Raw genomic sequence first — 124,960 nt, 5'->3', positions numbered from 1 at the left:
CCAACTCCTCGGGGCCCCGCGCGCCGGCAAGAACAGCCGCCTACGGCCCGGCCGCGAGCCCAGGCGGCCATGAGCAGAGTAAGCCGCAGCCAGACGCCGCTCGGTGCGCGAGGCTCGGCAGGACGCAGCAGGCTGCAGCGGCGGCGCCCCCCGGGGCTCGGCTCCGCGCCAGCGCCCCACCTGCCGTCCCTCACGAGGCCGCCGCCGCCGAAGGCCGTCGGACCAGCGTCCACGAGCCGGAGCTGCCGAGGCCCCATAAGGAAAAGCCGCGAACGCAGCGTGAAGACGAGGCGCGCGCGGACGGCGACCCCAGCTCCACCGGCTGCACCGGCCGCGCCTCCGCCCTCTGCTCGCTCTGCGGCCTTGGCGGGGACACAGTCCGACACGCCTCACGCCCCGGGGCGCTCCGGCATGCGTGGCCGCAGATCCAGCCGACTGTCCTCGCAGCGCCCGTGCTCCAGGCTGAGGCCGCTCCCTTGGCAGCGGGTCCCTCACCAACCCCGGGTCGCGCGCGGGGACACCCAGCGCAGCGGCGTCTTCACGTCGGAAACACCAGGCCCACGCGGGACACGCAGCTTGGCGGGTGCGGTCGCGCGGGCCAACGGGCAGGCGCACGGAGCCCGGCTCTCGCCCAGCGTGGACCCGGTGCGGGTCTCGTGCGGAGAAGCGCGGCGGGAGACGCGGCCGGCGCGGGCGGCCCCGACCGTGCGTCCCCGCACCCGCGTACCCGGGACCCCCGGAGCCGAGCGCTGCTCCCGGGAGCACTTTCCTCTCCAGACGCGGCCTCGCCTCGGCGCCTACCCGACCAGAACGCGGCTTCCTCTTCCTCGCACGCGTCCCGACGCCGACAGGGTCATCCCGCCCCGGAACTTCGCCACGACGACGCGGAGGAGCGAAACTTGTTCGCTTGTGGAGCGGCACGAGGTGCCCTGCTTCGACGCACCAGCTTCGCTGAAGTCTGAACCGAGTTTTTTAAAAGATTTCATTGATTGACCCGAGGGCCAGCGGGCCCGGAGCGGCGGCAACAGCGAGAGAACCTCCCCGCGGAGGATCCCAGGACTGGGCTCAGATCGGCGGGCGCTGACCCCTGGGGCCCCGCGCGCCCTGAAGCGGCTTCGCAGAAACGGTGCGCGGAATCCCGTTAGAGCGAACTCCGGAACAACTTCCCGTTTTCTTGGCGGAGACGTGCGGCCAGAGCCGCCTGGCGGGGCAGGGCGGTGCCGCTCACGGCAAAGGGTGAAACGAGACCCACGGACGACCCAGTCCGGCCCGGAGGGACAACGGCGACGAGAAAGCCCAACCTCGATTCGCGTCTCACCCACGAAGTCCGGGCCTGCTCAGAACCGTGGCGGCCGCGCTTCCCGGCACCCGGACCCGCCGCCGCGGCTCTTCCTGGAAACGCGCAGGCGGTTGCGCGCGCCTCGGCTCTCGGGCGCCTCGGGGACTGACGAAGCGCCTGGGGCAGAAGGCGGAGCGCACGCCGGCCCCGCCCCGGCCACACAACATTCGGGCGCTCGGGGCGTTTCGTCAACAGAGCGCCACCGTCTGGAAAACCCGTCTCGGGCGCGACCCGCCTGGCCCGGGCGCGCCAGCTGTCAGCTGGGGGGCCCCAGGGATGGGGGGCGCGGGCCGGAGGTCCCAGGGGTTGCGGGCCGGCCTCAGCGAGGCGGGCTCCGCGGCCGAGGCGGGCGGCCCCGGCGGAGTCCAGGCCCCACGGAAGACCGCGCCCGCGCCCCCGAAGACGCCCCCGGCCCAGCGCGCACCGCGTCCCGGCGACCCCGGCCACCGCACCCCACCCCACCCTCTGGGCCCCGTGTCCCGACCCCGCCTGGCCCCGCCCCTCTCCCTCCTCCCGCTCCAGCCCCGACCCGCAAAGGCGCGCCAGGACTGGGGCCTGGGGCTTGAGATCTGTCGGAGGCACAGCCTGCCTGTAGACGATGGCCAGCGCGGGCGGGCGCTCCCATTCATTAGCCATTGCTTTGTCTGCCCCCGCCGCTGCCCCCCAGTGTGAGTTAATTTTTTAAATCTTTTTGAAGATTTTATTTATTTATTTGAGAAAGACAGAGAGCAGAAAGGAAGAGAGAGGTGGGGAGAAGCCAACTCCCTGCTCAGCAGGGAGCCTGATGCGCAGCTCAATCTCAGGACCCTGGGATCATGACCCAAGCAGAAGGCAGATGCTTATCTGACTGAGCCACGCAGGCACCCATCCCTTGTGAGTTTAAATAAAAGAAGTTTTGATATAGACATTGCTACCAAAGATTTAAACGGGTAAGAAAGAATCATGAAGTCATGATCCAATTGAGGAGTATACAGTGAATAAAAATTGGTTTTTCATGAAACCAGATAGAAAATGATTGCAAATAAATTTAAAATTACAGAGGGGAAAACAAATGTCAAATTATGTTAGTATGCAGTATGTACTATAGGCTATCAGGACAGGAATGACTCTGGGAGCTGCAGAATTGGGGAAAGGCTTTATAAACAGATGTAACTAAAAGAGCCAAGCATTGAATTTTCCTTCAGAGGTACTTCGATTCTAGCTTTACAGGCTGGTGAAACAAGAGCCCAGAGAATATGAGTAGACACTTGACCATTCAAAATGCTGGCTGTGCCATCACTGAGTAATGGCTTGTAAGCAGGAGGCCTGCCTTCCTGGCCTAGAGCTAAGCACAGCGTCACCATCCAGAATCACTCTGCCTTGCTTTTCTCATCAGCAAGGTAAGAGAGACCAGATTTATGGCATCCACTGTGAATCTAAAATGTTATAATTCTAAGACAGCAGCAACATGGATTCACAATCACGGTGTGAACTTAAGGCAAAACAGTTCACACTCTTGTGCTCCAAATTCCAAATGTGGAAAACAGGGCGGACAAAATGCTTACTTATTATGGCCTGTTTCTAAAAACTGTATAGAATATACAGTTGTCTGGCACATACAATGTCTGGCACAGTAGACACTAAACCAATAGTTTCTTTACTCCTTCTTAGTCCCAACTTCAGATCAACCCCCCAAGAGACTGACACTGCCAAAATAACTGTGAAAGTATCTGGACACTCCACACTGGTGCACCATCATTCCAAGAATCTTGGTCTAGGAACTCTACAGTGGCCTCCTCTGGTTTTAACTCGGCCATCAAAGAGAAAACATGCTCCACAGAAAGTACATGGGCTTCTTAAGATTGGGCCAGGCCCAAGAGTGGCAAGGCCCCCTCGCAGCATGTCACAGAGGGTGGCAAGTACTGTCTGAGAATCCGAGATCTGCACAAAGCAAAGCCAACCCTGGCAAGACATCACATGGTATAAATGGTATACACAGAGAGGGTGGGATGGTCTCCAACACAAATGGAGAACTCAAAACACCTTCGTATCCCCGAACTACTATACAACCAATTATCAACCTCTGGAAATCAATCACACTCCCGAAGGGCTCTGGCCTCTGTTACCGTCACAGGTCTTCTGAAAGCCCTCTTTGTAAGTTCCATGGAGGAGACGCCATATAATCTTTTTACCCAATGGTGCATATGTACATGTTCATGTGTACCTCCAACTTCCCTCTATCTTCCACAGCACCCCCAAAATCTTCAACCCAGCAGGGAAGACTTCTGGCAAGTTTTCAAAGTTTTCAAGAATATAGTTCTTTTCAGAAGAAATTAAAGCAGCCTACTCCCTTCGTCAGCAGCCGCCACAGGGGCATATACACGACATGTAAGTTACACAGGTAACATTCTCCATCTAAGCAACAATGGAAAATTCAATTCTATGATTAATCGCTGACCAAATGACTGCAAATTCAGACCTGCACTTATATAATCCTTTCCACCTAACAGTAATATATACACAAACACACCATGTAAGAGACAGAAGCTAAGCAAGTTACATATCTGAATCATTATAATTCAATGATAAATGACCAAACCAAAAACATCAGACAGGTAACTTTCACCTCCAGAAGTTCACATATCCATTAGAACCTCAATATTCCTATTAGGTGTTAAAAGCTATGATCTCTGTATTACTTGATCTACCATCTTCAGTGAAATGATTAGCTATATAATTCACAAATAAATGTGTTATTTGTAGAGAATATTTATATGTAGAGAATAAAATAAGATTCAGATTCACTTTTAAATCTTTTAAATCAGTCAAAGAATGAGAAAGTGATAACATTGACTTGGTGCCAAAAACAACAACAAAAATCCACGTCTTTAATCTCTTAAGTGTTCATGAGACAAGGAGTTACTGAAAACGCTCTCATTAATTCACCTCTGTCAGAAAGTTATGATGGTGACACTGGGCTTAGCACAAATTACTCTGCTAAGCCTCTGGTCAGCTTAATAAGAACATCAAAAAGAAATTTCTCAAATATGACCAAGTTTCATATAATGGCATGCTTAATTTCAGTGAGTACACTGAATTTTACAAGTCCTATTTATATCAATACCAAAAAAACTTTCCTGAGAAAATTATACAACACTCTCAAGTACAGATACACATTTAAAACATAACCATTCCTGAACTCCCTTAATGGTACCTTACTTATGACAAAAAAGGTTAAGATTTGGTTTTTATAGCCTCTCTGTGGAGATTCACCTACTCTGGTCAAACAAATAACAAGAAATATGACATTACTTTAAGCTCTACCATATTCTTTTTATCATTTTTCTATTCTATTTTACCAAATAATAGAACAGAATATTTTGCTCTATAAAAAATAAGGAGCCCTGGACCAGTACTAGGCCAGCTTTGGACACGTGACTAGGATAACTGATTGTATGATAACGCTCAATCAGAAAACACATGTTCAATTCTTTTCTACTTACAAAAACGTGAACACTTCCATTTTTACAAATAATGACCTATTTGTAAAGCCTGTCACATTCCTGTGACAAAAATCACTATATAGAGACAAGGTATTATTAAATTGAAGGGAAATAAAAATTATTTCCTGAGTTACTGTTACTACAACAGAGTTCATACTCCAGATTCTAGAGGCTAAATGTACTCCTGCTCACCCTAATAAAAAGTAAAAATATCATCAAACTTAAATAGTTTTGTCAAACACAGACAGGAACTGACTGCAGCTGCCACCACAGCATGTCCAAAATATAACCACGGGTGGAGTGACGTCACAGAAAATTGAAGCTCTAGGGATCAATACCACCACAAATCATGGAAACTCGTGAGAATCAACTATTTCAGAGCATTTACACCAACCAGGGGAGTGGCTGCTGAAGACAGAGGATGCTCAACCCAGGTCAGAGAGTAGAGTGCATGAACCAGCAAACAGCCCCTGTCCCTCTGCCTCGCAGCCCAGGCAGGCACAGGGCCCATGTGTCTCGAGTGCTGGCTGGTGCCAGGGTAGGCAATGGGGACCTTGCCCTCCTGACATTTGGATTATGTATCTTATCATACTGGAGGCAGCCTAGGAAAACAACAGAGACACCTGCATTTGCTTCCACCCTCCTGGGCTGCATGAACTTCCCTTTCTGGATTTTTTGGGTGGTGGGAGGGAAGACCTAGACATTTAAGTAAATCTCTGCCAGGTCACAAGCTGACCAAATATAACGTATAAGAAACTGCAGTAACCACACAAAGCAAAGAATACAGGTTTTGCAAAGTCATTTTGGAAAAGTCACCACACAAAGAGATGACAGCAACCCTCAACAGCAATCACTGAGAAAGGGGAGAATCTGATTCCCAAGTCTCCACACCGTAATATTCAAATGGTCCAGTTCTGAACAAAAAGGTATAAAACGGGATGCCTGGGTGGCTCAGTCATTAAGCATCCGCCTTCAGCCCTGGGATCCAGTCCCACATCAGGCTCTCTGCTCCGAGGGAAGAGTGCTTTCCCCTCTCCCACTCCCCCTCATTGTGTTCCCTCTCTCACTGTGTCTCTCTCAGCCAAATAAATAAATAAAAATCTGTTTTAAAAAGTTACAAAGCATACAAAGAAACAGGAAACCGTAGCACTTTGAGAGGAGAAAAAGAATTTGATAAAAACTATCCCTGAGGAATGCTAGATGTTAAGAATTACTAAGATATTAAATCAATGGTCTTAAATATGCCCAAAGAACTAATAAAGGATATCAAGAGAATGCTGTATGAATAATGAAATTAAAATTAAGCAGGCTGAAGAGTCAATGAAAAAAGAATAAAGAAAAATCAATGGAGGGCCCTATGGGACACCATCAAACATATCAACATGTACATCAGGAGACTCCCCAAAGACAACAGGGATGGGGGAAAAGAAGCTTTGTGTATGTATCATAGTAACCTTATACCTGTAGAGGCCTAGACATTGATCTTAGTAGACAATGACTTATATCAGGCATTACAGATATGTTCCAAGAACATACAAAATCATTCCTAAAGGAAATTCCTAAAGGAAAACATATGAATGATGTCCCACCAAATAAAAATGTCAATAAAGAAATATAAGTTATAGTAAAGAACCAAATAGAAATCCAGGAGTTTAAAAGTATAATAAATAAAATGAATTCACAACACATTTGAACAGGGAGAAGAAAGAATCCATGAACTCAAAGATATGTGAATTGAGATTACCCAGTCTCAGGAACAAAAAGAAAAAAATGAGGATTAAAAAAAAAAAGGATAGACTCTCAAGGACCTCTGAGATACTAACAAGAGTATTAATATATGGTTAATTGGAATTCCACAAAAATGGCATATGTCATTTTTGAGAGAAAAGAGGGCAGAAAGAATATTTGAAGACATAATGAAAATATTGCTGAATTTGATGAATCTTGAAAGCAGCAAGAGAAAAATACCTCATATCACATACATCTGAACCTCAGTAAGACTGACAACTTACTGAGTTGTCTTCAGAAACCATCGATGCTAGGAGACTGTGGTAAACACAAAGTGCTAAACTAACACTGTCCAAGAAGCCTATAACTCTTCAGAAACCATCGATGCTAGGAGACTGTGGTAAACACAAAGTGCTAAACTAACACTGTCCAAGAAGCCTATAACTGGAAAAAACATCCTTCAAAAACAGGAGAAATGAAGACATTCCCAGATGAAAAGTTTGTTGCTATCAGACCTGCCCTACAAAAAAACACGAAAGGAAGTCTTTCAGACTGCTATGGAAGGTACTTAGTACCTCATATCCACATGAAGAAATGAGTGCTGGTAAGGGTAACTACACAAACATAAAAGTATACAAGTAGTTTTGGGGAGCGCCTGGGTGGCTCAGTTGTTAAGCGGCTGCCTTCGGGCTCAGGTCATGATCTCAGGGTCCCAAATCCAGCCCCACATGGGGCTGCTCATGTGGGAAGCCTGCTTCTCTCTCTCCCACTCCCCCTGCTTGTGTTCCCTCTCTCATTGTCTCTGTCAAATAAATAAATAAAATCTTGAAAAAAAAAAGTAGTTTTGGTTTCATGACTCCTTTTTTATTTTATCTGATTTAAAAGACAACTGCAAAAAGAAATAATTATATTGTTTGGATGGGTATATAATGTATAAAGATGTAATTTGTATAACATCAACAGCACAAAAAATGGGGAAGAAACAACTATCTATGAGCTAAGTTTCTGTACTCTAGTGATATTAAGTTTGTATTAATCTAAACTAGACTGTTATAAATTAAGATGTTAATTATAATCCCCAGGGCTACTACCAAGAAAACAATTTAAAATATATATGTAAACAGAAATGATGAAGGGAATACTAGAAAACACATAAAAATACAAAAGAAGGAAGTAATGGAGGAACAGAGAAACAAAAAAACGACAGAATAGCAAAATGGCAGACATAAATCCTGCCTCATCAGTAATATAAATAAATACAATAAATTTATAAATATAAATAATATAATGAATATATTTAAATATAAATTTAATACTGCACTAAAAAGTTAATGATTGGCAGAATGGATAAAAAAATAAAAGATCCAACTGTAAGTGTGTCTACAAGAGTCACTCACATAGACACATACATGTCAAAAATAAAAGAAGAAAAAAAAAGTGTACCATGCAAATAATAACCTAAAGACAGCTAAGTAGGTATACTAATTTTAGACAAAAGAGACTTTGAGACAAAATATTGTTTCTAGGGGTGCCTGGGTGGCTCAGTGGGCTAAGCCTCTGCCTTTGGCTCAGGTCATGATATCATGGTCCTGAGATTGAGCCCTGCATCAGGCTCTCTGCTCAGCAGGGAGACTGCTTTCCCCTCTCTTGTTCTGCCTGCCTCCCTGCCTACTTGTGATGTCTCTGTCTGCCAAATAAACAAACAAAAAAATCTTAAAAATAGAAAAAACTCTTTCTACTGACCAACATTTTACAGTGATGAAAATGTTCAATCTATCAAGAAGCTGTAACAATTATAAGTGTAACTAACAAAAGACACGCAAAGTCCATAAAGGGAAAAATGACAGAATTAAAGGAGAAATAGAGAATTCAACAATAATAGTTTAGGACTTCAATGCCACACCTGCAATAATGGATTGAACCCTTATGGCCAGATAAGAACAGGGAAAGACTTTAATAACACTATGAATCAACCAGACCCAAAGGGACATCTATAGAACTATCCGCCCATCAAGAGCATAAAGCACATTCTTCCACAGTAAACATGGAGCATTTTCCAGGGTAGACCATGTGCTAGGTCATAAAAAAAAATAAAATTTTTTTTTTAAAAAAGCCTTAATTTAATTTAAAGGACTGAATTACACATAGCATGTTCTCTAATCACGATTAATTAAAAATGGATCAAAGACCATAAACGTCTTAGAAGAAAACAGGTATAAATCTTTGTGACCTTGGATTAGGCATTGATTCCTTGGCCATGACACCAAAAGCATAAGCAAACAAAGAAAACACCGAGAAACTGGACTTCATAAGATTAAACCCATCTGTCGTTCAAAGAGCATAGGAAAGTGAAAGGACAATCAACAGAACAAAAGAAAACATTTGCAAATGATATATTTAATAAGGTTCTAGTATCCAAATATATACAGGATGCTTACAACAAACAAACAAACAAACAAAGCCCATTATGAAAATCGATTACTGCTGCTGAGCACTTATTTACATGTTTACTGGCCATTTAAATAATCTTCCTTGGAGAAATATCTATTCAGATTTTTCACCCATTTAAAATTGTGGATTACTTACTTTTTCATTGAGTTGTAAAAATTCTTTATATATTCTGGATACTCATACTCTCAAATGATTTGCAAATCTATCTATCTATCTATCTATCTATCATCTATCTATATATCTCTGCTTTTTACATTATACATAAGAAAAGAATGCTGGCAAAAATGTTTGAAACACAAACCCAAACCAAAGGCAGATGCTTAACCAACTGAGCCACCCAGGTGCCCCTGAAATTCTATGAGTTGATAAGAAACTTCTCAATTTCTTTCAAATGAGTGAGACTGTGTGCAGAGATGCCACAGTCAGAAAAATCATATTCTGTGACTCATGGTATCACTTGGTTGCCTGTCTGGGTTGGTTGGAAAACATGGCTGCAAATGTTTGGCCTCCTCCCATCACAAAGTGAAGCCCAGGTCTCCTGTCCCACTGAATCTGAGTGGACTGCTTCAAACAGAGTGACAGCACAAGGGGTAATATGTGCCTTCAAGATTAGTTCATACAAAGCCATCTAGCTTCTGCCACACTGAATGCCACATAAAAACTTTAAATATCCTGAGGCTGCCATGCTGGAAAGGCCACCTGTAGCCTTTCCTAGCTGAGCCAGCACCTCTGGTTTTCTCCACCAGGGTGCCCATGGTGTGAATGAAGAAACCATCTTAGAAGTAGATTCTCTAGTTCCAAATGTTTTGGTCCTTGGCTTTCAGTTCCTCCCCGCTGTGGCCCAGATTACACCTAACAGGGACAAGTCATCCCTGCTGTGCCCTGTCTGAATTCCTGACTCACAGAATCCATGAGCAGAATCAAATGCTTGTTTTGTGTCACTACATTTGGGGTGGCTAGTTTCTCAGCAACCGATACTAGAACATAGATTAACCATTTAAATGAAGAAATGTTAGCTGAACGTCAGTTTTTAGCAAAGGGATTCAAAGACTAGTAAAGACAATTCACAAGCCAGCATTAGATTCTAATTTGCGCTCCACTTGCAGAGACTACTTAACATCAACATTTTTAACTGAAAACTAGAGAAAAGTTGGGCTGCTCCATCCATGTCTAAGCCAATGGGATAGAAAAGTCATACTTTGTAATTTGCCTTTTTATTCTTCATAGTCAATAATCATTCTTGGCTGTTTATATCAAGCCAGTCACTCACCTTTTAAAATCATTCACCTTTTTCAATGTATCGTTCACTATATAGGCCTGAGATGCTTTGGAAATGACTAAACGAGTAGCTCAAATATTAACAAGCTTACTTGGAAAATGCAACTTGCAACTGGACATGAATGTTTAGCCTTTATCAACCTACAAATGAAAGGACAGTGTGCTGTTCCCAAGTTTTTACATCACCAACATAAACTGCTTGATCCAAAATACTAATAATACATCAATTACACATTAAAATCTTGTAGGTATATTAGTTAAGTGAATATTCCTAAAAATTCATGCAACATTTACCTCACTGCTCTCAAAATAATTGGTAACTGAACTGAGACTTTGTTCAGTTCTTCTAACATCCTCTAACTGATATTCATAAAAGAGTCAAAGAAAACTATTCCCTAAAAGGAATAGTCCAACTGCGAGAAATAAGGCAAGCCCAAGATATTCCTCAACCTCAGTAAGCAGAACCTACCCAGAATACCACATTCAAAAGTCTGCTGTCGATTTGTACAAGGTCTCTGCTGTCGTGCTCAGATCCTACACCTGCTGGTGACTGAGGACACAAGGAAACCTAAGGCCATAAGCACTTTCACAAGTCTCTGTATCTACCCTACACTTTTTCTTAGCTCTTACTAGATAATACAGCTTAGATCTAAACAATTTTTCTATAAATCTTCATGTTTCTGACACAGTAAAAACAGCTTGTTCTTTCTCATATATCTTAACTATTTCTAATGAGTATCCTCATTTTATAACGCTGATATTTAGGAATAGAAGGACCACATATACACATGTCTACAGGAAACTTACTACCACGTAGTCATAAGGAACATGATTGGACCTGTGGTCAAGTCAGCACAGTGTATCAGAATTGTAAATAAGAGTATTAGAAGTTTAGGCCTAACTATACCATTAACTAGCTATAAATCTTTGTGATTCAGTTTCCTGATTTGTAAAAGGAGGGGATGAAGTTAGATAATCTCCATCAATTCTATGATACCCCATATATTGTACTGTGACTTTTTCACAGCAATCCTAGCTTTCTATCGCGCAAGTGGCTGAACTCTGAAATTCAGAAATCAATACATTTATTTCTGTCATATTATGGGATTCTTCATACATAAGACATAGAGATATATTTTAACCTTTCCTAAGGGTATAAATAATTCTAAAATCCAAGTCTTTCACTAATGTCAAATTATAAAACGCACTAATTGGCTCAATAAATTACTTAAGCTTTTAATTAAAAGCTTTATTAAAATAAAAATCCCCATTGAATGCTTTAAATTTTCCAACCCCTAGCTCTTATTCAGTCTAGTCCTTGAACACAGATTCTTTATAAGATCCTAGCAAATAAAATAATGTACCCTCATTTCCATGTTGCAACCAAATTACTGTTTGTGCTGTCTGCATAATATCCCATGGAGTTGATGTACTATGGTAGTTTTAACCCTTCCCTACTGTTAATTAGATTAACTCTGATTTATTGAACTATGCACAATGCTGCAGTGAACACATCTTTATACATAATTTTTCCTTCATTTGGATTACTTCCTTAGGATAATAAGCTACATAAGGATACTCACATTCACTTTTTGAAACAAACTGCTAAACTGCCTTCGAAAAATGTCTATCACTATACCCTGCTGCCCACATGAATGTAATCGCTTCATGTTATACCAGCAAAAATATTAGTAGGTACTTATTCACTGTAGTTTCTGTATCTATGTTTTTAATAAATTGTCATGTAAAAATGTTGTTCCACAGAACTTATTTGTGTGTCTCTTGTATCTGATTTGTCCATTTACTTACTGATGTCTTGGTACTCTTCAGGAAGTTTTGGTTGGACCAACCTTTTTATAAACCCTAGACTTGACTTCTCTTCCCTTTATATTTTGTGCTTACCTGTTTTTGAGATGTGCCTCCAGATCACAGCGTTGCATGACATCTTGGCACACTGAAGAAAATGGACATAACACTAATAATTTGTCCAGAAGCTTATGAACTAGAATACTGGACTTCTTACACAACTTAAAGTGGAGTCTTTTCCGGTCCAGTGGACAAAAGTCCTTCTCCTGTAAGAAGTTTCTGAGGCACTTGCAGCAGAACGTGTGTCCACAGGGGGTGTCTAGTGGCTGCAACAGAGGCTGAAGGCAAATATGGCAGACCAGGTCGTCATCTACTTCATTCTGGTAATTGTATAAATGGTTCTCTCTTGTCCAGTGCTGCTGGCCACATTCAAAACACAGAGGGTTGAAGGAGGAGGAGGAGGTCTGCTCCACAGACACCATCTCATCACTTGTTGTTCCCATTTTGAATCAACCAAAGCAGTTTCTGTATCTTCACACGTTAGACTTTCACTTCACGTATGGTTTCCTTTGATGAGCAATGATGTATCTGACTAAAATCAAGGTTTTTCTAGATAAACAAAACAAACCACAACTGTAATTAGCATCAGTCAAGAGGGGCTAAAAGTCATCGATATCATATTACTTATTTAACTTCTCTTTTAGGTTAAAAAATAAAATAAAATTTAGATCAGGTAATAAATTAGTCATAAAATCCTAACAAATTAACTAATTTGCTAGCTGGTTAAGCTTGCAAAGCTTGGGGCGCCTGGGTGGCTCAGTGGGTTAAGCCGCTGCCTTCGGTTCAGGTCATGATCTCAGGATCCTGGGATCGAGTCCCGCATCGGGCCCTCTGCTCAGCAGGGAGCCTGCTTCCTCCTCTCTCTCTCTGCCTGTCTCTCTGCCTACTTGTGATCTCTCTCTGTCAAATAAATAAATAAAATCTTTAAAAAAAAAAAAGCTTGCAAAGCTTAACTTGCTACAACTTGGCTACAACATTGCCAAGTTCTTGGTGAAAGAAGAACTTGTGATTAAAAGCAAAGATGCTGCATATGGTGTGACATAAGAGAATCAATCCGTTTTATAGACTGAAATCCTCCAACACTTCGCTGCTCAACGGTAGTTTTTAGAGCCAATTAATCTACATAGCATGCTAATAATGCAAATTGAGGTATATTATGCAATACATTTGCATCTGTCATCCCAGTCATGGTTCTTTGCTTCTCATTTTATGCATTTACATTGCCATACCAAGACTGTGTCTTTGAAATGTTGTCTCAAGGATAATTCAGTGTCTATTTAAAAAAATGACCTTCGCCCTGTACTATGTTTGAAAAAAATGGATTTCAAAATATGTATGATTTAAATATTCTCTATGTAGCCCAGATTATAGAAAGATAAACTACATAGCATATATAGATAACATCTGTGCAAACTCCATAAAGTGCAGTACTACTTTTCAGCATTAGGGAAAAAGCCCACTGTCATTCAATTAAATTGGTACAATGTGTTAAAAATTATACTTCCACCTCATATTATTCAACACTTTGATCTGTTCTTGCTTACTCAAAAGAGCAGTTTGTGTGTGCGTGTGTGTCTGTCTCCTGTCCAACTACAGAAGGCCCTCAAAGCAGCCCCCCCGCCCCCAGGTCAGTGCACCTTTAGCAAGGAATGCTGCGCTCAGGTTCCCCAGCAGCACCAGGGCTTAAAAATCAACTCCAGAGGCAGCAGCTACCTATAGTCACCCTTCAGTAAATATTTAGTCTCTAGTATGACTCTACATTGAATAAGGAGACAGGAGAGGTAGGGAGAGGACAATTAAGAAAACCCAATATTTAAAATTCAGCATACTCCAAGAAAGCCCTGCACAGGAGGCTGTTATGTGAATACAGAGAAAGATGAGGAGAACTGGTCATCTAACTCGTTTGGCTTTATAGTCGGAAATACTTTCACAAGGGGAAAAGCGCACACTGCTGTGTTGTGTGACAGGGCGTCGGCCAGATGGAACCAGACAAGGGCCCCTCTGTGGAGCCTCAAGGGCTTCAGAGCATGTGGCACGCTTCCCTAGTATGCAGCAGGTCAAACTATCCGAGGCGCAACACCTTCAGGCTGCGGGAATCATCAAACCTGGGCCTCCCAGCCCCAAGAGTAGAAGGGGCAAACACCAAGTCAATGCTCCCAACGGATGTTTCAATGAGAAAATTCTCTTCCCATCACACATCCATATTTATCACTTTGTTTATCCAGAGTATTTATTAGAAAAACAATATTAACATTTTAACAAAGTTAACAAGAGGTGCCATGACTTATGAGCAGGTGGCCAGGATTCAAATGGGATGGCTGATCTTCGAGACAATATTTTGAAAAATGACTTAATAAAATAACAAGAGCAGCCTGTGTTCTAAACTCCTATTGTACCAACATTAAGAGAGCAAATGTAACTCACAAGCCTTGTTCTTTACCCTCTGGGTATCATAACTTTTCAGACTTCAGTGCAAGGCATGTGAGATTAAGGAGAGGAACAGCATTTATCCCAGACAAATATTTTAATACAGAATGTCTACAGACTCTAATTCCAGTCAGAAAACTCACATATCCTTTGCTCTTCTTTCTTTGTGATAGTGTTTATTCTAATTTTTCTTTTCCTCAAGAAAATATACTGCAATTCAAGCCTCCCACATAATGACTAAGAAAGCATTTCTCTTGACTATTTTGTTTTAGCTATTTTTTAAATCTCTAAATAACTTTGAGTTCTTTATCACAAAATCTTTTCATGAGGAAAAATAACATGTTCCCAGTTAAAATACCAAATAACAACTGCACTATTTTCCACCCCCAAGATACCTCTGTTACCATGACACAAACATGAAGTGAAAAATCACCCTGTGTCGCTCACTAGCACGTGCTCGTGCGTACTGACTGAAGAGCTGCCAGGCTGTGCAGTGCAAGTACCGAAGAACACTTACTCTGGAGGAAGTCTGGGAGGGTTCGAACCTTCGCTCTGCCACTGAAGGAGCTCTGTGACCTTTCTAAATGTCTCTGTTTCCTCCTCGTGTGTAAAATGTAAAATGGGGGTAACCATGGTGCCTATAGCAAAGGGTTGACATAAAGAAGAAATGAACATATAAAATAATAAATGAGTGTATAAAGTAGTGCCTAGCACATCGTAGGTGCTGTTTATTAGCTACTATTATCATTATTAAAGATAAACAGAAGTTCAGACAGATGTTATGATTTGTGAAATGCCAAACAACTTATAATTACTTGGTAAGAGATAAGGGTGATAAATCTAGTTCTTTCTTGCTTCAAAATAACCCAAGAGCAAATTAAGTAATTGTAAGAAAGAGGAGAGGCATTTCATGTAGTCTTAGTTGTATGAATTTTGTAAGGACTAAGGGCAGCCTGATCCTGTCTTTCCAACCCCTAATCCCTTCCCTCTGCTCCCAACCCAGACAGATGCTTTCATTCCTTCTTAGTATGTAAGTCTAATTGCAACACCTAATACTACTTCTCACACTAAACTGAGCACCTTAAGAGCTGGACCTCCTGCAGAAGAGCAGTTCAGTGAATGCTGCGTGGCCACAGAGATGACAACTTACTTGTGCGCTCTTAACTACATTTAGGTGGCCATAAGTACATCTATGGTTATAGGAGGATATGCCCATGTTTAGATATAATTTTGAGATCAGATATTCTATGAGCACAATCTGAAATATCAAAATGCAAATTAAGCAAGTCCTAAATATTTATCATAATATAAAGATATGTATACATATGTATGATATGTATCTTCACGAACTACATTTATGTTTAGCTAGTATTCCAGGAAGAGTAAAGAGATGGAGGTTATTAAGTTGGCTGAGAATATTACAACACATTTTATTATTTTAAAGATTTTATTTATTCACATGAGAGAAAAAGAGAAAGCGAAAGAGAAGCAGGCAAGCAAGCAAGCATAGCCGGAGCAGAGACAGAGGGAGAGTGAAAGGCAGACTCTGTGCTGAGCAGGAAACCCTCCGCAGGGCTGGATCCCAGGACCCAGATATCATGACCCGAGCCCAAGGCAGATGCTTAATCATCTGAGCCACCCAGGTGCCTCTTACAATATATTTTAAATAATATCTTGAAAAATCCCCAGTACACTGGAAAGGAAGTGAGAAGATATTGTTTCCTATCTAACTCTAGTTAGGAATAACAGGCTAGTTTATGAGACAAGAACACCCTGGTGCATCAAAGACTCTCAAGAAGAGCTAATTTCATAGTTCATTTGCAAACTCCAAAACTACATGTTATTCAGATCATTTCTCTTGAGGTTATTTTTTTAAAGATTTATTTATCTATTTGAGAGAGAGCATGCATGAGAGATTGAGAGCAGGGGGAGAGGGAGAGAGAGTTCCTATTTAAATTACTTTGTAGAACCCACCAACCCCACTGAGTGTGGAGCCTGACTACGGGCTCAATCTCAGCCCCTGAGATCATGACCTGAGCCAAAATCAAGTCAGATGCTTAACTAACTGTGCCAACCAGGTGCCCCTCTGTCGATTATTTTTAATTCAGAAAGAAAGAGTCCTCACAGTCCTTAACTTTGGAGATCCAGCCCAGAAAAAAAAAAAAAAAAAAAGGCCATGAGCTAAAGATTCCCACCAAAGTACGGTTAGATGGGAAATCCCTAGGGCTCCTTTGACTCATCAACTTCAAGAGTCTCGGGCTACTCTCTCCTCAAGTGTCCTCCTGGCAGATTCCTTCTCAAACTTTACCTGCTCTGCAGAACCCACCAGCCCCACTCCTACTCCTGAGTACATCTCCCTTCCTTCTTGCCCTTGCTGCTCTTACACATGCCTTCATTTCAACAATTACTACATTTGCCTTCTTGCTAATCTGTCTTCTCAGCTCTTTGAGGGTGAAGATAGCATCATCTTTATTGTCTGTATTCGCCATTCTTGGCACATATTACACACTAAAATTTTTTTTTGTTCTCAGGCTCATACTTGGGTCTGAAATGTTAAGAGTGCTGAAACGGAAAAAAAAAGAAATGAAATGAAAATGGAAAAAAGTGAAAAAATATCACTTTATAAACATATAGGAGAAGACCTTGCAATTTATGGCACTGAAAACCAGTCAATATACTGGACCCTGCTCTATCATTACAAAGAATAAGATATAACTTGCTTTAGTCATCAAAAGTCTGAGAATTTTGAATTTTTTTTTACCTGATATCAATACAAGAAAACTCTCTTACTGTCTATGTGACACGTCACCTTTGATAATGCCTTTGTATAAAGCAATGGGTGTCAAACTTTTACACCTAAGGATCCCTTTATCCACTTGGGATAACTGTGGCAGTTCCTTAAAAAACTAGCATGCTACCAGCATACAATTCAGCTACAATTCAGCTAACGTGGGTTAAGCCTCTGCCTTCAGCTCAGGTTGTGATCCCTGGGTCCTGGGATGGAGTCCCGCATCAGGCTCTCTGCTCAGCCAGAAGCCTGCTTCCTCCTCTCTCTCTGTCTGCCTCTCTGCCTACTTGTGATCTCTCTCTCTCTGTGTCAAATAAATAAATAAAATCTTAAAAAAAAGTAATAAAAACAAAAATGAAAACAAAAGACTGGTCTACACTCATTACCCTTTCTCCCACCTTCTTTCACCTCCAGTATATCTGAAATGTAAGACCATCAGTGCAAACTTCAATTCTTTACCCAAAGGGCTTCCATCTCCATCAGCCTGAGACTGGTTTTGTTGTGGCCAGAAGTGTCTAACTGCCAAATCTCATGATCACTTCTCAGTTCTAGCTTCTTGCTTTACTTCGCTGCCATTCACTAACTGCCCTCTGAAATGGTGAATAAAATTTTGATTCACCAGAAATGTGTAAGCATGCTAAGTTCTCCCGAACTGCTCTAATTGAGGTTATTTTTATTCTTTTTAATATTTATAAATCTGACCATTTAAAATACAAGTATAATATCTAATTTTTCCTTTAGTTGCACCTCTTTGACTAACTTTCTATGATTATTATACTTATTTCTCTTCTGAGCACCTCTAATCCCTGGTCCATTTCTTTATCTATTACATTATAGTGTTTTTTTGACAAGAGGTTAACGTATTAGTTATAAAACCTCTTTGGCTGATTAAAAAAAAGTCTTTGATTATAATTTGCTCTTTGGCTGATTAAAAAAAGTCTTTGATTATAATTTTTCCCTAGGCATCCTATATGCCTGCATGTCCACTGACATAAGAAAGTTGTCCATTTTCATGTAATTAAATACATTCATTTGTTCCTTTAAAAATTCTTCCACTATTCTAGTCCTCCATAACAAGATCATAAAGATTGCTGTATTTTCTTTATTTGATAGTTTTTAATAAAATGATTATCACATTGTTCTGGTCAGTATGTAATACGAATACAGATCTACCTTTATTTTTCTCCCAACAGTTATTAGATAACTGTCCCAGTTCCCATATATGTGACTCACACTTACGTTCAAAAACCATGACATTATTTCCTTCTAAGTGATCCTATTATAGCACTTCCTAATGGTACTTCTAGACTCCCAGCACCCTATAACTAGAACCAGAGAAGCCTGTTTCTTTCCCACTCTCTGCTCGTTTTCCACACCCAGTCACCAAGTTCCCACCGACCCCCCCAACCCCGGAACACGCTGCTTGTGTGTCCTCCACCCTCCATCCATCCCACCACTGCGACCAAATTGGACCGCAGTTACGTGTTGCACCTGTTCTTCTAGCCACCACCCAAAAGGGTTTTCAGGCATGTCCTCCTCTACTAGCTACCCTTTACAACACAAGGATTCCCCCAAACAGTGATATTATTTTCTTCACATTCTTCTGCAGCCCCCAGTTGCTTCTACAAAAGGAAAGCCAAGTTCTCCAACCTGGCACTTAAACCTTCCAGATCTGGCTCCTCTAGTTTCATTTCCTGACACAATTTTACACATTCTACCCTCTGGCTATGCTAAAGTACTTCCAACTTTCTGACCTCAGCATGCTAGTCCCTCTGCTAGGAATTTCCTCTCCTGCCTTGTTGATCTGCAGATCCCCTCCTCCATTTAATGGTCAGCTCAAGGGAACCCTCTGCTACAGAGCTGGTTCTCATCCACCCAAACAAAATCACTCACTCTGTCCCTTGAGCCACCATTTTATTATTATTTCATTATGCCTTCACTGCTGTCGTGAGCTCTCACTTGCTTAGACGTATCGTCCCTGCTGGGCATCCCTTAAGAGCCAGGTAGCATGTCTTACATTATGCATAGGCCCAGCACCTTGTAGAGTGCCTGACACAGCACGTGGTTAATAACAATCTCAAGACTGAAAGAGAAAATGAACAAATAAGTCCTCTGCTTTCACTTGCCTCTCCAAATCTGGATTCTAGCTCTGGAATTTTCTCATCGCCTCTGTTCTAAATCAGGCTCCTGTAACTTCTTGATTGCCTCTTGTTTCTTGTTTCCCCTCCCCATGACAAAAGATGATCTCATGACAAACGACTATGATTCTATCATTTCCCCTTAATGGGAAAAAAAATCTGTTAATAGAAGATAGGCCAGGTATCTTAACAGGATATATCTGACTCTTATTCCCATCTCTAAGGTTCCAAACCCCAGGTTCTAGCCAGATGCTTCTTCAAACCACCCCTGAACATAGACCTCATACCACTCTGTTTCCAGGGATTGCTGGTTCGTCACTCTTCTTGGATAATATCTTCCTGAGTCTCTTCTTCCTTTTCTCCATGACTTCCTCCTCTTCTCACCGATGCTATTCCTCTGCACCCCAGCATCACACTCCCCTTACGCTTCCCACCAATTTCCTAGACTTCTTCCCTATTCCATACTTACCTCCTTAAATAGAAAATAAAGATTAATTATGATATATATCCATGATTCTTCCACCTAAAGCATTACAACTGAGTCAATTTGGTAGTTTTTCTGCCACCTCCCTTAATGTTTGTCACCTGTTTCTCTCTCTGACAAAGATCCCACAGAGAGAGAGAGAGAGAGCTTGTAGTTTGTTGTTGCTAATCCGCTCTAGGCTGGGCATTCACATACCCAAACTTATTAGGAACTTGGAGCCAGGAGCCAGGCTTGATGAGACTTGGAAAAAAAAAAATCACAAGGTGTGTGGCTTCCATGAAGCAAATTGGACACAAATGGTTATAGTGCTCGCCAGTCTTTTTCATGCCTGGTATTTCACCATTCACCATTCTTCCTAAAGAATGAATTCTAGAGGTGCCTGCGTGGCTCCATCATTAAGTGGCTGCCTTCAGATCAGTTCATGACCCCAGGGTCCTGAGATGGAGCCCGCATCAGACTCCCTGCTCCCACCCCCTCTCCCACTCCCCCTGCTTGTATTTCCTCTCTCACTGTCTCTGTCAAATAAATAAATAAAATTAAAAAAAAGGAATGAATTCTAAATTAGAGTCCTCAGTGGAGTAAAAAGAAGTACAATAGGTCAGGGAATCTAGCTGATCTCAAGAGTGACCCAGCTCAATTAAGTTACCAGTGCTGTGTTATAGCTTTGCCAATGTGAAACCTCAAGAATGGTTAGTTCCCCTCACCCTCTGCCCCTCCCGCTCGTGTTCGCTCTTTCTAATAAATAAATAAAATCTTTAAAGAAAAAAAGAAGAAGAATGGTTGGTTACAGTGAACTAAATCCCTTTTTCCAAATGCGGAAGTGGCTTACTCGTAAACCAAAATGTCATCATAAGACGTCATGTGAAATGTAACTGCCAAGCAGATCAGGTGTAAGGGAGCAGATTTTCACTTGCTTGGTGAGCCTCTCACTCTGCATTTTATATGTATGTACATATATTTTATCTGGAATACATATATATGTCAATCCCTTTGGTGGTCACCACGATGGCATCACAATGCATCTCCTCAGCTTACCTTCATTTTACACTTTACACATTAACAGGTTTTACTTAGAAATTAGACCTATGAGGGGTGCCTGTGTGGCACAGTTGGTTAAGCGTTAGAACCTTGGTTTCAGCTCAGGTTGTGCTCTCAGGGTCCTGAGACTGGGGCGCACCAGTGGGGCTCTGTGCTCATCAGGAAGTCTGCTTGAGACTCTCCCTCCATCTCCCTCTGTCCTTCCCCCACTCACTCACTCCCTCTCTCACATAAATAAATCTTTAAAAAAAAAACTTACTTACCTATGAGATTTAAACTAAAATCTGAGATTTTAATCTGAGATTTAAAACAGATTTAAACTAAACTAAACTTACTTACCTATGAGATGTACCATTTTCAACTATAATCTAGGGAGAGGAATTATGAAATGAAAAAAAGAATCAAGTCATACTACAGAATAGGGTTACTTCTGGAACATCGTTTTGTAGAATACCTATTCTTAAATATGGGATGTTCAGATTCATTTTCAATTTCTCAAAGACTGACAGTTCTTGAATGTGTTTTTAAATACTGTAATTTTCCATCCTGTTAGAGCCTCTAACGTAAGATAAATATTATGAGAAGCTTTTGAAAAGTGGCAATAATTACTACTAGGTATTTCAATGGTTTTATTATTAATATTAAAAGACAGACAATTTAAGAAACAAGAAATTTCACAATTCTTATTGGTTTCTATATCTTAGTCCTAAGTAATACCTCCACAAAAAATCTAATGGTTTTGTTGAAAAAAAAAACCTTAAACTTAGAATTATATACATAGAATTCTAAATTTTACAGATATAATTCTAAATTTTAAAGTTTTTTTTCAAAAAATGGAATATTTTCATTACAAAAATATATATACACACATACATAAAATATGCCACTATTTGACATAGTCATTTTCTACTCCAACATTTTATATTGTTGTTTCTTTCCTCAAATTTATTTATTAAGAGAGTGGACTTACAATTTTCTACTTTAAAATATCTGTTGCTTAGTAGTCCAGTATGAGAACTTATCCTGTTTCTAGAAGCCATCTGATTGAATCTGAAATAATCTATGAACTACGCCATATACACATACATAAATCTTAACACTTTCAGAAAAGAAAACCGTAATTAGGGTAGATGTTCAGCATAAGCTAATACAAAATAGAAAAGCAGAACAATAATTTTTCCACAATTATGGAGGCTTATTATAATTTCTCTTGATGTACTAAATATATTCAGAGTTCATCATAACACCTTAGAATGTTTCCTCACTTTTAAGAATGCCTATAGTGGAGCACCAGGGTGGCTCAGTGGGTTAAAGCCTCTGCCTTTGGCTCAGGTCATGGTCTCAGGGTCCTGGGATCAAGCCCCACATCGGGCTCTCTCCTCAGCCGGGAACCTGCTTCCTCCTGTATCTCTCCCTGCCTCTCTGACTACTTGTAATCTCTATCAAATAAATAAATAAAATCTTTAAAAAAAGAACAAAAACAGAATGGCTATAGTGTCTAGACCAGTAGGAAACAGAGCTTAGGGAATGTGAAAAATATCCTTAATTCCTAGGTTTTTTTGCTTACATACAGAAATTTTAAAATATTTCCTTTTTATTTAAATGAATTCACATAAACAATTAAGCAATTATAAGATAGTTATCAATTACCTTATATTTACAACATTTCTTGTTATTAAGTACATATGGTATAAACAACTCAGTAACATATGCTTATTAACCTTCTGAATGATGAACGTCTTTCTAACTATATTTCTGCAGCGGTTGGAGAAGTACAATAATACACATGACAAGTGCTGTGTGGCAATGTACGTATTATGTACGTGGGGAAGTGAAACGTATGATACGTAAAATATTATTTAATCATAAAACAACTTATAGTCAGGCTTAGTAAACTTACATTAAGGATATGTATACTATTTTTAATGTAGATGAAATACTATTAACTACTCAAATATTAACAATATTAGCTGTAGTATGCTTAATAATTGAAAAGGGCAGTTAGATGAGTCAGTCTTTATACTCTATAATTTATAAATGCCCCACACTTCTAATACCAAATTTCAGAGTTAAAGGAGGAATGAAAAAGATATTACTGAGTATATTAACTTCTGATAGAAGAGGAGTTAATGTAAGTTAATTACTGATTTTAAAAATATTTTCCCCAAAACACTATTATCTTCTAACTACCATCTGCCCAGGCAATCGCCTTTCTTTTTTGGCAGGGTTGGTGGTAGGGGAGATTAAGTATGTTTATCATTTAAAAATATTCACTTAAAAATTTTTAAGCCATATATTATACTAACTTATATCAGTAAATTATAAATCATTGGCCAACTGGTCAAATAAAAAGTAGTTACATTAGACTTAATATATGTGTTCTTTAACTTAAAACATAACACACAGAACATTAAAAGCAGTACTAACTGGATTGGGGATCACAGGAGACTACTTTCTTCTTACGTTTACCTGTGTTTTCTAAAATGGCCATGAGCAACTTGTATAATAAAAATCAAGTTCAGGGGCGCCTGGGTGGCTCAGTGGGTTAAAGCCTCTGCCTTCGGCTCAGGTCATGATCCCGGGGTCCTGGGATCAAGCCCCGCATCGGGCTCTCTGCTCAGCAGGGAGCCTGCTTCCTCCTCTCTCTCTGCCTGCCTCTCTGCCTGCTTGTGATCTCTGTCTGTCAAATAAATAAATAAAATCTTAAAAAAAATCAAGTTCATTTGTTAATTTAAGAAGTAATACATACTCTCCAAATTAACAAAATAGTGTGTGAAATTGATAAATGAAGAAGGGATAGAAAGAAAAAGGGACCTACATAGGGATGGGGCATGTGAGGACAGGTCTCTAGCTTCGTAGCAAGTTCCTACCATTCAATGCTAGGAGCATGACATGGATGGAGTATAAAGATCTTCAGGATCTCTTTGACATTATTATTTCTTTCCGTATGCTAAATATAAAAGTCTAGATTAAACTTTCTTAAAAGTGAGGATTTCAATAACATATCCCAAGGCACTGTTAAAAAGGAGTAGTTAGATCATGAGGATTCCAGAGAAAGGGGATCAAATAAAAACAGCAACTTGTATTACAGGAAGCTCCCGATTTCTGTAAATGCACTCATTCAGAGACAGCCACCCCAGTGAAGCCAGGCATGTGAGATCTGAATAGGACCTATCCTTCCATGCCTCCCAGGATAAAGAACTGTGGAGGCCCAGAGTTTGGCCAAACACCTGGGGGAATTAATAAAGGGAAAGTTCACTAAATGGAACTGGGAGGCTAGAAGTAGGAGCCATACCACTCAACAGTCAATTACAGGGAGAACAATCAATAACAGACTGAAACAGAAGAATCCTTAACAGAAAAGACTCATTAATTACAGGCCCCAACAGGAAAAGATGGACATTGTATCTCCTACAAGGAATCAGCTGCCCCTGGTAACTCAACCAATGAGAAATTATCACCACCCTGAACTCTTGTTTTTCTCAAAGGCACTTTTGTTCAAAACAACCCTTCCCAACTTCCTCCTTCTTCTCCATAAAATAACATTCCTCTTCTTTGTGGGGCTTGCCTATTGCGTGACAAACCTTCCATGTCTTAAATGGAAATTTTCTGCTATTCCCAAGTAAACTCATTTTTGCTATTGAAGTAACTTTTATTTTTAAGGTTATCACCCATAAGAGTACAAAGAGAGTTTATTCCATTGTATCTAATCTTTTGCACAAAAAGTTCTTATTACCCTGTAGAATTCTATCTGTTAGGAAGTCCCAAGGACCAAGGGGTCGTCCTATTTTACCCTGTCCATCCCAATGAAGAGATTAATAATCTAACAGTCTTTGATCAACTCAAAACAAGCAAACCAAGTTATTCTCTGCCTATAATCCTATAATCTTATAGGATTAGAATCCTGTACTCTAACTTTTCAGCTTCTTTATATCTCAGGTATAACTGCAACCCCCTACTACTACTACTATTCTTGGACCATTCTAGTTCATTTAGTGCCCATCCAAGTCTGCTTACCACCAGAAATCCAATGACCCATAATTTGCTCCCTCCCCACAAATCCTCTTCAAATACAGGTTTCCCCCACTATCTGAGAGCAGAGCATTCCATTGAAATCTTTTGTAAGTTGAAATGGCATAAAGCAAAGAAGCAATCACTATTAATTTATATGGAAAGATTCCTGAGCATTCCCAGACCCAAAAAATAACATCTCTTCAGCTTTTCTCATACCTTAGGACACAACTTGCCAAAAGATGCACAAAATAAATGGAGACAAAGCACAGATGCTCACAGACACAGTTCAAAGCTTTGGTGGCTTGATAGCAAGATGCAGAGCTCAGCTCACCCCGAGGGGCCGTGGGGCTGCTTGGCCTGTCCGGATGTGCACAGCCTCTGCTCAACACACAACAAATGCTGGCTGCTATTTTTGCTTTGGGGTCTTTTTTTTCTTCCTTTGTAAAAGCAAAAATCCCCTTTGGATTTCTTTCAATTAGTGAAAACAGATAGGTCCTTTGAAAAAGCAGAGAGGCAGAACACAAGTTTTTGAAAAGCAGGGATACCTGTAATTTTGACTATGTAACTACTCTTAATAATAAAATGCACACATATATAAAACTGAGAGATTCAGTTAAGCACGAGAGCCAGATTTTCAAACGTAGAGGTTTTAAAATGGTGGTTGCCTATTTTACTGAGTTAAATAATTCTACCAATATACAGAAAACAAGGAAATTAATGGCTTTTGAGAAATTTATTCATCTTTTCAAAATATTATGTCAGGATATTGCTTCTGAATGGATTTAGAATTTCATGGTCATAGATATTATACTGTAGACTTTAATGTCATTTTAATTACATTAATTACATGCATCTTTAATGTATTAAATTATACCCCATAAATATTTACTGAGTGCCAGTATGTGCTAGGCTGGGAACCAGGCAAATAAAATTGAGTATCTAATCCACAACTCTATTAATTGAATACATTTACATCACCATTTTCAACCTGTATATATATATATTTTTACAACAATAGTTTTTAAAAGAACAAATTTGAGGTGGGGGACAAGATGGCGGGGTACTAGGAAGAGGCGTCTTTTCAGCTGGTACCCCAAAGTGAGCTGATTACCTACCAAAGAACTCTGATCACCCATGAAATCAGCCTGAGATCAGAATTATACACGTCTGGATCTCTACAGGGGCAGAAGACGCCAGTGAGCAGGTAAAGCGGGATGGGAACAGTGGACTGATAATCAGAAGATAAACAAAAGGGGGAGGGAGCCACCAGAGGTGACTGGTGGGAAAGTAATACCCCAATACGAGCGAGAGCGCCCTGCGTCTGGGGACCAGCATTAACTTGGAGACTGGTTGAAAGCACTCCAAAAGAGCAAAGGATCACGGGGGGAAGTCGTGGGAATCGGGGCGGCTGGGACAGGGGCTTAAGTCCCCAGTCCCAGACGGCCTCCCCGGCGTGGAGGCAGAGAGTGTGCGGCGGAGAAACCAGCTCCTGGTCCCTAAGCCGCCAGCGCGCCCCAGAGCACGTGGGTTCCGGCTCCTATGAGGGGATGGGAGCTGCACCGGTCTGCAGAATGCGCACTAGCCCTACCACAAAGCTTGAGATGCGTGCGCACGTCCCTCGAGCTCTCCTGGGTTACTAAGGCCCGGGGGCGCTTCTTGACCTACGCCATTGTTTCAAAGTCTAAGCCGCGTGCATGCGAAACTCTTCCCCGGACAGAGACGCGCAAAAGCCCAGCCTGGGCTTAAGGACCAGCGCCCCGTTCTCAGTGCCCCAGACGCGCACCCGACCCACAGACGCCTCTGAAAAGAGGTGCGCGCAAGCCGGGCACTCCCAGCCCGGGTCGGCGGCAAAATCTCAGTGTGCGATCGCTGCTTGGAACCTCTCTGGCGGTCAGGAGCTCCCAGACAGCCGCCATTGCCTTGGCTTTGGGGACGAGCAAAAGATCCTGCGCCCCCAGGGTCTGCAACTTGGAACCTGCGCTGCCAGCGTCCAAGGGGGAATTTATTCAGCTTCTGCACCCAGACTGAGGCTTCTCTCTGAGACGGAGATCAGGGTGCGGTTTGATTTCTTCTAATACTACAAAAACCATCAAAGGCGGTCAGGTGAGAGGAAAAAAAAAGTGAACAAGCAAAAAAAAAAAAACCCGCCAGAGAACAAAAGCCTGAAAAAAAACAGTTTCCCCAGAGCCCACCCCCTTGAGGGGGGCGGGGGGACTCAACTCAGGAAACATTATTGACCGACAACCCACGTGGCAGGCCCCTCCCCCAGAAAACAAACCAAGAAAGAAAAAAAAAAAAAAAGGACTACAAGAGAACCACCACTAATTCATAGGAAAACTTGTATTATTCACTCGTTTCCACTATTCCGGTGTGTTCCAGGGTGCACCTTGACTGCACCAGAGTTGATACATCCAGCTACATCTGTTCAGTCTTCTCCCACCAAAATGACTAGGAGGAGGAATGCCCAACAGAAGAAAAATACAGAGGATGGAACTTCTGCAATAGAGCTAATGGCTATCAACATAGACAATATGTCGGAAAAAGAATTCAGGCTAACAATTATCCAGGCAATAGCTAGGTTGGAGAAGGCCATGGATGACCAAACAGAATTGATTAGGGGCGAACTGAAAGCGACCAGACAGGATGTTCACAATGTTAGGGCGGAGCTTAAAGCTACCAGGGAGGAGGTCCACAATGCTCTCAATGAGTTCCAATCTAATCTAAACTCTCTCAAAGCTAGGGTAACTGAGACAGAAGATAGAATTAGTGATCTGGAAGACAAACAGATAGAGAGAAAGGATCAGGAGGAAGCCTGGAACAAACAGCTTAGATCCCATGAAAGCAGAATCAGGGAAATAAATGATGCCATGAAGCATTCCAACGTCAGAATTATTGGAATTCCTGAAGGGGAGGAGAAAGAAAGAAGTCTAGAAGATATCATGGAACAAGTCCTTCATGAAAATTTTCCGAATCTCGCGAATGAAACCAGCGTTCATGTACTAGAGGCTGAACGGTCTCCACCCAAGATTATACACTCCAAAAAAACATCACGACACCTGATAGTCAAATTGAGAAATTATAATTGTAGGTATAATCTCTTGAAAGCCGCCAGGGCAAAGAGGCTCCTTACTTACAGAGGGAAGCCCATCAGAATAACGTCAGACCTGTCCACAGAGACCTGGCAAGCCAGAAGAGGCTGGCAAGATATATTCAGGGCACTAAATGAGAAGAACATGCAGCCAAGAATACTTTATCCAGCAAGACTGACATTCAAAATGGATGGAGAGATAAAGAGTTTCCAAGACCGGCAAGGCTTAAAAGATTATGCAACCACCAAGCCGATACTGCAGGAAATATTAAGGGGGGTTCTATAAAAGAGGAAAAATCCCAAGAATAGCATTGAACAGAAATATAGAGACAGTCTACAGAAAGAAAGACTTCAAAGGTAACTCGATGTCAATAAAAACGTATCTATCAATAATCACTCTCAATGTGAATGGCCTAAATGCACCCATAAAACGGCACAGGGTTGCAGATTGGATAAAACGACAGGACCCATCCATATACTGTCTACAAGAGACCCATTTTGAACGTAAAGATACACGCAGACTGAAAGTGAAGGGGTGGAGAAGCATCTTTCCTGCCAATGGGACTCAAAAGAAGGCTGGGGTAGCGATTCTCATATCAGATAAATTAGACTTCAAGCTAAAGACTGTAGTCAGAGATACAGAAGGACACTACATAATCCTTAAAGGGACTATCCACCAAGATGATCTAACAATTGTAAATATCTATGCTCCCAATATGGGAGCAGCCAATTACTTAAGAAAACTGTTAATCAAGATAAAGAGTCATATTGATATGAATACACTAATCGTAGGAGATCTTAACACGCCTCTTTCAGAATTAGACAGATCATCGAAGCAGAAAATCAATAAAGAAACAAGAGCATTGAATGACACATTGGACCAGATGGACCTCATAGATATATACAGAACATTCCACCCTAAAACAGCAGAATACTCATTCTTCTCAAGTGCACACGGAACCTTCTCCAGAATAGACCACATACTGGGTCACAAATCAGGACTCAACCGATACCAAAAGACTGAGATTATTCCCTGCATATTCTCAGATCACAATGCTTTGAAACTGGAGCTCAATCACAAGGAAAAGTTCCGAAGGAACTCAAACACCTGGAAGCTAAAGACCACCTTGCTTAAGAATGCTTGGATCAACCAGGAGATCAAAGAAGAACTGAAACAATTCATGGAAACCAATGAGAATGAAGACACTTCGGTCCAAAACCTATGGGATACAGCAAAGGCGGTCCTAAGGGGAAAGTATAGAGCCATCCAAGCCTTGCTCAAAAAAATTGAAAAATCCAGAACACACCAGCTGTCTCTACACCTTAAAGAACTGGAGGATCAACAACAAATCAAACCAACTCCACACATAAGAAGGGAAATCATCAAGATTAGAGCTGAGATCAATGAGGGAGAAACCAGAGATACAGTAGAACGTATCAATGAAACTAGAAGCTGGTTTTTTGAAAGAATCAATAAGATCGATAAGCCACTGGCTACACTAATCTGAAAGAAAAGAGAGACATCCCAAATTCATAAAATTATGAATGAAAAGGGAGAGATCACAACTAACGCCAAGGAAGTAGAAACAATCATCTGAAGTTATTACGAACAGTTATATGCCGATAAGCTTAGCAACCTAGATGAAATGGATGCATTCCTGGAAAAATATAAACTACCAAAATTGAACCAGGAAGAAATCGACAACCTGAATAGACCAATATCTAATAACGAGATTGAATCAGTGATCAAAAACCTCCCAAAAAACAAGAGCCCAGGACCTGACGGATTCCCTGGGGAATTCTACCAAACCTTCAAAGAAGAAATAACACCTATTCAAACTGGAAGGGGAGATGAACCATGAGAGACTATGGACTCTGAAAAACAATCTGAGGGGTTTGCAGTGGGGGGGGTGGGCGGTTGGGGTACCAGGTGGTGGGTATTATAGAGGGCACAGCTTGCACGGAGCACTGGGTGTGGTGAAAAAATAATGAATACTGTTTTTCTGAAAATAAATAAATTGAAAGAAAAAGTCGCTAATAAAAAAAAATTTTAAACAACAACAACAAAAAAGAATGGTCTGCAGATAACTTGGATCAGAATCACATGGTGGGAGAGGATAGGGTTTGAAAATGCAGATTTCGGGACGCCTGGGTGGCTCAGTTGGTTGGACGACTGCCTTTGGCTCAGGTCATGATCGCGGAGTCCTGGGATGGAGTCCCGCATCAGGCTCCCAGCTCCATGCAGAGTCTGCTTCTCCCTCTGACCTTCCCCTTGCTCGTTCTCTCTCTCACTGTCTCTCTCTCAAATAAATAAATAAAATCTTAAAAAAAAAAGAAATAACACCTATTCCCCTGAAGCTGTTTCAAAAAATTGAAGCAGAAGGAAAACTTCCAGATTCTTTCTATGAAGCCAGCATTACCCTGATCCCCAAACCAGGCAAGGACCCTACCAAAAAGGAGAATTTCAGACCAATATCACTGATGAATATGGATGCTAAGATTCTCAACAAGATCCTAGCCAACAGGATCCAACAACACATTAAAAAGATTATCCACCATGATCAGGTGGGATTCATCCCTGGGCTACAAGGATGGTTCAACATTCGCAAATTAATCAATGTGATACAACAAATTCATATGAGAAGAGAGAAGAACCACATGGTCCTCTCAATTGATGCAGAAAAAGCATTTGACAAAATCCAACATCCGTTCCTGATTAAAACGCTTCAAAGTATAGGGATAGAGGGAACATTCCTGAACCTCATCAAATCTATCTATGAAAGACCCACAGCAAATATCATCCTCAATGGGAAAAAGCTTGCAGCCTTCCCATTGAGATCAGGAACAAGACAAGGATGCCCACTTTCACCACTCTTGTTCAACATAGTATTAGAAGTCCTAGCAACAGCAATCAGACAACAGAGAGAAATAAAAGGTATCCAAATTGGTAATGAAGAAGTCAAACTCTCTCTCTTCGCAGATGACATGATTCTTTATATGGAAAACCCAAAAGACTCCACCCCCAAACTACTAGAACTCATAGAGCAATTCAGCAACGTGGCAGGATACAAAGTCAATGTGCAGAAATCAGTGGCTTTCTTATACACTAACAATGAAAATACAGAAAGGGAAATTAGAGAATCGATTCCATTTACTATAGCACCAAGAACCATAAGATACCTGGGAATAAACCTAACTAAAGAGGTAAAGGATCTGTACTTGAGGAACTATAGAACACTCATGAAAGAAATTGAAGAAGACACAAAAAGATGGAAGACCATTCCATGCTCTTGGATCAGAAGAATAAACATTGTTAAAATGTCTATACTGCCTAGAGCAATCTATACTTTTAATGCCATTCCGATCAAAATTCCACCGGCATTCTTCAAAGAACTGGAGCAAATAATCCTAAAATTTGTATGGAATCAGAAGAGACCTCGAATCGCTAAGGAAATGTTGAAAAACAAAAATAAAGCTGGCGGCATCACCTTACCTGATTTCAAGCTTTATTACAAAGCTGTGATAACCAAGACAGCATGGTACTGGCATAACAACAGACACATGGACCAGTGGAACAGAGTAGAGAGCCCTGATATGGACCCTCAACTCTATGGTCAATTAATCTTTGACAAAACAGGAAAAAATATACAGTGGAAAAAAGACAGGCTCTTCAATAAATGGTGCTGGGAAAACTGGACAGCTATATGTAGAAGAATGAAACTCGACCATTCTCTTACACGGTACACAAAGATCAACTCAAAATGGATAAAAGACCTCAACGTGAGACAGGAATCCATCAGAATCTTAGAGGAGAACATAGGCAGTAATCTCTTTGATATCAGCCACAGCAACTTCTTTCAAGGTACGTCTCCAAAGGCAAAGGAAACAAAAGCGAAAATAAACTTCTGTGACTTCATCAAAATCAAAAGCTTCTGCACAACAAAGGAAACAGTCAAAAAAACAAAGAGGCAACCCACGGAATGGGAGAAGATATTTGCAAATGACAGTACAGACAAAAGGTTGATATCCAGGATCTATAATGAACTCCTCAAACTCAACCCACACGAAACAGACAAACACATCAAAAAATGGGCAGAAGATATGAACAGACACTTCTCCAATCAAGACATACAAATGGCTATCAGACACATGAAAAAATGCTCATCATCATTAGCTCTCAGGGAGATTCAAATTAAAACCACATTGAGATATCACCTTACACCAGTTAGAATGGCCAAAATTAACAAAACAGGAAACAACATGTGTTGGAGAGGATGTGGAGAAAGGGGAACCCTCTTCCACTGTTGGTGGGAATGCAAGTTGGTGCAGCCTCTTTGGAGAACAGTGTGGAGAATCCTCAAGAAATTAAAAATAGAGCTTCCCTATGACCCTGCAATTGCACTCCTGGGTATTTACCCCAAAGACACAGATGTCGTGAAAAGAAGGGCCATCTGTACCCCAATGTTTATAGCAGCAATGGCCACAGTCGCCAAACTATGGAAAGAACCAAGATGCCCTTCAACAGATGAATGGATAAGGAAGATGTGGTCCATATACACTATGGAGTGTTATGCCTCCATCAGAAAGGATGAATACCCAACTTTTGTAGCAACATGGACGGGACTGGAAGAGATTATGCTGAGTGAAATAAGTCAAGCAGAGAGAGTCAATTATCATATGGTTTCACTTATTTGTGGAGCATAACAAATAGTATGGAGGACAATGGGCGTTAGAGAGTAGTAGGGAATTTGGGTAAATTGGAAGGGGAGGTGAACCATGAGAGACTATGGACTCTGAAAAACAGTCTGAGGGGTTTGAAGTGGTGGGGGGTGGGAGGTTGGGGTACCACGTGGTGGGTATTATAGAGGGCACGGCTTGCATGGAGCACTGGGTGTGGTGAAAAAATAATGAATACTGTTTTTCTGAAAATAAATAAATTGGAAAAAAATGAACAAATCTGATCAAAACTGGAAGTAATAAAAGAAAAATTCTTTTTAATTTGTGGCTCTAGGCAGATAAAATGTTTTCAATGTACATTCTCTTCATTTTAATTTATTTCAATGGAATGTAAAAAGCAGATAGAGATGTAGGGTAAATACTCATAAAAGGAAATCCTTTGGCTTAGAGAACAATCATAAAGCAGGCCAGAAATCCATTACACAAAAATAAATATTTTCAGGGCGCCTGGGTGGTTCAGTGGGTTAAAGCCTCTGCCTTCAGCTCAGGTCATGATCCCAGTGTCCTGGGATGGAGCCCCGCATCGCATCAGGCTCTCTGCTCAGCGAGAGAGCCTGCTTCCTCCTGTCTCTCTCTGCCTGCCTCTCTGCCTACTTGTGATCTCTGTCTGCCAAATAAATAAAAACTTATTTTATAATAGTTATTTTATTTATATTAAAAAATAAATAAAAGTATCAGAAATATTTCCAATTAAATATGACTTATATCATTATTTGTACTTAGGAATTGTGAGGATGACTTTAATCTACATGAATACTGAAGTATCCATTTCACAGAATTTACAGATTCATTATTTAACTAGATGAACTTTATTTCTAAAAAGAAATTCTCATAGAAAAGATGGGGAAAAGGAATGGGCCCACTGAAAGGATGTTAAAGTTAAAGATGAGGCCAGCCCTTAGATCAATGTTAGGTCATAAATTTTATTTTCTTCATCTTTTCTCTCCTCATCTATGTCCTTTCCTTTCTCATATTTCAATATTACCTTCTCTACCCTTACCTGCCTTTTCTTTCTTAAACAAAATCTAAGGAAATAAATCTCAATAAACTGGTTTATATAAAATTTATGAAAATTAATATACTACCCTATTCTAAGGACATTTATATATAATGGAAGACAAAACGAAATATTAAAGGAACAAATCTTTAATTAATTTAAGATACTGCCAAAGAAAGATATCTGAGTGGACCAGACTTAACAAGGAGATTTTCCCATACTCCCAGTACTATAAGGCATGGATAGATGCCTCTTTGTAGAGTTTAACCTGCTGGCATGAGAGTCTCTAACAGAGGAATTCAGACCTTCCTCCCCTAACAAAATATGCACTTTTTCCCCTCAAAAATGATCAGGCATCCATCAGCCTTCCTGTTTTTTCCATTATCAATAGTATAACTCTCTATCACTAGATGGATTATAGCAAGAGGAAGATGATGTGAATAGGTCTACTTACGGGGGGATAGGATCATCTATGGCAGCAGATTTGGTACAGGTTAGGAGGTATGGCAATAATGCAGGAGGCAGAACAGAAAGTTCCTGCAATGGTAAAGATAAATGGTAATGAGAACTTGAACTAATGTAATGAGTAGGAACAATCAAATGGGGGGTGGATTTGAGCAACACTGCAGGATGTTCAAATAATAAAGAGAGAAACAAGAGGGCAAGGGGTCAGCATATCAAAACCAGCACAGATACATGGAAGAAAAAAGAGCTACACATGAATTTTCCTCACATTTCCCAACAAAATACAACTACATACCCTATAATTCAAGATTAGCTTCTCAGTCATAAATATAAGAATTTCCTGATATTTTCTAAAGCCCAAATTTAGTAACCCATTTATTATTGTATTCTGTGATTTATCCTCTGTGGAGAAATAAAATATCTTGCAAGATTTACAAAAAAATGTCCATCATCTGGAAGAGTTGTAGTCTCAGACTCTAACCTTCTGCTTTGAAGAACAAAGGCCCTGGGCTAAACAACCGGCAAAACTTCTTCCAGCTCAATCATTCCAGCACAGCACAGGACAGGGAGGGTGGGTAGTTTGGAGGAAGGAAGTCTCCTCGCTGTTTAAAAGTAAAACACAGCTATGGTCAACACCTATGGCCCACCCTGTCTGAAATACTGATGCCCAGCAAGCTAAGGAAAAACGCAGTGTAGCCAGAAAAAGATTTGAGATGCAGGCAACTAAAATAAGAACAAGCAAAAACAAGAAGACCATGAGGAGAGGACAAAATATTAGGATTTTTGTTGTTAGACAATGGCCACATGACTGATGCCATGAAGAGACAAAGAGTGTAAATTAAACAGGGTTTAACTCAAGAGAGCAATTTTAACATATAAAAGGAATGACTGAGGGGAGAGTTATAATAGCCGATATTTACTGAGGGCTTACTATATATCAGGCATGCTATTAACTGAGAAGGGAAATCAACAGATTTAATCCCCATGAGTTTGACATGGTTAGCAGCAGCGACCTCATTTTTCAGATGAGGAAGCTGAAAGTAAGAAACATTAAGTAACTTGCCCAAGATGCCAAAGCTAGTAACTGATTGAACATGATTCAATCAGTTACTAGTTGCCTGATTCAAATCAGGCAATCTGATTCCAAACCCATAATTTTTTAAGTACATATACTTAAAGTAAATATGCAGAGGTTCTACAAGCCAAAATATGCACAAACTCATATATGTTCATATAAATAAATGGATGATAGACCCAGAGGGAAATTATTTATTTTCTGTTGTTAGCATTGTAGACGCTAACTTCCAGAAGAAAATAGATATTGCTATTTGCATTTAAGGGCCAAAGTACTAGGGAGGCCTCGTATTTTCAGTTTCAAGGGAATTTCCCACAAATTTGCATTTTTATTTTTATATTTACTATGATAAAATGGGGCCTTCAAAATCAACATTCTTTTTTAATTCACAAAATCCAAATAACTCTTTGCTTCTGCATTCAGTATCAAAATCAACATAAAACTGTACAGCATCTCAATTTTTGAGATGTTCCTCAATCTCTAAAAGTTTCTTGGAAAACATTTACTCATATTTGCCATGGGGCATAAAATTTTTACAAAGTTCTGACTGCAACCTTCATATATGAAAGGGTGATTAAAGAAATGTTTTAACTATGTTTGCAGCTTTCCTCTGGGCCTTTAAGGTATTAAAGGAAACTTCATGTTATTTTAATATTTTTTCAAAGATTTTATTTATTTGAGAGAGAGAGCGTGCACAAGTGGGCAGAGGGGCAGAGTGAGAGGGAGAAACAGACTCCCTACTGAGCAGGGAGCCCAGCTCAGGTCCTAATTCCAGGATCCTGGGATCAGGCCCTGAGTCCAAGGCGGACATTTAATTGACTGAGCCACCCAGGAACCCCAACAATCCTAACTTACAATGCCTAGTAAGAGAGGTTCACTTATGTTACAGACAATATAATTATGTTCTAACTATGTAAAGGTTATTAGTATTACTTATTAACAAAGCATTCATTAAGAAAGGAAATCAGTAAGTGATAGACAGTAGAATGAAAACAAACAACAAAGTTATCTAGCAGAAACAGAACAGCATTCATGCTTTCCCAACTCCTAGAGGTCTGCAGCAAACTATTTTAATGGAAAGGAAGACCTTCAAAAGAGTACTGGAAAAGTGAATATTTAACAACTCTCCCTCAAATTAAATTTTTATACTTTGGTTCTCAAACCCAATACACCTCCATCTAAAAATTCAAATTTTTGTGTCTTGGTTAACAATGGCAGCAGCAAATATCACCTACAGAGTATTATAGTAACCCCAACAACCTTGGTTGCTGTTTCCATGGGAACAGTCCAAATTAAGAAAACCTAAGAGTAAGACATAATGTATTTTAAAAAGCAAAGCACATTACATTGTTTTTCCCTATCAGTTAACTAACATGGCACATAACAGATACATAAATTAGGCACTAGAAAGTTCATGATTTATTCAACAGACTTTTGCTAGTCATAGGCTGCAAGCCAGGCACTGTGGTGGGGAGAGGGTTACTGTGGAGAGCTAAACAGACAGTCCCTGCCCTCACAGATCTTAATCTAGTACAAAGGTCTTAATTAGCCAGTGTCACAAATATATATAAAACGATAAAAATACAAGATCTATCTTTAGAGGAGCCCAACAAGGAAGTTCAAAGTAAGGCTTCCCCGAGAATGTGATGTTTTAGCTGATATTTGAGGAAGGTCAACTGAAAAGTCCTTAGAGAGCATGAGGAAAAACCTGGGAAATCTGCAGAGGTACGAGTAATTCACAAGGTGCTGGGGACAATGTTAAAGATTTGGATGTTTGTTCTATAAACAAAAAGAAGGTATTGAAGGGTTCTAAGGAGGACAATGATGAGATGAGATCTGTAATTTCAAAAACTTATTCTGGATATATTGTGAAACAAGAATTAAGGGGAAGTCTGAAAGAAGGGAGGGAGTCCAGTTAAAAAAAAAACATGAACTCTGAAAAACAATCTGAGGGGTTTGAAGTGGCGGGGGGGTGGGAGGTTGGGGTACCAGGTGGTGGATATTATAGAGGGCACGACTTGCATGGAGCACTGGGTGTGGTGAAAAAATAATGAATAATATTTTTCTGAAAATAAATAAATTGAAAAAAAAAAAAAAGAACCCCTAAGCAACACTGCTTACAGATACAAACTGAATGATCATCTCTGTAGGATTCTTCCAGCTACAACTGACAAAATATGACTGAAATTGGCTTTAAAAAAAAAAGTCAGGTGACTGGACTCAGTACTCTCTCTCTCTTGCTTCCTCTGGACACACAGGATGTATGAACCTGAACTTGGGAAACTTCTTACCACTCCTTCCCTCTACCCCGTCCATTAAAGAAAAAAAACAAAAAGACATTATATAAGCAACATGCAATACATTCCCAGAGAAACCATACAATTTATAATCATCTATTTAAAGACATTGCCACTCAGTTCCACTTTTTTCTTTTTTTTTGTGGCAGAGGTGGGGGGTGGGCAGAGGGAGAAAGAGAATCCAGAGGAGGTTCCATGCTCTGCATGGAGCCCAAGTGGGTCTCAATCCCACAACCCCAAGATCATGACCAGTCTGAAACCAAGAGTCAGAATCTTAACCAAATGAATCACCCAGGTGCTCCCTACTTTTTGTTTAAAAAAAAAAAAAAAGGAAATCTGCCAATAATCCCAAAGAAAGACTACTGTATTAATGAGCTGCAATTACGTCTCTGTACCCTGACTCCTCAAATAAGGCTATGACTTAGTATAATTAAAAATATAGATAAATATCACTGAAGCAAAGAGAAACAAAATAAGGTTTATATAACTAATCATGCATGAAAAAACAGGCCATAAAAAGTTCCATTATCAATTAATATTTTTCCAACAATTTATTATGAAAATTTTCTAAATTTAACATTTTTTACAGTGAATGCCTCTATCTTACAAATACACCATTAACATTTGATGTATTTGCTTTATCCTGTATCGATCCATCCTTCCCTCCATCATAGCTTTTTAGGTACCTCAGAGTATAATGCAGAAGTCAGTATGCCTATTTCTAAATATTTCAGCATGCATATCATTAACTGAAGTTTGATATTTGTTTGTATTTTTTCTTTAGAGATAAAATTAATATTTGTGCATTGTTTAAAGTATATATTCATTGAGTTTCTAACCAATGCATACATCTATGTAACACAAACCTCTATTAAGATGTGGGACATAATCATCACCTCAAAAAGTTCCCTCATGTCCCTTCCTAACCACAACCCTGATTTTTTTTTTTACCATAACAGATTAGTTTTGCTTATTCTAGAATATCATCTATATGGAAACATGGAGTACACACTCTCATGTAAGGCTTCTTTTATTCAGCATCCAAGTTGGGGTATATATTAGCAGTCTGTTCTTTTCATCCCTCAGCAGTACCCCCACTTTATCATGCTACTTATTGGTGGACAACTGGGCTGTGTCCAGCCTTTGGTGATTATGAATAAAAGCTTCTATGAATATTCTTGTACAAATCTTCCTACGAGCATATGTTTTGGGTAAATACTTGAGAGTGGAAGACTTGGGACTCAAGATACATCTATGCTTGGTTTTATTTAAACACACAGTTGGGGGACACCTGGGTGGGTCAGTGGGTTAAAGTCTCTGCCTTCAGCCCAGATCATGATCCCACGGTCCTGGGACCAAGCCCCCCATCAGGCTCTCTGCATGGCAGGGAGCCTGCTTCCTCCTCTCTCTCTGCCTGCCTCTCTACCTACTTGTGATCTCTGTCTGCCAAGTAAATAAATAAAATCTTAAATAAATAAACACACAGTGGAGCACATGGGTGGCTCAGAGTTAAGCGTCTGACTCTTGGTTTCAGTTCAGGTCATGATCTCTTGGTAATGGGATAGACCCCAATGTCAATCTCTGTGCTCAGCATAGAGTCTGCTTCAGATTCTCTCTCCATCTCTCTCCCACTCACACTCACTTCTCAACTAAATAAATAAATAAATAAATAAAATATTAAACAAACACACACACACACACACACACAAACTGCCAGATCTTTCTCAAAGTGGTCCTACCATTTTAGGCTTCCACCAAGAATGTATGAGTGGTTGCTCCATATCCTTGCCAACATTTGATACTGTCAGTCTTTTTAGTGTTAGGCATTGTGTTGTAGGTGAGTAGTTAACTCTTCTGAGTTGAAATGATTTATAGATTATTATAGCACAAGAATAACTGAGCGGTACATAAAATAAAGGACAATATTAAGAAAAATTACAATATTATAAATTTTATATAGAATTTTATATAAACCTTTTCCCACATTCTAGAAGTCCCATGATTGAAAGTATACTTCTTTTTATAAATTTTAACGGTAATGTATTTTATTTTAATTAATTAAAATTAATTTAATTATTTTATTTAATTCTAGTAGTTAACATACAGTGTTAAATTAGCTTTAGGTGTACAATACAATGGTTCAACAATTCCATACATTACTTAGTGCTCATTGTGATAGGGTACTCTTAATTCCCTTCACATGTTTTACCCATTCCTCTGCCCAGCTCCCCTTTAGTAACTGCGTTTGTTCTCTATATTTAAGAGTTTGTTTTTTAGTTTGTCTTTTCTTCCATTTTGTTTCTTAAATTCCACATGGACAAAATCATATATTTGTCTTTCTCTGATAGACATATTCTACTTAGCATTATACCCTCTAGATTCATCCATGTTGTTGAATTTTACAAGATTTTGTTCTTTTTCTTGGTCAAGTAATATTTCTGTGTGTGTTTGTGTACATACACACATATATACCACATCTTCTTTATCCATTCATCTTTTGATGGACATTTGAGCTGCTTCCATAATTTGGCCATTGTAAATAATGTTGTAATAAACAAAGGGGTCTACATATCTTTTCAAATTAATGTTTTTTAACACTTTGGGTAAATACTCACTAGAAAATATACTTCCATTTAGTTGCCTTAGGAAACAATTATGCTGTCATATATTAGCACTTTTACTTAGGAAACTGACGTCAAAATACTAACTTTTCCTTCTGTTCATCTCTTATTACTTAATAACTTCAACAATTCATGGCTCACCTAACAATCCGTAATTCAGGATTAATAATATGAATTGAAACACGTTTGTTAAACAGAATGCTGTGGAAGTCTCCCTTTAAAACCTAACTCCTATTTTCTATTACTAAAAGAATGTCTTCACCTTTCCCAACATAATTCCATTTTGGAATTGTAGTTAACGTCTTTCAATTCAGTTCTAGGGGGAGAAGAGCAGCATCTGATGCCACCCTTTAAAATACAAACAAAAACACACCTTGGTACAACTACATATTCTTAATTAGCTTGTAAAAGCTGCATGGCTATCCTAGAAGCAAGAGTAAATCATTACTTGGATATATTAGGACCATTTCCCATCGGGTATGCCTACGTAAGTGATCCATTAGAGAACTCAAGAACTCAGCCCGTGATTATCCCAGTCAATAAACTGCCATCTGCTGATGACAAATACTAACAAGAGCAGCTTGTGGAATCCACTAGCAGAGCTTGAACAGGCAACCAGCTTCAGAAATGGCCAGATCTCTCTTTTCACATACTTGTACCTGCACATATATGCCTAGCAGCAGCCAGGGTCTACACAGCTGTTTTCTATTTTCCTCGTACACATATGCCAGCAGCGGGGCACAAAGTTTTAAGAAATGCTTCTGAAGTAGCCCAATGTCACTATACCATAGAGTGATAAATAAGCTTCCGGTCAGTGAAAGAAAAGGATCCTCAAGTATCCTTCCACCAGAAACTAGATGTTCAACTGTAATTTTAATACACATATATCTTATTAATTATTAATACCACTCTGCAAAGGACAGGTTTGTTTCTCTTATGTTTTCTAAAATGTTTTCCTTACTGAAAACATAGATATTTATATAAAAAGGAAAAAACCCCACAGCACACAATTAACTATTGTTGGCATGCTGTGCTGTGGTACCAGCAAGGAGAGCAAGCAGGGCCAGGGGAGTTGTACATGGGCTAAGTCAACTGCACACGCACTGCAAATGCTATTCAGCTAATGACTACTACTACTCTATAGAGCCACGCGAAACTGAATGTGTTCTGCAAAACGAGTTGTTTCCTCAACTTTGGTCTGTCTGCTCTTCATTTCAACAGCTGTCACCCATATGGCTACAAAAGGTATGGGTATGATAGTGCTGAAAATGAAGGAAAGTATCTCTCTAACTTTAAATGAAACCTTTACTATATAGGCTGAGGCAATTTCAAGGAAACAGTGGGGAAAGATTAAGAAACACGTGGGTAATTAGGGGACGTCCTTGGAGAGTATGAAAAATGATTATTAAGCCACTGTAAGTTTCACTATAGATTAGGAAAACTCTCCAACAATTATCAATGGGGACAAGAACAAACAGGTATATACCTGGTAGAAGGGGAATACATATTTTTCTTACTCTTGCTTGCCTGTTTTCCAAATTTTCTATTTTCTACTATCTACTATTCTACCATTTAAGTATTTTAATAATAATAGTTATTCTGCAAATAAAACTTTTTTTAAAAAAGAAAAAGAAAACCTAGCACTTTAAGAATCACTAAGAAGAACATTTAAGCTATGACAATGTTACTCTTCTTCATAGTAACCCATTTTCTTATGCTTGCACCTAAACTGTGGAGATGTGTGTGTGTCCGGGGGTGTGTGTGTACAATTCCTTGTCCGAAAGCATCGTACAAAATAAATACACAAACCATGCAGGTAAACATCTCACTAAGTAACCATCATTACAAAAAAGATTTGATAAAATAAAATCAGAGTCCTTTTACTGATAGCTCATTACCAAAATGAAGGTAACTGTACTTTTTGGGTGCCAATCTCTGCGAAGAAGCAATTATTATCTTCCCCAAAAAACAAAAGTCCAGGACAATATGGTATCACTGGTAAATTCTACTGAACGTTTGAAGAAAAATTAATACCAATCTCCTCAACTCTTCCAAAAAATAGAAGAGGACAGAACAATTCCAAACTCATTTTATGAGGCTGGTATTACCCTGATACCAAAACCAGACAAGGACACCACAAGAAAAAATTAGAGGACAACACTCCAATAAACATGAATGCAAAAATCCTCAGCAAAACATTAGCAAACCTAATTAAATGGCATGTTAAAAAATTATAGATCATGATCAAATGGGATTCATTTCAGGTATGTCAGGATGGTTCAACTCCACAAACCAATCGATGTGATAAACCATATAAACAGAATGAAAGGTAAAGATCACCTGATCATCTCAACAGAGATGATCATGTGACAGAAATCCCATGTGACAAAGTTCAATATCCATTTATGATAAAAACTCTCAACAAAGACAATACAGAAAGAATGTACCCTCCACATAATAAAGGCCAGACAGGACAAGTCCATTGCTAACATCACATTCAACAATGAAAAGCTGAAAGCTTTTTCCTCTAAAATCAGGAACAAAACAAAGATGCCCATTCTTGACACTTTAAACCAACAGAGTATTGAAGTCCTGGCGAGAGCAATTAGGGAAGAGAAAAAAAAAGACACCTAAATTGGAAGTGAAGAAGTAAAACTATCACTAAATGCAGATGACATGGTATTTTATATATAGAACCTTAAAGACTCCACCAGAAAACTGTTAGAATAAGCAAAATTGGTAAAATGACAGGATATAAATTCATACACAAAAATCTGTATATATTAATAATGAACTATCATGGAGACATTAAGAAAACAATCCCATTTATAACAGTATCAGAAAAAATAAAATACCTAGGAATAAATTCAACCAAGATAATGAAAGCCCAGATAAAACTATAGAAATTGATGAAACACACAAATAAATGAAAAAATACTCAATGCTTTAGACTAGAAGAATATTGTGAAAATAACCATACGACTCAAACCAACATACAGATTCAATGTAATCCCTATTGAAATTCTAGTGCCTATTTTTTTCACAGAAATGGAACAAATTTTCCTAAAATTTGTAACCACAAAAAATTCTGAATAGCCAGAGCAATCTTGAGAAAGAAAGGAAAAGCTGGACGCACCATACTTCCTGATTTTAAGCTATATTACAAGGCTATAGTAATCATAACAGTATGGTACTGGCATAAAAAGAGACCAGTCAATGAATGCAACAAAATATGGCACCCAGAAAAAACCCACACCTATATGGTCAATTACTTTACAACAATGAATCCAAGTATATACGTAATGGGGAAAAGACAGTCTCTTCAATAAATGCTGTTTGAAAAACTATAGATAGCCAAATGTGAAAGAATGCAAATGAACCTCTGTCTTACAGCATACACAAAAATTAACTCAAAATGAATTAAAGACCGGAACGTAAGATCTGAAATTCTACCACTCTTAAAGAAAACATAGGTGATAAGCTCCCTGACATTTGTCTTGGTGATGATTTTTTGGATCTGACACCAAAAGTAATGGTAACAAAAGCAAAAATAAACAAGTGGGATTATATCAAACTAACAAGTTTCTGTACAGCAAAAGAAACCACCAACAAAATGAAAACATAACTGATGGAATAGGAGAAAATATTTGTAAATCATGTATCTGATAAGCAGTTAATATCTAAAATTATACAAAGAACTCTTAACAACTCAATAGCAAAAAGCCCCAAACAATCCAATTTAAAAATAGGCAGAAGATCTGAATAGAAATTTTTCCAAAGATGACATATAGATGGCCACAGACACATGAAAAGATGCTCAACATCACTAATCATTGGGGAAATGCAAATAAAAACCACAAAGAGATATTACTTTACACCTGCTGGAGTGGCTAGTATCAAGAAAATAAGAAATAACAAGTATTGGCAGGAATGTGGAGAAAAGGGAACCCCTGTGCACTGTTGGTGGCAATGTAAATTGGTGCAGCCACAGTGGAAAACAATATGGAGGCTTCTCAAAAAATTAAACTTAGAAATACTGTATGATCCAGCAATTCTACCTCTGGGTATTTATCTGAAGAAAATAAAAATACTAATTCAAAAATATATATGCACCCATCTTCACTGCAGTATTGTTTATGATAGCCAAGGTATGGAAATAATCTAAGTATTCACTGAAGAATGATGCATAAAGAAAATGTGTGTACATGCACACACACATGAATACTATTCAGCCATAAAAATGGAATCTTGCCATTTGCAACACCATGGATGAACCCAGAGGGTATATGCTAAGTGAATTAAGTCAGACAAGACAAATACTGTATGATCTCACTTATAAGTCAGCAATCAGCTCTTCTCATGTTTTAGAATTAAAACCATGATTTCTGTAAAATCATTCAACTGCATTATAACAAAACAATCCTACTGAGTTTCTTTTGAAAAATCATCTTATTATGAGTCCTAGAATAAGACTATGACCTTTTACATGTGAAACCTACTTCTTTTGTCAACTATATGGTTTAAACAAAAATGATCTATGAAATGCTCTTCACCAAAAAGGAAAAAATTATGGTTCTATCAGAACTTCATCTTTTCAGAGAAACAACTTAGTAAAGACTAATGGCTTTTAGATCATATAAGTATGATTTCCAACCATAGGTAACCACTTACCCTTATCCAAATTGTATATATTATCTCTGAAACTTTCTGAACTCCAGTTTCTTAAATGCAAAGTGGTGACCTCATGGGATTACTGTCATAATTAACAGCTGAATGAAGGCTTAAAGCTCCTAGCAAAGTGACAGCCAGAGTAGTCACTCAAATGGTAGTTATTATAATGATTAACATTGGCAGTTCTACTCTTCTGCCCATTCTGCTTCACAGCCAAATGGAAGGCAGTTTTAACAGGGACGCCTGGGTGGCTCAGTTGGTTAAGCAGCTGCCTTCGGCTCAGGTCATGATACCAGCGTCCTGGGATTGAGTCTCACATCGGGCTCCTTGCTCGGCGGGGAGCCTGCTTCTGCCTCTGCCTGCCTCTCTGTCTGCCTGTGCTCGCTCTCTCCCCCTCTCTCTCTGACAAATAAATAAATAAAATCTTTAAAAAAAAATTAAAGCCTCTAGGGCGATACACTTAAATTACTGAAAATAGTTTACCTTTTTGCCCCTCCAGATCAATATTATATTCTGGGAGAGGGAAGAGCAGACTCCCTACTGAGTAAGGACCCCGGTGCAGGGTCAATCCCAGGACGCTGAGATCATGATCTGAGCCAAAGGCAGAGGCTCAACCGACTGACTAAGCCACCCAGGTGCCCTAATATTATATTCTAATTGAACAGGAAAAGACCACCTTTCCCTTTCCCCTTTTTAGAATAAAATGAATACACTCAACACTTCTCAAAATGAAATCTTTTGAGAAGCACTTCTCAAAATGAAAGCTATTCTAAGTGTGCCCACTGCAAACACGAATATGGTAAAGGTACAATCTGCAGAATTGAGGAACACCGTAAAATGCACCAAGACATTCCTTTTTTTTTTTTTTAAGATTTTATCTTAGAAAAAAAATAGAGAGCACAAGTAGGCAGAGCAGCAGGCACAGGCAGGCTCCCTGCTAAGCAGGGAACCAGACACAGGTCCTGACCCCAGGACCCTGAGATAATGAGCTGAGCTGAAGGCAGACACCCAACCAACTGAGCCACCCAGGCACCCCCACCAAGACATTTCTGACGAGCAAGCAGATTTGTTAAATAATTATTAAATCCGTGCAATTTGTACTATAATATTCCCTAATAACCAAAGTGTTTAGCAAAATTTAAAATGAACTAAATAGATATTCTTCCATGGTTGTACTGTATTTGCCAGATCACAGGAACCTAGTAAAAAAGTTATTGAGATGATTAAATTTTTATTATGTTTAGCTATCCCTTTAAAAAAGCAAAAACAACAAGGTCATGATTTATAGTTTAAAAAAAAAGTCAGATAATCCTTTTTTCTATAATTGTAACCAGCTGAGAAAACCGTATGTGGTAATACATGTTCTTCAAGAGATAAACACTTTTTAAGGTAATACAATTACCTTAGTGATATCAGCAACCAAATTAAAAACTGAATTTCAAAAAGAAGACCAAATTAAAACAAATTTTGAGCTAATGTAAATCAAGGTACAGAAGAGTATATGTGTGTTTAGTTATTAGTATTTTTTAAAGGATTTTATTTATTTATTTTGAAAGAGAGAGATCACAAGCAGGCAGAGAGAGAAGGGAAGCAGGCTCCCTGCTGAGCAGAAAGCCCGATATGGGGCTTGATCCCAGGACCCTGAGACCATGACCCAAGCTGAAGGCAGAGGCTTTAACCCACTGAGGCGCCCCATATTTATTAGTATTTTTAATCCAAGGGGCTTGAACTCAGGTATGCACTCACTTTGTCTGAGATTGAGACCTGAGCTGAAATCAAGAGTCAGACATCAAGAGACTAAGTCATGAAGGCATCCCAAGAACAGTATGTATTTTAAAGCATCTGTCTGTACGGATACACACGAGTTTATTATATGCACAAAATATGTCTAGAGGGATATACCAAAAACCAACAGTAGTCAACTCTGAAGGAACTGTGACTGGGACATAATTCTGAGGCTTGTTTTTCATAAAATATCTATTTGTGCAGATTGAGGTTTTTTCTTTTTTTAATTTGTTTATTTATTTATTTTCTTTTTTTTTCCAATTTATTTATTTTCAGAAAAACAGTATTCATTATTTTTTCACCACACCCAGTGCTCCATGCAAGCTGTGCCCTCTATAATACCCACCACCTGGTACCCCAACCTCCCACCCCCCTGACACTTCAAACCCCTCAGATTGTTTTTCAGAGTCCATAGTCTCTCATGGTTCATCTCCCCTTCCATTTTACCCAAAAGCACATACCCTCCCCAATGTCCATAACCCTACCCCCCTTCTCCCAAACCCCCTCCCCCCAGCAACCCACAGTTTGTTTCGTGAGATTAAGAGTCACTTATTTTTAAGTGATCTCTGCACCCGGTGTGGAGCTCAAACGAACCCGATATCAAGAGTCCCATGCTCGGCCCGCCCGCCTGCTCCCCTGCTAGCTCGCGCTTTTGCTCGCGCTCTCCTGGCGGATGGAAGGGGCCAGCCTGCGGCTGGAAGGGAGGCAGAGGCGCGGCTCAGGGGGAAGGAGGTTGCGGCGGCGGTGGTGGTGGTGGGAAGATGTCGGGCGAGGCCCAGCAGCAGGAGCAAACTATTGCTGAGGACCTGGTCGGGACCCAGTAGAAGATGGGGGGCGACATCGCCAACCGGGTACTTCGGTCTTTGGTGGAAGCATCCTGCTCAGGTGTGTCGGTGCCGAGCCTGTGTGAGGAAGGTGACGCCATGATTATGGAAGAGACAGGGAACATTTTCAAGAAAGAAAAAGAAATGAAAAAAGCTATTGCCTTTCCCACCAGCATTTCAGTAAATAACTGTGTATGTCACTTCTCCCCTTTGAAGAGCGACCAGGACTATATTCTCAAGGAAGGTGACTTGGTAAAAATTGACCATGGGGTCCATGTGGATGGCTTCATCGCTAATGTGGCTCACACTTTTGTGGTTGACGTAGCTCAGGGGACCCAAGTAACAGGCGGAAAACAGATGTCATTAAGGCAGCTCACCTTTGTGCTGAAGCTGCCCTGTGCCTGGTCAAACCTGGAAACCAGAACACACAAGAGACAGAAACCTGGAACAAGGTTGTCCACTCGTTTAATTGCACACCAATAGAAGGTATGTTGTCTCATCAGTTGAAGCAGCATGTCATCGATGGAGAGAAAACAATTATCCAGAATCCCACAGACCAGCAGAAGGACCATGAAAAAGCTGAATTTGAGGTACATGAAGTATATGCCGTGGATGTTCTTGTCAGCTCAGGAGAGGGCAAGGCCAAGGATGTGGGACAGAGAACCACCATTTACAAACGAGACCCTTCTAAACAGTATGGCCTGAAAATGAAAACTTCAGGTGCCTTCTTCAGTGAGGTTGAAAGGTGTTTTGATGCCATGCCATTTACTTTAAGAGCATTTGAAGATGAGAAGAAGGCCCGCATGGGTGTGGTGGAGTGCGCCAAACATGAACTGCTGCAGCCATTTAATGTTCTCTATGAGGAGGGTGAATTTGTTGCCCAGTTTAAATTTACAGTCCTGCTCATGCCCAGTGGCCCCATGCGGATAACCAGTGGTCCCTTTGAACCTGACCTCTACAAGTCTGAGATGGAGGTCCAAGATGCAGAGCTAAAGGCCCTCCTCCAGAGTTCTGCAAGTCGGAAAACCCAGAAAAAGAAAAAAAAGAAGGCCTCCAAGACTGCAGAGAATGCCACCAGTGGGGAAACATTAGAAGAGAATGAAGCTGGGGAGTGAGGTGGATCCCATCTCCCCAGCTTGCTGCTCCTGCCTCACCCCCCTCCCACCACACCCCAGGCTCTGTGAAGTGCAGTTAGTCTTCACCCAGGACCACCAACAGAGCAGGGTCTCCCTGCCCCCATTCCTGTCCCCACCCCAACCCTTCCAACAACAACCAGCTCCAACTGACTCTGGTCTTGGGAGGCCAGGCTTCCCAACCACTGAAGACTACTTTAAATAGAAAATAGAAATTGAATAATAAAATCATGAGTCAAAAAAAAAATTGTCACATGCTCTTCCAAATGAGCCCAACAGGCGCCCCTGCACAGGCTGACTTTAAAATGTATTGAAGTATACCATGGTAGAAGCATATACCAAGGGAAATAAAGTAGAACATAGCCAGCTTGGCTAGGATTATACACGGCTAAAATTAAAAAGCAAAGTAAGCCAACCAGACATTGTCATCAGAAATAACAAAATTATGGAGTACTAAAAGTGAAGTGGTGTGCCCAAGATGCTTTTTCCTCATTGTCTCGTTTCAAAAATAAGTAAAACACAAGCTTAAATATTAAGTATTGTGGTTTGTCTCCCTCCCTATCCCATCTTGTTTCATGTATTGTATTATCTGCAAAGTGAGTTCATACCGTAAAAATAGGAGAAATGCGGTTACCACATAATAAAAATGTAAGAATTCTGCTGCAAGACACATACACAGTTTATGCCTATTCTATTCAAACTCATTGAAATGCACAGTGTTGTAACACACTTCCAAGAATCAAGATGACATACAACTGTAATAACACCCACAAAGATAGGTGCATCTGAATTTTCTTGTATTCACTTCCACTCCTGCTGCTTAAGGGAAATCTGCTGTTGCATTCTTTGTTTCTAAAAATGCATCACAACGTCAACTGATGAGTCATGAGTCACACTCCAAAGTCTTATGTACCAAAGAAAGCAGGGAACAAAAGTCCTAGACTTCAATTGCAAAGATGTTTAATCAGCTAAGTTACAAATGAGGAGTTCTTTATAAGGTGACACAGATGACAGTTTTTGGAAGAGATATGAGAAACTTGAGAGTAAAGCTGCAAATTCTATAAGGATTGATAAAATCATTTGCGCTTGTTCCCTCCTAATAACTGGTAGGGTTTGTTTTTGTTGACTCAGAACATACGAAGAGTAATTTCTGCTGAGATACTGACAGGTACAAACTCAACAAACTCTCAGCTTCATGAAAAAAGACATTATCTGAGAAATGACTTGCCAGATGCCTTGCTTCTCCTCTAAATTCCTTCCTACTTTTGCTGTTTAGCAATTTCACTGAGGACGAAACCTCCAGGAAAGGATAAGGCAAAGGGCAGGAACCAGAGATGCCACTATTTGTTTCTCTGTGGCAGTATTAATTCAAAGGTTTCCTGGTGAGGAAGAAAAACTAATGGCTGAAAGGAAATTTGACGACCAGCTGTAGATTTCAGTCACCAGTGTAACAGACTATTAAGATCTGACCTTATCATCTTGTTTTCTTCCAGGCATGTCATTATCCTTTACATTAATCTGCTTACCTGTTCATTGTTTCTCTCTTCCCAGCCCCCACAGCATGTAAACTCCTTAGGAACAGGGATCCCCCTTTTCTTGTTGTTTGCTATATTGTTGCCATCCAGAACAGTGCCTGGCACATAACAGGCATTCAATAAATAGCCAGTGTTGGGGGGCGGCCCAATACATAATCATTACTTAACTATCTCAGGCCTGGCACAATCACAAATAGGCTATTATTTTTCACTAGAGACTGCTCTTTACCTATAATGTAAAATAATAATTACACCAACACCTTGCCATGAGATTCTATGCCTAAGTTTTACTATTTAAATATCATATTTGTATCAAAATATAGTAATTATGATAAAATGATTACCTGATTCATCTCAATTTCTGAGAACAAGAACTTCTATGATTCACTTTCATATCTCAAATATCTAGAATGGTACACAAGTACAGAGCGGATATTCAAATATTTGAATAAATGATTTTAAAAGAATTTTAAATGGTGGCATTATTAGCCATTTTCTATTTTCTTTGCATAATTTAGTATTTCCTAAATTTTCTACACCTAACATTCCTATAATCAAAAAAAAAAACAAACTACTGTTAGAAGAAAAAAGGAAACTAATGTACTCTTATACCCAAATGGTCTTGATAATGTATGCAACAAGGCAAATCAAACAGATATACCATTTGCTTCCTAGGAGTTATCAGATAGAAAAATATTCTTTAAAAAAGAAATATTACTATTTTAAAAATGAATTAGAAATATTATTTTGAAGAACATTAAGCTTTATCTTCCAGAAAGATTTCCTTTCATAAACCCCAGTATACTTCAAGAGTAATTTCTTTGTTTTTTTTATTAACAGAGTTCTTTTCTTTTGGTTCAAATAACCAAAAGAGTAATTTTTTTCTTTTATAGAGACATAAGGAATGGTGTACTATGAATAAACATTTTAAGAACTACCTAATAATCTACTTTGCTTTCTCCAGGACTAAGTTTGATTTATTATGCCTCCGGTGAACCCAAACTATACATAGAGAAAATTCAGTCACGCTGTCACATTTAGAAAGACTAAAATCAGGGGTTCCTGGCTAGGTCAGGTGTTAAGTGTCTGTCTTGAGCTCAGGTCATGATCCTAGAGTCCTGGGATTAAGCCCTGCATTGAGACCATCAGGCCCTCTGCTCAGTGGGAAGCCTCCTTCTCCCTCTCCCACTCCCCCTGCTTCTGTTCCATCTCTTGCTGTGTTTCTCTCTGTCAAATAAATAAATAAAAATCTTAAAAAAGAGAGAGAGAGAGAGAGAAAGACTAAAACCATACCAAACAACTTCCTAACACAAAACCCTTTACAATTAAAAAAAACTAACACAATATACATTAGTTGAAAGTTAATTTTGATGTTTAATAGATTTTATCATCCTTCTGTATCCTACAAAATGGATTTACTAAAATCTTTAGTCCTTTCTGTAAATAGCTACCTTACTATTTTAAAAAATCCAGACTCAGAATAAATCTTGAAGACTTTCTTAATGTTATTATATGTCTTTCAAAAGTAGAAAACTCATTCAAATGTGTTGACAAATGTACTCAATATACCAGGAAAAAGAAAGGTCAAAACCTAGAAAAATTATTTTTAATTTTTTTAACAAACTCTGAAATTAGTCTGTTCAAGTCTCAATTAATGTATCTCATCTATAATGAATGCACAAAGCCTAAAATTAGAGAAATTAATGAGGTTAATAAATATTTCATATGAGATCTAATTGCTATAGATACTTTTGAATTTTTAGTAAATGGCTCTGACCGAAGAGATTTAAAAGGTATGCTCAGCAACTGACCACATGCATTACCTATCTGTAATAAAGAGGCACAGAATGCAATCACCTGCACTCTGATACTTGGCTTCTTCCCAGTCATTTTGTGTTTCATCTTGAGCTAGCCCTAGACTACTGATTGTTTCCATATCAGTGGCTCACAACTATAAGAAACAAAAGAACTGAGAAACTCACACTAGACTATATTAGTCAGTACCATTTGAGAACTGTGTCCTAACTAATTACTGTCATCAGTCCCCCTAAATTAAAACTATTCATATATTTCAGAACTTTTCCTCTTATTTCCAAAAGCAAAGTCTCAGAAATATGTTCAAAATATTTTGTTTGGACCCTTGTCTTACACCATATTCAAACACTGACTTAGGTAGATTAAAGAACTAAAGCGGTAAAACTTCTAGAAGGAAATAAGGGGTAAGTTCATGACAACCAGCAGGTGCACAGTCCAAGTGACAGCAGCCAGGAGCCTGTATCCTGCCTGTGATGTTTCCCTGACCACCTGTCTCAGCCCCCTTCCCCCGCATGGCTTCCGTCCACCTGGCTCTTTGTTCCTTCCTAGCAAGCATCACCACTGAAAAGTAAAAAAGTAAATGATTTCTTCCTTTGATTGTTTATGCTTCCCCTCTCTAGCAGGTAAGCTAAGAGGTGGCTGGAGACTCTGTCTTGGGAACTGATGGAATCTCAACTCCTAGCACAGTGCCTGGCACGTAAGCAGATGCTAACGAAATCTTTGTGGGGTGAAAGGAAAAAGTAAAGCATCAGAATTTTGGGTATTGTGTCTGCCTAATATCCATTTAAGTATTAAAGATGATGAGTTGGAAGGGGAGGTGAACCATGAGAGACTATGGACTCTGAAAAACAATCTGAGGGGTTTGAAGTGGCGGGGGTGGGAGGTTGGGGTACCAGGTGGTGGGTATTATAGAGGGCACGGCTTGCATGGAGCACTGGGTGTGGTGAAAAAATAATGAAAAATGTTTTTCTGAAAATAAATAAATTGGAAAAAAAAAAAAAAAGATGATGAGTGAAGAGCCCACCCTCCTCTCCTGAGTGTCTATGCTCCGGATGGGGAGAAAGACAGGGGCAACCACTGGCAATGACACAGTGAGGTCCCTGTCACGGAAGCATTCGAGCAGAGGCTAGACGACCGTGGTAGAGCAGCGATTCCTGCATCAGAAAGACAGGGATAAGGACTTCACAGCTAAGGTTCAATGATTTGGGGTCAGTGGGGGAGGAGAATACCCAGGGTATGGGGACTTGCATGACACAAGGTCACCACATCCTTTGGAATGCCTCCCAGGTGAGCGGAGACAAGCACTACTTTTCTTCAAATATCCACGAACTCTCCACAGGGTGGGTTTTGCTGCCGTGAGCACCCACAGCTCCACACAGCGCTCGTCTTTATCAGCACAGGCTCGGACCCCAGGAGCAGGAGGAGAGCCCGTGCGGGCAAGAGGGTAGGCCATAGCCAGAGGCTTGCTTCCACCATCGAGGAGGGAAAGGGGCACAGAAGGGAGGGGGCAGCTCTGCAAAAGCGCTCTGGGGTTTCGCTTCCCTGGGAGGGTCTCGGGCATGAGTATGGGACTCAACACTTCCTGTGACCTTGGACATCCTTGCAGAGCTGTGGGAGAGACAAGTCTTCCTAATAAACTCTTGGTGCTCTAAGGATGTCCTTTATTCATCTAGTTATCTAAATATTTATTTATTTTTATTTTTAATGTTTTATTTTATAATTTATAATCTTTTATTTTATTTATATTAAGGAAGATTTTTATTTATTTATTTGACAGAGATCACATGTAGGCAAAGAGAGAGAGAGACGAGGAAGCAGGCCCCCTGCTTAACAGGGCGCCCGATGCGGGGCTCAATCCCAAGACCCTATGATCATGACCTGTGGTGAATGCAGACGCTTAAGGACTGAGCCACTCAGGCGCTGCTTTAGTTCATTTTTGTGCTCTATCTGTAATGAACTAGAGGAGCTTCTCGATCTTTATCATTCTGAATCTTCCTAGCCTGAAACAAACCTCAACTTTCAATTCTTCCTTTATTTCTCCCTCAAGAATTTTTAAATCTTCTTCAGCAAATCCTGAAATTTACTACAACTGGTTAATTTCTAAGCAATTTCAAAGCTTCTGTGAATGGAATTTCCTCCTTCACTATGTTTTCTGTTTAGCCTTCATGCATTAGAAGGTGTTGGGTCTTGTGGATTCATGTTCTAACACATTGTTTTGGTGAGCCCATCGATTATCCCCAAGAATACTCTGTTGGGGAGGGAGATGGGAAGAGCTTGGGCGCTGGAGCCGATGGGCCATGCTGCAGGTTCATCATCTCTCACGACCTGTGTGGGACACGTCCGGGCAAGAAGCCACCTTCCCGGAGCCACAGAGTCTTTGCCAGTGATGATGATAAGGGGTAATAACCCCAGAGAGGATTTGTGCTGAAACTCCAGAGCTTCTTTCTTTCTTAGAAGTCATATGATCCATTGAGTGTATGCTCAAAAGAATTGAAAGCAGAGTCACAAAGAAATATCAGTAGACCCACTTCACAGAAACCTTACTTACAATAGCCAAGAGGTGAAGACAACCCAAGTGTCCACAGATGAATGGGCGAGCAAATGTGGTCTATCCATATAACGGAATATTGTTCAGCCTTAAAAAGGAGCAAAGTTCTGACATGTTCTACAACATGGATGAAACTTGAGGACATCACACTAAGGGAAATAAGCCAATCACCCGAAGAAAAATACTATATGATTCCACTTACATGAGGTACCTACAGTAGTCAGATTCATAAAGACAAAAAGCAGAATAGTGGTGGCCAGGGGCTGGGGCTAGAGGGGGGTGCGAGGAGGTATTGCTTAGTGGAGACATAGTTTCAATTTGGCAAGATGAAAAGTTCTGGACGGTGGTGATGGTTGCACAACCATGTGAATATAGTCACCACCGGTGGAAATGTTGCACGTAAAAATGGCCAAGATGGTAAATTCTGTGTATATTGTTATCACAATTTAGAAAAGAATATTTTAAAAATAGACAAGATGGAGTTGGCATTCTGGAAACACATCCTCAGCGGATGGGAATTATCAGTGCAAATGATACCTATGCTATGCTAACATGTGCTATATTAGAGGGGAAATCAATCCTTCTACAGTCTCCACGGGTGGGGATGGGGGTCATGGTGGGAGGAGAGGTGGCAATGCCAGGAGGGAGAAGGAAGGTCAGGCTGCAAGTGTGGAATGAGCTTATCTGTAACATTAATAATGACAAAATGGACAGGGAGCAGTTAGTGAGTCCTCGTGCTAAAGCATTTAGTAATCATTATTTTATTTGTATTTGTATTTGTATATTATTTGTATATTTATTTGTATTTGTAGCAACCCATGAGGTAGGAGTTATTTTAATTTTCCCAACATGAAAAGTGAATTTTTGGGAGGTCAGGGAAGCGACAAGGAGCAGTATGTTTTGCCATTTCTGCAATTAGACTTCTTCACTCTGCAGGGGAACTGAGGTTGTTACTTCTGGGCAGTTTTTTGTATCTTTCCAATCAGAGAGGAGAGAATGGGTTGCTCTGTTCCAGGTTCGGTTGGACGGATCCCACTGAAGAAGGCTGGGGGACCTGGCTTGGTCACCTGTCCTTTCCGGAAGCAATGACTACAGTCAGTGGAGGGGGAGCAGGCGATTGATTGATTGGTTCAGTGAGAGAGGAAACCCTTAAATCAAACACACACACTGTTGTTTTGTACCTGATTTTAAGGGAGATGCGTCTGGTCTATCACCATTAAAAAGCACTGGGCACAAAAGAAAAAAAAATCAGTGAATTTTCAGTGAAAATAACTGAACTACATCACAATTAGAAACTTCTGTGCCTTGTTATTAAAAAAGAAAAAAGACAACCTGTAGACTAGAAGACAGATATTTGCAAATTATACATCTGACAAGAAACTTATATCCGGAATATATAAAGAACTCTCACAACACAACACTAAAAAGACACATAACCTAATTTAAAAATGGGCGAAGGATACATATACACATTTTTCTGGAAAGGATATACAAATGGCCAATAAACACGTGAAAAGGAGCCCAACGTCCCTAGTCATTAGAGTAATGTGGATCAAAACTACAACGAGAGCATGACCCACTAGAATAGCTATAACCAAAGAGACGGACAATAACAAACGTTGGCCAAGATGGGAGAAATTGGAACCGTCCTACGTTGCTTGTGGGAATGCAAAATGGTGCCACTCTTTTGAAAAACAGTTTGACAGTTCCTCTAAAAGTTAAAAGTGGAGTTACCATAGACCTGACAATTTCATCCCTATGTATTCATCCAGAAGAACTGAAAACACGTGTCTACCCAAAAATCTGTACATGAGGATTCATAGCAGGGTTCTTCGTCATAGCCAAAGGGGAAACCATCTACATGCGCGACAGCTGATGAATGGACAAACGAAGCGTGGGACACCCGTACGATGGAATATCATTCAGCTATAAGAAGGAACGATACATGCTGCATGGAGATGAACCTTGAAAATATTATATTAAGTGCAAGGAGCCCGTCATATGAGACTCCCCATTGTATGATTCTATTTACACAGAGTGTCCAGGATCGGCAAGTCCACACAGAAAAAAATAGCAATAATAACTTAGTTGTTATATAGGGAAGGAGAACTGAGGATTGATTGTTAACAGGTACGGGGATTCTTTTTTGGGGGATGAAATGTTCTGGAATTAGAGCGTGCTGATGGTCGCACAACTCTGTGAACACACTAGAGTTTGAAAGAACAACTTCTATGATTTGTGAATTTTCCCAACTTAAAGAATTTTAAAAACCAATTGGATTTCTATGCATTAGCCATCAACTAAATAAGAAAATATAATATTTGGTGGCTCAGTTGGTTGAGCAATGACCTTCAGCTCAGGTCATGATCCTGGAGTCCTGGGATAGAGTCCCTCATTGGACTCCCTGCTCAGCAGGGGTCAGCTTCTCCCTCTGCTCCTCTCCATGCTCCTCCCCCTGCTCATGCTCTCTCTCTCATTCTCTCTCTATCTCTCAAGTAAATAAATAAAATCTTTAAAAATCTGTATATTATTTACAATATCAGCAAAAACATCAATACGTAGGAATAAATCTAACAAAAGCAAATTTTTTTCTCTTTAGAGAAAACATTAAAAGACATTGACACATTTATTTTATTTATTCATTTCAGCGATTATGTTAGGTTTATTTATTGTATCTAGAAAGAGTATATGCAAGTGGGGGGGCAGAGGGGGAGAGCAGCAGACTCCCCTCTGAGCAGGGTGCCAGTCTTGGGTCTCCATCTCATGACTCTGGAATCACAACCTGACCCGAAACCAGGAGTCGGACACTTAACCAGCTGAGTCACCCAGGCACCCTTCATATTAGCAATGTTTCTTAAAAGATTTTATTTATTTATTTGACCAATAAACATAGTGAGAGAGGGAACACAAGCAGGGGAAGTGGGAGAGAGAGAAGCAGGCTTCCCGCCGAGCAGGGAGTCCATGTGGGGCCCGATCCCAGGACCCTTGGATCATGACCTGAGCCGAAGGCAGACGCTGAACCACTGAGCCACCCAGGTGCCCCCATATTAGTGATTTTTAATGAAAGTTGAGGATTACTTTATTCATGCATCTTCTCCATTTTTTCTTCCTTATATTTGCTCTTTTCATTTCCTCTTGACGAGATTTGACTTCATGTTCAAGGATCTTTGGGAGGATCTCTGTCTGGTAGTAGTCTAGTGTTAACAACCTTGCGAGGGTGCACGCTGCACAGACAATGTGCCATTAGCCTTCTCCTGTTGCACCTGCTCAGTGTAGACGACGGAGCTCTTTCAAGCCCGGTCTATGTTACCAATTTGCTGACATTTTTGTGCTGTCCTGCAAGAACTGGAATGACATCATCCTTTCAGATGGGCATGGATTGAACACTGCGCTTCTGTTTCCGATGTTTGGGCAGAGGAGAGACATAATCTTGCTGCAAATGTGGGAAGGGGCATTAAAATGCCCTTTATGGTTCTTACACTAGTCAGAAATCACAAAGGATTTGAACTTCATTTTGGCCACTGGTGCTTTAGCAGTGGTTGCAAAATGGAAGAATTGAGACATATTTTAAAAGACCAAAATCCTTGGGGCGCCTGGGTGGCTCAGTGGGTTGGGCCACTGCTTTCAGCTCAGGTCATGATCTCAGAGTCCTGGGATCAAGCCCCGCATCGGGCTCTCTGCTCAGCAGGGAGCCTGCTTCCTCCTCTCTCTGGGCCTGCCTCTCTGCCTGCTTGTGATCTCCGTCTATCAAATAAATAAATAAAATCTTTAAAAAAAATAAAAATAAAAATAAAAGACCAAAATCCATGCAGAGAACGTGAAGTTCATGGATAACAGATATGGACATTGTGAATGCGATATCGTGCAGAAGTCCATTCCTCTGAAGAATCCCCGCGCAGCTGCAAGCCGAATTCCGGCGGGCTTCTTCGAGGGACTTAGAAGTTGAATCTAAAATCCTATGTAAGGGTAAAGAACCAAGGACAGATCAAGAATTCTTGAAAAAAAGCGGAGGGACTTTCATATTAAATCGAAGGTCTCATTATGCAGGTATTACTACAAGTGAATAAGGAAACTGGGTCTCCACCCGACATGAGGCGCAAAGTTCAGTCCTAATGGAAGAAAGGCTGTAATGTAAAAGACAAAACCTAAATATCGGAGCTCATCCTCGTGGCATAGGCACAAGGAAGAACTTCTTAAACAAGTTCCCCAAAGTACTAATTATAAATGAAAAATACAACTCCTTTAAAATTAAGGACTCCATTCACCAAAAGACAACATAACGGGAATTAAGACAATATACACGAAACGCATGGTGGTATCCTGCCGAGATTGGCTCCTGAAGCAGCAAAAAGACATTGCTGGGGAAACTGGTGGAATCCAAAGAAAGTCTAGAGTTTAATTAATACTAGCAAATACCAATGTTGGTTTCTTTGTTGTGCCCTTGGTGATATCAGATGTAAGCATTAGGGAAAACCAAGTGAAGAGTGGATGGTAATTCCCCGTACTATCTTTGCAACTTTGTAATTTGATATTATTCCAAAATAGAGAATTTATTCACAAGCTGAGAATTGCTTTTAAAATATATATAATCAAAAAAAGGTTAATTTTAGAGAACAATAAAAGATCAATAAGAAATAATCATATCACCCAACAATAAAATGGGTGAAAGTCATGAACAAACATCATTCAGAAGAGAAGGAAGTGGCAAATAAGAATGGTACGGCCACTCAGCAAACAATGTAGAGATTCAGCAAGTTTTTTGTTAGGTTCATGCTCTAAGGTCACTCTTGCTCTTGCACCGAAATGCCAAGGGGCATCTGGGGGAATGTTCACAGCAGCACTGTTTGGAATAGACAAAAACTAGTAACAACTGAATTGCGTCCATCACAGGAAAATGGATAAGTAAATCAAGATGAGATCACCCAATGGAATATTATGCAGTGGTGAAAACAGTGTTTATCCACCACATGCAAAAGGAAAGATGAATCTTAGAAAAATATTGAATCAAAAAAGTCTCAGAAAAGCCAACATAGAGTACTATATTCTATGAAGATCAAAACATTCAAAATTAGACTTCCTGTTATAAAACTAAATAAAAAACAAGGAGCTGATACCAAGAAAATTTAGGAGCCTGGTTTCCCCAGGGTTATGGATAGAGCAAGGGGTTAGAGTCAGGGAGGGACCCTCTTGTTCTTGGGCCTTGGTGACACTGGTGACCATCTTGGTGACCTTGATGACATTCTTGTTCTTAGGCCCAGTGGTGGGTTCATGGTGTTTGTTTTATTATGATGCCTCAATCTTATATGTGTTATTCTGTATCTCTTAAATGTTACAGAATCTTTAAGAATTAGGAGATAAGTTTTTTTTTTTTTTAAATGAGGGGCAGAACAGGTGTGTTTCCAAAATCTAGAGGAACTTTTTTTTTTTTTAACTCTAATCTTTTGAGAGGAAAATTGAATCCTTTAAGGTTTTCAAGAGACAATGGAAGCATCCACATGCTTTCTCAGCTGGAATTTATGCCAAAAATGGGGCAAGGCCTGCTGATCTTAGTTTGTCTAGATCTGAACCACTGGTCCAGATTGGTTTGTGGGTGGATTACACATGCAATGTTGCCCAGCCCCCCAGCAGACCTCCACCTCCAATGTTTGGTCCGTGCCGCCCCACTGGGGCTCTGGGCCTTCCCCACAAATGGGCCATCCCTTCACCTACCTGCCTCTGAGGGCTTTCCCTTGGCCCTGGACTAAAGCTCAATCCAGCTTCGGGAAAGGGCCCCCTTCTGTGGTCAAGCCCTCCACAGCCCCAGGACAGGGTAGTCACACTCCCTCAGTTCTCCCTGAGACTCTGCCTGAAATCCCTTTGTCCCTGGAACGTGCGCAAGCCCTCTCCTCCCTGGACTTTTCCACACTGTCAGCGACTGTCTCCTGCCATTTGTTTTATGCCACTGAGTCCTACTGACTTACATGGTCTCCTCAAAGAAGGGTTCTGTGAACACTGGACCCTGATAACCCATGGCGGCATGCGCCCGTGGGCTCCTCGTTGCCCTGCCTGTCCCAGGGGGAAAATACCAGTCTTGTTCACGGTGGGGACCCCAGCAGTGGCTGATCAGTGTGTGCTGGATTAATTGCATTTATCATTAGCATTCCATCCAGAATACAGAGGAGAAAGCAATCACGGTGTGCGGAGGGCGGGGGTGGAGGGCTTTCGGGAGGAAATGGTGTGGGATGTAGGAACCTGTCCGTGACTTGCATCAGCTCCCAGTTACCAAGCATTGGCCATGCTGCAGGCTGTCCTCCGTGGGTGGGCTGTATCCCCCTGCGGTGACAGTGGTGCTGGGGATCAATGAGCTTTCTCTCCAGCCCCACTTCACTAGCTCCCTCTCTGGGATGCTGGAAGGTGGGAGCTGTCCTCTGCCACACATGCTCCATCTTTTCCTGGTTCTAGCGCAAAGTCTCCACATCCCATGGGGTCTTCCAGTCAGGAAGAAGCTCTGTGTCGATCTGGAAGGCCCCTTGGCCACTGTGGGTTCCAGCAATGCTCTGTCATACCCAACCCAGAGAGAGACTTTCCCTTCTCAGCCCACTCAGGCCTGGTGTGTCCACAACAGCAAGCTCCAGGGAGTAGAACCCATCTGGTTCAGAAATTTGTGTGCTCAGGAAGGAAAGGACATACGTGCTCAGAAAGCACATGAACTTGGGAGCTCAGCATCTGTGAAAACCAGAGAAAGATCAGTTGTGGCAGGTACTTCAGGTGTGGTCTGCGTGAAATCCAGCAAGTCGTACATCTCTGGTCTGGGCACTTTTGTTTATCAATGTTATGTTTACTGTTTACATTTTTTTAAGGTTAGAAAAACATTATCCTCGATTGTTAATCCCCTCTCCAACTCGAAATATGTTTAAGAGGTTGGATCACGGGTAGGGGTACGGTCTGGCTGAAAGTCCTAAGTTCACTGACACCGACAGCTGATGGGCTCCCCGGGTTGAGCCGGCGGCTGGCACTTTCCTCGCTCACTGCCCTGAGACGAACCCCCACTCGGGGAGGGGCATGCTCTCTGGTCAATGGCAAAAGCAAAGAGGTTTGGCATATTTCTGTCGGGCCATGGAGCTGAGAAACAAAATGCAAACAGGGACCCAGAAGCCCTTTCCCACATGTCCTCCTCCATGATCTGCTCTTAAAGTTTTGGAAAACATCCACTGTCAGGCAAAATGAGTGGAGGTCCCTGCACATGGACCGCCTGTCTGTTCATGTACCCAGGTACCACCAAGATGCACGTTGTCTCAGAACTCCCTCTAGTCTTTGGGACATTTTCCTGCACACCACTGAGCTGAATCACCATGCTTAGGATGCTTTGAAATCAGAGGACAGAGTGTCAAGCTGCGTGGTTCCTCGGAGAGCACCTCTCTCCAAGTTCTCAATCATTTGAGCAACCATCCTGAACCTCGCTATTCATCTCTTGGTAGGGAGGATCCTGGGTGCCAGCCTGGGGTCAGAGGGGAGGGCTCTCAGCTGGGGAGGCTCGTGGAAATCTTAGAATGGAGAGGGCTGTCCTGGGCACAAAGATGGACCGGGAAGAGGCTTGAAGCTGAGCGGGACACACAGGGCAGCGAGGCCTGAGTCTGTGGTACCAGCCCTGCATTCAGCCCATCAGAGAAAGATGCGCGGGGCTGGTGGGAGCAGGTGCAGGAAGGGCAGGAAGGCCGAGGCTGCAGGTGGGGACCCAAACCACGAGCCGCTCCCAGGGGGCTCGTCCCCCACGGAGGCTGAGCCCTGATCTCTACCGTCCCTGGGTCAGGGAACTTAGAGGCCTGAGAAACAGCAAAGTCCTGGTGCCTGGCCTCAAATTACCCCGAGAACTTTCACCCAGGTGAGAAGGTGTAGTATGATAAAAACAAACAAACAAACAAGCAAACAAGCAAACAAACATAAAAAGAGAACAAAGCTCAGGGGAAACTAATGTGGGCCTTCCCTGGGGGTATGTTGGGGGGGGTTCTGAGGGGCCCAAGATCTAGGGCAGGGGCGTTGGGGGAGGTGTAAGAGGAGCACAGGGGGTAGAGTGAGCGGCCCCACAGGGCTGGTGTGGGGGGGATCAGATATGAAAGGGAAGAGAGAAGGATGGGAATGAAGGAACCAGGGCCTGCCTTGTTCCCCTGCGGGGGAAGTACGGGGTCAGACCTTTGAAATTCAGCCACGGACCCCTTGCATACTTGGCCAAAAAGCAGCAGAAAAGAGCTGTGGGAAGGAGATCCAGGAAAGGACGAAGGCGTGGTTCAAAGCAGTGTCGTTTTCAGGCTGGGGAAGCAAAAACCAAACAGCAGAGTACAGGGACCAAAGTGAAGGAAACGAGGGATGGACACGAAACAGAGACAGGACAGGCTGGGGGCCGCAGGCAAGAAACTGTGGCTGAGGATTCTCTCATGATCTTGGGGTTTTGTTTGCCCATTTGTCTTCTTCTTGGGGTTTTACTTACACTGAGCTTTGTCAGTCCCTCCTGGCTCCCCACTGCCCACCATGTGTCCAAAAACCACCCTGGACAAGGTTTTGACCAAGGCAGGCCCTGACGCTGTGACCGCATGGAGTTTACACACACATGGGCTAAGGAGAGGGTCAGCCGGCTTCTGGCGGAATAGCCATGAAACTTGAGGGGGACAGACTTGTGCCTGCTCCTCGCCCCCGAGGGCCCCAGGCCCCGTGTCATCTGACCCACAGGAGGGGAGGTCCAGCAGATCGCACTTTTGGAGAATGGACATTTTTGTCAATGATACATGATGTTTCTAGGAAGCCCTTTTCCACGGGTAATTTTTTTTTTAAGATTTTATTTATTTATTTGACAGAGGGAGATCACAAGTAGGCAGAGAGGCAGGCAGAGAGAGAGAGAGAGAGAGAGAGAGAGAGAGGAGGAACAGGCTCCCTGCTGAGTAGAGAGCCCAATGCGGGACTCGATCCCAGGACACTGAGATCATGACCCGAGCTGAAGGCAGCGGCTTAACCCACTGAGCCACCCAGGTTCCCCCCACATGTACTTCTTGACAGCAGGAAATCCCATCTATGAGAAGAGGTGAAAAGAATCATGCCTGGAGCACAGTTCTCACTGTCAAGCGGCTGGGACGGATCGGACCTTCCTTCCAGCGGCTGGAGCCGTCGGGGAATGGGCTGAGGCAACTCAGGGTCTGGCCCGCCAGGCTGCAGGTTCAGTCTTCTCCTTGCTGCCCGGCCACGTCAGATGTTGGATGGTGACAAGGGAATTGGCTCATTCTTGGTCCTCACAGGCGACCCAAACAGGTAAACATCTCTAGGTGCACAATTCTGCAACCAGCTGTGCCGTCGATCACCCCATCCAACCCTGTAATTGGGAGCAGGGACTCAGTACAAGTGATGGGAGTGCCAAGAAACCCAGTAGGAACAGTGGAGGTGACCAGAAGTAGGAGCAGCTGGAGGTAAGACCCTTCCCAGGAGAGGGCTGGGGTGGGGAGGTGGTGGGACCAGAGCCCGGGCTGCACCCCCGGAAAGCTGGTTGTCAAGCTCTTGCTAGAGTCACCTCTGGTCTAGTCTGTGCCAGGAGCCCCACGGCCCACCCAAGGCCCGCCAGGGGCTGAACCCAGGCAGGGATGTTAGACTCACACAGAGAGTCTGTGCTATGTTTGCGCTGACTCCTGGCCTTGCCGGGCATGCTTCTCAGGTCCCCAGGTCCTGTGACGCGGACCGACTAAGGGATGTGTTTACAGCCAGTCACCTCTCCACGAATGTTCTCTCAACAGGGAGATGTTTTCAGCTGGGAAAAAACGTCCCTGTTGTCGGGCAGTCTATTTCGCTGGAAACAAAATTCCACATCTAACCCCAGGCCTGGAGACTTCCCTGAACTCAAGGGGCAGTGGTGCCACCTCTTACTGGGGCTTGGTCTGGGTCTGTTGTCTGACGACGCTGTGCCTTGGCACTGAGGACTCTCCCAGTCCCAACCAGCCTGTCTGGGCAGGAGGAGGCTTCTCCCTGGGTACAAAGGGTCATGGAACCTCAGAGTTGAGAAGTCCCTTCTGAAGCATCTGGACGCAACCTTCTTGTGAGGTCGGGCCCACAAGTCTGGCAAGCCCTGGGTTCAAATCCTGCCTGTGACTCAATGGGGAGCATGGAAAGGGGCGGGTTCTTAAAGCCTTGGTTTCCTTCGGAGTCAAACAGAGACAGCCTTTCGCCCTTCCTCATGGGCTTGTTAGGGGGATTGACTGTCATGATTCATGCTCTCAAAAGATACTCAGTAATCCTCAGCTTGACCTGCTCAGAGTAGCCCCCTGGGAGCACGTTGCCATGATGGGCTCTGGGCCTCTGCCCTACTGTGTCCCTTCAGCCTGCCAATCCAGACTCCCCTGACCCAGTTGTCCTTCCAGAAAGCCTTCCTGCCTGCCAGTATGGGATCCTACTACACTGGTGCTCACCCATCAGACCCAGGCCAGCCCTGGGGCAGAGAGTCCCCCAGAGCTAGTGTCCTGGACATGCACAGTCCTCCGTGTGGAGACTGGCAGGCTGGAGCCCGCTGTGCAGCCACCTGTTATTAGAACAAATATTGGGGTGCCTTGTGATGCGGCTCTTTCTCCCCAGAGCAGGGAAATGAGCTGCCCCCAGTACCACCATGCCTGTCCCACATTTCCCCCAACGTGGAGTCATTGGTACATAGCGTCTTAGGCCTCCTTGGCTGCCAGGGCCCCAGAGCCTTTTCGTGGCTGGAGTTGAAAATGTTTGATGGAGGTCAATTTGGTTTTTGATGGACCTGTTGGTGGGATGAAGCCTGGCCACTCCCTGCAAGCCAACACGAAGCCTGAGCCCCTGACCAGTAAGGCAGCGCCCAGCCCACGGCAGCCCCTCCCCTAGTGCTCAGAACTCCCCTTTCTCACTGAGTCCCACTCGCTGGTGTTTCTCTCTCTTCCTGCAGGGAGAGCCCCAAATGTCCTCTCTCTGAGGATCTATCTTCTGTGCCTGGTTAGCTCCATCTTCTGGCAGACAAGACAGGAGTTACTGGCGATGACCTCTATTAGAGACTCAGAACAAGGGGACTCCCTCTTACCGGACTTTGTGGGAGAGAAGGGGTGTCAGCAGGAAGCCCGGCCCCCTCTCTCACACAAGCGTAACTTGAGGGATACCAAGGTTGGGGTTGGCAGGATTGGGGTCACAGCCAGAGGATCCTGAGGGTGTGGATGAGCTCTGTCCAGTGCCAAAGGCCCTGGTTGCGGCTCTGTCCATCCTGCAGCTTCCATGAGCAGCCGATGTGCTTTGTAAAGGCCGCTCTTGCTCACACAGTTCACGTGGCTCTTGCTGTTGCCACTAAAACTCCATCTGCATGAACACTTGTCTGTAACCCACTGACCGGCACCATCCTTAGAGGTTAGTCCCTGGGAGGATGGGGTTCAGCCAAGAAGGACAGGGAGCAAGCCGAGAGGAGTGGCCTGGCCTGCGCCCCTCTGCTGGCCTGGAGCAGGGTCTGGTCGTTCCAGTTAGAGTCTGGGTGATTGAGCCCGGGGGGCTGGAGTGGGTGGAGCGTGTAACCAGACAGGGCATGGGTGAGGTATGTTCCAGGACACGGGACAGGGGAGCGACTGGGAGAGCACATATGAGGGGGGCTATGGGCAGCCTCCCAATGCTCTACGGTCACTCCCAGGACCCTGACGTCAGCACTGCTGGCTTGTCCTCCTCATGATTTCAGGTCTCATCTATAGAATCCTAAATCCCTCCTTTCCAAAGCAATGCTTCTCCCTAATGAAGACAGCATAGAGGAGCCAACAGCCAGTCCCCTAAAAATGTGGGTAAAGCGTGTTCCAGTGTTGGTGTTTATAGGAATCATTCCTAAAGAAACAGGCATTTATGTCACAGACATGCTTATCGCTTACATTATGAGAGTCAAATAACTGGAAATGAATTAGTTGTCCAACAGAGGGGTTTCCTGAATGCTGTCACTGAGAATGCCCAAGGGGACAGAGCGACAGTGTCTGCCCACTGAGGGGACTAAAGGTAGAACAAGAGCACAGCCCCGGAACCTTCCCTGCCCCACTCTGTCACATACATGTGCACACACGCAGGCACACACACACACACACACACACACACTACACTTAGAGGGAAAGGCAGAGAAGGACGCCGTGTATTATAGGGGATTATTCATTGGTAGAAGGAACATGCCTTCCTTTTTTCATCTTTAAATCATTATTTAATAAATAAACACATTCTGGATAAAGCCTAAAGAACTCTTTTACGACCTAACTTGTTAGCAAGAAATGAGAATATTTAAGATATAATTTTAATATTTGATAATATGCCCATTAGAATAGTTGAAACGTAGACTATCCAGAAAAATGAAAGCATGTAAAGGTGTCTCATGGACCCAGACATTTCTCTTGTGGTTTCTGCTTTTCCAGGCATGCTTCTAAAAGGGAAACCTAGCACAGATAAGGAAAACAGTTCATCTGGGGGCTTCCCGTGATCTTTGTTCTTTCAGGAACAGTCCTATGTAATAAAATGTTATTTGTATAACGAAGTTGGAAAGGAGGGGAATCACTCTTCTGTTCTGCAGACACACACAGAAGGCCATATTGTAGGATTCCAGGCAGAGGAAAATCCAAGTCGAAGTGAAGTGGCCGTGATAGAGAGAAGAGCAGTGGTTGCAGGGACTGGGGGAGGGACTGAGCAGTGAGCGATGAGGAGCGCGGGGGTCTCTGTGATGGAAATGTTGTAGAACGACCTGGTTGTGCAACACTCTGAATGGACCGAATGAGACCTTCATATCCCACTGCAAAGGATGCGAGTCAAATTTTATGTAAACTCAAGTTCTACTTTATTCAATTAAATCTCTTATGTAATTATATACATATACACAAAACAGAAGGAATATAAACAGAGCAATGAGGGGAATGGGAAAAACATGTTTTCTGGTTGTAACAAGCACGAGGTGCTGCTCAAGAGCCGAGCCTGCTTGCTCCACGGAGGCAGGGGGCGGCAGCTCGGGGTCCGCGGCTGCTTGCTCCACGGAGGCAGGGGGCGGCAGCTCAGGGGCAGAGCCTGCTTGCTCCACGGAGGCAGGGGGCGGCAGCTCGGGGGTCGAGCCTGCTTGCTCCACGGAGGCAGGGGGCGGCAGCTCGGGGGTCGAGCCTGCTTGCTCCACGGAGGCAGGGGGCGGCAGCTCCGGGGCAGGACCCTGCTGGTCATCCAGGAATGGCCTAAGGCCAGGTGGCTCTTCCGTGGCAGAGAAGTGAACAAGGGCCCTGATGACCATCTGCCCTGGCCCCATCGGGTCAGAGGGGGTCACTGGTCTTCCAGATCCATTGTGATCCGCCGAAGCAGGGATGGCAGGGGCCAGATCAGGCCCCAGAGGTGCAGCGGGTGCCAGAGTGGCTGCTGGAACGACTTCCTGAGGCACAACCTGATCCGGCTCTGGGGCCGGTGCTGTAGCTCCAAGAAGAGAAAGCATCATCAGCTTGATTGACTTCCCTTTTGCCTTTCCCTTTCCCCACCACCACTCAGCATGGTCTGCCTTCAAGACCCAGCCCCTGGAAGGTGTCCCCAATGGAGGCCCATGGGGACAGGGATCTGAGACGTCTCACTTCTCTCGGCCCAACGACAATCTACGGAGGCTTCCTCAGGGTGGCCCACCCTGCCTCCTCCTCAGGCCCACATCAGTCACCCCCAGTCCTCCTCACCCCCAGCCTCTGGCTCTGTGGTCTCAGCGCGCTGCCTTTCTGGCAACAGAAGCTGGGCACGGCGCTGCAGGTCCGAGCCCGGCACATTGACCTGCAGGTAGGCCAGCAGCGCGTGCAAGCTGGGAAAGTCCGGAGGCTGCACAAAATCCCCTGGATACCTTTCCACCCACGTATCCAGGATGGCATAGACGGCCCTGGGGACAGACATGGAGGCAGAGAAGTCAGAGCACAGGGTACGCATCCAAACCAATATTCCCGGGAACCCCTGTGGGAACCTGGGCCCCTGGGCTTCCAGCTCCTGTCCCAGACCTGTCGGACTCCTTGTCCACCTGCGACCTGGCAGTCCTTCCGAGACAGGCCTGCTCCCACACGGCAGGCTGGCCAAAAGCCGCTAGGAGTGGGAGTCCTTGATCAATGGGGTGAGCATTTCTGGACTTCTTAGGGGAGCTGGACGCACTCCTCAGTCTGTCTCCTTGCCCACGTGCCAGTTGAATTCAACTGCATGTGCCCAGGGAGGGGTGGTGTCTGGCCTCTTAATTATCCTCACTGCACTCGCCTCTGCTCCATGAAGATCCAACCAAGGAGGGAACAAAGGGACTCTGTCTCTAGCCAGGCCTTCCCGGGACCCTCCACATACCTCCACCGTTACCTCCTCTGCCCATTCACTAGGTATGGATGGACTCTCCTGTGATCTTTAGGTCTGTTTCCACTGACACTCACCTCCCACAGGGTGTGGGATGTCTGCTCCCTGAGCTCTACTGGGTCACCACTCTCCCTGAGCCCCCTCTGAGCACCCAGCATGCAGGTGCCAACAGAATGCTGTGCGATGGTTCCTAAATCCTGCATTCTGGGTCCCAGAATTGGGGTAGAGAGAGGGCTGGGAGGGCGCAGGGATGGAGCATGACCCTCTCAGGGGTTGAAGCTGTCCTCCATCCCCTTCTGCTCTCCCACAGTGCTCACACACCTACCCCAGCTCCCCAGGGCACCTTCCCAGTTTCCAGCAGAAGCTCTCAGACCTTTACCGTAAAGCAGGAATCACAGAGGTGTGCGTGAAGGTCCAGCAGCCCCTCGAACTCACAGTACCCTCACTACCCTGCTGGAGAGGGAAGGCCCTCCTGGAGCAGCCAAAGTTTACTCACATGTTGTGCTGCTCCTGGGGTCCGCCGACCTCGTCATCCGTGGAGTAAACACATCCGAATCTAGAGGAGGCCAGGGGGCATCGCATGAGATGTCTGTGGATGTTGGCTCTCACCGCCTGACCCTCGACTAGCCTGCAGCCCCGGGGTGCTGTCTGTTCTGTGCAGGGACCCCATTCAGCTCCTAGATAATTGCCTCCACCTACTGGGGCTTCCTGAATTCTTGCTGAATGAAAGGGCCCCAACCAGCCCATCACCGATATCTGAGTGAGCCTGGCCCCTGCTCACCCTCAGGGATGCCTGCTCTGGATTCACCCAGACACAGACCCCAGAAGGAATCTCAGATCTCCCTTTCAATGGCAAAGGAGCCCAGCTCAAGATCACAGTGAGAGTCAGGAATGAGGCAGAGGCTTCATCAGGAGGGGCACGGGAATGTTCAAAGAGCATGCCCACAGGCCCAACAGCAGACTTTTCCACTGGCGCAGTCTCCCAAGTATTCTTTCCCTACAAGACCCCCCTGAGTCCCTATAAAACCTCTGCCCCAGTTAGGAGCAAGGGAAGCTTGGGGAAGCTTGGGGTCCTGCCAAAGTCTCACAACCAGGCATTGGCCAAATCCCACGGAGCAGTTAGGGGCAGGGGAGGGTGCTCACCTTGCAAAGAGGAGTGCCAGCACCTCCTGGGTGGTAGCAAATGTGCGGTATATTTCCAGAAACATATGAACATAGTTTAGATCTTGTTTTATGACGGCAGTCACCAGGTAATCAATTCCGGCCTCCAAGGAACTGGCCCGAGTGTTCCATAGTATCGAGGTCTTATTCCTTTTCCTCGTTGAACCATTTTTCCCCTGAGGTGAATCAGAGGAGACATGAGTCAGTGCTGTGGCCACCAGGAGGGTTGGGGCTTGGAGGGCAGAATGAGCCCCCAGATCTCAGGGACTTATGCAAGAGGTGGGACAAGAGAGCCCAGAGTCCGAAAAAGAATCCGGTGACTCAGTGTCTCATTGGGTTCAGCCTAAGGCTCTTGGTTTTGCTTCAGGTCATGGTCTCCGTGTCCTGAGGCTGCGCTCCTCGTAGGGCTGTGTCCATAGGGCAGTGTCTGCTTGAGGATTCTGTCTCTCCCTCTGCTTCTCCCCACTCTCCCCCTGCCTCCCTCTCAATCCATCAATCAACCAATCAATTAAGAACCCTTTAAGGAAGGGTGTCTGTGTGGCTCAGTGGGTTAAAGCCTCTGCCTTTTGCTCAGGTCATGATCTCAGGGTCCTGGGATCGAGCCCCGCATTGGGATCTCTACTCAGTGGGGAGCCTACTTCCCCTCTCTGTCTCAGCCTGCCTCTCTGCCTACTTGTGATCTCTGTCTGTCAAATAAAGAAATGAAATTTAAAGAAAGAAAGAAAGAAAGAAAGAAACCTTAAAGGAAAAGAGAAAATGTTCTTGATATCCATACAAAGAATTGAAAAAAATGATGTCTGAACTTGCTAGTATCTCAGGTCCTTTTGTGAGCGGAGTATTGGTAGCACGTCCCTGCAGGAGTGGCATGGATCCTGTAATTTCTCATGACATAGCCCATTATTTTAATTTTTCTGAAAGATTATTTATTTATTTATTTGACAGAGAGAGAGGGGGGGGTCACAAGTAGGCAGAAAGATAGCCAGACAGACAGGGGGAAGCAGGCCTCCACGCTAAGCAGAGACACCGACGTGGGCCTCGATCCCAGGATCATGAGACCATGACCTGAGCTGCAGGCAGAGGCTGAACCCCCTGAGCCACCCCGGCACCCAACACATCTCATTCTTGAGATGAGAACACAGACGTTTTAGGTGAGAGGGCTTAGGATAGGAGGGCACGTAGGCTGTAGGATGCAGCCTGTTCATTGGCCACAGAAGGGGATTATATCCAGTCCTGTCCCTGTAAAGGGCTCGATGCCGGTGATAAATGACTGGCCTTCCGGACTGCCGTGCAGTGCAGTGAGGCCCCTGTTCCTCACCCTAGGGGCCCCAAAGATATGTTCCATCAAAACAAAAGCACAGAGCAAGAGACAGAGTACCATGGGCCCCATGTCCTTTTGGATCAGAGTCTCTCAACTCACTCTTGCAAATGATCATTTGCAAGATTTGTATAACCTGAGGAAGGAACTGTTGGGCCAATGGGGACCCCTGGGAGCACGAGTTAGGAAAATGCCTAGCACAGGGCAAAAGGAGTCTAGATAAATGGGATGAGATCTGGTCTAAAGTCTCTTTAATGATATTCCTATAAGTATGTGGACAATGACCCTGCTTCTGTCGAAGGCATGGGCAGGACCATGAGGGGCAGTTTGGGGAATAGATGGGATGCTGATTCATGGGAGTACAGGACTCTAGGAGGCCAGGCTGGCTTCTAGGAAGTGGGGCCCTTGGTGCTGCATCGGCGCCTCAGGGGTCGGGTCTCCCCAGCACCTGCACTCACCCTGAGCCAGCGCCAGACTCCGTTGGCCCTGTGCGGCTTCTTGTCCTTCGAGGAAGGAGAGCAGGGGATGTCAACATTCAGCTCCTGCACCATGTCCTCTGGAGCGTTCTGTAAAGACAGTGCCCGGCAGCCAGGCAGGAGGCCTTAGAGCCCTGTCTGGAGGCCTTTGCTGGTCTTCAGACCCAGGGCACTCCATTGCAGACACACCATAGCCCAGGATGCAGACCCCTCCCCCAAGGAGAGAAACGTGGCCCAGCTTCAGGGCCTTGGATGTGCTCTGGCACAGATAAGAGACACCTCAGGAATGCCCTATGAACCCGGCCCACCATGACATTGGTGTGAACAAGAAGGGATCACCAGGGTATCCACTGTGCTCACCGTCCTCCAGCCCATTAACGGGAAACCCCACATATCCCTCCTCCCCTCAAACTCCAGAGGAAGTGTTGGGGCTTCCCTAGGACAGTTCAGAGGGGTGAGCATCGCATAGTCTCCTCAGTAGTAAGTACCTTATGGCATATCCCTCGAAACGCCCTGAGGCATCGTGGGGGTGGTTTTAGCCAATGTCTCCAGGAAGGGAACAAGTCATTTTCCTGGGGGTTCTGGTCCCCAGAGCCCCGGGATGTACGTAGACAACACAAAAACATCTTTCTGTGTCAGATGTTTCTGTCCAAATAGCCCTGATACCGGACTAGAGTGTGGGTCCTGGTTGCAGGGGTTACAAGTTGTGGGCCTTTGTGATCCAGGCAGTGACATCACTGCCTGTGATCCCCTCCCAGGGCCCACTCCTGGTTGGACCCCTACATGAACAGTGCTCCCGTCTGCCATCTCCTCATCCCCCTTCTGCATGAAGGCCACATCTTTTCTGTACACAGTGACCCCAACACACCCCTCTCCACAGGCCCCCAGGGAAGGTCTGTGAGCAGCCAGGGCCCCAGCTTGCAAACACACCTAGTTTCAGACACAAGTCTCTATGCTTACCTGGTTTGGACCTTAGATAAGCCATTGTGCCTCACAGGGATGGTCTTCTCTGCAAAATATGGATGATTCCAGCATGTCTTTCTATCAGATGTCCACAGGCATAGGTTGGATAATAGCTATGATGTTAGAGGAGTGCTGTCACAGGTAGGAAATACCTCCCAATTTCCTCCCTCCTATCAACTTCTTGGAATCTACTAGTAATCACAGCCCACCCCACATTCCCTCCTGGGGTGTGAGTGTTTGTGTGCACAGGCACACTCGCTCCTATGTGCACACATGTGTTCATCGGTGCTCACATTCTGGAGTCCCAGAAGACGACAGCCCCACCTACAAAGGGCTGGGTAATAGCTTCTCAAGAACTTAGGCTTTGTATTTTTAATGAAATCCCTTAGTCAGGGACTGGAGTCTTGGCCCTTGGCCCTTGGGTGGGAACAAGTTATGCGGGTGATGGGGCTATGGATACATCCGAGGGGAGGCACCTACCCGAAGGAGCCTACTGCAAAGTTTCCATCGACAGACAGATGCATGATTGAAACACTTAGGTGTCTACCCCTGTCTGGGACATTCCTGGCTTAAAAGTGTTCAAGGGGTGAAGTGGGGTGATATCCCAGGTGTGACAGCATGATCTCAGTATCCCGGTGGTCCGCAGAAGGCTAGGTGGGGTCCGAATGCTTCAGAGTTCCCAGACATCAGTTAGGGAAAATGGCTGAAAACCGTGAAGCTACATCCTGGCTTTCTATTCTGTAAAGCCCTGTACTCCGAATCACAGCATAGTTGGGTGATCACTTTCCTGGGAGGAGTCTAGAAGAAGCAGAAGCCTTGGCGAGACCTCCGACACCTCACAGTTGGTAAGTATGATCTTCATAGCCGTCCTATGAGATGGTAGGGCAGGTGTTAGGACCATTTCACAGATGAGGAGACTGAGGCTGGCAGGCAGAATAACAGCCCACCAGTGGCCCAGTAACTACACAGAGCTGGGGCAGGAAACCAGGCTGCCTGGCCTGTCACTGCCCCATGGCGCCAGGCAACCCTTGCCATCGCTGTGCGCCAATCCTATCCGGGGAAGTGGTATCCCTGCCCTTCAGTCTGTAATCTGTTGGGTTAAAAACAAGAGAAGACCACCCCTTTTCGTATGTGTAGTTGGGGCTAGAGTGGACAAAGTGAAAACAAGGAAATGGAATAAAATAACAAAGAGCCTCCACCCCTTTCACACTCTGGGAATTATGTGAGCAACTGCTCTCCCCAACCTTGAACCTTGTTGCTAATCTAGTTTCCACATTCCTCTAGGGTCATTCCCCAGTGTGACAAAGGAAAGGAACCAGGCTCTGTGGTTTAACAAGGCCCAGCCTGGGCAATAATCCAGTTACATGAACCCAAACCCGAGGCCAATTAAGCAGGGTCTCCCCCAGTGCTCCCTCCTGGGAGAGGGTCCGCCTTGGTCCCTCTCCTAACTCCCCCCACTCAGTCCAGCTAATGCGGGCCACACCCAACAGCTAAGACTCCTCACCTGGGACCCCCAAGTGTTGTCTTGAGAGCCCCGGGGACACTGCGTTCCCACCCACTGAAGGAGGAAATTCCCACCGCTACCCCACTTGCAGGGTTGACGAGTTAGCATGAACAGCTGCGTGCTGCCGCAGGCATGCCTTGCCCTCCCCTCCCAGCTCCGTGCAAGCACACTCGCAGCCACGTGAGAGCCCTGGCCAGCACGCAAAGCCTCTGGGTTCACAGTCTCGTCCTGTGGGCAGGCGGGAAACAGAGAGCCGCGGCTGATCTGGAACCCTCAGAACCAGTGCTGGGCATAAGCGGGGTGGGGTGGGATGGGGTGTGGACACTTGCCCAGGGGGCGCCTCACCGGGTGTTCATCCCAAGATGCTAGTCCTCCTGGGTTCTCAGGGATCAATAGCTCTCCCAAGGTGTGCTTTCCCAGTATTCAGATTCTGTTCCTACAAATGATCTAGGAGGGCAAAAGCATTCTCAATACACACGGTCAAGAGTGCAGGGGATGGTACAGCTCTTTGTCATTTTTTTGATAATCTCAGGCGCACCCTCGAGCCCTCCAACAGGGGAAGCGATCTCCGCCCCTTAACCGTGTCTCCTCAGTTAGCAGGGCAGGTCACATCTAAGGCTGGGTTGGGACTTAAAGATTGCTGGAACCTGAGCACCCAGTCAGTGCACCAGACGGAGGCACTGCAGTTGGCGGATCTTTCCAGTTTCCTTTGGGTAGAAACGATTGCCTTTGTCGGGCACTAGGTGGCTTCATTCAGGGCTGTTTCCAGACCTTGTGCCAACGCAGCTCAGGAAGCTTCACCTTCGCTAATTGTGAGCTTTGGATTTGAGGACAGCTTCTGATTTGGTGATATTTCTGTTGATCTTTGGATGCATTGAGTTAGACGGCAAAAGGCTGGAGCTAAGATTCCTGGCAAACTGCCCCTGTCTCCAGCCTGCTCCCAGGGCAACGACAACAGGCCTGGGGGACAGGACGCTGGCGGGAGGGCAGCGCTGAGTCTCCTCTGCAAGACTGACCGTTCATTCACACCTGAGTGAACCTGCCTCCAAGCCACCCTCCAGGAGAACTTTGGAAGACGAGATGCTCATGGGTGCTCTTCAAACAGCTTTGTGATATCATAGGAAATGTGATTATTCCAAAGCAGCTGCAGTTGGACTCTAGGAAATCCTGTTTAATAACTCAGCATCCCCCCGCCCCACAGATGTTGAATGTGTGCGAGACACTGTCCAAAGTATCATTCACCATCTAAGTGATCCTAGCTGGGCTGCCCCCTAGGGGCAAAGCATGGAACTAGACGTGGTCCTTGCTCTTAGGGATCTGACATTCCCATGAGAGAGACAGAGGATCAGTAAATGAGCAAACACAAAACAAGGTCATTTTAACCACAGTAAATGCTATAAAGACAATAAGCCAAGAAATGTGATCAGGATTGCCTGGCTGCGGAGGACAGCTCTGAATGGTCTGACGCTGAGTAGAGAAACCTCTGAGTAGATGGCATGTGAGCCAGTTTGAATGATGAAAAGGAGCCAGTCCTGGGAAGATGGGGGAGTAGTCCCCGCCTGCAGAATCAGCACATGCAAAGGCCTTGGGGTAGGAGGACTGAGCAGTGGATGCCAGTACAGCTATGAGGCAGAGAGTAGGCCAGATAAGCTCCAAAAGAAGCAGAGCCCAAGCCCAGGGAAACCCTGACAGTGGGTTTGCATTTCATTCTTGATATGATGGGAAACCACAGGAGGGTTGAAGTGGTGAACGGGCACCTTCCAATTAGTGCTTTTGGAACAATCCCTCTGGCTTCAATACAGAGGCACTGGGGCACACAACCCTGGACGTGGCCAGTCTGTTGAGACGTGACTTGGTTCTGGTCACAGCTCTCGGGTCATCCGACAGGCTGAGGTCATGAAATGAGTTCCTTACACCTCTGGCCAGTGGGGTCTTCAGATGTGACCTACAGGGGTGAACCAGTTGGATCATGAAGTAGAACTGATCTTATAAAATGGGGAAACCAACTGGAATAGCCCAATGATTAACATGGGCCCCAGTCCCCTCTGCCCCCCGGCTCTTCCAGAGTGGGACAGACAGCACATAGGACCCTGGACTGGTAATGCTTCCCTTGGGGCCCTCTGTCCTTGGTGGGGTGACAGGAACAGTGGGACCCCTTGGCACACTTTCTCCTCAGGAGCTCACACTCTTCAGTGATCCCATCAACCCCTCTTATCAGCAGCCTCTGCTCCCTTGCCGGATGTCCCTCCATGGAACCCCAGCCCTAGGCAACTGAGCTGTGCTAGAGGAAGCTGCAGACTCTGAAGGTTGGCATCTCCATAAAGCCACAGCCTCCAGCCTCACTTGCCTCTCAGCTCTGACCCTCCACCGTCACCCCCCCACCAAACTCTGGTCTCCTGTTGTGTTCTCTCACCCATTCCCAATAACAGCTGTTCCAACTCTCCTGCTCACTCACACCTCTGTGGCCTCACCAGCAAATGAGCTCATCTGCTTTTCTGGTAAACAGAAGCCTCCATACGGGAATGTCCTCAGCCTCTGTGCTTCCTATCCTCCCCTCCCAGGACCAGACAGAGGCGGCTTTTCTCCCCCATGTCTGGCTTCCCATCCCCTCCTGTCCTTTGCTTCCATCGCTCCTGCAGCTTCACCCCCTCCCCTCTCCCCACGTTCATCAGCCACCCCTCCCAGCACCACTGCCCGTGGACAAGTCTCTCTCATCTTAACCAAAAGCTCCTGGGATCCCTCACCGCCTTCAGAGCCATGTCTCCGGTCCACAGCCCCGCCTCCTGAAAGTGCCGTCCATAGTCACCCTCTCCAGCCACTGCCCTCCCACCACTCCTGACAGGAAAGCCTCCCCATCTTGATTTCTGTCCCCCTCCCGCCCACTGCCCCACTCAGGCCACCTCCTCTTGGGGCTCCTGGCACACAGGTGGGCCACTTCCTGACCCTACTTCTGGTGGGGTCCTCATCTTCGTCCCCAGCCTCTCAGCATATTTGACAGCTCAGACCCACTCGTCCCCCTCTAAATACTTTCTAGTTTCTCAAACTCTCCTGATTTTCTTCCCTCTTCTCTGGCCGTTGCTTCCCAGTCTCCTTCCCAGGTTCCTCCTTTTCTCCTTTTCAGGTTCTTCCCATTTTCTAAAAATTCATGTTTCTCGTTATTTTGTCCTAGGCCAATGATTCTCAAGAGAGGACAGTTTCAGGCCTCAGGAGGGATCTGGCAATGGCCAGAAGAAATCGTGTCTATCACAAGTAGGGAGCTCTACTGGTAGAGACCAGAGATGCTGCTAAACACCCCGTAATGCATAGGACACTCTCCACCATGGAATTATGCAGCCCAAGGTGTCAGCAGTGCTGTCGTTGAGAAGTCCTGTCCCAGGCCTCTGTCTCCCCACTTCTCCATGCACCCATTCTCCTGGGCCAGCACCTTTGTCCCTATGTCTTTAGATACTAGGTTTGTGGTGATGGACCTCACCATCCTTTCCTGTGGCTTCAAAAGGTCTGCCTGCCTTCTGGACATTATCATTTGGAGCTTCAGCTGTCCAAAACCAGTGTAACTACGTCTCCCCATGGCAACCCAGCCCCCCACCCCAGCCTGATTCTCTTCGTGTCCCACCTCCTGGAGAATCACACCAACTTCCATCCATCTGCTCACACAGAAGTCGTGGGATCACCGTCCACCACTCCTTCTCCCTCCCATAGTTGGTCTAATGCTGCAAATATATTCCCTCTGCCCGCTCGGCTCCCTCTCCTCTCTGGTTCAGGCTCCCAGACCTCCAACTACATCCCTCCAATGGCTTCCTAAGCAGGTTCCCACCCACACTCTCCCCACCACCTCCAACCCACTTCCCATCCTGAAGCCAAAGCAATCTTCCTAAAATGTCAGTTGGATCACGTAACTTCCCTGCTAAGAGCTTTTCAGTGGCTCCCCATTGGCCTCAGGACAAAAGTCCAAATTTCTGACCATGTTCTCTCTGCCTTTGGTCACCTAGCTCATGCTTGTCTCTCCAGAAGAAGTTCTCACCATTTTATCCCTTTCCCAACCGTCCATGCCCCCCAGCACCAACAATGAAGTTCAGTCCCTGAAGTGGGCGCCATGTTCTCCCTCACCTCTGGGCATTTGCCACTAACGTCCCTCTGCTTGTAACACTGTCCTCCTGCTGCTCGCTAACTCCCAGTCACCTGCCAGGTCTGAACACAGACACCTGGCTTCCACACACCTTCCCAGGAGTCCTGATTCCTTCTATCTACACCGCCCATACAACCCATGTTTGCCAGGAGAGCATATTCCCTCCGGCAAGGGTTCACCTACTTGGCTCTCTGCCCTAAGCAGTGGCCCTCTGCAAGGGCGGATGGTCCCTGACCGGCTACAGGGCCAGCCACGGGACCCCGCATAGCGCCTGACACCAACTAGGTGCTCAGCAAACGTTTGCTCTATGAATAAATAAACAGATGCTTTTTAAAAACTTTCAGAGGGGCACCAGGGTGGCTCAGTCAGTTAAGCATCTGTCTCCAGCCCAGGTCATGATCCCAGGGTCCTGGGATGGAGCCCCACATCGGGCTCCCTGCTCAGCAGGGAGCCTGCTTCTCCCTCTCCCACTCCCTCTGCTTGTGTTCCCTCTCTCACTGAGGCTCTGTCTATCAAGTAAAGAAATAAAATCTTAAAAAAAAATTCAGGAGCTGTGTTACTCTATACTGTGAGAAGAATCATAATTCAAAATCACTGAAAGGCTCATTTAAGCTAAAATCTACAAGGGTTTCTCTACTAAGACTACTTACTATACGGGTTCGATTCAACACAGCAATTTGTGATTCTTCCAATTAAAGTGGCTTGTCCTCCTGAGGGATGAAGAGAGGGTAAATGAATGGCTTGCTTGGACCCCTGGATATCTCAGATGTCTACCCTTCGCACGAGCCGGTGTGAAACATCAGCAGGGTTGAGGACGAGTGAATTAGGGGAGATTCAGCCATGGTCCACAGATCCGACAGTCCAACTGATGAGTCACGGCGTTAGCTTTTTTTGTTCATCGGATATTTTAAATATGGAGTCTTGGGTACTGATTTTTTTTTCAGTCTTTTAATTATACAACAATATCTTTATGCCCCCATGTTTTCAGAAAGGCCAGGATGGGTCTATCTCGGAGTGCCAACCAGAGTAGGGATGGGAATCTGTTCCAGCCTAGGACAGGGTGGAACGGTCAGATGGTACCAGGTCAGTCACCAACGCACAAAGGCAGGAGACAGGAAACGGAGAGGGATGTCACCTGCTTTACCACAACAGAAAGGTTCGTGCTGCTGACAGCATCTGCCTCCAGGTGAACAGTCCAGGTAAGAAGGTAGGCGAAGGGGTGAGTTCACTCTGCTCAGGCCAACCTCAGCAAACCCTTTGGAACCCCCCTCCCCAACCAGTAAGAAAAGCTGTCTCCACATCTAGAGACATGTCTGGTTGTCTTTGAAGAAAACGGGCAAAGCAGGCTTCCCCCCACAGAGTACAGGTATCCTCCAACTACACAGATTGTCCTTCAGGTGTGTAAAATCTCTCCAAGGCCAGAGCTGCCCAGTGTTTCCCTCACTTGGAGAGCCCTGAGCCCCTGCTGGCAGCGTTGGTGGTCCCGCCCCCTCAGGGAACCAACAACCCAGACTGAGACTTACGTGTTGCAGAGTAGAAACTGTATGCTTGGGAAAAGCACCTCGGATAGGTTGTCTGTCCTTCAGACGGGACATTCTGTCCTCAGCACACGTGGACTCTGTCACCTAGGTGTGTATGGGGGGCGGGCAGGACAGGGAACAGGAAAGTGGGAAATCAAAATCCACCTAGAGCTTTCCAGCCAAAAGCTGCCTTCAAGCTAATGATTTTGAATATAAAATATTTATCACTAATCCTACTTTCAAAACTCTACATCCAAGAAAGACCTGTGCCAGTACTTGTGGTATTAATAACTTAGAAGGGAAGCCTCCCCTAGATGGTGAAGGGTCAAGGCTGAAGAGATTGTTCTGAGTGCCAAGAGCCTCTGTCTTAGAAGTTTCTTCCTCAAGGTGGGCCTTTCCCTGGATGCTCCTCATGGACCTCCACCCCCAACCCACTCTCTCCTGGCAGGCCTGGCCAGTCGCCAACCTCAGGCCCCTGCTCAGCCCATTCCTCTCCCTTCCGGGTAGAGCAGTGACGCTATTGTCTACTGGACCACATCCTGTGACGACAACCCCTCGGGGAGGCAGCACATGGAAAAGGCTGACCTTAGTGCCAAACAGACCCGGGGTCACGGGCTGTTACTGCCATTTGCTGGCTTTGGGAGTATCCTTAAATTCCTCCAGCTTCAGGTTCATCATCTATAAAATGAGTATGAACCACTTTAGTCACAGACCCTTGAAAGTAACAGAAATCTATTTAAACTGACTTAAGCAAAAAACAAAAGTAATTTACTGAGGGAGTTCTGTGGTATGTCATGGGTCCAAGGGAGAGAGGAACCAACTAGTAATTTCCAACCACTATTCCTGAAGGTGAAGGAAGAGGGCAAACAACAGGCTACCTGACACACAGTAGATTCATAAAACATCAGCAGCTGTTGCGAAAAAGCTACTGGCTCCTTGTCCCAGTGTCTGTCCCTGAAAACTGAGGGTGACAGAGAAAGAAAGACATTTTCCCACATTTGTGAACTTGGTATCTGTTCTGTCACCATCCTTCATATTCCCACTTAGACAGTAGAATTTTCCAGGTGCCGTGAGGGATTTCTGTCTCATTTGGGTCATTTCCCCCACCAGATCCTAATTTCTTTCTTATATGCTCTGCAGCAGGGGCAGAAGGCACCGCAGCTGAGCTGCAGAGAGGAGGAGCCTGGGGTCAGGAATGGCCTCCATCCTCCCCACCTCCCACGGGCCATAGCAGATAAAGCCTTGTGCTTGGGCAGCTCCAGATACGTGAGGGGAACATAGAGGGAATGGTGACCAGGGTCCATGCCCCACCTGTTTACTATCTCTATGGCTTCCCGTCTGGGGTTCTGCAGACTTCCCCAAGGCCCCCCCCCACCCGCTCTCTCTGCCTTGTGAGTGGTTGTTTCCCAGGGTTCTCAGAGTAGCACGCCACAAAGCCAGCCACCTCAACTGCAAAATATTCTATAAAGCAACATATGATCAGCCTCAGTCCCACAGACAGACCCACTGCCTGGTGTTGAATCAGAACTTTGGAATCACAAAGACCCGAATTTTTTTTTTTTTTTAACATAGCTGTTTAAGCCATGGCTTCATTTTTTTTTTAACATCTTAATTTTATTTTTTTCAGTGTTCCAAAGATCCGACTTTAAATCCAAACTCCATCATTTGCTAGTTGTGTGGCTGAGAGCAAATTGCGCTATTCTTTTGTTCCCCCATTTTTTTAAATGATGGGAAAATACATATAACATAAAATTTAGCATTTTAATTGTTTTTCAAGGCACAGTTCAGTGGCATTATACACGATCCAGACTTCCCCACCATCCATCTCCAGAACCTTTCTTGCCTTGCAAAACAGAAACCCTGTATCCATTTATATTAGTCCGGGCTCTCCACAGCCTCGAAGGCACATCCAGAAATAATGCTTAACCAGATATCTGGGCACCCCGTGGCCATAAAATTAACCATCACACCATTAACACTAGCTCCCTCTTCTCCCTTCCTCCCAGCCCCTGGCAACAACTGTCCTACTTTCTGTCTCTGTGAATTTGACTACTCTCAGCATTTCCCATATGGGGAACCACACCATATTTGCCCTTTGGTGACTGGTTCACCGTTTACTTTACTCAGCATAATGTCTTCAAGGTTTATCCATGCTGTAGCATATGTTGAAATTCCCTTCTCTTTGGGGACTGATTAATATTCCCTTATATGCGTACGCCACATTCTGTATACCCGTTCCTCGACATTTGGTTGCTTCTGCCTTTTAACTATTATGAGTAATCCTGCTCTGAGCACGAGTGAACAAGGATCTTTGGAGATTTCACCCGATCTTTTAGATATATATCTAGAAGTGAAATTGCTGAACCTTATGATAATCCTATATTTAGTTTTTGAAGGAACTACTGACTAGTTTTGCACAATGACTGGAACACGTGCCCACCAATGGGGCACAGGGCTCCAATCTCCCCACATCCTCTTCTGCCCTTGTTATTTTCTGTTTGTTTGTTTTTTGATAATTGCCGTCCTATAACAGGTGTGAAGCATCATCTCATTGTGGTTTTGATCTGTGTTTCCCTACTAATTAGTGCCATCTTTTCATGTGAAGAACAGCCATTTGTGTATCTTCCTTGGAGATACATCTACTCAAGTGCTTTGTCCACTGGGCTGTTTGAGTTTTCCTGTCGTTGTGTTTTAATCATAAATATACATATATATATTTATTTATTCTGGATATTAATCCCTTATCAGCTATGATTTGCAAATATCATCTCCCATTTTATGGGTTGCCTCATTCCTCCATTGACCGTGTCTTTCAATGCACACAATTTTTTAGTTTTCATGAAGTCCAGTTTGTAGAATTCTTTAATTACCTGTGCCTCTGGTGTTGCATCCAAGAAGTCATTGCCAACTCCAACCTCATGAAGCTGTTGTCCTGTTTTCTTCTAAGAGTTTTATCATTGTAGCTCTTATGTGGAGATCCTTGCTCCAACTGGAGCTAATTTTTGTATATGGCGTTAGGTAAGGGTTATTATTTGCAAGCTTATGTCCATTTTTCCCAGCAGCATGTGTCGATAAGATGGTCTTTCCTCTCATTGCGTGTCTCTTGGCTTCCTTGTCAACAGTTCATGTGACCAAAAACACAAGAGTTTATTTCTAGGCTCTCTATTCTATCCTGTTGATCGACATATCTCTCTTTGGGCCAGAACCACATTGTTTCAATTACTGCAGCTTTGTAGTTAAGTTCTAAAATCAGGGAATGGGAGTCCTCCTACTTTATTCTTTTTCAAGACTGTTTGGGCTATACAGTATTTAAAGCCTTAATTTTGTCACCTGTAAAATGGGGATGATGCTTGCATCTGCCTTACCAGATCCTGTTTGTGTACATGTGTGTATTCGATGAGATAAAGCACAGAAAGCACTTTGCATTGAACATGGTTAAGTTATAGATTAAAATTTTCCATTAATATTGATCAGTGATAATAATGGATATCATTATATTATTATATTATATTACCATGATAATAATGATGGATAAATATATAATTTTTATTATATATAAATATGTATTTATATAGAAACATATAATATATAAATGAGATAAAAGAAATGAAAATGATAGATAAAATGATAAAAAAATTTCTTTAATGAGTTATTGCCTCTTCGAAAGTAACAACTATGATATACTTGCATGTGTAGCCTGCATCTTCAGGAAGACTAAGCCAATTTCTCAGCTTTTATTGGCCCTGTCTCAGCATAAACAAGTTTAGGCTGGCATAGCCAAGTCTGTGTTCAAACCACAGCTCTGCCACATAAGAAGGCTTGTGGTTGTCAGTGATCAAGATGGCACCATGAAAATAAAATCTTTAAAAAGGAAAAAGAAAAGAAAAGGGGTGCCTGGCTGGCTCAGTTGGTTAAACGTCTGCCTTCGGCTCAGGTCATGATCTTGGGGCCCTGGGATTGAGGCCCCGCATCGAGCTCCCTGCTCAGTAGGGAGCCTGCTTCTTCCTCTCCTCCTGCTCATGCTCTCTGTCACTCTCTCTGACTCTCTCTAGTAAATAAATAAAATCTTTAGAAAAGAAAAAAAAAAACAGAAAAGGAGGCACCAGGAGCTGGTATTCAACTCTGGCTCCTACACTTTCCATTGAACTATGCAATGTGTTCTCATCCACTGCCACAGTCCCAACATTTGCACACTGACTGCCATTCCTTCTTCTTCGACTCCACCCCACTCCCTGAACAGACGGTAACAATCAGAGTCATCGTTTCTGCCTAATACCAAAGCCAGGAGACTCTCCCCCCACTTTCCAAATTATTCCTGTAGAAGAAGAGCTGTTTGAGGGGCACCTGGGTGACTCAGTAGGTTAAGCACCCAACTCTTGACTTCGGTTCGGGTCATGATCCCAAGGTCGTGATCTTAGGGTCATGAGATCGAGCCCTGCGTGGGGCTCCGTGCTTAGCAAGGTGTCTCCCTCTTGAGATTCTCTCTCTCCCTCTGTCTCCATCCCTCCCACTCTCAAAATAAGTAAGTAAATCTTTTAAAAAAAATACATACAGAGTAATACCTGCAGTGAAGACAGAGCCAGGTTTAACCCCAACCTCAAACTGCTTCTGTTTCTTGAACTCCTTTCAGAAAGCACACTAGAAACAGAAAGAAATTCCAAGTGAGTTAAGTCTAAGTGACAGAGCAACGTTTGCCAAGCACTCTCCTGTTGTGTTCAGAACCTTGCTCCAGGTGCAGGTTGACCGGGACAGTGCTCCCCTCCCTTCCCCAGAGCTCGCTGTAAGCTGGACTGTGGAGCGATCCCAGGACATGGACCAGCAGACAGGTTCCAGCGATCTGCTGCCCAGATGCTAGACAAGGAAAATACCATCATAATGTGTCAGTGAGGGTTCAAAATCAAGGGTCAGGCTCAAGGTCCTTTTTTGTGTACCCTCGTCACTTGCTTCACGTAAGTCTCCATCGCATGAAATAATCTGCGATCGCTGCTCCAGGAAATGTATCTCCTGATTCTGACCTAAAAGGACATCTCTGGTGCCTATCTTAGTTTCGGGGATGAAGCCAGTAAACATGGGTGATGTATGCATCGTGGACAGAAATAAGGCTCCCCAGAGCCTCTTTGTCCTAATTGCTGGCTGTTAAACTTTGTACTATACCCTGAAAAAAGGTGAACAGAATTGCTCTGTTAAATGCACGGCTTGCATGGAGCACTGGGTGTGGTGAAAAAATAATGAATACTGTTTTTTCTGAAAATAAATAAATAAATAATAATTTTTAAAAAAAAGAAAATGAAAAAAAAATTGGTGAAAAAGTGTCCTAATATGTGATAATTGATAGATTGTCTTATATAATATTTTAATGCAAGGCAATGAAATCATAAAAAAAAAAAACCCACAACACCTTCAGATTGCAGTTTTCCTCTCCACAGAGATTTTTCTTCCCACAGCTGGAAGATAACATCCTTGTTTACCTTGAGTGTCATAGGATTCATCATTCCCTGGGAAGGTGACACTGGGTCTTCCCAGCACAAGCCCTTACTCAGAGAGGAGACGGGAAAAGAGAGCAGAAAATCAGTCTTGGAGCTTCATGTTACTCCAGATTTGTGAGAAAAAATTCTATTTACAGACTATAATAACCTTTATTTTTAAAAAGATTTATTTATTTTAGAAAGAAAGAAAAAGGAGTGAGGGACAGAGAGAGAGGGAGAGAGAATCTCAAGCAAGACTCCCACCCCCATGCCAAATGAGAGACCAACACAGGGCTCGATCTCATGATGCTGAGATCATATGCACACACACACACACACACACACACACACAACCCACATCCCGTAGCATCACCACACCACTTAAATGATATTGACTGTATTCTTAGCCCCACTACACAGTTTGACAGACTGGGTCACAGTTCTGAACAATGGTAAAATAACTCCTCCAATCTTGGGAAGCTCCAGAAAATTCTGCAGAGTGGTAGGATTTTAACTGCAGCAGGCACAGGATAGCCCTGGCTCTGTTCTTCTACTTTACGGAATAGCTTCCACCCAAAAAGGACTCCACACACGATTCCTCCGATCACACCAGCACATGTGGTTGGTGAACATGGCCTCCATGCCGGGAAAAGCAATAAGCAAAAGAGTATGAACCAATCTGGGCACTGGACCCTGGCCATTCAGCTCTTGGAAAGACAACCAGTTGCTTCCTGTTCATTTTCTCAGACCCTAAGTGACCAAGTCCAAGTCTGAGACTCTCCAGATAAAAGGAACCAGAGAGATGCATGGAAACTGATCTAAAACAGTGGCCAAGAAATGTTTCAAAATGAAAAGGCAATTTGCAGACCATCACAAAGTGTGGGTTCCTTTCTGCACAGTGCTTGTGTGCTATTAATGTAGCATATATGTATATTTAGAGTACATTCTGGAAGAATATTACCAGGATTGTGATACAATGATTATTGTTTTGAGGCAGAATTTTAGAATACTTCAATTTCTATTTTACTTTGACATTTAATTCTTTGATAATAAGCTCATATTAGTTCTGAAATCAGAAAAAAAGTTTTAATTTTAAGGAACAAATATGCAACCTAAGGAGTTCAAACCCATCCTTTTTACATATAATCAGACATTATTTTATTAATGACAGAATGATAGACTAAAAGTAAGATTATCTTAGCCCAGATAAGTACCATCAAGTCCCTATTTATTTCCTCATAGCGCCATAATTTAAGCCCCAAAGATATAGGATAGTTAATAGGATCTGAATCATTTTTTTGCTCTGACAGGAAGGCACTGAGCAAATAATCAGAATTGTTGAATAAATTCTATATGGAAACTTACAAACTTGATTCTAGTTTGTATCAAGGGTTCCAATTACTGCAAAGGTCAATGCTGGACTCTACCTCATTTTCTTCTTCTTTTTTCAAATAATATTGCACAAATAGTTACATTCTATTATGTCACTCAATGACAAATAATAAGCATTTCCCTACATTGTTCAAAATTCTTCAGCAACAACAGGTGTTGGTGAAGATACAGAGAAAATGAAACCCTCGTGCTCTGTTGGTGGGAATGCAAACTGGTACAGCCACTGTGGAAAACAGTATGGAGGTTCCTCAAAAAATTAAATATAGAAATGCCATATGATCCAGTAATTCTACTACTGCATATTTGCCCAAAGAATATGACTTTGAAAAGATCCATGCAACCCAACGTTTACCGTAGCTTTACTTACAATAATCAAGATATGGAAGCAGCCTGAGTGTCGATTCACAGATGAATGGATAAAGACAATGTGGTACATACTAACAATAGAATGTTACTCAGCCATTAAAAGGAATGAAATATCGTCATTTGCAAGATGGGTGGGGCTTGAAAGTATTCTGCTAAACAAAATAAGCCGGTTAGAGAAAAACATATACTATGTCATTTCACTCATATGTAGAACTTTAGAAACAAAACAAACGAGTTAAAAAAAAAAAAAGAGAGAGAGACCAAAAAACAGACTCTTAAATACAGAGAACAAACTGATGGTTACCAGAAAGGGGGGGTGGGAATTCTTCAGAAACAGAATTACATGATTTTAAATACCATGTAATAAATAGCTATAATAGCTATGTAATAAACAGCTGTGTCTTGGTTGATTTGGCCATTTGCCTCTCGTTAGACTTTTAGGTCTTTCATTAGCTATTAGAGATAATCATTATTTATCAATTCATTAATTTCCTAATTTGATGAATCATTTTTGCTCACTTGTTATGGGCCAGTCACTGTGCAAAGTGCTGGAATGCAGCAACCCACAAAGCAGACACAATCTTCCCAGCCAATGGAGTTTATGGTCTGGTTGCAAGACATCAGCCAGCCAAATGCCTACATTGCTGTACACTGCGCTGACCACTTGGATGAAAAAGTGGAGTTTGACGACAGCTTATAATTGGAAACCTGACTGCCAGGATCTCAGTTGTGCTTCCCCACCCAAATACATATGTTGAAGCCCTAAGCCCCAGGACCCCAGAGTGAAATTAGAATTTAGAAAGAAGATCATTGCGGATATAATTAAGATGAGGGTGTTTGGGTGGGGGCCCCATCCTATATGACTGGTGTGCTTATTAAAAGGGAAAATTTGGACACAGAGACACACACAGGGAGAGTGCCGCATGAACATGAAGACAGGTTACCAACCAAGGGGAGAGAACCCTAACAGATTCTCCCTCACAGCCTTCAGATGGAACCAGTCCTGCTGGTGCCTTGACTGCAGACTTCTGGCCTCTGGCACTCGAGACAATACATTACTGCTATTCAAGCTGCCCACCCCGCCCCCATCTGTGCCACTTGGTTATAGCAGCCCTAGACGCAAGAGGCCTCTCTGAGGAAGTAACGTTAAGCCGGGACCTGACAGATATAGAGGAAAGGAGAATGTGCTGAAATTAAGATGAGGGGTCTCATAGGCATTGGATGTTGGGGTTTATTCTCTGGTCGAGAAGCAGGGAAGTGATATGATCAGGGTGGTCCTTTTGTATTCCAAGATCCACAGAAGATCACAGAAAGCACTCTCACTCTTTTACATAGAAAGAAATCTAACCTGGGGAGTTAGTTGCCTGCAGATTACTGGAAGGGCTGGAAGGACAGCCTGTGGACTGGGCCTCGAGGAGGGGTTTCTGGAACATCACCACAGAGCTCAGCCGCCAGGGAAGCCATTACGTCTGCTGCAGTCAGGAAGCTGTGGAATCTGGCAAGTGAGGCAGCACCTGCTGGTTCCAGAACACACCATGGAGGCAGCAATCCCACGTCCACAAGCCACAGCTTCCACTGTAGCTGCAGAGGCTCTCTGCACCTGTGTCAGCCACGCCTACTAGACCCACATGTACAAGACGCACCTGTAAAAGCCACACCTGGGAGACCCACATCTATGGGGTGTGTCTATCTCCCTGCCTCTCTTTGAGCTAACTCACATGGCCCACCATTACATCTGATTTAAGCTGAGCCTAAGGTGCTTCTGGAAGCCAAGATGCATGGAGTCTGGGAAATAGGGTCTTCAGTTATCAAGCCGCTGCAGGACAGATAGATAGACAGTGGGAGAATGTTGGGACAGCCATGAAATTGCCAAAGACCTGTATCACTTTGGCTATCATGTAGAAAATGATCGGTAGAGGCAAAGGTCAAGGAGGGAGGCCAAGAGGAAGGCAATGATGGTAGTCAAGTGAGAGGTGGCTGTGGGTCAGGTTACGAGGGCAGAGTAGGATAGAAACAAGAGGCTTGCTCCCTGGCAACAACGTCCACAGTCCTTGCTCTGGTCTACTAGGTCCTACCTTCTCCTCTGGCCTCATCTCTCCTTTGCCCGTGATCTCTCTGCTCTTTCAGATCCCTGAGCAACACAAGCCTGTCCCTACCACGAGACTTGGCTCAAGCTCTTTCCCCAACCTGGGCTGTACCACCTTGAGACTTTTGTGTGATTGACTCCTTATCAAATCCCAGACTAAATCCTTCACCTTCAGAGAGACCTCCTCTGACCACCTATTCCCCAGCCAATCTACACATCACACTGCCTCGGTTTTATTTTTTAAAGCATTGATAGCTCAGTGATATCTCCTTGTGTGTTCACCTCTGAGCAGAGACCCCATGTGTCCCCTCATCTCTGAGTCTCTGTGCCTAGAACAGTGCTGGCTACACAAGTGACACTCACAGATGACAACCGTACATGGGGGATAAGAGAGGGAAGAGCCAGGATTGACACTCAGTTTGACACTCAGTTTGCTGAGCTGGACCACTGTGTAGATCATGGCACAGAGATATGAGGCAAAAAAAAAAAAAAGAGGCAGTGTTTGGGGCAAAAAAGAACACAGAACTGACGTTTCTTATATTTTAAGTTGGAAATGCCTGTGTGGCAGACAGAACAATGCCTTCCCAATGGTGCCCACGCCCTAATCCCCAGAGTCTGTACTGTGACCTTATACAGCAAAGAGACTTTGTAGGTGTGACTAAGTTAATGGTCTAGTGATGAGGATGTCATCGAGGTGAGCCCATCGTAGCCCAGGGTTCATTTTATTTATTATTTATTTATCTATTTATTTAAGATTTCATTTGTCAGGTAGAGAGAGAGAGCACAATCAGGGGGGAGTCGCAGGCAGAGGGAAAAGCAGGCTTCCCCACTGAGCAAAAAGCTCGATGCAGGACTGGACCCCAGGCCGTGGGGATCATGACCTGTGCCAAAGGCAGACACTTAACCCAGGGAGCCACCAAGGCATCCCTAACCCAAGAGTTCATCTAAGAGGGAGGCAGGAAACCTGGAGATAAAGGAGCTGTGACCATAGAAGTGGGGGTCGAAGTGACGGGAGGAAGTGGCAGGAGCCAAGGAACACAGGCAGCCTCTAGAAGCTGGAAAGGCAAGGAAACAGATCCTCCCATGGAGATCCCAGAAGGAAGGTGCCTCTGCCAACATCCTGACTTTAGACTTCTGACCTCAGAACTATAAGATAATACATTTGTATTGTTTAAAGCCACTACGTTTGTGATCATTTGCAATAGTACCAATAGAAAACTAAAATAGCCCATAAAACATTGTACATGAAGATGTCAAATAAAAAGTCAACGCCTCTTTGTTCGAATCTCTGATGATTTTCAGCAGTAGAATAGGGACTCGAAGAGGAAGAACTTTTACATCGTCATATATATCATAAAACCCCTTCACAAACACATCATGCCAATGAGCTCTCTCATCACGTGTGGATAAGGGAGCCATCCTGGCACACATACATCGTTATGTTTGCAAATCTGATAATCAAATAATAACAGCATCATTCTGGTTTGCATTTCCTTTAACTGTTAGTGAGGCAAAACACTATGCATATCTTTATGAGCTGACTGTCGTTTCTTCCTCCAAAAATTACCTATTTCATCTTTTATTAGTTAGGATGACTCCATCCCAAGCAACAGAATACTTAACCTAAAAACAGCTTCAGCAACATAAGGTTATTGAAAAACCTCACATTTGTTGGAAACTTGGCTCAGAGCATCAGCGACTTAAAGGCTGTGGTCAAACGTTCTGTGATTTTCTTTGGGATACCCTCACGGTCATGGCCTGCTGGGGCCCTCAAAACAGCCAGAGGATGAACCCTTGACTTAGCCCGCTTCACCAGCAAGATGGAAAGAGGAAGGGAGTCCCGCTTGCCCCTCTTTCTCCTGTACTTTCCCCAAAGCCTGAGTCCACATCATGATGTCTCATTGGTCAGAACTGGACACACACCAATATGAATCTGCTAGGCAAGCAGCAAGTGAGGCTTCCTGGCGTTTCTCTGTCTCTACCTCCAGAGTGGGCTTCCCCAGCAGGGAAAAGGCATCCCCACATATGCCTGGCCCATGGCCCTGTTGCAGTCTTGTTACTTTTCTGAGCATTTGCATGAGCTTTACAGACTAAGGATGCTCAGCCTTCGTCTGTCATTGTCCAGCCAGTGTTGTTCCCTAGTGTGTCCGCCTTCTCATTTTGTTTATGGTTACTTTTGTCTTTTCTGTTTTCCAGGTACCAAATGAACTCCGTGATTCTTCAGGAGACCGAAAGCGTTAGTGTGCCTCCCTACAACTCTCAGAAAGCACCAAGCAAAATCCATTCCAACTGGCCGAGGCCCAGGTGTGGACGATGTCCTCTGTGGGTCTGCGTGGTACTCTACTGTCCCCTACAGGTGCAGGAGCTTATAAATAACACTTTCACAGCTCAGGCTCTCAGGGGCCTGAACTCATCTGAGGCCAGAGACCTTGTTGCAAAGGGCCCGGTTCCCCTCCGAGAAGGACGTGAGGGTAATAAAGATGCCACCCTCTGCTTTAAAGTCCAACATTTTCCATCACGCCCCCTGGGCCATCCGTGGGGATATGCTCCCACTTTTGATTTCTTTGGCCTTTCCAGCTACAGAACAGATCCTGCACACTCATGTTTATTATACCCTGGAGGTGTCTGAAGGTCCTTCACGGAGGGCTGGGCGCCTCCGAGTGCCTGGAAGGTCCTCGGGAATAAGGATCGCATCATCTGCTTTGGGATCTCTCAAGCACCAAGTACCAGAGGCTCTTCGCTGTGGATCCTTTTGCTAGTACGAAAATATTCCATGAGCACCCGCTTACCCCCACAACACCTGTGCACACACACGTTTTTTAATTTGTCAGGTCTATTGGGAAGCTCCCCGCCAGGTCCCGGGGCCTAGAGGTAGGTTCCCAGGATCCCATATCACACCTGATCCCTGTGCCAGGGCTGGATGACTCCTACAGCACTTTGGCAGTTGGTGCAGAACAGGGACCCAGCGGCGAGTGTCTACCACGGGTCCTTCATCTCCAACCAGCACACAGATGTTTCTCTTCTTTATCAGTCATTTTTGGCCTGCCTGACCTTTGAGTGTTTGTGATTCCAGAATATTGGATGCCTGCCCAATCAACCTCAGATTGCAAATCCGAATTCTCTGCCTCCCAAATGTCTGCTTTCCGAGATCCTTCGACGTGGTGGTGGCAGTCTTTTAAGGGATGGCGGACAAAGAGCACCTTTGAGCTCCCTATGTAGAACGTAGCGGTTCCCTAACTAGACTATATAAGGAACATTTGTTCTTTGTCACTTGGTTATTAACAGTTCTGGGGATCCTTGTGTGAAGATACGTGAAGCTCCTTCCATTAGATTTTCTGTTCAGTTTTTGTGAGAAATGCTTAATAATAACCAATTACAAAAGATAAAGGAGTTCAACATTGCTATGTAAAAGGACAAGCCTCCCATGTAACTCAAATCTTCTGGTTTAATCTGCTTCCCTGAGCTCTGATTCCAGAGGCCCAGTGGTCTATGGCTCCCACCAGATGGATGTCCACGGCGGTCGACACAGCGGTTCCAATCGTGGTAAAGAGCCACCACTGATTCATCTCTTTGCCAAAACTCATGCCATCCCTTTTATTCCACCAAACTAGTCACCAAGCTTTCGTCTTTGTGTTCTCCTCCATGGTTCTCAGGTCTGTCCCCTCCACATCATTCCCACCAACATGGTCCCAGTTAAATCTCCCTTCTTTTAACACTGGGATTACTAAACAGGGTCCTCACCTCTCTGTCTCTCTCTCTCTCCCAACCATTCTCCTAGCTGCTGAGGAAGGGATTATGACAAAGCACGGTCTGTCTCCCAACCTCAACAGCACTTCCACGCCTCTGGGTTCAAGACTCTTCTCAGCATGGCCAGTGTCTGCCCACATTCCTAGGCCCCCAACACCCTTGGGCTCCAGCCCCACAAATAGCTCATGGATTGTGTATGACTTGCTTTTGTTATTCCCCTTTCACCAGCAACTCCTTTTGCCTGTGTTTTAAATTTAATTAATTTAATTTAATTTAAATAAATTCAAGCATGGTGGATAAAGGCCTCGAGTGAGGGAGCCCATAAGAGGGGGGTGGGATGTGGGCTCTTGATTGACTGACTGGTTTGCATATGGAAGGCAAACTCTCAGGCCCGTCTTTTGCCTCCCCTAGGAATCAGCTCACCCCGGGGGGGGTTGGTCCCTCTGGTCAGCAAGGCTCTAGATGTCAAAACATCAACTACAGAAACTAGAAAATGTGGTTTAAACTGACTAGAATGCCCTTCCTTTCATCCCTGGCATAACTGGTGGATAGCATGTCATGGCATAAGGCTCCAGACTTTCCCTTGTGGCCTCAGGTAGGCCAGGGAGCACCACCTGAGCTTTGGTTCCCCATCTGTGGAGGGTCACAGGACAAGATGTGGGTAATGAGACCAGCTGCCAGCTGCATAACGGGCTCTGCATGGATGTCAGTTTCCTCCTCTCCAGCCTTGTCTTTTTGAGAAACAGCTCAGTGTTCCTTCCTCAGGACATTCTCAGACCCCTTGGCCTGGGCTCCTTGTTCCCCTCAAACCCTCGGGTCACCTGTATCTCAGCACCTAGTCCACCAGATAAGATCTGTCAGTCAGTCTGTCCATCTCCTTCCACCTCTTCCCACTGGATGGGTCTTTCAGGGAAAGAACATGACCTCCAGATTCGAATCCTGATTACCCACCACAGACCCTAGTTCCTGCTCACAGCAGCTCACTCCAAAAACATTTAGAAAGTCAATGAATTACTCATGGCTTTGCCATGTCCACGGCCTCCCAAAGGAATGTTCCACGTGGGCCCCTCTGGGGAAAGACACTCATGCTTCTTCACCAGGAATCCTCTGTACTTTCCCCTGCTTGAAGTCAGGCCAGGCCATTAGCACATCTGCACAACAGGCTAGGCAGGCACCAGCTGGGGGGGTGGGGGGTGCGGCTCAGCTCAGGAGCTGATTTCCCAAGCACACCCTGCCATGTGTGCCTGCCACAGATGGCCGAGGCACGCCAGCTAATGAGGCAAAGTCACAGGCACCACGGCCTGCTGGGAAATGAGCCAACAGGGTGCTCACCGATGCCTGGCCAGGAGGGCTCCATGGCTCTGGTCCAGACTTGGGTTCTGCATCCCCCCACTCTGGGAGCCTGCTCCTGGCCAAAGCCCCAGGCTTACCCCAGAGTAAAGCCAGGTTGCTTTGATTAAAAACTTCAGCCTATAAAAATGGGTGCACCGCATCTAGCAAGGGGGAAAGATCCCATTTTTAATCATTTCTTAATAAGAAAGTGCCATTAAACACACTTAGGCTCTCACGGTGTAACTGGCAGAATGCTGTCGTGGCCCCAGCCTCGTTAACTTTTATTACCACTCCACTCTGCTTCTAGAATGGCAGCCAGAGCCTGAGAGGCTTGGTGGCAGTCACAGGCTCCAATTCAGGAAGCAGGCAGGAGGAGAAGCCCGTCTAGCTCCAGAAGCTACTATCTGTGGGGTCTTCCTTTAGCTCAGCTGTCACTAGGGTGCCTCATGACATTTGTTTCTGGAAAAGAGAGTGGCTATTTCTGATGTGTGTGCTCCCAGGAGGGCGGGGGGGGGAGAGAAAGAGCTGCTGGGCCAGCAGGCCCCCTAATTCTCTAATCCTGCCTGGCCTGCCCACCCTCAGTGCCTTGGATGCCTGGAGCCCTGTGGAGTAGGGAATGGCAACAAGCAGCAGGTCGGCCAAGCACATTCATTCCGTCTTCCAGAAACACTTACTCAGCTGTTAGTATGTGCCCGACAGTAGATAGGACTGGAGGGTACAAAGAGTAAATAAAGATTGTCTCAAAGTACTGGGGTTCTAGGAGAGTCAAAGAAGGACCGATGCAAAAAAGGATGACACCATACCCTCAATCAGAAGTGCTTTCGATTCAACCTGGTGGGAGTCAGGTGGGCTTCCTGGTGGAGGTGAGGTCTTGCAGAGTCTTGAAGGAGGTATGTTCGTACATGAATAAGTGGAAGGAAGGGAGAGACCAGACTGTCCAAAGGAACAAGCAAGAAAGGGCACCACCCAGCCAGAACATCACATAATCCAGTCACAGACTGCAGTCCGTAGATCCAGATGAGGTCATATCAAATATATTAGTGCTCAGATGTGAGAAAATTAACATCCAGCTAAAATCACTCAAGCCAGGGTTTTCCAGACTTCAGTGCACACACAAATCACCAGGGATCTTGTTAAAATGAAGATACTGAGTGAGAGGATCTGGGGTGGGGCCAAGTTCATTAGAAATGCAGAACGTCGTGCCCGATCTCCTCTGATCTCAGAAGCTAAGCAGGGTCGGGCCTGGTTAGTACTTGGATGGGAGAAATGCAGAACGTGGGACGCCTGGGTGGCTCAGTGGGTTAAAGCCTCTGCCTTTGGCTCAGGTCATGATCCCAGGGTCCTGGAATCGAGCCCCGCATCGGGCTCTCTGCTCAGCAAGAAGCCTGCTTCTCTTCACCCTCTGCCTGCCTCTCAGCCTATTGTGATCTCTGTCAAATAAATAAATAAAATCTTAAAAAAATAAAATAAAAAAAGAAATGCAGAACGTAATTGATAATATAATCACTATGAGCTGTGGACCACACTTTGGGCAGAAAGAATTGAACGTCAAGGGGAAGCCTTAAAATATCCAGCAAAATATGATGGGTTTGGTGGCACAACAATGCCACCATGGCCTCAAGCTTTTCTGTCTCTCTTTCCTGCCATCCTTAGCACCTCACCCCTCATCTTATATTCTTATAATCAAAAGATGGCCATTACAAGCTCTGCACCTCCCATCCTCCCACAAACAGAATCAAAGACAACAAAGGGCATTTCTCCTCTCCTCTTTCTTTTCACCAGAGAGGAAAATCTCTCACAGAATAATATTATATTACATATATTATTATATTAAATTATATTGTATTATAATTTTCTCCCAAAATATATATGACATGTATGTAAATAGATAGATAGATAGATACATGTATTTACCTATCTACCTATCTATAGAGAGAGAAGGATTATATGGAATCGGCTCAGTCACAGAGACTGAGAAGTGCCAGTATCTGCAGAAGAAGTCAGAAGCTGGAGACCCAAGAGAGCCAAAGGTGTCATTCCCGTTCAAGACCAAAGACTGGAGAACAAGGAGAGTCAATGGTGTGAGTTTTGGTTCAAAGGCTGATGGACTCTTAAATCCAGGAAGAGCCAGTGTCTTGGTTCAAATCTGTAGGCAATAAAAGCCAATGTTCCAACTTGAAGGTTTTCAGGCAGGCTTTTGTTTCTATTCTGGCCCTCAGTTGATGGGATGAGACTCACCCACATTAGAAAGAGCAATCTGCTTTACTTAGTCTACTCATTTAAATGTGAATCTCATTCAAAAGCACCATTTCAGAAACACCCAGAATAATGTTTGGCTAACTATGTGGGCACCCCATGGCCTAGACAAGTTGGCACATAAAATTAAGCATCACACCTCCTGGCAGTCCCTCTCTCCGTTTCATTGTCCAGAACTAAGTCATGTACCCACTCACTACCAGTTCCTGAACCATGAACCAAAGAAAAACAGGGTTCTGTGATGCTTCAAGCAATCATGACTGATCCCACACAATTGAACCCAATTTCTACATACTTCCACCAATGCTGAACTGAACAAAACCAGGGTTCTTTAGCAAAAAAGAAGAGAAAAAGTGGCTATAGGTAGGCAAGCAACAGAACTAAGATCCAAATAACCATGGTTCTCAGCTCCCACCTCCGCCATTAGGCCCTTTCCATGCTCCCATTCATTTCTGGTAATCCCAAAGCAGTGTCCGTTGCTTCCTCATATGCAATCTAGAGTGCTGCTCACTACCTGTATCCTCCTTGAGCCCAGCTCTTCTGTGCAGCCTCCACTGCTCCACACTGTAGATCTCTGTTGATGGATCCCAGACTTGATGTGACCCAACATCTTGGCAGACCCTGAGAATGGAGAATGAGAATGGCTCCCTATCAGGTTTGCTTGACTGGAAAGTGCTGAAGTTCAGGGAATTGTTCTACAGATTAGCACTTGTGGTCTTTCCCTTCCCAGAGCTCACATCTTATCCTAAGGGCTGGCTCTACATGCCAGCCTCCAGGATGTTCCTAAAAACACTGCCTCCCCTTCTGTCTTGTAGGGATCCACTGACGAATTTTCCCAAATGCCTCAGAGCCATTCTTTGAAATGTGACTCCCTTCTACCAGCACATCTCCATGACCTGATCATGACTCCTGAATTGCGTGTAGCTCACTTTCAGATATATTTTGAGTGTTTTCCACAGGGAGTTTCTCTGCCCTCTTTTAAATCAGTGGCCATAGATATGTGGGGTGGGTGGGGGAGATATCATTACTCTATGCACCAGACATCCCGATCTCAGCTGTCTCAAGATGAAGTGTTCAGCTATATGTGACTATATAGTAATTTTTAGTGTAGTTAAAAGTGGAGTGGAGGATACATCAAGAAATGAAGTTGGAGGGAATGCCTGGGTGGCTTAGTCACTTAAGTGTCTGCTTTCAGCTCGGGTCATGATCCCAGGGTCCTGGAATTGGGTCCCACATTGGTCTCCCCGTTCAACAGGGAGCCTGCTTCTCCTTTCCCCTGCTTGTGCTCTCTGTCTCTCTCTCTCTCTCGAACAAACAAATAAAATCTTAAAAAAAGAAAAAAAGAAATGAAGCTGGAGTGGTGTGCAAAAATATTCATTCACTCAATCATTCAACAAATATTTACCGAGTAGCAACTCTGTGCCAGGTGCTTTCCTGGACACTGAATGCAATGAGACAGCCATGCTCCCTACCCTCATGCAGTTTACTTTATGGATCACAGAGTTATCCTAGATACATACTGAAGAATTTGGAGTTCTCTAAAAGGTCACAGGGAGCCAAGTGATATAGGATTTAATCACATAAAGGCATAATTAATTAATGGCATTTGTAACAGTTCTGTTTAGGACCCATGCAGAGGTTGAACTAGAGGAAGTAATAACTAAAGACAAGATGACTATTGCCCATGCAGTTACTTAGGTGAAAAATGATCAAGGTCAGATCCAAAGCAGTGGTCACAGGGTTGGGGAGAAGGAGATAAGTACAAAACACATAAAGGAGGCTGAGTCTACAGGATTTTATGAGCTCACAAAAGACATGACATGAGAGTGATGGCAGAGAGGGAAGAGTCCACGGAGACCCCTCCACTCAAATGGCAGGATGGATACCAGTTTCAGGGAAACATGTTAATTTAGTTTTGATCACATTGAACCTGGATCATTGGTAGGACATGGTCAGGCCCATCATTGTTAGATTACAGGCTTAGATTCAAGAAAGAAATTTAGTTTTCACAAATTCCAGAATCAGGAGTCATCATCATGTAGTTTAAGTTATTTATATGGATGAGATTCCCAGGGAAAGAGAAAGGATGTAGTTTAGGACAGAAACTTAGATATAATATTTCAGGGCCTGTGAGAGGAGGGAGTCTGAACAGAGCCCCAAGAAAGAGTAAAAAAAAAATCAAGAGACAACAGAGCCTTTCTAAAAAGAAGTAGGCAATTCATTTGGGACATTTTTATTGAATATCTCCTATATAACGTGCACTGTTCTAGGCCCCAGCAGTGAGGAACAAGGCCAACCTTCATGAGGCCTTCAGTCTACAAGAGAAGATAGGCATGAATCAAGGAAGTAGGAAGTCGTGAAAAGATGGCAAACCAGTGCCCATTGCTAGCCACTTCACCAAGCACAACCTTGGAGATTCCAAAGATCTGCAAGAAAAAGGTATAAAGTTGAACAACTGAAGTAAAGATGGTGACTTACTCTTAGGGAAGGGAGAGGCGTATTCATTTTGTACAGAGCAGCCTGTCCTTTTTATTAACTCAGAATCAACCATTAGTAACCTCATTACAGGCATGTAACGGGTCCTACCCACACACTATACTCATGGGTCCTACCCACACTCAAGGGGAGGACATTACACAGGGTGCCTATCCCAGGAGACAGGAATTTTGGTGGATATCTTTGTTTATGTTTGTTTGTTTGCTTGCTTTAAGATGTTATTTATTTATTTGTCAGAGAGAGACAGAACACAAGCAGGAGGAGTGGCTGGCAGAGGGAGAAGCAGGGCAGGCTCCCCCCTGAGCAGGGAGCCTGATGTGGAGCTCAATCCCATGACCCTGGGATCATGACCAGAGCCAAAGGCAGACACTTAACTGACTGAGCCACCCAGGCGTCCCTTGGGGTACATCTTTGAACTCTGCCAACCACAACTTGCACTGTAAAGACTACAAAACATGGCTGGAAGGAATTAAAGACCTAGGTAAACAGAGAGGTATACCATGTTCATGAGTTGGGAGACTCAATATTGTGAGATATGAACTCTTTCCAAATTGATTTATAGAGTCAGTGCAATCAAAATTAAAATCCCAACAGACTTTCTTGTAGATATTGACAGGTTGGTTCTAAAATTTATATGGACATGTGAAGAATAGCCAAAGAAACCAGACCAGCCAAAATGATTTAAAAAAAAAAACGATCACGGGTGCCTGGGTGGCTCAGTGAGTTAAGCCTCTGCCTTCAACTCAGGTCATGATCTCAGGGTCCTGGGATCAAGCCCCCCATTGGGCTCTCTGCTCAGCGGGGAGCCTGCTTCCCCCTCTCCCTCTGCCTGCCTCTCTGCCTACTTGTGATCTCTTTCTCTCTGTCAAATAAGTAAATAAATTCTTTAAAAAAATCAAAAAGTTGGAGAATTAACACTACCAGATTTCAAGACTTACCTAATCCTGTACAAGAGAATGCACTGCTCACACAGATCAATGAAACAGAATAGATTCAAGAAACAGACTCACATACATACATATGGACAACTTCTTTTACAAAGATGCAGAGCCAACTCTGGAGAAATGGTCCATAAATGAAAAAGGGATACATTAGACTTTGTCCAAAATAAAACCTCTGGTTTTTGAAAAAACAGTAAGAGACTAAAAATCGAGACACAGATTGGGAGAAAACATTTGAAAGTCATATATCTGATAAGAAACTTGTCTCCAGAACATGTATTTATTTCTCAATTTTATTGAGATATAATTGATAAGTATCACTGTATAGGGGCAAGGTGTATAGCATAATGGTTTGATTTACACATATTGTGAAATAATTAAAATACACTTAGTTAACATGTATCATCTCCTAGAAATGCTTGAAAAACAAAGAAAAAAATTTTTTCCTCGTTATGAAAACTTTAAGGACTTACTGTCTTAGCAACTTTCAAGTAAACCACATAGCGGTGTTAGCTAAGGTCATGATATACATCAGACTCCTGGCACTTATCTATTCTGTAACTGGAAGTTAGTACCTTGGACCACCTCATCCAGATCCAGTTTCCCACCCCACCCTGCAGCTCCCCAACTCTGTTAACCACAAATCTGATCTTTTTTCAATGAGTTTGGTTTCTGGGGGTTTTTTGTTTGTTTGTTTGTTTGTTTTAGATTCCACATGAGAGTGAAGTCAAACAAGTATTTGTTTTTCTGTCTAGATTGTTTCAATTAGCATAATGCCTTCAAGCTCCATCCATGTTTTTGCAAATAGAATGTATTCTTTTTGAAAACCTTTCAAAATTCAAGAAGAAGAAAAGCACTTAATTTTTTTTTCTAATGGATAAAAAACACACAGATGTCAAAAACCCATGGAAACATACTCAGTATCATTAGTCATTACAGGAAAGACAAATTAAAACCACAAATGACCAAAAACTAAAAAGACTGATCATGCCCAGGGTGGCAAGGATACAGAGTAACCGGAACTCAGTTTGGAAGTTTCCTAAAAACCTAAACATAAACGTACCATATGATTCAACCATTCCACTCTTAGATCTTTACCCCAGAGAATTAAAAGTACTTGGTGAGGATGCGGAGAAAGGGGAACCCTCCTACACTGTTGGTGGGAATGCAAGCTGGTGCAACCACTCTGGAAAACAGCATGGAGGTTCCTCAAAATGTTGAAAATAGAACTGCCCTATGACCCAGCAATTGCACTACTGGGTATTTACCCTAAAGATACAAACGTAGTGATCCAAAGGGGCATGTGCACCCAAATGTTTATAGCAGCAATGTCCACAATAGCCAAACTATGGAAAGAACCTAGATGTCCATCAACAGATGACTGGATAAAGAAGATGTGGTATATATACACAATGGAATACTATGCAGCCATCAAAAGAAATGAAATCTTGCCATTTGCGACAACATGGATGGAACTAGAGCGTATCATGCTTAGTGAAATAAGTCAAGCGGAGAAAGACAACTACCATAAGATCTCCCTGATATGAGGAAGTGGTGATGCAACATGGGGGTTTAAGTGGGTAGGAGAAGAATCCATGAAACAAGATGGGATAGGGAGGGAGACAAACCATAAGTGACCCTTAATCTCATGAAACAAACTGTGGGTTGCTGGGCGGAGGGGGTTGGGAGAAGGAAGGTAGGGTTATGGACACTGGGGAGGGTATGTGCTTTAACATTTAACATTTTAACATTTAACAAAAATGTTAACAGTGCTTTTATAAATAAGGATTCTTAACTGATTTGTACTTAATCTGTGTTTTCTTATTTCTTGACAGAGTATATATATTTCCCACGCATTTTAATAAAAGATCAACTATTAAATACTATATTAAAATCACATGGATGTCTTCAAAACAAGCAGCTGGAGTTGATGGACAACTTCTAATTACTCATGTCTGGCTATTTGTGATTCTGGATGAAGATCAGCTCATGCTCACAGATGCACTTACCTCCGTGGAGCCAAAGAAGTTTGTCACGACACTCCTCTGAGCTACATTTAGTCCTCAACTCTATCTTCCTTAACCAATAGTCTTAGGCACCTTCTACAACATTTTCAGGGTTAATCTAATTTATCAACCCCCATGACATAACCAAACATAGGGGAGGTACTCTAATCGTTGTCACTAATAGAAGGGGACAATGAGTACTCTGTTTTGATTACTTGGGCCCATCACCTAAAACATCTCCCTTCCTAATAGATACATGTGTCCAAAATACAGATAAAAATACAGTCATTTAAAAATCTAAGTTCTTCTTCCTTTCATGAACGTTTTGTGTAACCATTTAGGTAGGTAGGGCCCTCCAGGGTAGACATCTGGGCAGGCAGGGGAGAGGAGAAGACTGAGCAGAGCAGAAAGCATGTCTGTGCAATAGGGAGTTGAGTGCACGCATGGTAGTTGAGGGGTAAGATCAGTTTCGGACAGGGTCACAAACCAGGTAAGTAAATACAGAAGGATACTGGGAACCAATTTGTACTGTCAGTAGGAAATTATGAATATTAAAAAGGACAAAACTAGAATGAACCCTATAGTGTCGGCTGAAACTGTGGATATCATTGTGACTTCATGGTTTCTCAATATAGACAGATCCATGATAATATAGACAGATAGACATAAGCATGTGTGGAGTACATACATACATACACACACACCGTCCAGCTCTCTTCACTAGGGGGCTCAGGAACACAGACATCCAGGTATCAGTGAGCATACCTATATACCAAAGTCCTACTTCCTAAACATCATCGTCCTCCTGTAAGAAAGCAGGACTCCTAGGATAAATGGTACCAGAGTCAGGGCAAGGAGAGTACAAGACGAGCACGGAACATCTTGTTACGCTACGAAGTGAAGGGTCACTCAAGAATATGGGACATGCCAAAAAGACACGGGTGATAGCTTGAAGGGGCCCCCACTGGCCAAATGGTAACGGAGCATAACCCACTGAATTTTAAAAAAATAAATTAATTAATTAAAATCCTTGAGTCCATTCTGAGATTTAGAAAATGAAAAAAAATTAGAAGTCTGATGAGGAATGGGCATATTTACAACCTCAAAGTACCTCCACACAAAATACTTATGAATTATATAAATGCACAAAATCATTGCTTAACAGGGAAGACCTCTGGGAGACATCACCACGGTCAAGTGCTCAAACAGAACAGCACCAGTAACTGGATGGGCAGAAAAGTGTTAACCTCGCAGGCCTCAGACTATCCTTTCTGGAAAGGCCTGCTAGCAAGGATGGTCCTTGGTTAACATATGAGAATTTGGATTTGAGGAGTGTTCCCACCATTCCCTAAATGATGGGAGTGTCTCAATAGGCCTAAATTGTCTGGACAAGCAATATGGTTTACACTCAACACCTCCTTTCCTTCAGAGTGTCTAGAATTCTGGAAGACAGAGGGGTACCTACATGCCTAGTCCTCAGTTTAAAACCTTGGACACTAGGTCTGTAATGAGCCTCCGGGGGAGACGACACCTCCCCCATGTCCTACTCAGTACTGAAGGAGGTTAGGTGTCTTGCGGGACTCCATGGCACCAAACTCTTGGCGGCTCCCCTGGCTATCTGCTCTGTGGAGATGCTTTGCCATCTTTCCCTGTAACAAGTCTTGGCTGTGGGCCTGACCATACATGCAGAGTCTCACGAGTCCTTCCAGTGTCTCAGGAGCGGTCTGAGGGACCGCACACGTGAGACAAATTGGAATCATGGATAAGAGAATACAATGAGAATAGAGCATCACTTCTGTGAGATGCTCACCAGAATACATAACCTGAACCTCATTATGAGAACACAAAGAGGGGCAATCTTTGAGATGAACCCAAAGAGGGACAGTCTATAAAATAATCTATAATTTTCAAAAGCATCAAGATTTTTAAAGCCAAGAAAAGACTGTTCCAAATGTAAAAAGAAAAAAGAGACATGAATACGAAAGATAACATGTGTTTCTGAACTGGATCGATTTGTTACAGAAAGGACAGTACTGGGACATCCGTGCTAATGAAATACCTTCCACTAGAACAGTTAACATGCCAGTGTGACTTGCCCCAGGGGGGTGACTATGGCAATAGGGAAACTTCCCTGTTGGTAGGAAACAGCCACTCATGTGTTCACGATCATGGGACATCATACCTTACGTTTTAGTGGTTTTGGTTTAAAAAGTATTCTTGGTACTGTTCATACAACTTTTCTTTGAGCTTGAGATTGTTCTAAAATAAAAAGTAAAATAATAAGAATGGTGATGACGCGATTCCATTCCTGGACACCAGATACCAAATGAGAGAGAACACAAGATCCTATGTGGGGCTAGCAGAAGCGACAGTAGAGGCAAGGAAAAGGATCTTCCCCACTCTTTCTCCTCACCAAGACCAAGTTTACATAAAGCATGCAAGCTTCAAAGTCAAGTATCTTAACTCTACTGGTTGATGATTCTTAAACAACTTTCATTAAGTGGAGAAAATCACTGGAGGTTGCAGAGCTGACTGTTTCTTACCCAGGAATAACTTAGTGAGTCTTAATTACTTAATGATAAAACTAGGCATTTTTACTCTGTAGATTTTCAGGCATAACTTTCAGCTAGGAAAGCCCATCTACACGACCCACTGCCAGAGAACTACTACCAAATTTTAAAAACGTTACATTACCGTTTGTGTGCTTCCTGTTTGCTGCGACATTCTTCACAGTAATATTTGTATTCACTGCACAGAGTTTCTGTGTTGCTGAAACCCCTGTGTGAAATTCAAGATACATTTATTTAGTCTATTCCAGAAAACTGTGTATTCATTTAAAAGGACTCTAAACCAAAGATAGTCATTAAACTTCAAAATAAGTAACTCTCCAGTTACCTTAAGCAGTGAGTGATCGATGTGTTTTGTTCCACGTCAACAGAAAGGTCTAAAAAATCTTCATCTTTGCTGCTTATCTGTAAAAATAGGGAATTACCTTTGATTTCTTTACCTGTCAGTAAATCATTGTTCTGAAGTGACAGAATTAAATGCATTCATTCTATCAGTAGTAGTAAGTACTGAAGAATTCATCTTCCACGAGTTCAAAAGAAATCTACTGGATCTGGATTATCCAAAAGGACACTGAGTAAAGGACTCTCAACACACGTACAGGTTAAACAGCAAAGTCCACCTGTGACTGATTCCCTTTCTGGCAAAGATGAGGATGGGAAATCCCATTATTTTCCAAAACCTTGGTATTATGGTGAAACAAGAAACAAACTGCCCATATATACTAATTCTTAAAAAAAAAAAAACGGGCTAAGACTAAATGGGGACACTTGGAAAAGGGCATCACACCTGTGCTGTTTTATTATTCAAGGAAATAATTTTGCCTAAAATGCCAAATTACAATCTTCACTGATGACCAAATTATAGTCTTCATTGATGACCTCCTTTAATCCTTCTTCTTCAAAAATAAAATCTAACATAAAGTTCTGTTTGAATTATGGGTAACTCATCTGATTAAAAAATTCAAGTTATTACTTATTCATTTGAATTGGATTAGGACAGAACTTCAGACATCAATTTTCCTAGCTCTTCCCTTCAAAGACTCTATGCTTAAGGTTAGCACACAATAGGAGATCTCTGACTGTACCTCTCACACACAAGGGCTATAAGCCCAGTGCAGTAAATGTCTTCCTGCTTCAATGACGCATCAATTTTATAAGATCAGCATCATTAACTTGTGACAGATTACGTGGCTATACATACTATGTACTTACGCAAACAGGAGTAGCTATGAGTACCATGTACGCACAGTCTAGGGACACCATGAGGGAAATGATCTGGGTCTCAAAAGATTCAGTGAAAAAGAGAATAAGAAAGACTCCTCATAGAGAGAGGAAAGGGAATGTGAGGTGCTAAGGAAAAACAATCAGCCCATTTTGGGAGGAAGAAGGGTAGTATGTCAAGGGATAGTATGGGACAGACAGGCAAAAGCCAGACTGAGCAGGGCCTTATGTGTAGGCTAAAGAGAAATAAAGATTAGAGAGTCTGGTGTTCCTCAAAATGAGGTTTGTGGTTCTCAGGCACTGCCTCAGGGGTCTTCATTTTAGATTTTCATCTTTATTATAGCATACAAACTTTGACATAACGATTGTTCTGGATCACCTGGATATATCTGAGTTACTATGTTTGGATTTACAGTTCTGTTGGTACAGGGAAACTACCAAGTGGGGCAGTATTTAACTCTTCAAAGTGTTGGTAAACACGTCTGATTGTTGCTGGACACCCCCGTCCTAACGTCAGATCAAACCCAGGACGTGGAAGGCTCAGTAAAGCCCTGTTGGCTAGAGATGTGGGTGGGGAGTCATTAGCACAGGTGATAACAAACTGGAACATGGCCCTCCCAAAGCAGAGCGACAAGCAGCCCAAAACCAAAGCCTGGAGGAAGCCCACATTTGAAGGATTAATAGCAGAAAAAGAATGGGACCAGAAGAAAGCATCAAAGAACAGAAGAACACAAGAAGAGGGTGCCCTTACAGAAATCCAACCTTCTACCAACTGGGACATTAACCACTGTGTTACTAACATCTGCCATATGAACACTGTCTCCAGGAAGCCCACTCTGAACCTGCACAACTCCGTCCCACTCCCACCTGGATAGGTCAGCTCCACTGTTGTCCGACTCCCACAGACTCGTGCTTACTTGAACTACAACATACTGTACTGGAATTACCTATCTGTTGGAAGCCTGCACAGGTGAGCACCTGTGAGCATCTTGAGATCAGAATTGAGGTCTTACTCATCTTCCGCCAACCTCTACCCATCTTCTACCTGGCATAGTTGGTACTCAAATAGTTGTACAAAACTAAATGAAGAAATGCTATATATTCATTCTGAGAAATTCTCAATTTCATTCCTCTAGCTGAACTTGATAAAGGCATGGTACTAATGATCATTTACGGAGTCTGCAAGATGACGATTGAGATTTTGAGGAAATATTCTCAATTCATACACTTAATTCTTGGGAGAGAATCTGCAAATACATATTGCAGACCACAGGGGGACCTAGCTAGCGAGGAATGGGTGGAAGGATCACTATCCATCCATTACAAGTAAAATAAATAAATATTTGAGCAAAACAAGATTGGGTGATATCACTTTCTCCATCTAATCCTCACTCCCTTCATCCTCAGTCTGTAACATAAACTTCAAAGACCTTATATCACAGTATCCCCAAACCCTCTCAAATCTACTTTGCCAGCTTCACCTATTACTGCATTTCTCAACATGCTAAACAAATTTAACTATTTTCTGTTTTATCGAAGAGGATGAATTATACATATCTTCTAACACAGACCAAACTCCATCATATCAAACATCAAAAGCAACTTTCAAGTTCTCTGATTGTACCTATTATTCCAACCGAAACACTGCTCCAATAATTGGACAATATATTTACTTAGAACTCAGCTCCAATAAAATTCTTCTTTATAAGATCTACAAAACTGGTGTTAAAAAACAGATGGAGTTGGTTACATTGAATAAATATGAGTATTGAGACCAATTCCTGCCATCAAACATTGCCCAAACTCTTACTACAATTAACTAATGGCTGCAGCAGTGAGCAATAATCCTTACTCTAACCCCAAAACATCTTCACAACATGTTAATATATTCAAACACTCTATTATACCTTTTTCACTTGATGTGAGAGAGGGTCACCAATAAAAATGTATTTCCACAAAAGAATTTTATTTATTACTACTGTGTCCTTCATTAACTAAAATTATACTACTGACAACTATCATTTTCCAAATGCCTGATTATAGTTAAACAGATCAATGCATAATCAACAGTCAATAGATCATTAATCGGTATAGGTCATGGTTCTGTTTAAAGACTCTATCTTTTAATTCATGGTGGAACCAAAACAGTCACCATTTACTTTGAGAGAGAGAGAGAGAGAGAGAGAAAGAAACTACAATATTACTTACATTAGAGCCAAAAAGAAACAAACAAAAAACCCCACACTCATCTATACAAACATAACAAAATAAAATATGTACAAGATCAACATAAAAACTACAAGATGATTTCTTTCTAAATCAAAGAACATGTAGATAAAAGTACAGTCCATATAAATGGACTGTTAGACTCAAGACTATGAAGACATCAGTTTTTCCCAACTTCATCTACAGAGTCAAGGCAATCCCCTTTGAAATCACAGCACACTATCTTGTGGACAATCCTAGTTTTTAAATATTGTGTGATTCTACGCTTTATATGGAGAAGCACAAGGCCCAGAGCAGACAAAACAATAATCATCAAAACTGGGAGGCAGGTGAATGGATAAGTGAATAAGTGAATGGATAAACTGCAGAATATCCACATCATGAAAGATAATTAAGTGATGAAAAGAAATGAGCTACAAAGCTACTTCTCTATGATTCCAAATATACGACATTCTGGAAAAGTCAAAACTATGGAGACAGTAAAATGATCAGGGGTTGCCAGGGATTTGGAGAGGAAGGAGGGATGAATTTGTGAAACAAAGGGTGAAACTTCTCTGTATGATACTTTAATGACAGACACGTGTCATTATACATTTGTCAAAACAGATGGAACCCCAGAACAGATAATACCAAGACTGAACTCAAAATATGAACTACATATTTTAATTAATGTGTCTTGGGGTGCCTGGGTGGCTCAGTCAGTTAAGCGGTTAAGCATCTGCCATCGGCTCAGGTCACGATCCCAGAATGGATCGAGCCCCACATCTGGCCCCTTGCTCAGCGGAAAGCCTTCTTCTCCCTCTCCCTCTGCCTGCTGCTTCCCCTACTTTTGCTCTCTGTCCAATAAATAAATAAAATCTTAAAATAATAATAATAATGTAATGTATTGGTCCATCAACTGCAACAAATGTACCTCATTAATGCAAGACATGAATCATAGGGGAAAGTGGAAGAAAGGAGAGAGAGAGTTGGGAACTTTCTGTACTTTCTACTCAATTTTTCTGAAGTCCATGAATTAAAAAATACAATTTCCTATTAGCCTCACTCAACATACTAGGTATGTTTATCTGATTTAGACAAACAAGTAACCATGCTATTCTTCCAAACATCCATAAAACATGTCTAACTTTTCTTGCTTGTGAATTCTCTTTTCCAATGGATGATGCTACTCTTCTGTGCTATTAAAGACTAGTCGTAGAACCACCATAGTAGGACTGGACCTGAGTGGATGCTAAATGTTGTGGGAGATTCTGATGAACAACATATTTGTGTCTCCCCACAGACTGCCTTTACCAAGGCATAAAAACAAGACATTATCAACCAGAGAAAGTGAACAACACCTTGAATGGGAGATCAAAATTTTACCAACGAGAGGCAGATGGATATTGTGTGCCCACACGTGAGACCCTGAGAAAGACACGTTAACGAATCAATCCAGCCAAGAATGCATATCTGCGTCTCAGTTAGAAGGAAACATCAGATAAACTCATTATGAGAAATGTTAGATTTTTTTTTTTAAAAGGACATATTCTTTAAAAATGTAAATGTCTTAAGAAGGTAATGATACTATGAAAGGACTGGGCTCTCTGACCCCACATAAAATCCATTTTCAGGCTTCTTCCCTACTGCTCCTCTTTATGAAGTATCCAGGAAGTGGATGCTTTCCCCTGCTTGAGTGTACACAGTATGCTTTAGTTTTTATTCCAACAATCAACAATAAACACAACTGCAGGAAAAGGGAAAACAAATTAATGTACCTCCCTGACCTGTAAGTTTCTTATGGCCTTAAGTAAGACACAGACATACAATTTCCAGAACATGACTCTATGGCCTCTTACACTGAAATAAAAACAAATACAGTTGATCCCTGAGCAATGCAGGGGGGGTGACAGGCACTGAAACCTCCTACCCACGCTGCCACTGTTGAAAATCATGTGTAACTTCTGAGTCTCCAAAAAGCTAACTATAAGAGTCTTCGGTTGACCAGAAGCCTTATTGATAACATAAAACTTAACATACACTTTGTGTATGTATCATAGTATGTATTTATAATAAAGTTAGCTATGGAAAATGTTGTTAAGAAAATTATTTTAAAAAAACCTCACATTTACAGTACTATACATATACAAAAAAAAATTCTACAAATAAGTGGACCCATGCAGTTCAAGCAGCTCAGGTACTCACTGTTAATAAGCAGCATTACTACAGAGCATACTGAGTACGAGAGCAAGTACAGCTTCGATAATTCATTTTTGCTACACCTAAGTATTACAACCTTCATGTTCATCTCTCACACTCCTCCTCTAAGAAGTTTTAATAAAAATGAATTAAATCTGCTCTATACAAAATTTTATGACATACTCACAGTTTCACAAATAAGACATCTGGTTTCATTTGTCAGTGTTCCCTGAAAAATCTCATGAACCCACGTTGGGTCTGGTGTGCTGTTGTTGTTCTCATTGTTCATATTACCATTAGGTAAATGGCCATTTTGTTTTTCCTGCTTTCTTTCTTCCTGTAAAATATCAGCTATTGTATTTAGTAGGTAATTTAAGAATTCATGGGCATCTTGCTGCATGTAGTTGTCAAAAAGTTCTAAAAATAAAAATATATTAGAGAATTACTTCAAAATTAATAACCTGATTAAAACTAGATTTAAAACAAATATCCATATTCTATCAGAACTAAATACAAATGTCTGGTATTGTCAGTCATGTACAAGAAACAGATTATCTTTCACAAAAACATATGACTAAGCTTGGAGAAAATACGGTTAAGACAAATGAGGATCTTCTTTTTAAAGAAACAATATTAAGTGATCCACGAGAATTGTGGGCCATGCATCCTAGGGATTCAGTCAGAGGTGAGGCCTGAAATCTGGAACTTTCGAAAGTTCCTCCAGGGGACTCTGATCTGCAGTCAGGTATAGGAAACATCGGTATCACAAATTATCTATTCAATCAAGATAATCTCTAAGTGAGATTTTGTAACTCTGTGAAATGTTCCCTGTAACTATACAAATGAAAAAATATCACCAAACACCAGTCACTAACATGAACTGCTCTATACCCAGCACTGGACTTTACACCACCTGAAACTGAAAGGTAAGGACTTCACAGGCAGTGTTGCAGTTGATCTTTTTAACAACTCTGGGATGCTGTTATTGCCATCTTCCAAATGAGGGAATGGGATCAGAGAGGGAAAGTCATGCTGCCAGGAAGTGGCAGGCCCAGGACACAAAGCAGGCAGTCCCTAAGCAGCTGATCTGCATACAAAGCAGCCTGCCCAGGGAGGCCCTGCCCCACAAAGGCACCTGCTGCTCAGAGATCACACACACTGAGAAGACCTGGCCAGGGATGTTTTACCTTTAGATTCTCAAGGCACATTTAATAAATCCAAAGATATCACAGCTGACATTTTTTAAATAAAAGACAACAAATTAGGAACAAAATTTGGGCAAAGTCTAAGATAAAAGAACAAAAAATTACATTTTTGAAGAGCTACAATTATGACTGCATAAAATTAAGTTTCTGTGCATTAGAAATCACTGAAAAGGTTTAAAAAAAACATAAAAACTATTAACAGCTTCAACACATAAAGAGTTTATACAAAAGGAAATACCAAGTGTGGAAATCAACAATTTATAGAAACAGATTTCAAAAAAATTAAAAAATGTGAGAAAATGTTCACTCTTATAGTAATCAAAAAGGCCTTGATTTTCTGGTCTTTAAAACGGAATACCATCTTCTCTTGCAAAGTTACTGTATAAACAGAATGGGAACTAGTGAAAATGTGGATTTGGGAGGTACAGTCAAAACAAATAAAGACTCATTTCACTCTTGGTGTCAAAAAGACCTGTAAGGAGCCTCAGATGTAAGGTGCAGCTGATCGAGCAAGACTGTCTGGATTCCTAGGATGGTTCGACCTTTAATTACATGTATGTCACAGGCAATTCATTAAACCTCTTTCTTGGAGTTCAAGTCAAACTCAATAATACTGATGCAGTTAGAGCCACTCCCCACTTCTCTTCTGTAAACTTGTCCTGAGGGATTTGATTAGCCTCCAACAAGCCCTTTATGTTTAAGAACAATGAAAGCCTTGAGTCCTGAGAGATACTGCATTAGCCTATGTGGCATTAACATCTAACTGATGATAATTTGGTATTGTGTGTCCAGTGGTTTTTGCCCATGAGGGACAGATCCAAGAGACTGTGACACCATTTCCCATCCCCTGTTGCCAGGCAGAAGTCTGTGTGTCACTCCCGACACTGACACAGCTCACTGCAAAACCTCCCAGCTGTCTACTCTAACTTCCTGAGACAAACCAAGTCATGGTCAGAACCCTTAGATGGTTCCACCGCTGGACGGGGCTAGGCAAGGCTGGGGTAACTGAAGTCAATCATCTTTCACTTTGCCTCTCAGTGCAATGATGCCTCATCCCTGAAAATACTAGTCTACCTCCCAGCCCCACTCTCCCATCCTCTATTACTCTGAGTCATTTATTGTTCCTTATTTCCTTCCTCATCCTTTTCTTCTTTCTCAACCCTTTCTGCTGTTCCCTCCAGAAACAATGTTCTCTTCTAAACTCCCCATCTTTTCAGCCTCTGGCATTTTTGAGCTCCCTGCAGCCACTTCTAAATCATGACACTTTGTTTTGCATATGAAAAACTCACCCTCAGTCAAAAAAGCTGTTAAGGTCTGGCCATACTACCCTGAACCCCCTTCTTTCTGTGGTCATCTGTCAACTTCCCCTCACCTCCTAAAGGCCTGATTCGTGGTCTCTTTGTCCATCCCGACTCCTTCACCAACCCTGACACTTTGAGTGTCTGGGCAGCTTCCAGAAGTGTACAGGACACCCTTAAAACTCCCCTTTTTATCTCTCACTTACTCATCTATCACCAGGTCACAAAAGAACCACCCATGTCTGCTAAGAAGGAAATACGCGAGAGTTGATTAGTGTTCAAGGAAAATACGAGCAAATTGGAAAAGTCAGTGAGGAATCTAAAAGGAAGAATAATGGGAGAGCACCATAAAAATATTTTATAAAAACTCTAAGGGCCTAGTTTAAGTGAGATCTGAACAATTTACTCTATATGCTGGCTCAATGCCGGTCTAAAGTAGTCTCTTTCCCACGAAATTAAGTTTTTTCTAACCATAGTTTTTTGGTTTTTTGTTTGTTTTTTAATATTTTATTTATTTATTTGACAGAGATCACAACTAGGCAGAGAGGCAGGCAGACAGAGGAGGAAGCAGACTCCCTGAGGAGCAGAGAGACCCATGCGGGGCTCTATCCCAGGACCCTGGGATCATGACCTGAGCCAAAGGCAGAGGCTTTAACCCACTGAGCCACCCAGGCACCCCCTAAGCAAAGTTTTTTTTTTTTTTCAATTTATTTATTTTCAGAAAAACATTATTAATTATTTTTTCACCAACCCAGTGCTCCATGCAAGCCGTGCCCTCTATAATACCCACCACCTGGTACCCCAACCTCCCACCCCCCCGCCACTTCAAACCCCTCAGATTGTTTTTCAGAGTCCATAGTCTCTCATGGTTCACCTCCCCTTCCAATTTACCCAAATTCCCTACTCCTCTCTAAAGCCCCTTGTCCTCCATGCTATTTGTTATGCTCCACAAATAAGTGAAACCATATGATAATTGACTCTCTCAGCTTGACTTATTTCACTCAGCATAATCTCTTCTTAATATATCTTGGATATCGGCCCTTTGTACTGTCATTTGCAAATATATTCTCCCATTCTGTGGGTTGCTTCTTTGTTCTGTTGACTGTTTCCTTTGTTGTGCAGAAGCTTTTGATCTTGATGAAGTTTTAATGAATGTATTTTTGCCGTGAATATTTAAAATAAACTATAAAATTAAAAAATAACTAAAAAGATATAAATTTAAAAACTTCTGGTTAAGAGAAAACAATAAAAAATAAGAAGTCTCTTTTTTTCCTGTTAGAAGTTATTTTAGCTTCTATGCATGTCTTTCAAAATAATTTATAAGGCAAAAATGTGCAAATACTTTTGTTTTTTTAAAAATTGAAACAACTTTTTTTAGATGTTGTTCTTTTAACACAGAACAAAGGACTCCACATTCATAGACACACCTCAACTGACTTGAACACTCTGGAAATGAGATATAGAGTAAACCAGAAAATACTCTTAAAGCATTTTGTTGAAATATTTAAAATAATTTGCAGTCCATTTTTTTATAAACATTATGGTAAATGTGCCAGACTCGCTATGCCTGAGTAGTCAATACAGATTTAAAAACTTCAACCAGAACTACATGAACAGCAAAACAACATCAACTAAATGGCCACAGACAAGACCCGTAAACTGTATTACACTTAATTTCTAAAATCTTGGTTTCCTTTCTTTTCTGCTAAGTAGCATGATGGGAAAGGTAGGCTTCAAAGTTGCTTTGGCAAATTAAACAAACTCACTCATTCGCTCACTCACGCATCAAATATTTAGTAAGCACCTACTATGTGCCAGGAACTAGATTACATCCTGGGAATACAATGGTGAGCAAAAACAAATGGGCTCCCCTCATCATGGAACTGACAGTCTAATAGGACAATTTCATTATTAAATAAATGACTATGAAAGGTATAAATTATTAAAGTCCCAAATAGCTGCAACATTAATGCAAAAAAAAAAGGGGGGGGGGAAACTAAATCAACATGTAAAAATGTTATGTGTTCTTCATAATTCAGAAATAGTTAGCTTTCATTAATACAAAAATCTTTTACGCTCTTTTGGAGAAACAGGATTAAAATGAACATGGGAATTATTCACTCACATCTATTTAACAGGTGTTATTTGTAATTATTTCCTCACTTAAGGAAGACCAATCCTTAAATATTTATTCCTACATATTTATATTAGTATCTCTCTGCATCACCTGAAGCATAGCTAGCTACACACAGGTTTCTTGAGAATAAGGATCTTTTCTGTCTCATTCACTGCTGTATCTCCAGCACCCAGGACAATGCCTGCCACATATTTAGATGTGCTTGACGTTGTATGAATGAACGAACGAACGAACTATCAAATGAACGAACTACCAAATGAACAACAGGGACGGAAACAGCTACCACAACATGGGAAGAAATCTGGGCCCAAACAATAGCGTGAACTACCTGTGCTGTTAAGACCCAGTGAGTCAGAGCACACAGCTACACGTGCCAGCTGATGGGACTTTCAAGCCCCCCATAAGTGATCCCAAGCCAAGTCACTGCTAGCTAGCACACAAGTAGCTCATCAGTCTGTGTTTTGAGTCTTCTAGAATGGTAGAGTGGCTATGGGAAGTTAGCGGTGTAGAACAGAGGGCTTTACTTCTTACCTAGGTTAGTGCAACAGCCTCCTGGCTGGCCTCCTGGGCTGTACTCATGCGGCCCATGCCCGTTCATGCTACCACACCACCCAGCAGCCAGATCAAAACACATCACCCACCTGCTCAGCAACCCTAATGGCTCACCATGGCTTTCAAATGAAAGCCCAAGTTCTAGGCCCTTGCCTTATTGCTCTTACTCCACTCCAGCCACATGAATATTCTTGTCATCCTTCAAGCACTCAGGGTAACTACAATTTCGATTCTATCCACTTGGAACGAGTTTGCCTCGGATTTTCCAATGGCTTCTCACTTCAACTCTCTGAACTAACATAAGTGATCAACTCCCTTTCCATGTTTTATTTTTTTTTCATGGAGATAACACATTAAATTACACGACTATTGGTCCTCTCCACAAGTTTCTGGCCGTCAACAGAAGCTAAATATATAATAGTTAATCATTCAAACTTTCAGCTAGTTTCCCATCATGAAGGAGAACACATTTATGGAGCAAGTCTTATCACACTGTAAAAGTTCTATGCTACAGTTCTTACATGCTATGGTTAGGGAACATGAATTAAAATTTTGAAAGGAAAAATCCATTTCTGAAATTAAAACAGTTTCTTCCCAAGTAATATCGAAATGATTAGCTATATAAAGTATTAGTGGTTAACATAATATGGAGCTAATATCGACTGCAAGTACAAAACATGACATGTTTATTTACAGCATACCATGGAAGAAAACTGGTTTAAGAACAACAATCCAACAGTCAAAGTTAGTGGAAATTCTGAAATGGGCAACATCCATTTGTGCCAGAGATTTAAACACAAACAAACAAACAAAACAAAAAACCCCAGGAAACAGAAGGTCAGAAGGAGAGTTAAGCAATGGATAGTCCATTAAATGCTCTCCTCTACAAAATTGCCAGGAAAAGAATCAAAAGGCAAAACTGTACTTCATACAAATGCCAGCAACATCAAATAATAACATGCTTTTCCATTAAATATTGTTTCTGAGGTATAGAAAAATGAAACAACACTATGAGAGGATAAGTTTGGAATATTCACCCTGGAATCAATTTCATCAAACAAGTCTACTGTACAATGTACTCTGCCTAAACATTTAAAAAATTTTCAGAAAATACTGAATTATTAAAAAAAAAATAAACACAGCAAAAACATTCCAGCTTTGACAAGCAAACGTATAAAGCCACAGAGACGCAACTTTCAAAACACAGTAACTTGAGCTCTGTGTGCAGCGTGACTTACTGTAAATTTAAAAAGCCACAGCTCACTTCAGGACCATAGGCATGTACCTCCACCCAAAAGTCCCATGTTGAAACCCTAACCCCCAATGTGCTGCTCTTTGGAAGTGGGGCCTTGGGAGGACCTTTAGGTTTTTAAGACTGGGATTAGTGTCCTTTTAGGAAGAGACATGAGTGAGTTTGCTTCTCTCTCTTCACCATGCGGGGCACGGCAAGAAGGCAGCCATGTGTAAACCAGGAAGACAGCCCGCAGCACACGCTGAAGCTGCCGACATGTTACTCCGGAATGTCTCAGCCTCCAGAACTGCAAGAAACATGTGTCTCTTGTTTAAGGCACCCAGGCTATGGTACTTTCGTTACAGCAGCCCAAACTAAGAGCACATACAATAGATTAAAGAATAGGGTCGGGGCACCTGTGTGGCTCTGTGCGTTAAAGCCTCTGCCTTCAGCTCAGGTTATGATCCCAGGGTCCTGGGATCAAGCCCTGCACCAGGCTCTCTACTCAGTGGGGAGCCTGCTTCCTCCTCTCTCTCTGCCTGCGTCTCTGCCTACTTGTGAGCTCTGTCAAAAAAATAAATAAAATCTTATTTAAAAAAAAATAGAGTCAAGGGGCTCCTGGGTGGCTCAGCTGGTTAAGCATCCAACCCTTGATCTTGGCTCAGGTCGTGATCTCAGGGTGTGAGACCAGGCTCTGTTTCTGAGCCCAGCTCCCGGCTCCATGCTCAGAAGGAATTCTACTTGAAATTCTCTCTTTCTCTGCCCCTCCCTGCCCTCAAATAAACCAGTCTTAAAAAAATAATAATAGTAAGGTCAAGAAAAATGCACTATTCACTGAAAAGAAAATACTGTGTATTCTGTGTTTCATGTTTCTGATGCTGACCATTTCTAAAGTACTAACAAAATCACCGAGAAAGGTGGCACGTTCAAGTACCATGTACATGAATTTTCTACCAAGACAAAATCCCTGAAGTTTCATACCAATACAGACAAAACGACTTAAGGGACTTGAATCACTCAGCCAAACTCTAACAGAGCTGTATTTGGTGTTCTTAAAAACAGAAGATACTACACAGATTTCTAACTTAAGAGAGATGTTTGGCTTTCATAGGGAAAACACAAAAAGATTTGGTTTTGTGAATGAATGATCAACTGCTTTGTATCTGTTTACAGAGGAAATGAATAAAATCGTTTAACAGGTGAATCAGATTCAAGAATAATAGCCTATTGCCATGTTATCTCAGTGTTTTCTGACGTTTCAGGAAACTGGATATGATCCAGGCTTCTCTCAATTCATTGGATAATGAACAGTGTCCGCGCAGTTAAGGACAGCATTATTCAATGGTGTGTTTGGTAACCAATCTTAAAGACATCTCAAATCTTATTTCTGTGGGCATCTTTTGATAATAAATCAAACTAAAAATACCACTCAATTTTATTTCCACAATGATTAAACTGGCTACATCAAACAAAACCCAGAATTCTACATGTGATTTAAATCCTGCTTGAGGGGTGCCTGGGTGGCTCAGTGGGTTAAAGCCTCTACCTTCGGCTCAGGTCGTGATCCCAGGGTCCTGGGATCGAGTCCTGCATCAGGCTCTCTGTTTGGCAGGGAGCCTGTTTCCTCCTCTCTCTGCCTGCCTCTCCTGCCTACCTGTGATCTCTGTCTGTCAAATAAATACATAAAATCTTAAAAAAAAAAACTGATGCAAATTTAAATAAATAAATAAATCCTAGTTGAATTTTCTGAGGTAACATAACACAGCAGAAAGATAATGGGACTTAGATGTCAGAAACATGTGTGGGACCCTTGTAAGTCATTTTAACTCCGCTGAGCACTCACTATTTCATATAAAATGAGGTAATAACATCTGACTTCTGGGCCTGCTGTGAACATTATACAAATCTAAAAGAAAAACATTGAAGAGAGAAAAGAGAAGACAGACTTAATCAGTAACTATTTTAAAAAGGGGGTGAGTGGAGTTAAAACCACCTACACCTACACCTACCCTAAGCCAAAAAGTTTCTGGAAAGCTTTTTAGCCTCTATTCTTTGCATGGCTAAAGTGGGAGAGATCACATGCTTTCTAAATCAGGGTAGTGTAAAGATCCAACGGGTTAACAGACATGAAAGAGACATGAAACAGACATGAGACTACAAAAACAACAGATAATGGGAGGAAGACCCAACTTTATTCTCCATACAAGAGCCAAGCAGGCAAAAATAAATAAAAATAAAAGTAAAACAAAATAAAAAATTTATCATTTCTCATTTCCTGGCATACAGAATATAATCTTTGTAGAACATACTTCCAACATTAATCATACCTCATATTAATTACTGTGTGATTACCTCCCTCACTGAACTAGCACTTCCTTCAAGACAGAAACGTCAGCTTTGCTTTTCCATAGCTAACATACTTTCAGTCTTAGAAGATGCTCAGTCAGTGCCTGCTGAACTGTAGTGTGCTATTATTTACCCTTTCTGGTATGTAAGAATACATTCAGAAGTAGAAGAATTACCATTTTCCTTCCGTAATCTTGTTATGAACTTCTTAGGAGGAATCACCCCAACCTTCTTCTTCTGAGTGGCTATGCTATGGAAGAGGTCTGCTAGGCAGGTAAGAAGGTTCTCCTTTTTCCTAGGTTGGCTCTTGTATGCTAGAACGTTTTCCCAAAATGGACGACAAAAAATAAAGTGCTTGAAGAACTGAATTACAGTAGCAGGTATTCCCAAACTAGAATAGGAAAAAAAAAATCTTGTTAAATATGGGGCAACACATTTTCAAGAGAACGAATTTCCATGTATAGTTAAGAAAACAGAGAGAAGATAGGGAATTTATGGTCCTTATAAATTCAAAGGTATCTGAGAGTAGAAATAATTAGTCTGACTGCTAATCTGCCATTTGAACATTAAACGGATGCTCCAGGCATTGGTTTCAGGTTAAAACTGAAGGAAAATATATGCAATAAATTTGGCCTTCATGAAGACTAATTTAAAAAACTATACAGTTTAAACAGTAAGAGAACTTAAAAGGCTTAGACTTCTTTATAATTCTTTTTTCAATTCCCATTGTTACATTTTAGATATTAAGCATTTCATATATTATACATTTTAAAATATAACTCTCAAATATCCTTTTGAAAAAACACAAAAGTGAGGTTTTCTATCTGATTCTTAAGTGCCTTCAAAAAATAAAAACAAGGGGTCCCTGGGTGGCTCAGTTGCTTAAGTGTCTGCCTTCGGCTCAGTTCATGATCCCAGGGTTCTAGCACTGAGCCCTGCATCAGGCTTCCCTGCTCAGTGGGGAGTGTGCTCCTTCCTCTCCTCCTGACCGTCCCCGCAACTCTCCCCTGCCACCCACCACTCATGTTTGCTCTCTCTCCAATGAATAAATTAAAAAATCTAAAAAATATTAATAATAAAAAGCAAAATAAAATGAGATCGTCTGAAATGTTAGATTAAAAATTTTCAAGGGCACCTGGGTGGCTCAGTCGGTTAAGTGTCTGCCTTCTGCTCAGGACATGATCCTGGGGTCCTGGGATCAAGCCCCACATTAGGCTCTCTGCCAAGCGGGGAGTCTGTTTCTCCCTCTGCTCCTACCATCCATCCCCCCGCACTGTGTTCTCTCTCAAGTAAATGAATAAATAAAAATCTTAAAAACAGCAACAGCAACTTTTCAGTATGCTAGCACAACCACCACTGACATGCTGAGATACCTGCACATCACTCTTGATATATTACAAACAGACTTCAGGTGCATTAAATCCTCCCATGAACTGACTTCTTACCAGTCATGTGTAACTACAGCCTACTGAACTTTAACCTCCTCCTCTTTAATAAAGGGGGAAAATAATCCTACCTTATGAGAAAATGACACACAATTTGATCAACATTCATTGTCTTCCTTTTCCCTTCCCACTAACAGACACTGGTTCCCAAAGCCAGCTGACAAAACACCCGAAAGCTGATTGATGAGGACTTGGGGAGACTGAAAGTGTAAGAAGAGGGAAGCGGACAATTCTCACAGCACTACCATGCAGTGAGGTCACATACTCACTAACCTAAGAAGCCGAGGCAGAGGAGACTGTTTTAAGGGGCAGTGTCAAGGTACCTGGGTGGCTCTGACGGTTAAGCACCAGACTCTTGGTTTCTGCTCAGGAGCTGATCTCATCATGGTATCAGGCTGTGGGATCGAGCCCCAATTCAGGTTTGTGCCCAGCAGAGAATCTGCTGGAGATTCTCTCCCACTGCCCTACCCAACCCCAACTGGCACACACACTTTCTCTCTAAAAATAAGTTTTGTGTTTTTTTAAGGGTAATGTCAAACTTATCCACAGACATGTACATTTGCTTATATTTAAAAACCAGGAAGGATAAATAAAAAAATAATAAAAATTGTTATAGAGAAAGAGGAAAGAGTAGAGAGGAATCAAAATACCTTTTTAAAAATATTTCCTTGGGCGCCTGGGTGGCTCAGTGGGTTAAGCCGCTGCCTTCAGCTCAGGTCATGATCTCAGGGTCCTAGGATCGAGGCCTGCATTGGGCTCTCTGCTCAGCAGGGAGCCTGCTTCCTCCTCTCTCTCTGCCTGCCTCTCAGCCTGCTTGTGATATCTCTCTGTCAAATAAATAAATAAAATCTTTTAAAAAAATATTTCCTTACCCTTTTAAAAATGTTTACTTTGCACCGATCTTTTTTTAAACGAAATTAAATCGAAAATATCTCAGAGGAAAAAAAGAAATTCCTAAAGCTGAAAGGAAACATAGATCAGTGACACCTAAATGTTTATCCAGTCCGTGGGAGAACTACACAAAAAATTAGTTAGAGCAACTTTAAAACATGGAATTTTTACTATCCATGCGTATTGAAATAGTCTAAGAATAAAAAGAAGAAATCTTTTTTTAATAATTTCTTTTTTTAAGATTTTATTTTATTTATTTGACAGAGATCACAAGTAGACAGAGAGGCAGGCAGAAGTGGAAAGGGAAGCAGGCTCCCCACTGAGCAGAGAGCCCAACGCAGGGCTTGATCCCAGGACCTAGAGATCATGACCTGAGCCAAAGGCAGAGGCTTAAACCCACTAAGCCACCCAGACACCCCTTAAATTGGAATTTAATGTATTAGTATAAACTCGTGTTTGTGTGTGTGTGTGTGTTTTCAGCTTCTATCTACTGAAAGGCCTAGCAGCAACAAGTTTCCCTGGCACACAGACTATAGTCTTTAAAAACGTTTTTCCCACAAAAAGGAACTAGGATGTCTTACAGATATGGCTACACTAGGTCTGGGACAGGAAATATACAAATGTAGATCAGCCTGGAATATATTTTGCGCAGATTCAAGAGCCAAATTTCATTAAAAAGTAATACTGCAATTGATAAAAAGCACATTAATCATATAAATATTTATGAATTAATAATGATATTTTATAAAACCATTCATTAGACTCCATGGATGCTATACACTCATATATATACTCATATATACACATCAAAGTTTTATCTTGTCCCCTCCCGCCCCCCAGCCCCGAGAGCCAGCACATGAGCATGGGGGTAGAGAGCAAGGGCAGAGGGAAAGAGAGAATCCCAAGCAGGTTCCACACCCAGCATGGAGCCAGGCAAGTGGCTTGATCACAGGATCCTGAGATCATAACCTGAGCCAAAATCTAGAGTTGAATGCTTAATTGACTGAGCCACCCAGGTGCCCCTTATCTTGTCTTTTTTTAAAAGATTTTATTTATTTATTTGAGAAAGAGAGCATGAGAAGGGGGAGGGTCAGAGGGAGAAGCAGACTCCCCAGCGGGGAGCCCGATGGGGGACTAGATCCTGGGACTCCAGAATCACGACCTGAGCCGAAGGCAGTCACTTAACCAACTGAGCCACCCCGGTGCCCCTTATCTTGTCTTTCTCGTAAGAACAATAGTTCACAGGGAACTAAAGAGTTGATGAAGAAGTTCCAGCTTATAGAATAAATCCAGCTAATAAATTCAGAAGAAATGACTACAAATAATGGAGTAGGAAATAATTACCAATGAATACAAAAGCGTTAATGGCTGATGGGAACTTGAAAAACTATCTGAAGCCCCAGTGCACTACAACATCATTAAAAAGGAAAAGCCAAGCCTTTGTCTCTTGCAGAAATGTGTAGCAACTCTTAGGAAGAATTCTTGTCTTAAAAAACAAAGGTACTACATTTTTTTAAACTACTAAATTTCAATCACATGTCTAGACCTATCTACCAATTTACAAGATATTTAAGGAACAGAGAAATGAGTTAAACAATACCACAAAAAAAGAATAGAACATGAGGCCCAGTGAGAATATGATTTTGACATTCCTATTGGTGGTCAGAGCCAGGAAGTGGTTTCCATAAAAACAAGTGCTTTAAAGGCTTTCTAGGTAAATGCTAAAAGAAGCAGATGAAAAGGAGATGATGCATTGATACTACTGATAAATGTAACTCTGGATTTACTTTAATAAAGCCTATCCGAGGGCTAAGTACACCTGCAGTAGAATCTACAATATTACTGAGATTAATTTACCGATTATTCAGTATTAATTAGTCTGAAAAATACTAGTATTTGTATCACAGTCTAATGAAGCTCATGACCAACAAACTATGCCTCTGCCATTGGAGAGAAGAGTCACTCTCCATCACTGGACACTTCTGTTAAAGAACAAGCAACAGGGATTCGAGTGACTTCCACAGAGCAGGTAAAAGCAAAAGACAGCATCTCACAGTATATTGGAAAAATTTATAATAAAGGTTGACCAAATTATAAAAAAAGAAGCAAATGGAATGATAAGCTAAGGAACCAGAGGGAGTCTATTCTTTTGTACAGAATGCTGGGAGGAAGACTCCTGCTCATCTTCTGAACATAAGGCAATGAGTAACATTATAATCAGTTCTCTGAGGTCTTCTCTTATGGTCTTGCACTGATCTTCATCAATCCCATTAAAGAAAAATCAAAGCTTGAAACTACTACAATTTCTCCAGAAGAAGCAGTAACTTTCGATCTTATTCGTAACTCTGAAAATTTGTCTTCAGCTTTCCTGACAGTAACTTTCCTCCAAGTTCCTAAAACCTAAAAATGTATCTCTCGAGTGTGTAGCTTTCATGCAAAAGATTGTCTGCGATGATTTCCCCCACACTCCTGTTTCTGAATGCTCGATTTCCAAACAAAGACATTGCTTTAAGGGTTGAAACCTACCCTATGTCTTCTCAGCTTGTTTTGAAGATCAAAGGTATAAGCAGGTTTAAAATAAAGGGAAGCAAATTTTAAAAAGCCGCCACTCTCCTCAAGGTCTGAGCATTGATTTTTTCAGTTGCTTACTGAACACAATGACATCCTCTACTGCCTTTTGCTCCTAGTTTTAAGATAAATTCCCCCTCCACAAATCTTTATCATAGCCCCATCACTAAGGTTATCTTGAACACACATCCCTAATAAATACAAATAAAAATTATATGGTTCATCATACACATGAAAATACACTTTTATAAAGAGGAAATTTATATACATAAAAATATTCATTACATACAGTTAGCCTTTCAACAGTGCAGGAGTTAAGGGTGCTAACCCATTACCCCTCACATAGCCAAAAATCTGTGCATAACTTTCAACTTCCCAAAAACGTCACTAATAACAGACTACTGCTTACCAGAATCCGCACCTATAACAATTAATTAACACACATTTTGTATGTTATGTGTATTATATATAATAAAGTAAGCTAGAGAAAAGAAAATGCTATCAAGAAAATCATAAAAGAAAATACAATACTATACTGTGTACCAAAAAAAAAAAAAGCAAACTGCACATAGATGGACCTAGACAGCTCAAACCTGTGTTGTTCAACAGTCAACTGTGTAACAAATGTGACTGAGACAAAGTAAATATGTAAAATTTTTACCTTATTTACATTAATTTTGTTTTCACTAAAAATTATTAATATTTAAGTGAGAGCAATGAAACAAAGTACACCTTGTGATAAACTGTGGGCTATAGATTTTAATATTCGATTGCAGGTCCGAGTTTATGTTCAGTTATTTCTGTATGTGGCTTTAATGGCAATCAAAGATAGACACACAGATGCATAGACAGGTCCAAGGGGGAAAGTTTCCTTTACGGCCTTACTGTATTTTCAAAATTAAATTCTCCATCCTATCTACCAAATTTGTTTGAATTTACTGGAGTGATCATCGGCCTTGAAAGCAGCACCGCTCAGCATCGAAGCGAACAGGCTCTGAAAGCAAAC

The 124,960-nt window shown here is 42.7% G+C and overlaps 3 protein-coding genes across 3 annotated transcripts; 1 reads left to right on the top strand and 2 right to left on the bottom strand.

Moving 5' to 3' along the window:
• The first annotated feature begins 47,530 nt into the window (after positions 1 to 47,530).
• LOC122906973 (proliferation-associated protein 2G4-like) lies at positions 47,531 to 48,732 on the top strand. Its single transcript, XM_044249498.1, is given in 2 exon segments — positions 47,531 to 47,939; positions 47,942 to 48,732. Coding segments are annotated over 2 exon segments (1,176 nt in total). The 3' UTR covers positions 48,709 to 48,732.
• Positions 48,733 to 63,881: 15,149 nt separating this feature from the next.
• On the bottom strand, positions 63,882 to 110,596 carry LOC122907423 (ral guanine nucleotide dissociation stimulator-like). Its single transcript, XM_044250292.1, has 15 exons — positions 110,576 to 110,596; positions 97,161 to 97,267; positions 84,555 to 84,640; positions 82,873 to 83,113; positions 80,006 to 80,107; positions 79,133 to 79,192; positions 74,702 to 74,803; positions 73,333 to 73,721; positions 72,850 to 72,965; positions 71,872 to 71,979; positions 70,081 to 70,274; positions 69,434 to 69,493; positions 68,295 to 68,488; positions 67,792 to 68,040; positions 63,882 to 63,961 (listed from the first exon to the last, which is right to left on the bottom strand). The coding sequence occupies exons 10-15, from the start codon at positions 71,962 to 71,964 to the stop codon at positions 63,882 to 63,884; spliced, it is 870 nt and encodes a 289-aa protein (XP_044106227.1). The 5' UTR covers positions 71,965 to 71,979; positions 72,850 to 72,965; positions 73,333 to 73,721; positions 74,702 to 74,803; positions 79,133 to 79,192; positions 80,006 to 80,107; positions 82,873 to 83,113; positions 84,555 to 84,640; positions 97,161 to 97,267; positions 110,576 to 110,596.
• On the bottom strand, positions 104,272 to 119,441 carry LOC122906979 (ubiquitin carboxyl-terminal hydrolase 12-like). Its single transcript, XM_044249505.1, has 5 exons — positions 119,227 to 119,441; positions 110,469 to 110,618; positions 104,985 to 105,061; positions 104,784 to 104,867; positions 104,272 to 104,348 (listed from the first exon to the last, which is right to left on the bottom strand). The coding sequence occupies exons 1-5, from the start codon at positions 119,227 to 119,229 to the stop codon at positions 104,294 to 104,296; spliced, it is 369 nt and encodes a 122-aa protein (XP_044105440.1). The 5' UTR covers positions 119,230 to 119,441; the 3' UTR covers positions 104,272 to 104,293.
• Between the last annotated feature and the right edge of the window lie 5,519 nt (positions 119,442 to 124,960).

The sequence above is a fragment of the Neovison vison genome, chromosome 5 (assembly GCF_020171115.1).
Source record: "Neovison vison isolate M4711 chromosome 5, ASM_NN_V1, whole genome shotgun sequence".
Taxonomy (NCBI): Eukaryota; Metazoa; Chordata; class Mammalia; order Carnivora; family Mustelidae; genus Neogale; species Neogale vison.
The sequence above is the reverse complement of the archived record's forward strand: the minus strand, read 5'-3'. Positions and strand labels throughout refer to the sequence as shown.

Bases quoted from the DNA above. Each gene is read 5' to 3' on its own strand.
- LOC122906979 (XM_044249505.1), bottom strand. The intron at 105,062-110,468 runs GTGAGTATGTCA...CTATTTTTACAG, and splicing joins GATGTCTTATTTGTGAAACT to ATAAGCAGCAAAGATGAAGA. The intron at 104,868-104,984 runs GTAACTGGAGAG...AATTTCACACAG, and splicing joins TCGATCACTCACTGCTTAAG to GGGTTTCAGCAACACAGAAA.
- LOC122907423 (XM_044250292.1), bottom strand. From the start codon at position 71,964: ATGGTGCAGGAGCTGAATGTTGACATCCCCTGCTCTCCTTCCTCGAAG. The intron at 70,275-71,871 runs GTGAGTGCAGGT...GATTCACCTCAG, and splicing joins GAGTCTGGCGCTGGCTCAGG to GGGAAAAATGGTTCAACGAG. The intron at 63,962-67,791 runs GTCCTGCCCCGG...TCCCAATTACAG, and splicing joins ATTCCTGGATGACCAGCAGG to GGTTGGATGGGGTGATCGAC.